Source organism: Atractosteus spatula, chromosome 14 (genome assembly GCF_055471065.1).
Source record: "Atractosteus spatula isolate fAtrSpa1 chromosome 14, fAtrSpa1.hap1, whole genome shotgun sequence".
Taxonomy (NCBI): Eukaryota; Metazoa; Chordata; class Actinopteri; order Semionotiformes; family Lepisosteidae; genus Atractosteus; species Atractosteus spatula.
The window spans coordinates 7,423,599-7,566,957 of record NC_142719.1 but is presented as its reverse complement, the minus strand read 5'-3'; the positions used below and the strand labels follow the sequence as shown (position 1 = coordinate 7,566,957).

The 143,359-nt window shown below is 43.6% G+C and overlaps 3 protein-coding genes across 8 annotated transcripts; all 3 read left to right on the top strand.

The window, feature by feature from the left end:
• Nucleotides 1–24,176: 24,176 nt before the first annotated feature.
• Nucleotides 24,177–91,433, top strand: arid1aa (AT-rich interaction domain 1Aa). Its single transcript, XM_088932360.1, has 20 exons — nt 24,177–25,217; nt 52,992–53,210; nt 53,835–54,443; nt 56,957–57,076; nt 74,490–74,730; nt 74,846–74,935; nt 75,114–75,284; nt 76,881–77,187; nt 78,809–78,954; nt 79,485–79,591; nt 79,991–80,200; nt 81,057–81,264; nt 83,073–83,205; nt 83,569–83,741; nt 84,900–85,038; nt 85,767–85,889; nt 86,156–86,252; nt 86,503–87,331; nt 87,803–87,933; nt 88,219–91,433. The coding sequence occupies exons 1-20, from the start codon at nt 24,288–24,290 to the stop codon at nt 90,085–90,087; spliced, it is 6,852 nt and encodes a 2,283-aa protein (XP_088788486.1). The 5' UTR covers nt 24,177–24,287; the 3' UTR covers nt 90,088–91,433.
• A 3,009-nt stretch (nt 91,434–94,442) lies between these two features.
• On the top strand, nt 94,443–98,726 carry pigv (phosphatidylinositol glycan anchor biosynthesis, class V). 2 transcript variants are annotated; one of them, XM_088932359.1, is made up of 4 exons: nt 94,443–94,518; nt 95,085–95,209; nt 96,298–97,479; nt 97,814–98,550. In XM_088932359.1, exons 2-4 carry the CDS (start codon nt 95,147–95,149, stop codon nt 98,072–98,074), a joined length of 1,506 nt encoding a protein of 501 aa, XP_088788485.1. In that variant the 5' UTR covers nt 94,443–94,518; nt 95,085–95,146; the 3' UTR covers nt 98,075–98,550. The 2 variants fall into 2 exon arrangements, with proteins under 2 accessions (XP_088788485.1, XP_088788484.1); XM_088932358.1 differs by having other exon boundaries at nt 94,448–94,685; nt 97,814–98,726.
• A 6,637-nt stretch (nt 98,727–105,363) lies between these two features.
• zdhhc18a (zDHHC palmitoyltransferase 18a) lies at nt 105,364–124,068 on the top strand. 5 transcript variants are annotated; one of them, XR_016094149.1, is made up of 10 exons: nt 105,364–106,691; nt 108,113–108,273; nt 110,485–110,634; nt 111,113–111,250; nt 112,813–112,864; nt 113,472–113,574; nt 114,437–114,549; nt 115,294–115,396; nt 120,526–120,619; nt 121,872–121,936. XR_016094149.1 is itself a non-coding variant. In XM_088933022.1 (10 exons), the coding sequence occupies exons 2-10, from the start codon at nt 106,453–106,455 to the stop codon at nt 121,932–121,934; spliced, it is 1,122 nt and encodes a 373-aa protein (XP_088789148.1). In that variant the 5' UTR covers nt 105,541–105,819; nt 106,430–106,452; the 3' UTR covers nt 121,935–124,068. The 5 variants fall into 5 exon arrangements, 4 of the variants coding, with proteins under 4 accessions (XP_088789147.1, XP_088789149.1, XP_088789150.1 ...); XM_088933022.1 differs by lacking the exon at nt 120,526–120,619 and having other exon boundaries at nt 105,541–105,819; nt 106,430–106,691; nt 121,872–124,068; XM_088933021.1 differs by lacking the exon at nt 120,526–120,619 and having other exon boundaries at nt 121,872–124,068.
• The last annotated feature ends 19,291 nt before the right edge of the window (nt 124,069–143,359 follow it).

The following is a 143,359-nucleotide window of genomic DNA, read 5'->3' as shown; positions in this document are numbered from 1 at the left end:
GCACAGGCATCAGACGTTCTTGGTTTCATTAAAATGCTGCACAGCCCCGCTATTCCCCAGGGCAGGGAGCAGGCCAGTTTGGGGGGGGTGGGGGTGGAGAAGAGTGTCTGTTTGGTGGGGGGGGGGTAGGCAGGCAAGCAAGGTCTTCACTGCTGCCCTCACTTAACAGAGGGGGATCCTTGTCAACGTCAGACCCTGGAATGATTTTCCAAAGGTGAGCTGACAGATATAAAAAAGAGAGCGCTTTCTTTTCCTCGTCCTACACTCACAACTGCTCTGTCACGTTTCTCTCTCTCTCTCTCCTTCCTCCCTGGGTATATGTATCAGTGTATGTATATCTTTTTTACGACCAGTTTGTAACTGGATCATGTTGTTCCCGGAGCCTGGTGGCTCGTTTTCCTGAGCCGTCTCTTGCGATGCGAGGCGCTACCCTGTAATGAATGTGTTTTTTTTATTTTACCGTTCAGAAGGCTTGCTTGTTGTCAGAAGCTGATGACCTTTCTCCAGTGCTGAGAGGAAGCACCAAGAGTCATGGCGAGGATGGTCGAGAAACACTTTAGGCCCGCAAAAAACACACTTGGTATTAAACACGATTTCTCCCCCCCCCCCCATATTGCATTGTGATCTCAAACTGTGTGGCCATCTTTTCTACACCCAACTTCATTAATGCTAATTGCATGCTCTTGTACAGTGCTTTTCATCCCAAAAGCTTCACATCTGGGACGAGACCCACTTCTTCCACCACTGAAACCCAGCACCCGTGTGGTTGACAACTTCAGCCATTCTGGGCCACCAGCCCCACCGCACAGCAGATCAGGGGAGGTGAGAAATTGCTTCAGCTGCTGAAGTAAGGAGGAACTTGAGGTGAACTTGAGGCCCAGAGTGGAATTTCACCTGGACGCCAGGGTTACACCCCTGTGCTTTCAAAGCGCGCCAACGGACATTTAATGGCCAAGAACTCAGGACCTCCGTTTTAACCTCACGTGAATGATGGACCCTCCCACAGCAGAGTGTTTCAGGTCATCAAACTGGGACGTGGGTTTGGAAATTCGGGTCCACAGGGAAGAGTACCGCTACTGGTCCACTGACACCAGTAGCAAAGACCCACCTGGCTTTCCCCCGATGTCTCCCAGCCCTGTGCTGACCAGGTCTGACCTTGCTTGGCTCCTGAGATCTGGTGTGATCAGGCTACGAGGTCATATTGCTGCTGTGGTTGCTGCTGCCCAAATGCAGGGCACATGTTAAGGAGAAAAACTAAGGAAATTTAACTTGAGGTGTTTTATGCAACCAGGCACTGCTGCTTAAGGGCAAATTTGCATGTATATTAACACTCTAAGCTTGTGTTACCTGAAGCAGACAAGCTAATGAATCCCAAGGAATTAGCACGACTTGCTCTGAGATCCTACACTTTCTCTGTGACCACATATTTCAGAATGGTATGGATTCATATTTAATTTTGCTACCATTTATTATTCTCATCTATATATCCCACTCCACCAAAATGTCCCTCTACTATTACATTAGGACCTCAGTTAAATCCTACCAACGTGCTCCTGAGCTACCGTCGCGTCTGCAAATAAATCAGAGCTCTTACTGCAACCCCTGTGCCTGCAGTAGAAATGTGTCACCTTTATTTCTGGGCAACGTTGATCCAGTCCCCAAGCCTCTGCTCACATGGGAAGACATGGGAAACAGCCCTGTTAATTCAGGAAGTGATTAGGATCTTATCACCATAGCCCTCTGCCCTTCCTATTGCAGGTTATTGCTTGCGGTCAGCAGGTGAAGAGGTCACCTTTTTGCACAAGTTCAAGTTCATACATATTCCCTTTTCAGACCAAGTAAAACAATACATATGATTTCCTAGTGGGCTATAATTCTTTAGACCCTTCATATAATTTCAGTCTAGTATATTTAGACAGGCAAATAACAAGAACTGGAACAGAAGGACCTGGTTGATATAAAGCTAAATAAGAAAATTGAAATGGGCTGATGTCATGTTCACACTGAAACCCCTTTCAAAACCACGTGTGACGGTGTCACTTCGGTGTTAATGCTGTGGCTAGCACTGCTGTTGTGGTCTCAATGGATATCCTCAGGAGAATTATGGCTAAAAAAATTATTGGGGGATTTTCCATCGGTATAAGGAGTTGTAAGGGGTCTCAGCCATTCCAAAAACACAATGGTGCATGCCGTCCTGCCCCTGAAAACTCCTCAACATCCCTCTCGTGTCTACATTCAACCACGTGCTTTCCTGGGAAAGACAATATTAGGCAAACATTGGAAAGGTGGCTCCTCTGGGTGTCAATACAGGATTGTATTGATTCGTACACAGAACCTGTGAGATCAGTTAATCTTTTCTGCCAGAACAGACTTGTGTGTGGCCACACAGGACACAGGCATGAGAGAATTTTAACCATGGATGTAACTATGGAGATATGTGCAGCGCAGTCATAAAATATTAAAAGATGCACATTATATATGCTAGAAAATATAAAGATTCCCCCTCATACACACACACACTGCACATACATCACAAATTAACTCCTTCTTTTCCCCCTGTCCTGGATCAAATTCTTTCTGCCTTCAAAGTTTTAAGTATGCAGGCTCCTAATGTTGCGGACTTGAGCTTTCAAATTACACGTACTTGGAGAATGAGAGATTGCTCGATGGTGGAAAAAAAAAATTGCAGCACTTAGAGAGCAGCTCTTCCCTGGGTGTCTGCCCTTATGCACATCACATCTCTGGAGCTCCTTGACAGTGCTTTTCAGAAGGGCTGGGGCTTCATCTCCTTTTATTGTTTGTAATGTTTTAATGAGGTCGAAGCTATTAATGACCTCTACAGCGCCTTTCATCCCCGTGCAATGGCTTTTACAGCTTGCCACGTTGACTAAGTTAAGATGCTCCCGCTGCTGTGTTGTGTAAAATGTAGGGGGAATGTGCCGAGATCTGCTTGCCACGCAAGTGAGGCGCACGTTTCGTTTTCGTGCTTCTTGTGCTCTTTCCTGAAACAAAACAGGCTTTGGAGAGGACGTCTCTCTGGTTACCTGCTCAGTCGCCGTCTGGAAATCTGGCAGTGTTCATCACAATTCGCGCTCCAAGTCAAACAGACTGAATTTCATACACACCTCACCAACGCACACACACCAGAAGAGCAACAACATCAACAACAACAACAACAACAAAAACAACAGCCAGAAATGATAACACACCCAGACCAGAAGAATACCACTTTTCACCTGAGGTGGTTATTTGACATTGGATTCCAGGATTATGTAAAACTAATTCAGTTTTACTGGGCTCAGAACAGATGGCTATTTTATTCAGCTTTGAGTAGTTTTGTTGCTTGGCAATGGGTTCCAAACCAAATCAGGGACCTTAAACTGTCACTTAAGGGCAGTGGAATCTCGTTTTCCGCAGGAGGCTGATTGTGAAATTGTCAGTCATTTCACACAAATAAAGGGTTTCATACCCGCCAGCAGACTTACCTCTTTATGGAAAATGAATATTGCCTTAAATGAATTGACAGCCTATACTTTTATATATCCGAGAACCCTTTTATAAAACTAAATATATAATAGACACATGTGAGCACCCCAGACTGTCGTTACCACTACCATCCAGCTGACTGTCTTCGTTTCGAAAGGAAAACGAAAACACAGGTCATCTGATACTTATTTCTGATCTGGACAAAGTGAACGTTTGTCCAATCACTGAGATTCAAGGGCTCTCTGAAGAGATTCGTAATGGTGCAGTTACATCCAGTAGCTTATAAAGAGTGCCATAGTAGTAGCTATTTGCACAGGGGTATGTGTGTTGATACAGGGGAAACTGTACAATTTGTTTTGCTACATAAGTAAACTGCCAAATGTGCTGCTAAATTACTGAATCACTTGGTCCTTCAACTTCTGAGTGATAAAAAAAAATAATTGTTCATTTACAACTAAAAATATTTGACAGTCTCAGTATTCTGTACTCCTTGTTAAGTTTATAAACAGGCGTATTAATAAGTCTTCTACACATCATTAGTATGTATGGCCTTTGCCAATTAGCCTGTTTTGGCAGATGGACCACTCAAGTTTGACTGCATCTTTGCGTTTAATTAATGCGCAGAGTTTACACTGCTTTCTTCCAGCATTTCTTAAGCATCTGTAAATGTAAATGTTACAAATGCACGTACATTTTCTAAATTGTTCAAATGAGCTTTCTGTGTTATATATTGGGTCTAAGTCTATCTGCATTTCTAATTTTTTTTTACTCAAGGATGAAAGACGTGCTGCCTTATTTTTAACACGTTCTACTGAAATTTCCATTGTAAACGGGTTATTTTAAAACACTTCTGCCTCGGTTTCTCTCTCTCTCGTTCGCCCTCTTTATTAAGGCGGGAGTTTCCAGGAAGAGCAGAGCAGGCGGCCCCATCACTCGCGGAGCAACACAGGAATGCATTGTGTATGAGCGAGCGAGAAAGACAGGACAGCCACAGAAACTAGTGCGCAAGTTTTACAAACACTCCTAGGGGGCGGGAGGGCCCCCCCGGCGGGCAGACGTGCGGAAGACCTCACGCCGAATTTCGTGTTGTCCGGCAGACGTTGAGAAAGAGCGCTGGGTTTGGTTTTTTGGGGGGGCGATTAAAACACTCACACATAAAAGTGAGCCGTGGAGGAATCAGGAAGGTTGTTGCTCCGTGCTGCGTCCCCGAGTCTGAACGCGCGCACACACACACACTGTAGATTGGAGAGAAAGCGCTCACTAAAACCTGGACCGGAGTCTCGTATCTACCGACGGGAAAACCGCCTTTAAAACAAAATAACGCTTTGATTCTGTTTCCCGCGCTGGGGGATCGCAGTGTGGCGATTTCTCGACGTGCGCCTCCGCTGGGAAATGCGTTTTGTTCGACCGCAGGCGGTGTATTTCCCGTGTTATCGCCGGTCTGAATCCAGGCTACGGCTGAAATCCCCCGGGAGGTGGAGCCGAGGTACTCTGACCTCCAGACACAGATACAGCTGCTAATGTAGCCGGGAATATGCGAAAGGAGCCGTTCAGTTACACCGCGCAACATTAAAATAATAGCGTGGACGTGCACAACCAGAACACCATCGCAAGTGCTGTGCAAACACGCTGCGTTTGGGTGGCAGTCCGGGGCGATAATCTTGCTTTTCGTCACACCGATACACTGAAAGTCTGTGCTGTTGATCCTGCGTGACATGCATCATGTATGTAGGTTCAGTTAAAGCGCGCCCGCCCCCTTCCCTCAAGCGCAGTCTCGATTAAATACTTTCCCAGTAGCAATATGAATTAGGCACACTTGCTATCATACGGAGAAATTCGAATGTATTGTAACGTTATGTATTTTAACTGTAGGCTTAATGTAATCCTATTTTAATGGGCTGACCTTGTATTTAATTTGGGTCAGGTTACAAAAAAGTGCGGTCCGGTTCAGTGACACATGAAGAAAACGGGCGCGCGTTGCAATGAGACAGAACAATAATGCGTTCTGTCTCCGTACTCCCAAAACTTTAAATGCATCGAAAACATACCGATGTATTCGGTTATTTGCATCTCCTTCTGCCCTTTAGATTCTTAAATTGTTGCATCTGTTGAATTCTGTTTTGTTTCTTTCTATGTTAGGTGCCTCACTGACTTTAACAACGTATTGATAAATGACATAAATTACTTGTGAAAAAGCTCGTCTAAGCTGAGTGATTGCAAGCGTGCAGGACAGGACAATTAGCATCACAGGACAATGCCAGGCTGTTTTCATCTCTTCGGCCCCCTGATTTGACTCTGGTCTCCTTCAGCCTTTCCACTTTAGAGGAGTCATAAGCAGGCCAGTGCGAAAAATAGAGCAAGAATCATTGAATCACAGGGAACACGCGCAACAGCGGACACAACAGGCAAGGGTTCTTTGCTGGAAAGTCCTGATCTCATAGCCAGATGCCACGGTCAGCCATTTACGAACGCCTGCAGGACAGTGGCTTGTCGCGCCAGGTTCATTTTGTGGGTGTCCATCTTTGTTGGTAAAATTGACAAAAGACAGTATACTGCAATGCAGCGCTCTTTTCAAAGGCTCTCGGCCTGCTCTGATCGCGGCGCCTTCCCTGTTAATTAACCTTTCTTTTTGTTGGCTGTAAGAAGCGGGCTGCTGCTGTTAGCAGTTCGAACAATCAGTCCCGATCGAGTTGGCAGACGGTTGTCCTCCTAAAGGAGCCCCACATTGGCCATCCCTCTCCCATAACCAGGCTCCTGCCTCTGGGATGCTGTTCCCAGGATTCCTTCATCTAACAACAGCACCCGTTTGGAACTGGGAGTGAAAATCTCCACAAGCCACCGAGAGCACTCACTCACTCCCTGCGTCCACACCGCTTGGAACCTCCTCAGTAATGCACGAGGAACATGACTGTGACTGTTCCAGATATTTCCGTGAACCAGAAATGAAAGGCGCTGATTTTTAAATGATTACAGCAGTGCTTTTGGCTTCCGAATTGGTGCACTGGCTTGACAGGGAATAGAAATGGAAATGTAAGAGCCCCGGTCTTTTTGAATTGTCGTTCAACGGAAGAAACTAAAAAGAAAGGAAAGAAGATCTGTTGTGAGCTGAATCCTGAAATTCCATCTTTGGAACGAGTTTCTCTTTGCTGGAGCGTTGTGGGGATCCGTAAGCTTTGAAGGGCCGGAAACCCCACCAAAAATATTTTCACGGCTACAATGAGCTGTTGTCTGCTGGAATGTGAAAGCCTTTCACATCGTCCGGCTGCCCCAGAATCCCACTGAAACCGTGGAATGTGTTAACACATTTTCACGGGACCTCTCAGGCTGCCATACTTGCTTCTGCGCCTCACTGCAACATGACTGAGCTGACTTTCTCTTCACAAAAATCTAGCCATTTTATTTCCCCCCCAAACAAAAAATCCCGCCACTGCCTTTGTTTCGTAAGAAAAGGCCTTTACTCTTAGTGGAGAGGAGCTGTTTTTGAGCCGAGTGCATGGTGTGACAATAGGATTGCCGTCTACTGTGGGGCGTGATCGTCTTTTAGAAATGACACCCGGAAGCTCGGTAAACATAATCTAGGGAATTATTGATCCTGATATCCAGGCACATTCCAACACAGTCACATACCAACTCCATAGCCTGAACTGATCTAAAAGGAGGTCCAGTGGGATAATGCATCAGGGGAAATCCTGGGAGTATCTGGGGTGCCTTATTGCCTTAAGCAGCCATTTTCTTCTGTTTTACCTCAATGTGCAAATTCCTACAGGCTCTTGCCCCTGTCCTTTCTTCATAAGTGAAGTAGGACCCATGGCTTACACTGCCTTGGGCAGAATGACTGCCATTCTTCATTAACGTTCATGCAGAAGGTCATGCAAGAGTCCCCTCTGTGACACAGACAATTTGTGCATGAAGCTACAGATCAGAGGCAAATTCCCCTGCTTATCTGAGCCCTGCTCGCCAGCCGGCAGCACAGGGTCTCTCTTTCACTTCCTCTGTCACTGCCAGGGGACCCCCAGCCAGGGGCTCCAGTGGGGATGCCTCATGACAAATGCCGCCAATTAGCAAGAGTCCCTTTACCTGGGTTTCCCTATTCATTCAACATGGAGGGAAGGAACGCTCACAGGCATCACTCTGTCATTTCCATTGGCAGATCACAACAGGAGCGTCGCAGCACAGGCAAAGGAGAATTCAGAGTCACGCCGACGCAGACACTCCAGGGGATGAAGCAGTTATAGGGAGGCAGGGAGAGGGGCAGAGGAGCACAAAATTATTTTTTCATTATTTTATGTAACGCATTCATTGTTAACACAACACGAAGTGTTTTAAGTAAAGACGCACTAAAAGGCTTTCGGTGTAGTATTAGAATGAATCAGAAGGAAAAGAAAGTTGAAGAGTTTTCCCAGACTCAGAGCACAAGCAGGAAAAGTCCTTCACTGCCCAGAATCAATGCAGCAGAAAGCATGACCTCCCAGAGGCAGTGGCCCGGTGGCAGGGACTGGATGTAGAACTGAGTGTAGAGACCACAGACAGCATGCAGGACTGCAAGGGCATAAGGGCACTAATGTAGTTGAGGGTTAATCTGTTCAAGGCCTTTAAAGTAAGCAAAAGTATTTTACTGGGAATTCCTCAGGGAGCTAATGCAAGGACACTAAAACCAGAGTGGTATGCTCACAAGTTTTAGTTTTACTTAAAGGCCAGCCAGGTTAATTCTGAATATACTGTAACTGATGAGCATGCGTACATACACCAGCAAGGAAGCCAGTACAGCAGTCAAGCCTGGAGTCTTATTATTGTGAAGGTGATGTTGCACGTCCTCCATATTCTGTCTGTTGTTCTGATGAGCTTGGCATTCGCTAGTGTAAATGCACGGTCCTGTTTAAATATCTTTAAACAGGCTTTTGTTAACAAGAATATAATGAAGCAACAAAGAACAGAATATCAGTGTAGCACTGAAAAGCCTCACCAGTGGGAAAAAGGGCATAACAGATCCACTTAGCTTCCCATTGTTCTTGTGCTTTCACTGAACAGGCACCTTGTGCGGGCACTGGACTAAGACAGGAGAATTGCCACTTAATTCAGAGGCAGACAAAGAGAATCCAACCCTACTGATGACCTGCCAAAGTTTAGAAAACTTAAAAATCAGTGGGCTGGGGAGACGAGAGTGAGCTGATGGCTGTCGGGCCAGGATCAGTTCCTGATCATGATGGGGAGACTGATCAGACACTGCCATGCTGCTGTGTCCTGTCTGTGATGGTGTTCTCTTTCCTCTATGGCTCCATTCGTCTAAGTTAAGCTGCCCTTATGGAGAAAACTGCTTCTATGCATGAAGAAAGACCTTGTGCACCCCTCTGGATAAAAGTAACAAAGGTTTTTGTCACTGTGGAGAATACTCAGTATGATGCACCATACACTGAACGCAGTGCACTTTCATATCAGTGAACTGGACAGCCGAGAACACATTGTGCGTAATGAAGGAGGAAAAATTAGCTGCTTTTCATGATTCTGCATGCTTTGAAAAGGACAAAAGGTGGCACGCACCCAGGTCTGTGCTGATGTCTGGCGGTGGCTGGATGTTTTTTTGGTGGGGGGAGTTGCAGTATTTCATGTCTTGATGGGCCTGTCGCAACAGTCATAACCACATGCAAGCGTAGCACCCCAGAAAGTGCAGAGAGAGAGGGGGGGGATTCCTGAATCAGTCATAATGTACACGACGGGCTGGCATTCCCAAACATCCAATTTCACTCTCCGGAGGGGCAATTCCCCCAAGATCTCCGCCGTAACCCGAAGCGGAGCGCTCCGTCTCGTTTCGGAAGGGAGGGGGGATGTGGCGCTGAGGTGCCACTTCTCTCCACACGCACCGCTGCCACCGTAAAGAGCTTCTCCCTGCTCTGAAAGCCCAGCTGTTGGCGGTTACATAATAACAGGGCCTCGTCAGACTCCACAGCCTTTGTGCGCCTGTCACCAATCGTAATTGTGGGTAAGATTAAGCGGCTGGTAAAAGCTATTCCCGGGGGGGCTGGGTCTCTCTACCTGGACGCTCGCAGTAACAGGGGAAAAAAAACGGGCAAGAGACCTTTTCTAACAGACCGCTTGAGCCTGGCCATATTTCATTTAGTCAGTGCCGCGCTCCCCAGTATGTTGATCATCCTGCTCCCAGCTCTCCTCGTGCCCCGCGGAGGTCCCGCAGAGAGTCAGACATTGTGGCCGTTCACACGGGCCGGCTCTCTCCCCAGCAGGCCTGAGTTCAAATCCAGTTCAGGTCTTTAGTCAAGAGGTGTCAGGCCTCGCCCACCCCCCCTTCCCTCCAGTGAACAGCGCTCCATTTCAAACCTCCACCGCCTGATTTATCCCCAGTGACTACCGGCCCAAGAGTGGTGCTAAATTATTTTCCTGGCCCCTAAGACACGAATCCCACTGGCCAAATGGGTTGTGCTCACGGCGGGTCTGACCGCGGTGCTGCCAACTATGAACCAATAAAGGGGTCCTGAGTGCCACAACCACCCCCATCCCCCTCCAGAATGCTTGTGCCACCACTTCAGAAAATACCAGGCCTTCATTTTCCCTTTCCAAATGGGATGTTTTCATAAGTATCAGTCTTCACCAACTTCATGCTATTCTGCTATTTCGCCTGATTTCTTTGATAAAGAAACCTGTATCACCACATCAGGTACAGTATGTTTAAATTTATTAATACACTGACCGATTCATCGATTTTGTTAATTGGGTGTGATGGTGGGGTGTATTGGTGTACTACATACAGAAAATGTAATTTACTGAATAGATTCTTTTGTAAAAGAATATTATAACAGTATATGCTCAGCTGACAGGCAGTGTCTCTGACAGCAATGATCCTTCTTGCTCTCTGAAGAAAACGGTTATGCGTCTTGCTGCCGGAGCTCAGAAGCTGGGGCCACCAGGAGGGCTTGCTTATAACCCACTCCCACTGGAGGGCCTCACTGGGCACAGCTCACGTGCAGCTGACGAGTGGAGCTCCACACCCCAGGAACGGATGATCTACTGACCGGCGGAGATCCATCCCAGCTCTGTCCTGGTCCAGCGCGATCAGCTCCACGCTCCTCCCTGTCACAGACTGTAACTGGAGCTGGGCTGTAGGGCTATTGGAAAGTATTCATTGACAAATGAGTCCCCTGCGGTTAGTACCTTGATCTGCAGGACTCTTAAGAAAACACAGCCCCACTCTCTTTGGGAACCCCTGCAGGTAAATGATTTAGATAAATCCCAAGTGTCAATGATGGTATGAATGCCCTTCTGACTGAGAAAGCTTTAGGGAATCCTGTTCACATTATGCAGTCTTTTGTTTTCTGCACACAAGGCAGAGTTCCACTGAGGATGATTGGATGGTTCATTGATTTCATTGGATCTCCCTGAAGATGCTGATATACTTGTTGTGTGGACAAGTGACTAAAATACACACTTCTATCAAAACCTACCATCATTTATGACCTTTTTTTTCCGAAATACAGATGCACTGGGTTTATTACATTGCTTTAGTATTAAGGAGCCAAAGTTAGGATGCAGAAAACATTTTGCATGCATTGTGAAATAGATCCAAAATCCGTGTGCTGAGTTGTTTAAGGATGCTATAACAAAAACGCTTGTACAATCGAAACTTGGCAGCCTGGGTTCTAACTGGATCTTGTCCTGGCAATCATACAATCCCTGTTTTAGCCCCCCTGCTCTGGTTTCCTGATGCATTTCATATAGGCTTTAAAACATTTCTCTTGACTTTTAAGACGATGAGGGGGATCTCTCATCCCCTTGTGCAGTATTTCTCTTGTCCTCCAGTGCTGGTTTCCTGTTAGTCTCTCTACTTTCCTAGACTGTGGAATACTCCTCCCCCCAAACTCAGGGATTCTAAGCTTCATTTTTCAAATCTCGCCTTAAAACCTGCTTGCTGAAGCCAGCGTTCCTAAAGGTGTGTGTCTATAGAAGTACAGTGTCTATTGTATGCTTTTGTATTTTTCCTGATCATTGGTTAGATTTATTATTTGTATTCAAGGCGCTGTATGAAATAAAATTTATTATTATTATCATTCCTGCTGGCTGGGATAGGCTCTGGCTCCCCAGCGTATTGGAAAAAGCAGTAACTGGATGGATGGATGGGTTGTGTTTCTTAGGGGAAGCAGAGGCTGGGCTGCCTTGCTTGTTTTCTGGGCCTGTTAAAAAGTGGCCATGCACCAGGCTGTTGGGGAGTCTCATTGTGCTTCTTTGCCTTCGCTGGGGGAAGGCTTAGGGGGAGGTGGAGCAGGCATGGAAATGTCATCAATTTCAGTCCAGCTCCACTCATGGATCCAGGCCACCTTTTCCTAGTTTCTTCTTTCGAAGGAGAGGCAGCAAGAAAGCCTTCCCTTCCATTAAATCTGTGTTTCTGCATAACTGGCCTCATGTGTTTGCAGGCTTCCCTCCCTCTCCTTCTCTCACTAGAACCACCTTATACAGGCATACCAGGGGCTCTGCTCCACTCCACTCTCCTTCTCCTTCCCTCCCTCTTTCCGCAAGGATGTTGGGAGAGTGTAGCCCTGTTCTTGCACAGCTTCGCACTCAGAACTCTGCTGAAAGACCTGGACATGCCTGGCTGTCTCAGGGCAAAAACACACACAATGGCAGCAGCGATGCCAAAATAATACTTAAAATCATGTAAAAGTTGTCTCAGGATATTCTATTGCTCAATCCCCAGCCACTCATTTCTCTTTGAGGTCTGGATGTACAGCATATCTGAGTCTATTGATTCGTTTATTTATTTTTTGCCCTCCCTCCTCCCCGAAGCAACCGCTTTTATCAGAGGAAAACTTGTTTCGCTGTTCTCTCCCTTTTAACATCTAACTCTGTTGTGGAGCATCGAAACATTTTGCAAGGAAAGACGTTTTCCTCACGGTGATGTCTTCTCTCATTCCCTGCTCAGTGAAAGGACTGTATAAAAAGTATTTTGTTAACTAACTGATTTGTTAGTTAGCTATTGCAGTGTTATGTGCTCTGCACCGTACTCAGTAGAACATAACTTTCAGCACTTTTTCTCAGTCAGGGAACCTGTACATGGGAAGATTACATGTTAAGGCTTCATGACAAGACTCAGCTCCAGTTGCTGCTTACCTGCATGAGCCACAGTGTGACAGAAAGGACCTTTCCAGCCGTAACAGCACAATAAAAGAAGGGTACCTTTACAGGTTTTCTCTATTAACTGCATTTCTGAAGGCGAGTTTTATTTGTATGAGCCTAATTGCCAGTTGAAATAAGACAGCATTGTGGAATAACGGTTCATCCAGACCCGTGTAACTTCAGAGTTGTGCTACAGCAGCAAGGTTGTGGGTGCAAATTGTGAATGGGACACGGCTGTGTGACCTTGAGCAAAGCGCTTTACTCAGACTGCCCCAGGAAATTGTGTTGCTGAATGAACCGACTCTGTCCTTTCCTCTTCCCTCCTCTTCACCCCAGCTTGCCCTCTCCCATTCCCGCCCCGATCCAGGCTGCCACCTCCCTCGTGGGCCTGCCGCACAACGCCATGCTCTTTGCAGTTATTTCACGTGAGGTGCGTCGTTCTGATTAATTAATAAGCCGGCAATTAATTACAGGATCGAATGCTTCGTCAGACGCCGCTCTCTGTGGCGCCCCAGATAGGACAGCACGGGATGACTTGGGGGGCGCCCCCCTTAACCAAACTGTCGCCCACTCGCCTTGCCAGGGCCTGGCACCCCGTTTTGCTCCCGCGAAGATCCGCATTGTCTCCACGAGTGGCGCCCAATCGCCGCAGGGATTTTGGGCACGGTGTGGACAGACAAATATTCAGCGCAAGGGATTTCCCACGATTCCCTTTCCGAGCACAAGCGCCAAGGCAGTGACTTCTGCTGCGACTTCCAGGCAGAAAGCCTCTCAGTCTCCAAACCCTGCATCCAAGGAGCGGAAATCACGCAGAAATGTCAAGGAAAGTTAAACACGTGTAACAAGTATGTCCATTCACTCTGACCGCTCCTTCTGATGTATTTATCTTTGCATATTGTTACACTTGTCAATAGCTGGCTGGTGATTCCTGCTTCACCTTTGAACTGTAGCCAGAGCTTGAATAATGGGCGGATTAGGGCCGGCTCTTCTCCACGCTTGTTAACAGCCTTTTGCACGTCTGTGTAGCTGCTCGTAATGACGACAACACCTGACATCCTGTATAGCAGATCAACTGCCAGCACTTTGGGGGCATCATTAATAATGATCTTCCTGAGTAAGAGCTGAGTGCCGTGCAATTAATAACTCCAGCACAGACGCTGGAAATGCGAAGTGCTGTGAAATTCTGAATTAGTCACAACTGAACAATCCGTTCAACAGCTCTGCTTAAGTGAGAAACTGTTCTGGAAGCAGAGCTGGGAGGGGGTGGGCTCCCTCCGGATTGCAACTGTGTTGTTGTTGACTTGCTTTAGAATCCCAAGATGGACACCTTAAATGAGCACTGGAAGCCTAGAACGGATTATTTCTTGTTTATATGTAATGTGTAATCGACTGTGTGGGCTCCTGGAAATGGAAAAAAAGTCGGCAAAGAAGTCTGATCTGATCTGTTGTGTTTCATGTTGGTGCACTGGGAAAACAATACATCCTCTTGAATAGAGGGCAGTTTCAGATGCCCATTCCTTCACTCAGCTTGTAAACCTCATGTAGCCTCAGACGCACATGCAAATCGGCCACTGTCCTTTGATCGAGCCCCCCCTGCTGTGGAGGTATGAGCTATGACAAAGCCACGTCACAGTTCGGCCAAGTTTTGCACAGTTGGCTCGTGGGAGGTGTGTGAGATAGTTGCTGGCGGGAGGGTCATTCTTCAAATGAGCCTTTACAGCCTGTGCAGCTACAGATATGTCTGTGTTGCTCTGGATGTGCGTTTGAGATACAGGCCTTTGCTTTACTAGTCAATTTAATTTCTGTACTGACCAGTATGAATAAATACTAAGCCAATGCATTGCCTCTTATCTGCTAACCTGATGGTTTGTGATGGCAGGTGTACCCACCAACTTAGAAGAAACCTTCATATTTATCTTTTCGGCTGTTTGTCTTACAGGTATTACATTAAATTGAAAACATTACATATTATAGCTAGGTTTCAAGTCTGTTTTGTCTTCATAGTGAAGCTTCGATTGTCTTTAATTGTCACAAGAATGTAATTTTGTATTTTGCAAATTATGTTTTCAAGTGGTTTCCAATTTGTAGTTCATGGAACCATTCTAGTCTTTTAGCAACCCCAAGCTACCTCTGATTTTTGTCTCCCTCTTGTTTTACTGTATGAGTCTTTTCCCAGAAAGTTGCTTTACAGTCGATACAATTGACAACATAATACCAAAGTTGCCCCACAATTAGGTCCATATTAATTTTGTTTTCCTGAATGCACATCCTCTGCTAGAATGCACAAAGGTACCCTCTAGCAGAGAAAGTGGATCCCTGTGGTCCACACCCCCCTACTTGCATTGTACCAGAGACCGTCTCGTTGAGCACCTGTGAGCTTGCAGAACTGGTGTCAGTAGGAGCTGCTCATCACTCCTTCTGCTCATAGCACAGGACTCTGAGAAACACACACTCCTGATTAAAGCCTACACAGCCCTTGTCCATCCCCTGGTGATAAGCAATAGCGAAGATGAGTTGATTCACAGGTGGTGAGCCCAGACTGAGAGAACGTGAAATGAAAACAGTGTCCTCAGAGCCCAGGTTGAGCCTGTATCATGTCACTAGCTGACTGTGACCGTACTTTCACAAGCAGAGGCTTCTTTCCTTTGGCTCTTGGGCTAACCACAGCACCTGCACTCTGCTGAACACCTGCAGGGTTGCAGTAATGTCAGAGAGAGGCACGCTTGCCCTCCGGTCAGCACAAACTCTCCTGCCTGGTGTTGTGGAGCGTTCTGTGTGACAAATGATGAATGGCTCTGCAGGTGGGCGTGTTGGAGGAGCATGTCTGCTGGTCTCGTTCCTTCCTGAGCAGGTGCAGGAGTCAATGGTCAGAGGGACAAGTCTTAACGAGTCACCACTGGTCTTGGTGATGAAGAAAAATATAGATAATGGATAATCTGCAACTTTTAGTGCATCTGCATACCTCTGCTTGCATCTCTAGTTCTAACCTTGGCCAGCTGTACCACCTGCAAGAGCAATGGGCACATAAACTTGGATTATTTGAGTGGGCTAACTGGCACCACATGCTGCCATACTGATACAACACACACGCTTACTGAGCACCTTCTTAAATAGTTCACTCATGTGTATGATATACAAACAGATTTCAAAGAATCCAAATCCAGTGACTCTTCATTTAAAGAAAAATCTTAAACATCCTGATCCTTGTGCTTGGAAAGCGATGAGCTTTTTAAAATATTTTTATTAAATCTTAGGATTTCTTCCATCTCTCTGTTTTGTATGAAGGGGCTGTGCTTGCAGTCTTCCACCAGCTTTAAAAATCGGACCACATATTTGCACACTGGTCCTGGTACAAGAGCACAGGCCGAAAATTAATATGCACACTGCAGAAATCCATCTCTGACTGTAGAAACTCAATCATACAATCTGTACAGTGTCAATACATGTCAGTCTGGTAACAAATCTTCCCCACATCCTTTTCCAGCTTGCCTGCTACCTGCAACTTCTCTGAAACAGTATGGAGATTAATTTCTGTGATCTATGGCATTGAATAGAATTGCACAGGATTAAAAAAGACACAATTATTCTGGGAGTTTAATTAAATGAAAACCAATGCATTATATTTGCTTTTGAATAAGGGTCTTTTCCAGTGTTCTTGGAGGACGTGTGGTCACTAACCCTGGCATCCCTGTTAAAGACGTCCAGATTAAGCTGATGGATTGTTTTCATATTCGCAGATTGGTGAATGTAGAATCCAGCCAATTATGTATCTCAGTGCCTTCAGTTTGTGTTTTTAATTATTTTTCACAAAACTCAACAACATATTTTAAGTCTAAGAGAGCATCACCTCTTTTTAGCTTGGTTGTGGTTTCCTATGGAGTTAACATACTGTATAGTCTCTGCTTTGTTACCCTGTACCAGGCAATACCAAGATGCATCATGATAAATGGCCACTACAGCACAACCATCTGAGTCCTGTGGTCCACAGCAGAAAAACACCTACGTTAAAACTGTAGGAAATCACATCCATTTCTGGAGCTGAAAGGAGTTAACTCACAAAAAGCGAGAAGCAAATAAAATCCCGCTTTCTTGCAGCTGTATTGCTCAGGGGGCCTTCTCGTGTGCACATTTGTGTCTCTCTACTGGTGGGGACTTCCTGTTGATTCCCTTTTCTATTTCATTCCCCATCCCAAACCCTGCTGGAGTGGAAGTGCACGTGGCCTGAGACCCTGAACATTGCAATGTTTTCGGCACTTGAAATGTAAAACAAGGTGCCATTTTGGTTTCTGAAGAAAACATTTCTCACACGGTGAGGGACCCACAGAGTCCGTTTGTGGGGAGGGCAGCTCTCTGGGGAGCAGGATCGTCTCCTCTGCTGGGAGGGCTGCTGTGGCGGCAGCACTGAAAGGGTTAAGCTCTGCTGCCTCCAAGTTGCCTGCAAGTAGCCACAGGCAGCAGATCGCAGAGGGAAGGCTTGAAGGTGCCCAGAAAGGAGGAGTCCTGCCGTGGTGAGCTGAGCACCGCCCCAGCCTGACGGCCTGGGACTTCCGCTGCCTGCCAGAGAGAGATTTATACCAACCGGTTTTGCAACCTGGTGCTAACAGCCACCAGTTCCCTGCCAACAAGGAAATATTGCTCGGTTGGCAGGTGGAGATAATCTTCTAAGGCCCCCAGCTTTCCAAAGCGGGTAATTTCTGCCCTCGATTGACTGTTTCAGAGTTTTTGCAGGCCCCACACTTTGTGTACAGTCCTAAACGGTGGATCTAAAGTATAAAACAATGATTTGTGTTCTCTTGTGGAACGTAATAAATGTTAGTGCTGTAGGTATTCTATGGCCCAGGGTGTTTTTATGAGAAATAAACACAGCAGATCTCATCCTAAAAGTCACCATAAACCAGCAGCCTGGCCACTGTTTGAAACACCATTTGAAATTCTGGGAGAAGAACTTTCCTAGCAAATAAAGCACCAAGTGTATTCTCCCACGTGTGAGGCTTGGGAGCAGGGCAGGAAGGAGTGAAACATAACATTAATTACCTTTTTTCTACCCTTGTGGTGATCACTACTCTTGCCGCACATTTCCTCACAGCAAGTGACTTTGAAAGTCCTCCCATCAGAATGTTTTTATTTTTTCATTCTTAATTTTCAGAAAATATGGAGGCAACCCCTGTTGCACAGGCATTGTTGATTGACATTAATTGTGACAGAATAAGGAGCAATATAGCACAGTCTCTACAGTACCCTCTGTAACTTTCCTTGAATTCTGTAGTTCCAGGAGTTGAAAGCAATGGGAAACTACATTTCCCAACTAGCCATAACCTATTAAGGCCAATGGGATGTTTACCCTGAGTTAATGGAGTTCATAGACTGCATTAATAGGCTGAGGCTGGCTTGGTGCAGCTGAGTAAGCCAATAAGGAAAGATCTTTGAAAATAAAGTCTTATCGGTTTAAAAGAAAAATCAAGTAAAATGTGGTACTTGGATTAGGTGCCCACCTTTCCAGGGAAAACTAGAGTTAGAACCCATGTAGAAAAAGCATATTTTCTCTGGATTCAAGCTAGAATTATGGGATTATTAGTGGGATACAGCAATCCCCCATTCATAAGAAAGAAAACCCTGGGATAAGTTATCTGCTTATCCTTTAGTGTACAAGAAAACTGTGGAGTAAACAGTTTTCTTGTATGCTAAAGGATAACCAGAGAAGAATTCAGATGAAGCACACTATGGTGTCTTAAAATGATGAAATGATGTAGCATTGGAAAAACACGTTTATGACATTCAAATCCTCACAATGCCCACCTTTTCTTCTGTCTACCATTGTCAAAATCTGTACCAATGGTGACTTTTTGTTGATGGTGAAATTGAGACAAAGACCTTTCAGGTCAAGCACTTGGGAAGTAAATGTTGGCTGGACCTATTTAATCCCAGAGTTTGCACATTTGATTAGCAAGAACAGTTTTTATGTAAATGACACCGCAGTGCTGTGACTGCAGTCTTTGCCAGATGACAGACGGGTCACTTTTCCCTTATCTGTCTATACTTAAAATAAATGTCATCCTATTGACCTAAGCAAACCGTTTCACTAAAGTGAAACAATGAGTGGCAGTCACTGGGATCCCAGTAAATACAAAAAGTCAGTGATAACTGACTCCTAACTGCAGTTCCTATGGACAAGCCCTTATGATGTGTTCAGTCAAAGCTATGAAATTGACAGACTCAATTACCACTCTAGGAGTAATGGATTTGATCCTAGTAAATCTTATGTCCATGAGTGTATATATACACACAGAAAGGCACATGCTATGGAAATATACAATATTTAGAGAGACATTTCTAGCACAATTAGGTCTCTTTGGATCTGTACGGATACACAACATTTATTTGCAATGGAGGAGATGAAAGTCTTTCTTCTTATTATTATGTGCTGTGCTTGAAATGTGTTTGTGCATCTCCTGAAGTCACTCATGCAGCGCAGATGTCCTGACTTGACAGAAATACAGCTGTGTGGATATGGGTGTGACCCTAAAGCATTTCTCCCCGGTTTGTTTTCTTCTCTTTTAAGTTTTCAGGGGATGTTTTTGCGGAGTTGTTGTTTTTTTTTAAAAAAATGCAAGGCAAAAATTCAGCACAACATTCTGAGGTTTGATGATAACTGTTGCCCCTTATTATTTTGTGTGGTTATCCGATCTGTGCACGCGATCTGTCTGTGGTGTCGATCTGTTAATTGCAGACTGCGGATGTGAAGAGCTCGATTATCTGCTCCAGGTGAGGCTATGTGGCTGTGCTCCATGCTCTGAGTGTGTCTGGGAATGACCAGTCCCTCGAGTGCCACTTCCTTCCTAATCACACTTCAGAGCGTGCGTCACCTCTCAAGCAACAAGCTGGACGAGGCCCAAAGTGTGTGTGTGTGTACATGCCGTATATCACCAGTCCCTATTCCACTTTCGTTAGGAAATTCCATTCCACATTATCTGGCTGTCTTAGTAATTAAATGGCTCCTTTCCCAGACTTAGTCCAATGGGAAAAAAAAACACAACACACAGTTTCAAAATAATGATCCATCATCGATAAACTTTTTTCCACTATTGTGCTGTTGCTTTTATTTTCTTCGGTTCAGAGTGAAAGAGATGTTAGTGTTTTTTTTGTTTCATTGGTATAATTAAGGGTTCGGGTAATCTTTGTGTGATTGCAGAATTTTCCCCTTATTTATGCAGTGAAGGTCCATTGTGAGTAAGGCCAGCAGGCTCTGCTCTGTCAGCGGTATGAAACACAGTCTGTTTTCTCTCAGGGTTAGGGAGCCGTGACCGTGGGACAGAGAGAGTCTGCATCCCTCCCCATCACGACCAGGCCTTGCTTCAGTCACTGCTGGGCCAATGTTTGAGTACAGCTGGTATCAGGTTTGTATTACAGCTGGGTGATGGTGGGTGTCATGTTCGAGACAGGCATGCTTTTGGCCTCTGTTCCTTGGCAGAGTTTCAGGAGTGCTCCGTTAGAGAAGCCCTGTACCAGTGGAGGCCTGAATGTGATACATTCGTCATTTTCTCGGGGGGCAAGATCAGAGGCTGGTCGGTCAGCATGTTTTAATCATTATTGTGGGAAGACGGATTGAGTTTCCTAACCTAGCAGGAAACGGTGGCGAGAAGGACAGGCTGCAGCACGTAACCGATGACCAGCCATACCTGAAGAGCTCGCTGCCAAGTGTGAAGTCCAGGGACCTGGAGAGGGGATATAGGCCTGAGCACGGAAAAATGTCATGTACAGCATATATGCAAACGTTTGTACCAGACCCACGCTCTTTGATGTTAGTTCTCAGTTTTAGGTTATTGATCTTTCTGGCAAATTAGGCAACGCTTTTCCCAGACGATGGTGAAAAAAAACACCATCCTTCACAAGCACTATACCATACGATAAAAAAACACGCATCATCCTTTACCACTACTGGTGCAAATTACATTACAGGCCCATAATTATTTTGTACCGGTTCGTAACGAGACGCAGTTTCAGCAGAAAACCAAGATCAGAACTCTGGACTTCGGGGGAGAAGTCAGGTGGATATGAAGGACTGGAGAGCTGACAGGAGCTTTCTGCAGGGGCAGGTCGGTAGCAGCAGTCCTGTCCAGTTATGTGAAATTTCATTCTGCTGTATGGTTTTCATGCATGTTGTTTTATGGCATGGTACAGCCTTCATGAAAGAGTTACAATGCTGTGTGTGTTTTTTTTTACTTCGTTCAAGTGTAACGAATATGCCCCTGCGTGTAACAGGGATCTCAGCCGCCCGGGCTGAGGGAGCTCTCCTTTAGCTCAGCCGTCAAGTTCCCTGCTGTGTGACGCTGGAGACCTGGGTTCGTGCCCAGGCGGTGAGGGACGAACTGGCAGGGCAGGAGTGGCAAGGGCGGAAACCCCAAGAACCGTTACACAAGCAATTCAGAAGGTCTCTTGCCAGGTTTCTTATCCTTGATGTCCTGTGCAAATGCAGGCTTATCATATTTTTGGTATATTGTATACTGTATGTTCCTAATATTACATATTCTTCAAATCCAATTTATTTCTAGGCTTGAAACATTCAATTTTCCTGGGGCACAATCCTGGGGATTCCTTCACAGTGCCATGTGCTCTATCCCGGTGGGACTGCTGAGACACATGAGGTGGAAGGCCTTAGGGATTCTACCTTTGCTATTAATGTGAACAGTGTGAGTAACTGGGGCTGGGTTAACCGCTTAAGTGTGATCTGAGCGCAGTGTGATGTCATGCAAAGGGGAATTGTGCTGTCTTCGGCTTATCCTGCAGAACGGTCTCCTTTCTTCTGTAGACCATAATTTCTGCAAAGGCACATAAACAGATAAATTGGTGAACGATCATTAGATGTTGTTTTGTTTTACTATGGCTTTAAACAAAAAAATCATTAATGGACGTATTTACCTTGCAAAACCTTTGTGGTGAATGCCAACGCTATGAAAATGGTCCTGCAGTTTGGGCTGTCAGTTATGTCCCTGATTTTAACACCAGGAACGAGTTTAATTCCTCTCTCTTTCTCCACCTGGCCAACTGGATGCCTGGTTTGCCTCACTCTCCTTTTTTCTTTCTTCTAGAAGAGCGCAAGACCCTTCAAAGTCCGGGAAACTCGATATTCTCTGCAGGACAGGGGTTTCTGTCAGCTCGTGCGACCTTTGCCCCAATCGTGGTTACTCACGCGAAAGTTGGACCCAAAATTAAAACAGGGAACACCTTTTTTTTTTTCTTGCCTGGGAAAGCAGTTGGCTTTCGGCAGCCAGAGGAGAAGAGGCGCGGAGGCGGCGCGCTGTCCGAACCTCCCCCGGTGTCACGGCCTAGCCCCAGCCGATGACGACGGACGTCCGGTCCTTTTGTGAGGAAAATATGTCAAAAATTTAAAGGGATACCATTTTAAACCCATCTCTTTTGTTCGGCGCTTTGATTTCCGACACGTCACGGCGTCTGGAAATTTGCGGGGGGGTGGGGGGTCGAGTCAAGTCGGAAGCGCGAGTGAGCTGAGGCGGCTGGTGGGGTGAAAAACGTTGCCGGGCCCGCGTGGCTTTTTGTGGTAAAACGAGGCCAACGGGCTTCAAAGCCGCCCTCGATCAACCAAGGCCCCCCAAGCACAAAGAGGCACCAGTCAGGCTCGCGGGCCCGGCCCGCTGAGGGTCCGCACTGCTGCGGCCCGGCCCGCTGAGGGTCCGCAGAGCCGCGGGCCCGGCCCTCAGAGGGTCCGCACTGCTGCGGCCCGGCCCGCTGAGGGTCCGCAGAGCCGCGGCCCGGCCCGCTGAGGGTCCGCAGGGCGCTCGCGGGGGACGACACACAAGTCGGCGCGAACACGTGGCGAGCGAGGGAGGCGGGGTAGGGACCGGGGGGGAGCGTTGTGCAAATCGACGTTGAAACACCCTCCCTCCCCCATGGCCTCCTCTGTCGTCGTTATTCGTGGAAAAACCACTGACACACAGAGGGATGCCTCAAATCCAGCAGGGGGACTTAAGCGAACAAACCCGGGTGCAGAAAGAAAAAGGGGGGGGGGGGGGGGGGGAGAAAAACAGGTCATGGCGATACGAGTTTAGAGAGAGAAGAGAGAGTTGGGGACGTTAGGATGAGTTTCCCAAAAACCTCCTCCCCCCTGCATCCTGACTAGGGGGGTTTTGGAGTTATACCTCATCTTCTGCCAAAGAACACAAATAATAAGCCATTGGTTTTATTTCGCCCCCCCCCGCCCGCCCGCCAGAGGGCCGAGGGGAACCCCTTCCTCCGCACGCCGGACGAGGTCAGGCCCCCGCGCGAGGAAGGCGCTGTGGCGCCCGCGCGCCCATCCCCCCGCGCTGGAGAGGCGAAGTTGTGTCTGCGCGTGAGGCTGCCGGTGAGACAGGCCGCGAGCGCGGGGAGGGGGTGGGGAGAGCGAGAGGGTGTGTGTGTGTGTGGATCGGGGATGGCGGCTCGATCTCTTTAAATGCGCCGGGACGCTAAGAGAGCCGGAGGCTTATTTATTTAGTTTTTTTTCCCCCCCTTTTGCTGCGCAGCCAAGCCACAGTCGGAATATTATACATTGTTTTCTTAAGAAATAGTATTCTGGACTGTAGCTGCTACTGCGGCGGATCTCTCCCCCCCCCCGCCTTCTGTATCACTTCCTGCTCTGTGACTGGTTCAGTCCACCGCTCACCCCTCCTCCCTCGCTCCCTCGCTCGCTGTAATTCCATGCCGCCTCTGTGAAGAGCTCGGGTGTTTCTGTGCACACAGTCACACTTTTCACATGCTCGCAGTGCGCGGAAGATTTACACAGAACCGTCCACGGCAACTAGTTCACTCCTGCTTTTGAGCGAACAGGAGTAGGACGTTTAACACATCCACACATCCCCTGTCTTCACACGGGCTCAAGATAAACTGTAACCATATCCTGCTTCGCGTCCGTTCAGTATGCGTTGTGTTAAATAGGCTTCCCATTGTGCCCGCAGTGATAGTTTCTTTTACAGTACTCGTTCTGTTTTTTTAAACAAATAATATAACACCCCCCTCCCACCACCAAACACACACCCTGACACACGTGAACTTGTTTGATTTCTATCTGACTGTGTTTTTTTCCAACGCACACAACCCCTTTCTTGAAGAGGAAAATGGATTTAAAATAATATTCATGTTTTCTTTTTTAATTGGTCCAATTAAAGCATGAGGAGCCTCTCAGGATACGGCACCTTTTAAAGCCTACGTCTGCGTTTCCCTTATTTTCTGCACCACCACCACCCCCCCCCCTACCATCCACTTTGCAATAAATGTTATTGCTGTTGTGATTTCAAAACACCCCGGTCGAGTTCCAGTCTCAGTCCCGCTCCACCCCGTCTTGGGGCTCCAGTCCGGGTTTTGCGTCTCTCTGTGCGCCTCAGTAAAATGGCTGTGTCTCGCGGAGCCTCGTGCTGGTTTGATCAGTTTCTCGCTCTCAGTCTCGTTCTCTAACAGAAGCCCCCCCACATTCCGTGTCGGTTAATTTCATTCCCGGGATTTTTATTTATTTTTTTTCAATAACTTTTAATTCGAATCGGAGCCGGGAGTGGAGCCCGGATTCGGTCCGGTGTTAGGGGGGAATGAGCCGGGACACGGGTAAATTGTTATAAGTAATTGTATTTATATTCAATGCTATTGAGTGTTTGATTGTGACTGACTCGCTGTGAAAGAGAGAGAGAGAGAGGAATATCATGGCCGCTCAGGTCGCCAGCGCCGCCACTCTCAACACCAGCCCGCCTTCCGAACTGAAAAAAGCGGATCGGGACCCACAGGAGGAGCCGGTACCGGGGGAGAAGCAGCAGGAAAATAAGGAACCGGGATCGGAGAGTGGATCCCCGGGTCAGAAGGAGCTACAGGACGGGGCCGATGGTGGAAATGCAGGGGGAGGAGGGGATCCAGAGATGAAGAACGGGAACGGGAATCCGTCCAGGGTGAACAATAATAATAACCAGAATGATTCAGGAGCCCCCGAGGGGAATAACCACCCCGGGATGGCACACCACCACCCGGCCGCTTTTCCTCCACCACCCTACGGTTACAGCCCGCACTACGGCCGGGGCCCTTTTCATCAACATGGCGGACAACAAAGCCCTGGCATGGCAGCTGCAGCGGGGCCGGCCGTGCAGCCAGGCAGCATGATGGACTCCTATCAGCCCAACTCGCACGACCACGGCTTCCCCAACCACCAGTTTAACAACTACAGCCCCTTCCCCAATCGGACTGCCTACCCGGGCCAAGGGTACACTATGAATTCCCCGCGAAACAACCAGCCTCCGGCGGCTGGGGGGCAGCCAGCCAAGCAGCAGCAGCAGCAGCAGCAGCAGCCAGCGGGAGGAACTACAGCTATGGCTGCCACTTACAATAATCAGAGGTATACTATGGGAAACCCGCAGCCGACTTCCACCCCGACCCTAAACCAGCTCCTGACCTCTCCCAGCTCGACGAGGGGCTACCAGAACTACCCCCCTAGCGACTACAGTAACCAGGAAGGAGCTAACAAGGGACCAGTAGACATGGGCAGCAGCAGCCAGTATGGTGGCCACCAGGGTTGGCAACAAAGGACCCATCATCCGCCGCCTATGAGCCCGGGAAGTACTGGGCAACCACTAAGCAGAAATCAGGTAAAGTTTCATTTCGCCTCGGAGCCCGCGGTACTTGGCTGTGTTTTACACTCGCAGCCCTCTGTAATGGTGTAGACTAGGACCTAGTGCAATGGACCTGCCATTGTCTCTCTCTCTCTCAGACTCTCTAAAATGGCTGCCTCTCAGCTTTTTCTCCACACCACCTCCTCTAACAGCGTTTATCTGGTAAAAACGAGCGGCTGGTCGAGCCGAATCGTCGTCTTTCCGAGCCCGGCGGTGAAAAATCGAAGTTTGGGCGGTCGGGGTAAAAGGAGAGGCGACTTTTAAAGAGGTAAAATGACAGCGAAAGGCGTTTTTTTGTTTCGCGTGTTGTTTATCTGCAGGGCAGGACGGCTTAAAAGGTAATTAAAATGTGTAATTCTCAGGGCTTTCTGTCTCTTTCAGGGGTGGTTTTTTTTTCTGTTTCCCCTGTAGCCGCTCGTTAGCAACACTTGTGTGTCCGGAGGTTATAGCAACTAATAGATCCGCACGTTTGTATTAATTACATTTGCATATTTGGATTTAATAGTGGGGAAAATTCCCAGCATGGCAGTAAGATTTCCTGATCCTTGTAAAATGCATGTAACATTCCAGAAAATACTAAAACAGTGCTGCCTTTATAAACGTCTAGTTGGAGCTGGAAGTTTTTTTAACACTATATTTGCTGAGTTTTTACATTGACCTCCTATTCTTCTTGGAGAATGGCGTTTTAATTCTGTCCCTGCATTCCCAGATCGGGGCTCTTCTTTCCTTAGGCTGCTAGTAAACATTGGCCAGTGATTTGAGTAAGTGCAGATTGCTTTGCTTTGGGATTTGAATTATGGAGGTAAAATCCTTCTGTCAAAGCCAGGAGACAGTTGGTCTTAGGTTGACATGCTAGCTGAGATCTGATTGGCTCTCCATCCTCTGCTCTTGGCCATTTATAATTGCATCTGATGTAATGCTACAACAATCCCTGATTAGCTCATATACTTTTACACTCTGAAGATAACAGAAACATCTTAACAACACACATTGCTTACTTTCAGGCATGCTGCCTCTCTTGATCCCAGAACTATCTCCTGTGATGCTTGTAAAAGGTCAATTTGTCATTGATAATGGTCAGTTTAATATGTTACATTTTCCCCCAGTTTCTTACTTAGTATATGTAATTAATAAAAAAAAAATCTCCCAGCTTTGTTCAGTGTTTATGGCTGTATTTGTGTAAGGGCGCATCTAGTCGATAGTTTAAATAATTTTAATAGTCACAGGCCTTTTTGGTTATGATGGAGTGTGAAATGGGTCTGTTTGTCTGGAAGGGGAAATAATTTTAAAACCTTAATATCCATTTTCTCTAATCCGTATTAATGATAACATCCACATCTCATTATATAAGCTATTGAGCAGTTTCAATTATTAGAACTAGAACTTTTCAGTTTTTTTTAATCTATGTAATTCTGTATTTCTAGGCGTATTCACCAAGTAAACCATTCATTCATATATTATTATTAGGATAAATTAATGGTTTACTTAGTGGATTTTTCCCCACATAGTTTATAGCGTCTGGATGCTATACTTTAATGCTTTTTTTTTAAAGCCTCCTAACTTTATAAAAAGTTATCAAAATTGTTAATTTAAATTTTATTAACAGTTCCAGTATAGCTCAGAGGTTGTTCTTTTTCAGGGAGTGAAAATTAATTTTGAGATTGTTGTGGATTTAAATAATTGATAAAAGGGTCTTAGATTGATTGCACATTATAAAGATTAAAGAAATCCTCTCATCGAGAATTTGAATTTAGGCTTCTAATTGCATAGCACAGCTGATTACATTATTTATAGAAGTGGATAGATGTACATTTTTTGCTAAGATGTAAATTTTGGTGTGTGATGTTATGAAATGGAATTCCAGTTTTCCGTTCCACACTGCTGTGACTTTAGTGTGGGGTCATGTTTTCATTCATTTATTTTCTCTCGTTGCTTGGTCGGAAAGCCTCACATCGCAGGTGGACATCCCTGGGCTCTGAAAGATGCTTCGAGTCTGCAGTTTAGTGGCCTGGTGGATTGAAAAGAAAAGTGCCAGGGTGGAAATGGCCAAAATGGAGGTGGCTGGCCTGTCGATTTCCGTACATTTCTGTGGAGATTATTAATAATGTTTACAACTGTTCTTCTTGCAGCAGATTATATGAGCTGTCGGTGTCTCTAGCCTGTCCAGCCCATGGTCCTCTTTACAAAGTTGCAGTTCTGTACAGGGATGTGCAGGCTGCTCTAGATTTTCTGTGCATCTTGAAGGTTTTAGAAGGAGGGAGCTGGCAGTATTGACTGTAGGCAGCTGTGAAGGTGCGTGTGATTGGTTATGCTTGCCTTGTTGTGTACCTTTTTTCTGTTTATCAGATCCCGCTTTTCTTTGTGAAGGTTCTGTTTTTTTCAGGTTTTTCCTGGATTACGCGAAATTAAATTGCAGCGGATGAGTCTGAACAATGCAAACACATTTCTAATACTCTGTTAACATTTCGCCAGAACTTTCTAAGCAGTACTTGTATGATGAGCCGATTTGTATGTATCTTGTATGTCGCCTCTACCTCTCTAAATTGAACTTCTAGGATGTATAACTTAGAATGCTACAGATTGAAATCTGCTTTCAACTGCTAGAGGTAGGACATATTTTCCTTGCATGTTATGCTGAGTTGCTAATGATTAGTCATAAACACTGCTCAGTGCTCCTGATTTAAAAGGAAAATAAAAGGGCTTAGCTTTTGAACCTTTGTTGTAGGAAATGTATTTTTTTTTCTTTTGGGAGTAAACAGGATAAATGAATCTTCATCTTGGGCACCTTCTCCTGGCACGGTTTCATACAAGAAATGTGACATGCTGCTGTGTGTCTGCAAGCCGCAGTTAACTGTTGCTACTACGGTTCAGAATTTCTTTTAATAAGGGAACATCGAACTGGTATTCAGAATAATGTAACCATGAAGATGTAATAGCCAGTCAGGGAGCTGTTGTATATTTGGCCTGTTGTGTTACAGGTTGTTTACTGTGGCACAAGGGCTTCACTTTCATTGTGCTCAAGTGACTCTTCTGGTATTTTTTTCTGTCTCTATTGAAATTGAACGGAGGCAGTACTGATGTTCTTTTATGGAACTAGAAGGAACAGAGGACTTTGAAAGTGAAGGAGAGATGAAAAAGTAAAAACATAGTTGGAATACACATTTTTGGTTTTCAGTCTGCTCATTATCGTAGGACTGCTCGTCCTGGTGAGGGTCGTGAGCACCCAGAGCACACCCTGGAAACTCAGGGCACAGCGCAGGACTGCGGGCGCGGGGCTGCTTTTGCCCGGGATGGGGGTGGGGATGCCAGCTGTCGACGGGCACAGCTCCCAGCAGTCTATCACACCTAACCAGTTTGTATCCAGAAAACGAAATATTCAAGGAGGGCAGCCCGCTTGGAATGGTTACATGTTACTTTTAATAACATATTGCAGATATTTACAGAACTGTAGTGCCAAATCAGGAAATGTTCGGTTTGAAAGCTTCTAGCAAGGGTATAAGATTTTCTCATGTGCTAAGGAAACTGGATTCACAACTGCAGCAGAGAGACAATGGAGAGTGACACCCTGCAGTTTGCCTTGATTTCTGTTTAATTATCGTATACCTTGCTGGCTTTTACCTGGTCAGGCTCCCTGGATGTCGAGTGGCCCAGATGTGCTTCCTGCAAAAACAACACTAGAAGGCAAGGAGCACACTAGCTGAGGGATGAATTAAGGCCTATTTAGATTTAACTTTTGTGTTGGCACATCATTTTAACGTTTGAGTGGAATCAATCTTTCGCATAGATTATTTTTAATAGGCTTTAAGAGAAAACACTTAAGAGACTGTTCTTTGGTGATCCTGCACAGAGATGGTGTTTAGATAGTCTGGCTAGTGTGACCTCTAAGTACTGCTTACTGCTCCGGACTAGAGTATCTGCTTTAATTTCTTGATCTAATTACTAAAGAATTTGATCCCTCATTTATGTAGAATTTTAGGGGTTCTTGAATATATTTGCCATTAAGAATGAAAAGGGATTGGGACTTTAAGAACGCTGTTTGGTGATCCTGCACAGAGATGGCTTCAGATAGGAGAGTCTGCTCCTCTTTAGTGTACACTGAGCTGTTGTTTTCAATCTCCTGCTCATTAATAAGTCAGATGCGTGTGTGGCAGTGTGTGTATTTACAACTGCCGGCCCATGTGCTGATGTTGCTCTGCGCTCTTACATTTTATGCTCAGATGTCGTAGGCAGCAGATTAGAGGGCTGGGGTTCCGATCACTGTCTGTAGACGTCCACTGGGCCTTCTTTTTTCATGCCCTGTTTACAGCAGACATGCGTAAGAGGTTATCAGAGCTGGCTAGCTTAGAGGTTAATGTACTTCGTTTAAATCTTAGATCAGGTTAAAATTCATTTATTAATGCCGAATAGCAACAGGAAAGCATGGGTGAAATTTGCAAGTCCACTGACTTCCTGATGGATTTCAGTGGTTTTCTAGAATATTCCACTGATGGGCTCTCCCAAAAAGCCAAAGATGTGCATGTAACCTGGTGTTCTGAAGGTAGTAATATCCCCTAGCCATTTTCAAACCCCACTGATTTCATTAAAAGGTCACCAGTTTCCTAGGTTTAGTTAATTTATATTCCTGCTTTGTTTTCTTTTAGCAGAAGTTAATCTTGCTAAAGGCAAGTGCTAATTAATGTTAGGGTCCACACCCATCACACCTTTCTTACCACAGTGGACAGGATACTGTTTCTGAGCCCATGAATTTGGTGCTTTCTGAACTTCGCTGGGGCCTGCACTGATGATTTAGAAAAACTGTGACGTGCTGGTCAGTGTCATCCCAAAAAAGATGATTTTTTTTTGCAAAAATTTCAAACATTAGAAGAAGTGAAGAACTGCCGAGGAGTGAAGAAGTTAAAGGCGAAATGATGAAAGCTGTTCTCTGTAACGGCGAGTTTCCTTTTTCTCAAGGCCCACAGGTTTTGGGGCTGGATGGTTCTTGGGTTTTACAAATTGGCAAAATTCTGAAATGTTGCCAAGGGCCAATGGACGCATGGTACAAATTATTTCAGTAAACGTCTCGATGGTGTCTGAATGGAAAAGGAGTGCTTAACAAATGATATCGGAGAAGGTCACTATAACTGTTTCAGCATCATAAACCTCTGTTTTTAATCACTTGCACTCTTCAAAATTTCTTCCATTGCCTGTAATTATGGATGTAGTAGACATATTTAAACCCAACGTACTTTGACGGGTACTTTTCTTGAGAATTTTCCTTGCTGATCAGTTGCAGTTTCCAAGCTTTGTGAAGTGTCAACTCTTCTCTCTTGAGACTTGGAGCATGTGTTGCAAATGCTGGTTGTATTTCCTTAATTGTGTTTGGCACCCCTTTTTAATGCATGAACTGGAGAGAACACTTTGGCTTCATATGCTGTTGAAATATTTCTGGCTTTTCAGAGAAATGGAGAATGAGGTGGACAGAGTTTTATATACATTAACGAAGGCTGGGATGAAGCCCTATTTACTTTGCTAAAAGATGTTAATGCATTAATAGAGACTGTAAAATGATACAATATTACCTCCTATGTTTGGAGCTATCAATTACAGTGTGATGTCTGTTAAAACAGAAGTACTAAAATTACATTTATTAAAATACACCAATTTAAGCAGAAGTGAGTTATAGGCGGCAGCAGGTAAGGTGGTGTTCAGACAAAAGTCTCCTGGTGAAAAAATGTTGTATAGAGTAATGCAGGTTAGTCTTTTTCCTGAATGGCCATTTTCTACAGGTTTTTATACGTAACTTAAAATCCTTAGTGAGTCAAGATCTGGACTTAATATTACTGAAGTCAACAACAGATTCAAATAATGTCATGAAGAGTACAAAGTGAAAACCAGGAGATGTGAAGTCCTGCAGGACGAGGAGTAAATATAAGTGATGCAGAACAAAGTCAATGTGTGGTTTCAGCTATCAGTAGTTAGAAAATGGTATAGTGACAGATGAATTGCTACTGCTTTAATGTTAGCTTGAAGAAAAGTCAAATCATAAGGAATTGGAAACATTGGGTTCCCTTGCAGGTAGGACTGGATTTGAGGTAATGTTTTAGTTGTTTGCATAGAAATTGAGGTGAAGCATCGGGAATACAGGGCAGGGGGTGGGATCCTTGTTTTAAGGGTTCTGATGGACAAAAGGGTTTGTTGAATCACATGAGAGCAGGAGCAAGATGTAAGCAGCAAGCTTGTTTTGTAGGACGTGACCAAAGCAACCTTGATCACATGCTGCTGGAGATCTGTTTCTGGGCTAATTTTCTGTTAATTAAACCATTGACTGGCTGTGCCCTCTTGAGTGTGCTGGTAGCCTTTGGCTAATAATTATACGTGGGAAATGATGGTGATTCATCAAGATCAGAAATCAAATTGTACTGTTATTGCCATTTGCTATTAAAAATGGAAAGGAAGGGTGAGTACCAGATGTCTTGTAGATATGTACTAAGTGAACTGATATTTCATTGTGTTCTAATATTTGCTACTTTTTTGATAGTGTGGCTTAGGACTGATATTCCTAATAACACAGTAGCTAGTAGCTTGTGAGTTTCTTTATTCCGTGGGTGGCTAGAGAATTGTGGCCTATAATGCCTGATAGAATGCCTGTCTGTGTCCACTGCCATTCTTGATAAGGTTTTAGTGAGAAAATTCTTTATGAGTTTTTACGCTGCCTTACTTACATTTTAGTGATAAACTAAAATTAATAAAAATGGCAAATGTAAGGTGAGAGCCTTAAAAGAGATTTCCATAGTGCAAGGGATATTTCCAGAACACACCAGCATTTTAGGCAATGTTACCAGGCACATTGTTGTTGCTTTCCTGGGACAAATTTGTAGTGAAATTCTGACGTTCTTTATAATATTACATTCTGCTTTTCAACCATTATATCACTGCAAACATGAATAGTGACAGCACAATTTCTTTGCAATCTTCCAGAAATAAAGAAATGAATTTCATTTTAGCTACTGTAGCACAGATTTTTTCATTTCAATTGTATGTTCAGTAATGGAATTAATATGCTGGACGCTGTCTCTTGATAAGTGCCTGCCTTTGATTTGGAAACAAGGCATATGAATTGTAATCGCTGAGTGCAAATGGGTTACTCTTCACACCTGTAAGTCATGATATCGCACTTAAAGTCATCATCTGCCATTTCTGGAGTAACACTTTTTAACCCTGCATGTGTGTATTATGGTAATCTTTTCATTGTGCCTATACAGCCCAGCATGGCTTAACACTTTTGGTTCAGTTTTGGTTGAGTCTTTTTGACCTTCGCATCACACAGTGGATCAATTTGTCTGAAGTAGTATAGTTTTGGGAGAAGCATGATCAACTAGCTATGACTATACAGTTTCACTGTAAGTGGTCACTAAAATGTCTTCTAAAAGATTTGAAGTCTTTAAGTATTTCTTAATGTTTTTAAGAAACTAGACTGGCTTAAAGGTGTCAGTCTATAAGTGAAACAATTTCAGCTTTCAAGCCAGATTATAAAGATGATTATCATCATGGTGATATTGGTGTAGAAACCAAGTTCAATCTTTGGTCTTGACTGGCAAGTGAAACATGAAGTCATGTTTTCTAGAATTAGCTAGGTAGCAATGTGAAGGAGTGGTTAGTGCTCTCCTTTTATGACTGGAAGGTTGTAGGTTCCAATCCGAACTGTGCCACTGCTGTTGTTCCCTTGAGCAATGGATAACTGTTGGCCAAACTAGCTCTTGAGATTTTTTTTTTACTGCTAAAGAAGAAGGCCGTTTGATAGTATATAAAAACATGTTGATCATTAATAACCAACTGTTGTTATTGCCGTGAAGGGAATTGGAGTATTTTCTCTGGTTTCCAGGAAGTCTCTTAAATAGGCAACATCTTGTTAGGCTTGGTCAATTCAACAGCTCCCCATGCTGTAGGCAAATTTCAGTCAGGAAATGGAGAAATTTACTGTATAAGAAAGACTTATAGCATCCAAACACAAATGTGGTTAATTCTAAACTTCTTGCCTGGTATAAAATGCTTTACACAGTTTGCATAGGCTTTTGCTTTTTAAAATTGAACCTAAAGTTGCTTTCTTATTACAGCTATATGTTCCTTTGCTGTCCTCGGAATGGGATATTTACTGTCACAGGTGGCTTTACCTTATCTAGAACACCTCTGTGATGAAGGACTGTGCTCAGAATTGTCTTTTTTGGGTAGAACATACACTTCAGAGGTAACTTCAGGCAACCCAGTAGGTGTTCTTCGTTTTCTAAGAAACCCATTTTGAAAAATAGTCATTTTTACTATTAATGTTGCACCAAACTGACACAACAGGAAATGGTCAAGACATTATTTGTATATTTTAGGAACTGGAAGCAATCACACTACTGTGGCGCGCTGTGATTTTCTCTGTAGTGACAAGGTTGTTTAGGTTGGGAAGGATTTCAGCTGTTGGTCTTTTACCATCAAGTTCCATTAATACATTGTCTGCAGAGTTCCAGCCTTTACCAGATAACTAGAAAGAAAGAGAGTGCCCTCCATTACCCCAGTGAGACACCGAATTCACTAAGCCACACTGCAGGTCTTAGTGGAATTTCACCAGCTTTCTGAAGAGTGCAGGTAGGAGTCGATATTCACTTCTTCAGATGTGTTACTTGATTTTATCTGTCTGGTGAAAGGCTTGCCAGGATGTTAATATTCATTTTCTTTTTACCTCTTTTAACACTAATTAACAATTTTGAACTTTTAATTTTATTCAGCAAGTCATTTAGATAAAAAAATTGCCATCTTGCTTAGAAGAATGAGTAGTGTTTCATGCTTCCTGAGCATGTTAATGTACATCTTTAGGGTTTTTTACAATGGTTTTATAAATTGTCAAAAAGTTACTTTTTGACTTGTCTGTGAATTAATCTATTACACCAGTGATACAACATTTCATAGTCATTATAAAATTAATCAAAGGTTCTGATATTAATTTTCATAATTACAGAGTTTTTAAGAGGCAGTGCTCTACAGAATTGAGGCTGCATCTCAGATCCTGACTGTTGCACTCCCTTTTCAGCATCGGCACATCAGAAAGGCTTGTATGTAAGAGGAGGCCATCTGGCCCATTGTTTTCATCTAGTTTGGTTGTGCTTTAGTCTTTTAGCCAGTACTGACTGTACTGGGAACCATCCCTCCATTTTCTTACTGCTTCTTCCAGCTCGGGGTTGCAGGGGAGTCGGGAGCCTATCCCAGCAATCAGCGGGCACAAGCCCCAGCTCTGCTAGGCAGCAGTACTAACCGCTGTGCCACCATGGCACCCCTGTCCCGGGAACCACCCTCCAAAATACAGAACCATCCTGAGCGTCCTGATGCAAAGGGACGCTTTAGAGCAATCAGACCGAATGCGCATGTCTCTCATGTCTCTGGGAGGTGGGAGGATGCAGGACCATCATTGTTTCTACATGGAAACATGGCACAATGGGGTTTCCCAGGTTAGACGTGAAGCCAGGACCCTGGAGGTGTGCACACTACTGGTAGAAAGTGACTCTGCTTTTGGCTGTAGAAAAATTATTTTGACTGGGCTTTGAAGGTTTTCTTTGAAACACTGGACGTGATAGTGTAGTGTGCTGAATCCGTGGTGGTAGCTCAAAAATGCAACATCAATTCCAACATTTCTAGTGTGCTGCAAATGGGCATACATCACATGGCAATGAACCCCGCCTCGAAGTGCACAGGTGAAATCGTCAGCTCCGTGAGCATTTCAGCCAGTGGCAGCTTGTAAGTTGAGGTGCTGGCTACTTAAAAATATTAAAAGTATGTATCCTTTTAAACACCTTTTCACGTGTAAGGTGTCCATTAAATGGAGTGGACCCTCCTTAAAACTTAACGACAACTTCAGGTTTGCTGCCTTTTGCATTAGTTTGCAATCTGTTATGTTTTTTAGGCAGCAGTCACCGAGGAAGGCTGTTGGCATTTCTGTCGCTTAATGTGATTGATTATGGTGTTAATTTGTCTAGGCATTTTGTGGCTGAAGGATTTAATCAGAATTATCTACAGGTATGTATATTGGTTTACTTCAGAATGCATGTAGTTTTTTTGTTAACATAAAAACAATGCATAGGGCATGATACTGGCAGTTGTCAGCTTCCTGATGTCATGGGCTGTAACTCACATGCACAGATAGACACTTGATGTCAACTTTGTGAGCAAGACTTCCATATAAAAGGAACGTTTTTAAACAGGATAAGATTTACAAACTGCCTTAAATTAAAAATTGGTTTGTAATGTTACCATGATGCCTTTGTCGAGTTTAAGATCATGTTTAATGCCAGTTCACAGCAAATGTGGAATACTGATCAGCTGTTCCCTTCAAAACAACATGAAGCAAGGGTTTCCAGTAAACTGGTATCATTGCTCAGCTGTTCCCTCGGTCTGATCGTTGGCAGGGATAGTGAACAGCTGATCAGTATTTCGCGTTTACTGCACTCAAGCATTAATTGCCAATTTACGTCTCGCAAAGACATAATGCTGAATTGACAAATTAAATTTTTTATTTTATTTTAAAGGCTTATTAAATCTCATCCTTTCAGTCCCAGCAAATGCTGAGTCCTATGGATATTGTGTCTATACATTATGTAATATGAAATTCTAAATTAATGGAAAAGTGTATAAAATGTTGAATGTTGTAATGAAATTTGTATTTTCTGAATATGCATTACTTAAATAAAAATTGCAATGATGATAGTTGATCTCTGTGGTACATCAAATAGGATTAAGAATTAGTCACTGTCCGGTGTAATACCACTTCAGAGGAAGGTGCTATTTGTGCTGTTAGCTGACATTTTGTAAGTGTTTAAAAAAACTAATTTATTTCAAGCCCATTTAATCAGTATGTCCACATTACAGGTAATTTGCTAAGCAAGTTGCCCTACACCATTGGAAATCCGATTATTGACAGAAGGACAATCTCAACAGCAAGTGCTAGAGCAGCACATGACGTAAAATTTGTATTGAACTGGGAACGCTGAATTACAGCTAAGTCACTCCTTGTGTTTTCTCTTCTCTCTGGCTCCCCTGCCACCCTCTGTTGGATAAAGCAGCTAGAAAATGAATGTTTCTTAGTGCTGGGAGGTTAGAAAGCAAAAAAACATCTGTAAAATGCTTCTGCAAGAAGACTCATTTGTGCCCAAGAAGGTGGACGAGCTGATGGAGAAAGTGTGCACATTGTGAGCTGTTGTGTCACTGAGGGGCAGCCCGTACCGCAGGGTCTGTGAAACTTGAGGCTGTGGCAAGTGGCTCGTTCATTGAAATGTTTGCCATCTGCAGTCGGTTATTTCACATACACAGCTTTTTCAAGTTTTAGTGCCAGTCACAAAGAGTACAAAACTAGAACTTTTCCACTGTGGAGTCATCTGGGATATTCAGTGGTCAGTATTAACAGTGATTTTCCTGTTTTGAAATTCCCAAGTTGGAATCATTTCGATTAAGCTCTCTGCTAAATGAGACCTAGACAGACAGAGGTGTCCTTTGGTGATTGCCGGTTATATGTGTCAGCTGACTACACTCACCCTGGGACAGTCCTGATTTTTGGAGGCTTCTAGTCACAGACAGGGATCCACCAGCCTGACACCACCCCTAATTTTGTCTCGCCCGTGGCAACACATTCCCTGCTGCACTAGGCTACGGCTAAATTTCACACCTGCCTCTTCAGGACACCTGCCCTGCTTGCACTTGGGTGCAACGTTTCCCTGGAGAGCTTTCACTTGTTCACGCTTATAACAATCGTAAGGCTGACATGTCATTCCAAAACCCGGGCTTCTTTCAGTGCCCTGCCTGTTAGCAGCAGGTCTGTTTTAGAACATTTGCCTTTGCACTGTTGAGCTGTTTGTATTAGCCTTTTTGTTTGTTAAAGCAAGATGCAAAAAATAAAGGCTGCACACTGAGGGTTCAGCTTGTCTTTTTAGTTGTCTGGAAAAAGGCAGCACTCCAGCTGGTTTGGTTCTGTCTTAATGGAACCATTATCGCACAGAAAGTCAAAAATGTAGTGAAGCATCATCCAACTACATTTATATTTTTAAACCCAGTGTTTCAAGTCATAATGAACCTTTGCTAAGTAATTTTTAGAAAGTGCAATGCAAATGTCTTTATTGCCTGTCATATCTTGGTTTAGCCATCATGATTAAAATGTTATTCTTCTTGGCACAGTTTTAAGTGCAAGGGTTCAAACACTCTGTTGGTTCCCAACAGCAAAGACTGTCTTGAGGGACTAATCTTCACTTTAATTGTAAAGGCTTGTGCCCTACCTGTATAAGGCGTTAATGTGATTGTATCCTCCCAATTGTGAAATTGAAAGTCAGTGGCTAGAGGGACTGTACAGTACTGTTGGCATGTGTGCATTCAAGGAATTTGTAGCTGTTCATTTGTGTTGGCTAGCTGACTAATTAATACCCATTCCCCAGTGGAGCTGATTCATAATCATTTATGTCCCATGTGAGGCTGTGTTCTGAGGTGGATTGTGTCATTGAGTGTGCATATGTTGTGTTGTGGTGACAGTTCCACAGGGATGTTTTCAGTAGGTGGTATCAAGTCCTCACTGCGTTGGAGTAACAGGCCTGGTTAACTTTGTACATGCTTTTAGCCTCTGTGCATTTGATAAGGTGTGCAGTCTGGATGTGTGGTGTTCTTTAGTTTTTAAATGTGCAAAGCCTCACACATCTTCCTCAAATGGCATTTTAGAGACAAATGTTGCTTGAAAGCTGTGCTGTAGTATTTAAATGCCAGTTTAACATGGATTATTATAATGCAGCCTTCCTTTAATTTTTAGTGCTGCACAGTACCGTGCTTAAAGTACCAATTGAAACAATCTTGCCAGTGTAACTATAACATTTTTTTATTCTATATTTTTTAAATGGAAGTTTTATCATTTGGGCTCTAGTTTTATGTAGTCATTTCTTTGCAAGGTTAGAATATCAGAAAGTCATTAATTAAAAGCAAGGTCTGTCTACAAAGTTTTGAACATTGTAAACATTTAAAATATTTTTGTCTTGAAGAGTAGTATATGATTGAGCTGTAGATCTTGAAACATTGTCCTTTATGGGTTGAACAATTACAGAAGACTGGATATTTGAATAAACAACAAAAACTATATATACAATATCCAATTTAGAAAATCAGCACAATATAGTTAGTTCCCTTGCTTCTGTCTTTGGCAAAGAAAATTAGTTCAATTTAACACATTTAAAAAGTCTGGAGTAAGTATATGATGCCCATGGTGCTTATTATATTTTCTGCTTTTAGACAAATGTCAAATTCTGACTGTTTCATAGGGCGACATTGAAATTTAAAGGTAATTCATTTCATTTGACATTTACTTTTAAAAAATGTTGGATTAGCATAGTAATTTCCTCTCTAAAACTTGTGGCAATCGGCTGGCTTGATTTACATAATATATGTATGTCTTTTATGTAAAAGTGGTTAACCTTAAAATAGATGTTCTTAGTTAAGTGGGGAAATGAAGCAGCCCTCAGGTAACAGCACAGCTGAGCAGCAGTCACAGGCTGGGACTGTTTCACTATCGTATTTGTGGTGCAGAGTGACAGGCTTAATGGTGATCTTTGGAGGGGGGAAATGTTTTTGGAAGTGTTCATCTCGGACCGTTACTCTGGTTATTTGGCCTTTTTGCTGCAGTTTAAGGTTTTCATTGGAAGCCCATTTTTCTTTTCTGAAATTCTGTGACTCTGCAGCAGTGAGCTTCTTATCAGATCTACACTTGTTATATTTCCGTCAAACTGGAGTTTGTGCAGTCAGGACATGAGCTTATATCGAAGCCATGTATGCAGTCTCAGTGGTCGTACTTCAGATTACTGTTGATTACGTAAAGATATCCCCGGGATCAATCTTTTCTTCCAATGAAGAAACGTACTTGTGAAGAATAAACGACAAAATGCTGCAGGTTGCCAGTATGACCTTAAAAATAGATATATAAGGCAAAGAGGAAGCAAAACGTGAAAGAGGAGTATGTTCCTCTTTCAGTAGGCTAGATGAAGTTACCCTCCTGTCTTTAGTACATTGGTGGATACACTCGGCTTTCATGTGTGTTAATTTTGTGTGACTGATGTGTAATTATATTTACCATTTGGTAAATGCCAGGGGGAAATCATTTAATAAAACGTGCCGGGTAAGAAGTTTACTAACCGCTTTCTTTTGTGCAATCTTAAGGCAGATGGCTTTAAAGCTATTGGCTTTCACTGGTATATTGTGATTAAAGCTTCGGAGGGCTTTGGGATTGTCTGCCTTTTCTGAACAAAAGAACCCCAGAATTTGCATACATGGTACCTGTGTTCTGCTGGTGGATGTGCAAATGATTTAGAAGATGGATGGATGACGTTCCTATTCCGAGCTATGTGAACATGTACAGTCTTTCTATTTGGTTACTTGATCAATTTCAACAGTGTTGAGTTGTAGCTTGTTGAAGTCGAGGTCCCTGCTTTGCTGTTGCTGTTGAGGGACAGTTGGTTTAGTAGGGCGCAGTGCAGTGTTTGGGGAAACTCTGTCTCCAATGTTCAGAGAGTGTCTTTGAGACTGCTGCTGTCAGAAAGCGTTAACCATATTCATGTATAAAGTCTTACATTGTCAAGCGGTAAAGTGTTAAATGACTGTGACCTGCTGTAGCGTCAGTGGTAGTTAACTGGTAGTATCTCATCTTGACCCATTTCACACTTGACTGCCTCAAATTAGGTTGGCATTTTTCCTCTGCCCCTTCCCTGTTCACTCTAGAGGTTTAAGGTGCTCTAGAGCATTCACACTTGTCTACTGCAAAGCTTGCCTGAATTTCTGCACACAGGTTTTTGGGAACATGAACATAAATTTCAATATAAAAGGGTAAAATTACTTGGCTGAAGTCATTGCTAGAATGATTACAAAAGCACACACAAAAATGTATACGTAAGATGAATATATAATATCTTGCACTGTTTGTACTATACTTCATATACTATTTATATGGTTGAAAGCTGTTCCCCACTAAGCTTTCCTAAGACAATCTGAAGTGTAAAGTTTTATGTGCATTTCTTAATCAGTTACACGACAGCTTGAGCTTAATATGATTCCAGTGTTACTTTGTTATACTGGGCTAGTGTCTTACAATTTATCCTGTGACGAACTAACAGTGTTAGTACCTGCTTGTAACTGATCCCTACGAATGATGAACAAAGTTTTGTTACAAACTCAGTGTTCATTTTATTAGTTGGCAAATTAGTACTAATAGCTTATGCATTTATAAAAAGCCATTATCAACCACTACAGCGTTACTGAATGTAATATACAGTTGTATATTGGACTTGTCAGTTCAAAGTACTGTGGTACCTGCGTGTTCGGCATGAGATTTGACAAGGGGGCCCAGAGCTGGTTTGGCGTGTTACTTCATGGTGAGAATGTTAGCATTCTGAGACAGACCAGGGCTGCGCTAGCATGCAAGTGCATATGGGGTTTAAGGCTTCTGTATTGCATTATTATAAATTAATGTGGTTGTGACTTCACTTGTATGAGCCTTTTTGCCTGGGGCACCATGTAAAACACCTAATATACTCTCAGTGCTGTCTCTACTAAAGAAACTGAAACCTAGACAAACAAAATAGTTGACTTCTTCAGCAGTGCCTTGAATAAAGAGTAAAAAAAAAAAATGCAGTGTCTGCTTTCTTAACATTGCTACTTTTTTTGAAGACAGATCAGTAAGTGAGGACCTTGGTTTAAGGTCTTTGGGTGACCGCCTCTCCTATAGGAGAGTTTCTCCACCTTTTCCACCCCTCTATACTTGGACAAATACACAAAATTCCTGGGTGCTACCCCTCTCCTCACAGGTTAAAGACACCAGCCCAAGCACGTTATTTTTGAAGTACGCTCTAAGCCTGGAAGTGCACAGTTGCCTTATCCTGGCAGGAATTGATGACCGTGACACACAGGGTCTTGCTCAGCTGCTCTCGGAGGCTCACTGTCTGTTTTTCAATTCTGTCAGCCTTGAACAATTTGACTCCCACCTCTTGCGATCCCCACGTACACTTCGAGACATAACAACTCTGGTTCTTCCAAAATCTAACGCATCTAGACTTCCATTTCATTTCTTTCTCACACATGACTTTTCTCCAATTCTGCAGCACACCTATCACTATCTTGCTCCAGATCCCCAAACCACCCTTTGTGTATCACATGGAACACCGGTTGACAAATACTGTGTTACAGCCAAATTTTCCCTGTCACTGTACTGAGGCATTGGCTTGGGAATCAGGAGGGAAGAACCACCACTCTGCTTAAAGGTCCAAGGGATCAGGCCACAGTATGGTAACAGGGATGCCTACAATTCAAAAATGCTTGTCAAAAAGCTTTTTCTCTATTGGATAACTTTTGTCCTAAATGCTCCAATTTGCTTGCAGACTTAAGTTTGAACTGTAGCCTAAATCTTTGGGATTATTTCATTCTTTTGCAATAACTACATTTCTGCCTTTTCTTGTTGCCTTTCTGTTTTTACTGTGAATTGGCCTTTATTTTATTAGTAACATTAAGAAAGGAATCTGATTTGGCACCAAAAATAAGGACAAAAAATAATCTTGGTACTGTACAGGCTTTTGTAAGTAATACACTGCTTGTCAGAACACAAAGGCTCCAGACTAGGAGGCTCATCTTGTTCGGTGGCTAGTAGTTTATTGATCTGAGCCTATGCCTTCAGAAGGGCCTAAGGGAATAATCTTCAAAAAGTACTGTGAAGTAGCTTGCTCCAGATCCCCAAACCACCCTTTGTATATTTATCAGCTCATGTCATACGTTTGTCTTGGTCCTGCAAATCTAATGAACAGCTGATTGTAAAAACCAGAGAACTAAAATATTACAAAGCTGTGTATTGGAGGTTTTGCTCCCTTTTAAAAGGTCTGGCCAAATAAAGGATTTGGTCATAGCTGATGGGCTTTAACTGGTGAGTCTAACTCTGTGGGACCTTCTGGCTCTTAAATAGACCTTCCCTTCTGGTGATGCAGGGTTTTAGGGGTTAAGAGTTTGACTAGAAACTGCCGTTTATCTATTTATTTTTCCCTTGTCTTGTTTTGAGGGAAAGTCAATTAGAAGCAAAGCAAAACTACTCCTTTGTATTGTCTGACATGCACAGGAAAGAGCTGCCTATGTACAGCACAGCTCTCTTGAAGGTGAAGTCCTTTTGGTGTTGAAGTGTTTAGAGAGCACCTGGTAACAAAGAGTGAAAACTGTTTTGAAGCCTGTTTTCAAAGAGGTGCTGTGGGAACTGGAGCCTGTCATTAAAACTGTTCTGCTTTTTTCTCGAGGCTTCTGAAGGAATGTGAGCTCCCTTTTAGTTTTGTTTTCCATGTGCTTTGTCTCTAAGATAAACCTTCTAAACTCTTTAGATGTTTAACATTAGAGATGGTATTCCCCCATTCTACTCTTACCCCAAAACCAATTTGGTGATGTCTTGACATTGAGTGGAACTGGTTTTAAGCGTGTAGTTCACATTTTATTTGTACTGGTCTGATTCTAGGCCCCTGTAGTACAGTGAAAGGATTGTATTTTTAAGTTGCCTTTAACTGGGTTCTTGTTATTTAGCTGTAATGATCAGACCCTTTCTGTGAATCTCAAGTAAAATTAACCATTGATTTCTAAATGGGTCTCCTGTTAAACATTAAGACAAAGGTTGTCTGGTTGTTTTTAGTCCCATTTTGTAGATTGTCATGGTACTTTATGCCAGTCCTTTTATATTATTATAGGCTTTGCTGAAAAAAGACAATAGTCTGAACTATTTTATAAGCAGCCATTTGTAATTTCTAAGTTTCAGTCCTATGAAAGGTTAAAAGGGGCAGGTTATTTTAAGGCTTGAAGTTTTGGGGGTCTTATCCAAAGCATATTTTCCTATCTTTAATTTGACAATTTTTTCACTTTTTTTCTGTTCATTTGACTTGCTCGGCTCCAGTTTTGGGCTTGTTTTATCCTTTGTATTAAAATATTTTGCCCTTGAATGAGACAATTTGAAGTTCTTTTGTAGTACAGTGCTAAAGGTGCTTGCTGTAGTGTATTATGGTTTGGAATGGAGCACTTCAAAAAGGCAGTGTAGTAAACTTTTGGGTTAAGGGACTTCGAATTGAACAGCAAAAATCTGCTAAACAGAATTTACAGAATTGTAAATTGTCTGTAAAATCAGAAATACTGGGCTTTCCCTGCTATTACAAGGAAATGCACAATCAAGGCAAAATAAATCCAACAGGTTTAAAATGCAGGAATATAAATTGTGCCCTGTAGGCGGTAGGTGAATTGCTGGTGATCGGTGTTTGTTCCATACACTAGTGAATTTTATACAGTGTTTACGGCACATGAAATAAAGAGCTTGTGTGTTTTCTAATTGCACAGGAACAATTTCTGAGGGTTGCGATTGCTAAAAAAATCAAAACACGCAGAAAGCATGTCTTTAGACTTTTATCATATAAGTGTGATTTGGCCTGACAAAGTCATTTGTGATTTAGTGGGCACCTCTTCTCCCCTATTTGTCCGTTGAACTGAGGGTGTAGGGTATTGGCGTTTTAATATTTGAATTCAAAAGATGTGCTTATCCTCACAGTGTAAGTGAAGGTCACCTTACAGTTTGGATGTGCGGAATCCTTAACAGTTTTATTTCTGTAAATTTTCACTGCTGTTCAGTGTAATGGTTCAGAGAGAAACCCTGATTCCCATCCCTATGTGGCCATTTCTACCTGGTGTGTAAAGAGTTAAACATTTTACAGTAAAGAGGAATGTCATCCCTGCATCTCGCAGCATGACAACACATTGATGACTGTGATATTATAGGGCATTTACAAGCAAGCTACCACTTAGTAGCTTTTTTCTATGCACCTAGGGTGAAACTACTGAGAAATTTAAAATGATAAGCTCAGGTTGCGTGCAGTTAAAAGCATAAAGCTGTAAAGACTCCCTGCTTCTGGAATTGGCCTGCTGTATGAGCTCTTTTAAAATTACATGGTGCTTTTTACATTTTGACACAAACTTGAGGATATTTAAAGTAGTATTTGGTCTTTGTTACAATAGAGACCCTCTGAAATCCTTTTAGAAACCTGACTTGCGCTGCTGGGTCACAGTGGTACAGTCTGACCTGTCTGGGGTACAGGCTGACCTGCAGGTGTATGTAAGGAAACACTGGCATTAGCTTAATGGGAATATAGAGATTGAAGCTTTGGAAGGAATTTAACAGAATATTGCATATATTAAAATAATGCCTTTGTTCTTAATTTAAACTGCAGTACTTATTTTAACAGTTTCTGAAGCGTTCTGTATTCATTCCTTTTTGAGATTATGGCAAGTGCTTATTTTGGCTCTGTTTGCGAGTCAAAGCTACACTTCTCTTTGCCCAGCTTTGTGCTCGCATGCGTTGATGTTCCCAACACCCTCTTCACTTGAGAAATTAAGAATGGTTTGGGGTTTTGTTAAGGGGGATGGGGGATGTCAAATGATGACTTGAACTGGTTTAGTTAGAAAATGCTGTGTAGTTTGAAGTAATGGCATCACAAAAGCTTCTTTCTTTGCTGTCTCCTCTACTTTGACTATGGAAGACCTGTATAAACGTGCACATGAAACAAGGAGTGCACTGCTTGTGACATAGAAGGTTGAATACAAAGAATGTCGGATAAAAGCATTTTTGCTACCTTATAGTTAAACCGGTTTAAAGCTCTTTCACGGTTGTTCTGTTAGCAGCAAGCCCCTGTTGTAAGTATATCCCCAAATGCACACTGGCAGTTAAATGCAGCACCACACAGATTTACTCCTCACATTTTGTTGGGGGGGGGGGGAAAGTCTACTTTTGCTGGGTGAAGTAATTGAAATGATTCTGGAAATAAAAAAAAAGTTAAGAATGATTGCTTTTAAAAACTATTTTTCAGTCTCAAAACTAAAACAATTTCAAGAGAGAATTGCAGAAAATGGAAGGTCTTATTTTAATCTAAAAGGCTGTGCAAGGCGTCGCTTACATACAGGGCAGTGAACAGTTCAGGATCCATTTAAAATCTCCAGAGACCTCAGATGCTACTTTTTATCTCCTCTCCCTACACCCTGGTTAAGCTGCCTGTCTGCTCTGTCAATCAGCCTGTTGTGCAGGAGCTTTAGTGCTGGAACAATAGTTGGGCTCTCCCTGTGCCATGTGGCGGGTCACATGAGAAGCCCTTGTTTATCATCTGTCCCCAGTCCATCTGTTTGACTCGGCGCTATCTCTGCTGTCAGGCTGTGCTCCAACCCCTGCCTCCCCACCCTCCAGCCCTGCCACCAGACATTCCAAACAGCACAACCTTTTCTGCCAAGTGTGCTTTGGCTTTCTTTTATGCAGATTAGCCATGTGCTAATTTATTTATTTTTTAAAACCCAGGAAAGATTTTCCTCTAGTGATTGATTAGATGACTGGGCAGAGTGCACATGTGAAAGCAGGAAAGCACATCCAAGTCAGGCAGGCTTTTCCTCTCGTACCGTGCAAAACACTTAACTATTCAGTTGCCCTGGACAGCTTCTCCATTTTTATGTAGGATTTTTCTTTTAAAGTTAATTTCTTTAAGGAATTTGTGCCCTCCCTTCATAGATAGTATTTTTTTTTACATTGCTGACTGCCAGTTTACTTTTTTTCCCTTTGGTACCTTAAAGGTTTTTAATGTTTTTTGATCTTTTAAGAAGATTTTATAATTACTTTTTTAACCCTTTTGTTTTAAAATGTTTAATCTGGCATATGTTATCTTCAGTTGCAAAAAAGCTATTAACATTTCGTACCTTTAAGTTCTCAAGGCAAGCAAGAAATAGTTTGTCACAGAATTTGAAGAATGTGAAACAACTGAAGACCAAACCAGTGAATGGCCTAAATCAATTCAGTCGGTTTAATTTGGCTGTGTGACAGTAGATATGTTGTTCACAAATAGTGACATTCTCTTGTGAATTTGGCTGGAGCTGTTTGGTTTTCTGTAAATCTTAAGATCTGCATGGCAGCTCTTTTTGTATTGTGGGTGGATATGCCCTATTTGGGTATAGAGTAAAATCTCACTTTCCTTTAAAGGCGGATTAACAAGTCCAGCAACAAGCCTTTGTACGGCATGTTTGAATAAAGCCAATTAATATTATGGGGTGACCTGCAGCCCTTTGTTAACAATGATACTTTTCTCTAGCAATGTTTCTTGACATTCAGCATGGCTAAGTCTTCTCAGGACTCATGGAATATTAGAATGGCACATAATCTAAGATGAGTGGGTTCCCAAGTTTGTTCCTTGGGGGGGGACTAAAGAACACAGAAGAACTAAATGGATCCTATTAAAGCTTAATTTGATCAATATCGCTCTTCTTTGCAAAGTTCCTCAGATGTTTAAAATTCTCATGACGTCTACAAGATGCACTTCAGGTTCGTGATCAGGGACCCTTGATCTTCCCATACACAGCAGCCAAGCGACAAAGGAAGTGTTAATTTAAAACTGCTTTTAAAGTAGATATGTGTGAGCATATGTGAGTTCCTGACACGTTCAAAGCCTGTTTTGTCTACATATAAGCATCAGCCTATGTGGACATTAAGTACAGATTTTGTTGACAAAAGGTGGACATTAAAAATTATAATTGGAAGCGTTATCTGCAGGAGCATTTAATGGATCTTTTTTCAGCACCTCAGACAGCTCAGCAAATCACCTCTTAACCATTTGACTGATAGCGATATACAAGTTTATTTATAGAATAGCTGAAGGAAATGCTAAAATTTTGTGCAACACTGTTCAGTTGATGACCTCATTACTGGCTGCTAACATTTTTAAGGATGTAAAATTCATTTTTTTGTATCAACACTATGGATTTAGTGTAGCAATTGTGTTATGCATGATATTTTAAAATGACTGTGAAAACCTGCAGTGTATTCAGCCCTTTTTTGGTCAATATTTTTACAAACTTACTAAGTGATTATGTTGCTATGCTTGTGGACTTGTGGTTGCTGATGAAAACTGAACTTATTTCTTTGCAAGTGTAAAGACTTATTGTGGCCCGTAGTTTACTATGCACATTTGTACTTAGTAGCTTTTATATTTTATTAAAAACTCTATTCTGTAGAAAGTTATCAATTTGCAAATTTGGACTTGATTGTCCTTTATTTCTGTGACAGGTGTGAATTGTTTTACACATGATTGTACACATTTGCATGTCTTGTATTGTGGAGTTATGCTTCATTTAACTTACATTCTGCTAAGTTGTTACTTCCTGTAAAATCTGAAAATCATTTCTTGCTTGTGTGATTTCTACTGTGTCCAGTGCTGGATTACAGTGCTTCCATATTTCCTTCATTTGAAAATCGGGCTTGGAACCTGGCAAAGTCCCCAATCTTGTAATGCTGGTTAACAAGTTAACACCATTCATCTGCCTATCCTGACCCTAAAGATTCACTGTGTTTTATGTAATAGATTAAGCATCATCTTTCTTCAGATTTCACACAGTTGCACTCACAATATAATCATTGGCATGCTTCTATTACAAGCTTTAGTAGACCATGACTGAATGTGCACAAATGGTCACAGTGTGTATTTAATTGAAGACACCTGTACTGTAGTCCACTTGATTTAGACACGGGGCACAGAAAACTATTTTTTACAGAATTGGGTCAAAAGTCCAAGTCTGTTTGTCCTTGAATAGCCAGTTGGTCAGCAGGTCAGGCAGGCGGCTGCATCTCATTTCAAGGTTAAGACAGTCTCCCAGACTGAGAGGGATTGTCTTTTGTGGAGGAGGTATAACTTACCTCACATTGGAAGAAAGCTCCTTAACCGTCACATATTGTTAAACTTATTTTTAATGATTGCGTCTTCACTTGAAATTTCCTTTCTCGCCTTCCAGCCTTTATCTTTTGAGATGGGCCATCTTAACTGAGTTCGTCATAGTTCCAGAGCAGGATGAAGGCAGCCTGAAGTGGCTGGGGTGTCAGGGGGTCAGTCAGTCAGTCAGTCAGTGGGATCTGTCACTCCTCTATGTGTGAAACCCTGAGGCTGTGTCTCTCTTACTGTCCTGCAGTCCAGAGGTCAGATCTGTCGCTTTAAATTCATCTTTAAAATAACTTGACAGGAATTTTCTTTCATTAGAAATGATGCAAGCAACATTAAGCCAAAAAAAATCAATTCATGTCTACATTTTGTATCTATTTTAAGTGGACGTTAAAGTTCACAGAGCTTTTTCTGCTGTAAGTACCAGTATAGTATCAATACAGATGACCTTTAATTATTTGCATCCTGTTGCATTGAAATAACAAAGCTTTTGGAAGACCCGAGAAATACTTGAGTATTTAAGGTATTGAACTATAGTGCATTATCAATTAGAACATAGTGCCCCACATTAGGATTCCATTTCACTTATTAGACCCCAACTGAAGGAACCGAGACCCTAACTGAGCAAGGAAAACGGCTAGCTTTGTTTTGCTGTGGAGATTTCTGTTCTCTCCACTCTGTAATCTGTGTCCCTACCAGTGGAGTGGTGTTGTATGTTATCAGTGGAGTGGTGTTGTATGTTATTTTGTATAGTGTTGATTTACAGAGTCTGTAATCTCTGGGATTCATCTGGAATGAGAGCTTTCAAGTTACAGAAACTAATTTGTGTGATCATAGCTAACCTATAGATTACTTACAAAAGTGTAGTAATTGTCACTTGTTACAGTATTCTTTTCTTAAGTTGCTTCATTACTACAGAACTGAGGTGATCTTGTGGATTTGTTTATGTGGATGCTCCATAGACCTTGTTAAGAGATTTTAGGATGTTATAAAGGTCATTTTAAGTGAGGCTGTGAGCTTGGCATTGAGAAGCAGTGTGCTGGTGCTGAGCAGACAGGCACAGAGAACTGAGGCTCGGGTGATCCCTGAGGTGGGATTAGGGTAGGGACTCACTCATCTTCAACACTTGAAAGGGTTGATTATAATTTTGTATACACACTGCTGCTTGTTGAATCCTGGTCACTATCGGCTGGTGACATGACCCAGGCTTGAACTTGTTTTCTGCATCATGGTGCCTAACCTGTGGTCTGAGATTTTGTCTTCCATGCTTGCTCCTCATAGCTCAATGTAGTTGAAAACCTTTTTTCTCCCTAGAGTTTTAATTGAATGGGACTGCTCATATGTACTGCTATTCTGTTAGTAGTACCTTTTCTGCTCTGGTTTGCAATGCTTGCAAAGTACTGAAGTTGAGAAATGGAATTAAAACATTAAATAATTGGCAGAAGCAAGCTGAGTACTGGATAATGCTATCAAAGTCTGTAGAACACTGATTCCAGACTCATTGCCTTTCACTTCACTTGGAGAATTCTTACGATCTCTTTTTGCTGGAATTGTTAGCAGAGCAAAGTTTTAGCTGTAATCCAGTCTCGTGGTAAGAAGTAGAATGATAGAACATGAGATGCTTTTCCTTGTACTTTTGATGATGTGCTTTGAAAGCTGCTTGATGGGGCAGAATGTTTCGGTAAGTGCTAAAGCACACCCTGCTTCTTTATAGTACGGGTTTTCAACATGACAACTTCTGCCAGTGGTGCATTACATCAACTTCCAGATGTGCTTTATCTGTTTAGAACTTAGGGGACTAAGCGGAAAAATATATAGAAACCTTGATCGTTTTGAAACATTTTTCTCCTCGTTTCCAAAAAGGTAAGTGATAAGTTCAATAATGTGCTGTTCTGATGGTAGGATGTCTTCATTCCTATTGTTGAATGTTCTCTTTTTCCACATGCTTACCTTTTGGGGTGCCTGTTATTTAATTGGATTTAAAGATACAAGGGGTGTACTGTTACTTTAGAGATCACTGGGTCCCCATTTAACAAGAAAAACTGGCTGTGGTTACTTGTCTGTTAAAGTAAGTAATATGGTGCCCTGATATGAATCCCTTTGAAGAATAAAGTTGCTAATGAACTTTAAAATTGTTTTTCTGTTAGTATTTCATGAAGAAATAATCAGAAAACTGTGTAGCGCTCTCAGGATTCAATGTGAAAACGCTGAATGACATGCAGTTCAATATCTGCTATTTCCAGTGTCTTTACAAATCGTACCGGTCAGAGTAAACTTCAATGCCATCTCACTTACTTGCCCTTTTGGCTTACCTCGTTTTACCATCAAAGTCGTAACATCCACAGGATCTACAACCGAGAGGCACGTCATTAACACTATGGTACACTTTCTGCATCTTGTAGTTTTTTCCAAAAAACAAAAGTAGAATTCAGTTGAAAGTTCAATGGGGCCTTGCTTATGCAGTGTTAATAATGAAGGCTGATAGTCTGAGGGAGGGTGGCATTGAGATTCAGGACTTCCAGGGGTGTCTCCCCTCTCTGGGTATCGGCTGGTCAGATCAGGAGCTTCGTGTACAGTGTCAGGACAAGCAGCTGGAAAAGCTGGGCGCTGCAGACCCTCCAGGTTTTGCTGTCAGTGCGCCGTCCCTCCAGTCTTGCATGATGAGCTTGGCAAGGAGCAGCAAAGGGTACAGGGGTGGGGATGGGGGGGGGGGTGAGAGCTAGACCGAAAAACTGGAGCGGAGCGCCTCAGGCAGCTGGGCTTTAAACCGCCCACAGGTCAGCGTCACCACACAGCATAGGCCTTCTCTCCCTCCCTCTCCCTTATAGTGCTGGTGTCATTCATTCGGTGCCAAGATAGCTTTATTAAAAAAAATTCCGTTGGCCCTGGTTCAAACAGGAGTACAGCTGGGATGTGTTAAATTTTCGGCAGACTGCCCTCAATTTGAGATGAGTTATAAATAGCTCTGTTGTCGACTTCCTTAACTAAGGCTGAGTGAGGTAAAATTCAGGTTAATAACCGTGGGAAGCAATTAAACTTTTGTTGGGAGCGAAGCGCCAGCTTTCAGGTTGTGAAGTGCCCGTCGTGCCGTGGGGAAAGATAGACATTGATGTAGAAATCTGATCCAGGATCCCCCCTGGACACCCCTCCTCATTCCTTCCCATGTCTAATGAGATTCTTCGGGATAACCTCAGCAGACCACAGTGTAATCTGCTCTAGCGTGTGACATGGGACTGCATTAGTCATGTGGCCAGTGATGGAGAGCAGTGCTGTATGCATGTGGTGAGGTTTGCATGCCACAGATAAGACCATGTCATTGTTGGCCCACATTCTCTTTCCTTCTTCTGTTCAATCACTGACATCCTGCAAGTGAAAGAATAGTGTTAATAGCACATAGTGGTCTTAGCACAGTGTTTTGTACTTTAATGTTGTTTTCTCTTTGTCAGCATTCTTTTCTCACAGGAAAAGGCTTCTTTGTAAAATTTATAGCTGCTATTTTTGTGATCTATGTTGTACAAATTTTAAGGTTCGTTTTTTTTATCTTAAGTCAATTTTTAATTCATTTCATTGGTGGGACAAACCACAGCTTGAGTGCATCTGGTTGGCAGGAATATTTTATGACGAGTGCAGCTGTTTCTTATTTACAGGGCTTATTACCAAATGACATTTTATCTTGATATTGTATTGAACTCTGTTCTTGCTGTTCTGTTTCTTTGTGTTTACAGTGCCCTCCAGAATTATTGGCACCCTTGGATGAGCAAAAAAGGCTATGAAAAAATGTCTTTGTTGTTTATCAGGTTGATCTTACATTGAAAATGAGAGAAATTTAACCTTTCAGTGAGGTAAAATTATTCAATGAAAAAATCCTCACAAAAAAACATTTTTCTCAAATCACAATTATTGGCACCTTTAGAAATTTCTGAGTACTTGACGACTTGGAGAAATGTGGTTTTTATTCAGTATCCCCCCCCTTTATAAATGACGTGAAGTTCAGAGCTTACATTTTAATTTTTTGTGAAATAGTAAATGCATTTAATCAGCTCTTCCATGCGACGTTAGTTAAAATCCGCCTCTTTGGTTGGAAACTACCCAGCAATCACAGATTTCCTCCCCAGTAATCAACAGTGCCCACCTATTGAGTCAAGATCTGCTAACAGGTCCAGCAGTTCACCCCCGTGGAATTTGTGATTAGGAAGGGAATCCATTTCTTGAAGAGCGGTCGGTGATGACACTCGATATGTGGCAGTTTTAACTGTGTAGCCCTAGCTATGAAATGCACTTTTTATAAAGACGGAAACCCTTTTAATCATTATATGGTAATGGGAAAAAAACTTTAAGAGTGAGTAGACTTCCTAGGTTCGGTGAGTAAATTATAGATAATTGACATTCACTCTGTCTGTGTCTGAGCGGCCTTAGTCTTAGTCATGGGAATTCCCATGTGAACCTTTTGATCGCTTTAACATCGCTCTCTTCCCTTCTTCTGTCTTTTGCCTGTGAATTGGTCTTAACCTTAATGCTTCCCTACTTTACCTAAGTACAGCTGGACAGGTGAAATGAGAGGTGGTCCCATCACACTTTAAACATGAGCCTTTTTATAAATATATTAGTTTGGAAAGTCTTAGTTGTCTGTGCCCGCTTGCCACAGATATTCATGTTCAATCAAGTGGCATTGAAGTACTGTTTATATCTTGTTTACCTTCATTTCCTTGTTGTGTTTTGTGAACCTCTTTGTGCAGCGATTGGGGCTGTAGAGTGGAACAGAGTTTCCCAGGCTTGCCTTTCCCTGATGTTAAAGCATGATGACATGCAGCCCATGTCTTCTCCCATTTGGCTCAGGGAGGTTGTTTCGGAAAGTGTTGGCTTGAATAACGAGCGGGCATTCCAAGTAGAATAAACACTACTACTAGGCTTGTGCAAACTCGGCGGGATGTGCATTAAAGTATATAACATTGAAGTATTTCTCTTTTTTCCCCCCCAGCCTTCAAGCCCAATGGACCAGATGGGGAAGATGCGAGGCCAGCCCTATGCAGCGGCCAATCCCTACTCCCAGCAGCCTCAGCAGGGGCCTCCTCCAGGGTCGCAGCAAGGGGCCTCGTACCCAGGGCAGGGCTACGGCCCCCCCACCCCACAGCGCTATCCCATGGGCATGCAGACCCGTACGCCGGGTGGCATGGGCAGCATGCAGTATGGGCAGCAAGTGAGTCTGGGCACTCGTCCTACACCACTGCAGCTCCTGTAGCTCAGCAGAGCTCCAAAATGGACTTGTAATCCAATAACTGTCTAACCTTTTGCTAGCCCCTTCAGTGATTTATTTCGCTGGAACAGGAACAGGAGCCTTTACTGCCCAGTTTGTTTCTGTATGCCATATGACATCCCAAATCGATCTTACTTGTTGAAAAACTGACCTGTTTGGACAAGTAATGTACGATACTTAATATACTCAGCATTAACTTTGTGGTTCATCACCACCTTCACACGCAGGGAGGAAGAACCTCTTGATTTTGGTACATTTTTGGAAACATTTGCCCATACCCCTCTTTAAAATTTTGAATTCTGTATTTAAAAAATATTTACACCATTTACAGTTATCCTTTTCGACTATCTCTTTTCTTGGAAGTTCCTTTTCTCAAATTTCCTTATGAAATCAATTTAGGAGCACCTTTTGAACGTACAATAATAGCGTCCATTAACACTTTTCTCATTTTTAAGTCTCAATAAACGCCCAACGGTTTGAACTATACCCTGTCGGTTTCCTCGGTGGGGGTGCTGGGTCGTTTCCGCTTCCTGCTTGAACGTGTCCTGTTGTTGTGTTCCCATGTAGATGCCTCCATACGGACAGCAGGGGCCAGCTGGCTACGGACAGCAGGGCCAGGCCTCGTACTACAGCCAGCAGGCCCAGCCCCCGCACGCTGCCCAGCAGCAGTCCCCTTACCCGCAGCAACCTCAGAGCCAGCCAGGGGCGCAGACTCCCTACTCCCAGCCCTCGGCCCCGCTCGCCCAGGCGCAGCCCCCCTACTCCCAGTCGCACCAGACCCCCCAGTCCCAGGCGCAGCAGCAGCAGCCGCCAGTGCCGCCCCAGTCCCAGGCTCCCTACTCCCAGTCCCAGGCTCCCCAGTCCGCCCAGCCTCCCTACCCGCAGCAGCAAGTCCCCCCACCGCCACAGCAGCAGCCGACCCCCCAGGCCCCGCAGTCTCAGCCCAGCTACCCTCAGCCGCAGGGCCCCCCGCCGCCGCCGCAGCAGCAGCCCCCCTCCCAGCCGCCGCCGCCGCAGCAGCCGCCGCCGCAGCAGCCGACGACAGCGACCCAGCCGCAATCCCAGCAGCCCCCAGGACACGCCCCTCCCCAGCAGAGCCAGTCAGCCCCCTACTCCCAGGCTCCTCCACAGCAGCAGCAGCCATCTCCTTACCAGCGGTTCCCCCCTCCGCCTCAGGTACTGTGTGGCTTGTGTTCCTGCCCTGAACACAGCCCCCGTTTTACTGCTGAATCAGTGGGTCACGAGCATTGTTTTCTTTCTGTATCTGTCCCACATCAGGTGACCTGAAAAATGAATTTGCTGTTTAGTAGCAAGTCGTGGGACCAGTCTAAAAGTGATGGCTGGTAGGCATTGGATGCTGCATTGGCGAACATGTTCTTCTGCACAGTTGGGCTTGTCTGTGCTCTTAAACGTCCCTCGTGTTAGCTTCACTCAAATCCCGAGTGTGGATTTGTTCATGTTCATCCTGCCTTAATAGCTTTTGTATGTAATGTGGGTTTTTTCTGGCAGGGGGTTTGACATTTGCACTCTGTAGGACAGATTGCTGGACCACGTGATTTCCCAAAGCTTTATTACAAATGCGTTTCATATTTTAAAACTGCTTGCGGGAATCCCAGTCTCTTGCTTTTTAGCGGTGAATAACAAAAGCAACAGTAGTGCAGTTGTAATTCAGGTTTCGATAGACAAATCAAGCTGTTAGGAGAGCCCAAATAGTGGGGGGAAAACGGGGGAAAAAAGATAGATCTTGTAGTGGTCTAATGATACAAATTCTGCTCTGTAACTGATCAAACTTCCTGTGGAGCCAAAACTGTAGCTGCCCTTTGATCAGTGACTGTTTTGCTACAGTGATTTGTAGCATGGGATATTTTGAGTTGATGAAACAAGCAGGACATTGACTGTGTAGGGGTACCAGAAACATCATGATGGGGGAAGAGGCATCCTCTTTGGTTAGTAGATACAAAACACTAAAGGGGTGAATGCTCAATTTGGGGTGATATAATTAATAATCTACCCAAAGGATCCATATTGTGACCAATGCTGTTTTTAATTTATCTGTTAAGTAGACTCTAATTGTATAGGTGGTAGTCTGGTCAAAATGGATGATCAGAAAAGGAGGATTAGCAAACACTCGAGGAGCTGCAGTTTTCTCATTCATATCGTTTGGTTTGAGAACAGCTTTTTGAACTTAAAGTCCTTTTACTGCTGAGGTGGCCAAATCATTTGTCTAATCATACAGCCCGTATTTGATGTTGCAGATCAAGTTTGACAGAGGAGTTTTTTTGCATGAAATTTGGGGAAAGATGTCCTGCACGTCCTGTCCACACAATTCCTCCAAATTTCAGAGCAGCCTCAGTGATTCAATGCACACAAATGTGGTTCAGACTGTACTAGTGGGTTTTTGTCTGATTTTTGCAAATGGTAATAAGGACCTTGTAATTATGCAATTGGAGACATTAAATAGTTGGTGAGGTTAAAAGAGCAGTGGAGAAATTTTGATTCTTCAAAGAATGGAAAATCTAATATCCTTGGTTTGTTCAATGCGTAGCTGTTGCCAAAGAGCAATATTAATAGTTTAAGGGATTTGTTTTTTTTCTGTATCGGTAATGCCAAGTAAAAACTGTTCTTTCTTTTTTGCCCTGCAATGTCCCATTAACCTTCCCGCTTATTGAATCTGTTTCCTAGTTAAAAACATGAAACCTCTGCTGATTACGATTTAAAGCGAACTGCTTCTCACTTATCGCTGGCACTATTTTACCAGACCCTCAAACAGATTTTATCAGATCAGTTGAAATTCACCGATCCTTCAGTTTGTGAAGGGAATTCGTCAAAATTTGTGAAATTATGAATGACATAAGAAAAATCAAAATTCCCATTACTTTAGATGTACAAACTAGAAACTTGTTCTCAAGGTCTGAAAATTTACCTAGTATCTCTCATTACTACATTAAGAAATCTAAATTGTCAAAATAAGCATGTTTATCCTGTTTATGATAAGTACTATGCTAATTTAAATAGTAAAAGGATGACAATGTAATCTGTTGGGTTTTCGCTAGGTGCTCCAATTCTCTCCCGTAGTATAAAGACATTGATGGGTTAATTGGCTTGTTGGAAAATTGGCCCTGGTGTGCTAAAAATGAGGAGCATGTTCAATGATCAAAATCACTAAAAAAAAGTGAGATCACAAGGAAAGCAGTTACAAAGTGACGTTCAAAAGTATTTCGTACAAATACAGAAAATTGTGTAAATTGCAAGATTGTATTAACAAGCGGGTATATAGTTGCTGGTTTAATTGCCCAAGTTCTTGAACATCATAACCCAATATTTCTCAAGAGAAGAGACTTCCATAGTGTACAATCACAGCTATATTTTAATTATGGTTAATGGATCTAAAAAAATGTCCATGCTTGGAGTTCATGAGTAACCTGAGATGCAATGGCTAATTGCATTTAAAGGGAGGTATTTCATTGGAAGATAAACCCCCAAAAATGCAAAATACTGTAGGTGAATACTTAGCAATGGTCATGCCTAGATTCCAGCTCATTTGTGGTTTGAGTGTCCTGCTTGAAGCACCTTTAAATCTAAGGTGTCCTGCCACAGCTGGACAGTTCTAAGCGATTGGACATCCAGCTCATGTGCCCTGGCTGTGGTCTTCCTTCCTCCCTCTCATTCTTGCCATGATGCTTTTTTAGGAGCTGTCCCAGGACTCCTTCAGCTCCCAGTCTAGCGTTCCTCCTTCCAATCCTGCCATGGCTTCCAGTAAGAGTGGCTCAGAGGACGTTAACATGCAGGGCCGGCCCTCCAGCCTCCCGGTGAGTGTCCCCAGCCTTCGGCCCGATCGCTCCCCATCGCTCTCGAGTCGTTTACCTTTCAGATTTTCCACTTTTTCTTCTCATTGCTTAGCTAAACTGATTTACTTTACACCTGACTGGTGATATTTTCACTTGTGAAACCTTAAAGGTTTTAATAAATATTATACTAGTAAGAAAATATCACAGACCTGGTTAAATAGAACTAATGTGTGAAAGATAATAGTAAAACAAATTAGTGGGGGAAAAAAAACAATAGTTTGATCATTTTAGATTGTATGCACAAAGAATAGTTAAAGTATGGCTTCTGGTTTGCCTTTTTTCTCCTCATCTGTTTTTTGCAGTTGTGGATAATCTGGGAGTTAATGGGTGTAAAGTTATCTAAGCACTAAATGTGTACAAACAGAAGTACATTGCTGTCTTTAGAGCAATTGAATAATGTTCCCTCCTTAATGCTGGGTTCTGCCAGGTGCTGCTGGGTGCATTCACACTAGAAGAATCAGCCGTCTGCTGAGGGGAGGATAAAAATGGGAACTGAATGACAAGGACAGAAGTCTGATGCACAAGGGGTTTCAAAAGCATAAAAAGATGATTGGCAAGAAACAACTTTGCAGACAAGCTGTGGATAAAAGAAGCTGTTCACCTAGTTATCAGTTGCCCATTTGAAAGTCACTATCTTGATTAAAGAATTTTCATGTAGCTCTTCAACAGTCTTTTTTCCTACCTGACCTGACCGAGCAGTAACGTTGATATCAGCTTAGAGAAGACCTAGAGTCTGGACTGTTTATGCTTCTAGAGGACGTCCCATTTGGCATCCGTGAGCACTTCTGTCTGTTTACAGGTGCTTCATTGGTACAGTGACCTCCTTGAGAACTTTATCATTTAATATGCAAGTTTATTTCATTGAAACAAGAACCTAAAGTTGTGCAGAAGAAGCAGCTGACGTTCAGCGTGCTGTAAATTCCTTCATTTGAGAATGTAATGCGATGTTAAGAAAATGCTTTATATAGTTAAGACACAAATGATCAAGAAAATTCACTTGGAATTTCAGAGATGACTGCTAGAAAACTAAACTTAGCAGATGTAATAAATTCAAAGTATGTGGATGTCAGATATTTAAAGATCCTTGTAAAGTAGAGCTTTTTATAACTTGTGTAACTTTAAGCCAAAAACACACATTTAAGCAATGCTCCTTGATAAACTGGTATTCTCTAATATACTGCTCAGGGTTTCTCATATGTTTCTTGGCTCTCAGTGATTTGGGTCTAGTGCCGTGTTCCTGTGCAGGCATTGGAAGTCTCCTAGGTGACTTTGGTCGGCTCCGTCATGGTGTGTGGGTTTCGTGATCTCTTGACTTGCTCAAGGTGGCTCGTCGCCGGGCTGTGCTGGCAGTAGCTGCTGAGTGGAGCCGGAGGGCCGGAGTGGTGACGAACATGGCCGATGTGGTACCGCGAAGCTAAGGCTGTTGAAACCCGACATGTTTTGGTAGTAAAGCCCATGGACTGTAGACCAAAAAGATGGGGATTTGGGATGTTTTGGTTACAGATGGCAATAACCTTGCATCTCTTATATAGGAGCGTGTGTGTGGTTTACTTTTTTTGGTGTGGTGGAGGTTGCCACCCATACGAGTGTTCTACCAACGCGTTCAGAGTGGAGAGCTGGGAGCTTATGAAGTGGTGAGCTGTGTTAATGTAAGTAAAAAGGAGGAGACCTCTAGACCAATAATGTTGAGATATTTGAGTGCCCGGATAGCTTCATAGTTTGTAAAATGACTACAGTTTGGCTTAATTTAAAAAATTAATTTCAGTGCCATTTAACCTGTGACCTAGTGTTGGTGCTCTGTAAAATGTTTTCATTTTTCTGCCTTTCAGATGAAGCAAACGAACACTAACATACCTCAAGTTAAGCTGTGGACGTTTATTGAAAGAGAAGTGAATTTATTTTATAATGGTTGTGAAATCCGTATACTTAACTCTCCATTGCTGCTGATACGCATTTATAGAAAACGCTTGGATTTCTGTTCAGTTTTTTATTATTAGATGTGGCATCATTTTTATTGGAGCATCGATTTGTAAGGGGGTGGGGTGTGAGCTGCGGTTTGTTCTGTCGGGTTGTGGTATCTGATCACCACCCCACACAGTTACTCTGGGATTGCAGTGGTTTGAAAATGATTGAGGGTTTGAACTTTCTTTGCTGTGGAGAAGTGGAATTCTTTGTGGTATTATGTTAATTGGTTAACAAATGGTGTTTTTGGCAGTGATAAGAGTGTTTTTCTTTTGTATGCCAATAGGCTGTAACCAGGGGATGCTCTAGGCCCTTTTTTGGAGGCCATGGAATTAGATCTGGAGGTTACTTTTTCAGAGAAGTCCCTACTCTTCCGTTTTTGATTCTGTCAAGAGTAATCATGCTATTGGTGGGATGAACAGATTTTACTTAATCACTGCTTCCTGGATCACTTAATCACTACCTTCTGGATCTGTCACATTTTGTGTAGAGATTACTGTGTGCCAACTTAAGTAGGGATCTGATAACCAGTTTGCCCGGTTTTTCAGGCTATCTTGTGGCTCATTGTGTTTGCTGTGGTGAATGGATTTAAAGCTAGAAAAGATACATTTTTTTGCTTTGTGTTGGTTCCCTTGTTTCCAACCCTATCAAATTACAGGTGTTCAAAACCCAGTTTTCTATTAATGTATTCCTTTTTCAATTATTAGAACATAATCTGTTTGATTTGATATGCTGTTGTATGGCAGTTATTTAACCATTTGGCCTTGCCATATATTTGAAGGCAAAGTCTGTTAGTTGCTCAAAGATTTCTATGCTAGAAATGCTACTTGCTTTATTTTTGCAAAAAGAGCAACAAAGTTCTTGACCCAGAGACCAAGAATGGAAATAAATGGGACAGTCCAGCATGCTGTAGCAAACGAGAAACTGGATCAGCAGACCTTAAGAAGGGAGAGGCTAGGGGGGTCTTTACTGAGAAATTAGGAGAAGAGTAATGCCATCAGAGCAGGTCCCCCCTCCTTATCCAATGGAAACTTTTGAGCTATCCCATCCACTCTTCCTCACAATGGCAAGTGGCAACAGTTTGACAATAGAAGAGTATAAATGACAGTCTGTTACTGGCTATGAGAGATTGAGTGTAGAGCAGGAAGCAACAGGGAAACACATAAAAGGAAATGTGAACACTACATCTTCATTGATGCCAGCTGATTTTTCCCAGCATTTTTATTTGGTATGGTCTGTTGTACGGTGTATATTTGACTCTTATCAGAAAGCTGGGACTTCAAGGTATTTTTATGTTGTGCTACAGGGGTCAAAATACAAAGAGTAGCTTTTCAATTTCAGTTGAATTCAGTCTGTAATTTGAGCACCTCCTGCCTGTTTCACACAATACCATAGAAGCCTTTACAGGAATGTCATATTCAGCAGTACTGCCACTAAATTTTTATTAGTTTTTTTTTTCCTGAGCTGATATTAATCTTTTCAGAACTGTAGGTGGATTAAATGGAAAAACTATGATTTTCCACCATGTGGGGCTTTTGCCTGTAGAAAAGTGGTCTGTAAGAAACTGTAAGCAAGTACTGTGTCAGCTTTCCCTTACTGTTTACAACAGCACACCAGCTACATAGTTTTTAGGCAGGGAACGGTCTAGTTAAAACAGTCATTCTTTATCTCTTAGGCAACTTGTCTTTTATATGGCATCTGCTAAATTAAAGTTGTATTAACACGATGACTGTTCAATGTGAAAGAGTGAGTTTATGCAGTGATTATAACAAGTTTTTTGCTTTAAATCCGGGCTCAGGCAACTGGCTGATACACCTCCAAATACCATTTTCCTTTACACATATTTCCATGAACTAATACAAATTAACCCTCTTCAGCGGAAGAAATGACTATTAATTTGAGAGGACAGCTTTGAAATACAATGGAATAAAGTGAGATGAAGACATTGTCACTGACAAAAAGTGTTCATCTACGAACACAGCCTATATGTTGAGTGCTGCTTTTTAAAACTGCTAGGGTAAAGCATTCATTTAAATAGTTTTATTTTAGAGGTTTCTCTTGTGGGTCACCAGCTATTTAAAGCATGTGCATTTGACAGTATAATTTTTAGTCCATCAAGGATGGCTGCAGTCCAGTCCCTCTAGACCTGTTAATGTTGTGTAACAGCAGTTTGTTCTGTAATACAGCGTCACAGTTTGGACAGTGCTTCTGTAAAGAAAATACTCATTTTTGCTCTGTCTGCTTCTCAATGTAGGTTGCCTCTCGATCTGAAGATTCTGGAATCACATTTAAATGAAACATTCTTCATTCCTTTTAGAAATTAATAAAAGTTAACTAAGCCAAAACAAATATTTGGAGGCCACAGAAAACAGTATTCCTAATGTGGGGCAGTTGGAGAGTGTAGAGGAATAGCCAGCATTTCTTGGATGATGGAGCTCTTTGGGCTAAATTCACTCTTATGGTTTGTACATGACATGAAAACGTCTTCAGACTTGAAGGTTTTACATGTGTGTCAGGCGTTGTCGTTTTTGCCACGCTGAGACTGTTGGAAGAGAAAACCTGGTGGGATTCCCAGGGCAGCCGATGAGTCAGGGGTGCTGGTGTGCCGAGCTTCACACAACCTCAGCCGAGAGCTGCTGCTTTGTTGTCAGCACTGTCACGCTTTCACTTTTCTGGAAAAGTCACATCCTCTTCCTGTTTGTCCGTGGGAAATCTTTTCTTTTTTTAATCTCTCTCGACACCTCAGCAAGACGGGCTTTTGTACTGGAGTCCCGCTGAAAGCTAATCCCAGACGACCCCGCCCCCAAAACCCAAGTGTTGACCACTGCCAAGAGCGTCTCTTCACGATGAGACCCCTCCCCCCCCCCCCGCCTGTGTGTGTGCCCACACTGGCTCACAGCCTGTGGGGAATCTTCCCAGTTCATCGGTGGTTCATATGACCGAGCTTGAGGCATGGTTGGTCATCCAGACTTCTTTTCTCCCTTTAGAATTTAATTAAGTCGCTATACTAAGGCTAGAAAGGTGGTTATGGGAAACGAAAGGCAAGAAGGCATTATTTGTGGACTTTCTCAGGACTTGTACTGGCCTAGTCGAGTTGAGGACCACCTACGATTTTTTCCTCATATGCCTTTGTTTGGCTGCCAGGGTTTTTAGGCTGTTTTCTGGTCTTTTTTTCCAGACGGCCGCAGCAGTGGCTGTTTTTGTAGCCGTGCAGCGAGACGCAGACCGCCACGCTGCAAGTCTTCAGGCCTGCCTCTGTGCTTGGTTGCCTTGTAGCAGTGGCTCTGTAAATCAGCTTTCATAACACTGCTCTGGTCGACCTTGTTTTGCGAGCTGCGGTATTGCAGTATTCAGCGTCTGGGGCGTGTTTCCTGTTTCTATTCTGGTCCCTGGCTTCTGGGCCTGTGCTTCCTGTGTGCACAGTATTCAGATTCTGGGGCTCTGCCTGCTTTCCACTGTAGCCCTCACTTTTTCACAGTAGTGTTTTATTCTATAAAAGGAATTGAGACACCCTAATTACATGAAGGTAGGCGTATTGAGGCACCCAATTTTAGTTGACTCAAACCTACTCCATGTTTCTTTCAGGTGTCCTGAGATTTAGTGCCACCTTAGTTTCTATTTTATTAAACACTTCTTTGTGTACGGTTCCCTCCACACTAACCCTGTAACCTTAGGTTCTTAAAGTCCAGCTTTCCCTTTTGTCTTTATTAGTTATGTCCGTCAGTTTAGATATAAAATACAGCAGTGATGATGGCACCAGCACTTGGATGAAATTAGTTTATTCAACTCTGCATTAGCAACACAATTAAACTTAGAATGCAGTCTTTTCTGCTTTTAACAGGGTAAAATGGATTTGGTTCTGTCCCTGCTGTGCTATGAATTAAAATGTGGCAGCTGTCCAGAATTGACTTTGCCATCAAGATAAGGCCTTGAGCAGAGGGAAGGGGAGCCTTTGAAAGGTTACTCCAGGGAGAGAGACTGTCTCGGGAGCAGACACCCCCAGTTCGGGCTGTTTTGTGCTGGGCTGGGCATCTGTGCTGCTCACTAGGGCTCCCTGCTGCTATTGTGAGGCAAACAAAAGGCTCCTCACACACTGCCGTTCTGTTGTTAGTAGCAATCGGGACATGAATGACACCTCAGGCTGTCTGCTCCTCCCGTGAATTACCTCACAAATCAAATCACACAGGACGCAATTAGGGTAAAGCACACTGCTGGTGTATTCTGCATAAACACAAACATTTGCTTTTCTTTATCTTGGTCATCCTACTTTCAGATTCCCCCCCCCCCCCCCGTCATCGGATTTTTTTTAGAAGGAGGATATACGTATTGCTCTGTAAGAAAATTAGTTGTTTAAGTGTTGTGACATTTGCATTTTCCCAACAATGTATGTCCATATACACACATGCTGAATGGCAGTATGCAATGGACTTATTCCATTATGCTGTCCAGAGCAGGATTCTGAAATTCTCACTTCTCATTTTTTAAGCTTACCAGTTCCTGTCAGCAACTTGCTGTAGCCTGTTTTCTGCGAGATGTTCATAGTGTGTCCTTTTAGCTTTCTGTCATTCAAGATTGAATGACACTTGAATCGCATATGAATGCTTCAAGACTACCTTAGAGACTGAAAAAGAATTTCAGTCAAAATGGTTTAAGCTTTCATGGTTAGAGCATTGATAAAAAAAATTTGAAAAGCATTTATAATATAGCAATAAACCTTTTATTGAAAGCTTGGGATTATGTTATGTTCTGAAAAGCATGTAATAAAAGCATTATTTTGGTTGAAGTAGCTCTTGTAAATGCCCTCTTATTGATGAGCACGGGGATGCAGCCCTGCTGTTCTTACTGTGGTAAGATGATCAGGCCTCGGTATTAACAAATAATAGGGTTTTTGACTACTTTTTAAGAGATAATGTGTAGCAATTCATATTTCTCAAAAGATCTGTTCACTGCGCTGAGGCAGACAGGTCAAAACATTTGTTCTTTGGTTGTTCTTTTTTCAGTTTTGTGAATTCTGTCAGAAGCTACAGATGAGTTGTCTTGTGGTTTGGCAGAAGCCCAAACCTGGATTAAGGAAGAGAGGGGTAACTGGGTTGGGATTGAGGTGAATTTATCTTCATCCCTTAAAAATGCCAGTTTGCAGCCTGAATGTAGTCAGTTCCTTGATTTTTTGTTTATAACTTCAGAGGAGCTAAATGAGCAAAGTTATGTGGAGGTAATTTCTTGCAGACAGCTTTTACTTTGATACTGTCAGTTGTTAGAGTTCTTGTAATTGTAATGAAGGGAGTGGCTCATTTTGTGAGGAGTGTTTGTTTTTTGCGTCTTCATTGAGGATAAATAATGCACTAGTATTAAATGTGAAACAAGTAATTGGTTGTGGATGCTGTGGATGCTGAGGTACCAGATCACTGTTTTATTTCCTGTTTGTATGAAGGCAAATTGTTTTCCTTTTTTTCCCCATACACTTCTTCATTCTGTATTTTTTTAAGATTCTTTATAAAATACATGTGAATACGTGATGAATTGATTATCGAGACAGAGGTTTCTTTACCAAAGCCCACAGATAGGCCTCTTCTGTATTTCTAATGGAATGGGAGTGCCCTCTTATGGTTAAGCTCAGCTCTGCAAAGCCTTGGATCTCAAGTGTGTTTAGAATTCTCACAGTGGCAGGATAGCAGGAGCCATTATTGTACAAGAATCGTTTCTAAAATCTCATCCCATAGACCTGAATTTTGTAAGCAGGCACAGGGTTGTGATCCTTACTTAGGGTGAATCTGATTGAAGAAGCGTGTGAGAAGAAAGCTCTATGCCCATCCATGTCCACAGACCTGGATTAAATCAAAAGCTTAGCCCACCACCTGAAAGCAGATTACAAACACATCACTCGATGGCAGTTTTCTAATTCACAGAGACATGTTGTATTTGCCCATTGGAAAGCTGCCACACAGTACTGGATTTATAATTGGCAGTTGGTGGGTGTGTCATTTTATTTTATTATGGGGCCTAATGGTTGGTCTCCATTGGCATTGTTTGTGGCAATAGCATGGCCTCACTTTTCCTTAATATCACATCGAGACATTGCCATAGGCTTTGGCTGTCTTCATTTAACTACCTTTATATCAGATTAGTTTGCTTGGGGGTGTATGGGCGAGTAACATTATACCAGAAACTCTCAGAATGGCCTTTCGTGGTTCTCTATATCCAGCATAACATTTTAAGACCAGTTTCAGAATCTTTACTTAATACCTTTCATTCACACTTGCTAGTGTATATCCTGTTGATAGAACAGCTATGTGTAAGCAAAAAAGATGGAGAGTTTGAGTGTAGGTCCTCTCAGCTTCTCTCAACCTGTTCTCTCAGCCTTCTGCCGCAAGAACATGCAGTTCTGCCATGGTCTTAAACTGACAGGGTTCCTGCCTTTTTCTGAGATGGGTAATGAGCTGAAGAAAGCTGGGCTATTGATTTCAGTACCTAAGCTTGACTTCAAGTAGGGCCACATGGAATTGAAAGTGCTGGTAGTTCTAGGACTGCCTTATTTAAATACTCTTTAAATGTTTAAACTTGTTGCTGTTCAGTGTGTTTTGATGCTGAGCCAGATTGGACACTGGTGAGTTTGTGAGGGGACTCAGTTGGCTGTGAAATGCATGTTCTTGCTTTACAGACTTGACAACTTTGCCAGGACTGTGTGCAGTTGAAAACTTTCCAAGTTCATGAAACCAAAAAAAGGACTGAATCTTTTTTTAAATGTGAAATTCAATTAACTCCAAAACTGTATTCATCTAATTTCAGGACATTATAAGAGTGAGACATTAAACGTTTAAGAGAAGTGTATGCTTTCTGTTTAGATCCTAAGATGGCTGCCTTTATACTGTTTTTCATTCTTTTGTTTCCAAAGGTGTCCATGCTTTATATTTTCTAAAACAAGCACTTAATTATCTTTTTATATGATTTGGGCTTTGTGCCAGGAAGACTACAGACTTTATATGTATGCTGTTTTGGCGATATTTTGTTTTATTGTGGTAAAAATAAAATTTTAAGAAGATTCCTGTGTAGACATTTCAACAGCTTGGATTGTCATAGCATCATCTTTCGTCTTATTGTGGTGATTTTGACCACATCTGTTGTAATACAATTCTGAATTATTTGAAGAACACCCTCAAGAACTGTACAGCTTTGAATACTGAAATGTACTTGAAGTGTTTCACTATGGACTGCTGCTTCAGCACATATGCACTCATGCTGTTTTGCATATTCCTGTCTCATTTCCACAAAAAGATGGAAAGCTTTTTTTAAAGAGGAGGTATTCTGTGATTTAATACTCTGTTTCCCAGTCTGGGCAGACCACAGTAGTTATTGAATATTGGTTATGAGGAAACCAGATTGCCACTGGAAAGAAAGGAAAATAAAGCAAATTGGATTTCAAATGACCTGCTTTGTAAGAGTGATTAGATTTTTTTTTGCAAATCTGATATTATACCGAGGCAGAAGAAGGTATATGAATCATAATGAGGTCCTGTTTGGTCATTAAAGATCCCATGACAGTTTTTGAAAGGGCAGGGGTGTTAACCTCAGTGTCTTGGCTAGATTCCACTCCAGGTTTTTACAGTCTAGCCTTCATTCACCATCTGAATTAAGAGGGAATTTAAGGAACTTCTCTACTTGAACTGCAGTGCAGTGCTGCTATTGTTGTATATGGACTGCTATACATCACTCAGGTGGTTGATAAAATGCTTCTCCTCCTATCTGAGGTTTGATCATTTGTTTGGGTCGGGGGAAAAAAGCTATATAATCGCTTTTATTTCTGTAGGTTCTGTTCCTTGTTTCTGTAACCGGGATCTTCCGAAGCAGATTATTCTGCTTCTGTGGAAGGCTACTTGTACTATGGAATTAAGGAGAAACGATCAAGGCTAGGGGCAGCTGTAAGGGCAATTACTTAAAGCACAGGGTAAAGAGGTGGTTTAATTAAAGCCGCAGAGCAGGAAGGGAGGCTCAGGTCGGCTTGCGTTTCCTGTAACGACAGCCTCCTCTTTGTAGCAGTTGACTGTGCTGTGACCCCTCAGCCCCTGGGAGTATGTGTGTTGGTGCATCGAGACACGTGGAGCAGAACACGGTTGCCATGGCAGCCTAATAGACGCATCACTTTCTTTTGCCAAGAGGATACACAAGAAAATCGGATGCTCAGTGCGAGTGTGGAGACCCGACAGCATGTACTGTCAGGGAGGCAAGCCAGACCACACCAGTCGTACTGCTCTCAGCGATGAGGACCAGCAGTTAGCTTACTTGTTCCTCACCAAGGTTTATTTAATGCCCTAGGGGTTCATTTTTCAAGGCTTTATAAAGAAATTCTTTTTGTAAAAATCAGTTTAATCTGTTTTGTTTAAAATAATTCCTAATGGTGATCATATAAGCTGTAAAGCTGATAGTGTAAGCTGGTTGGAGTCTGGGGGTTTCTCAAGTAAAATCCCTCGTTGTGCCCCACTGTAAGATTAGTGAGCACTGTTTGATTGTAAAGCATTTAAATGGGAAGACTGAATAGCAGGTTTGGTAGTGAGAAACTGAGAGACCCCATAGTGAGTTGTTTCCACACCAGATCCTGTTAATAGCCAAATTCCTCTTTGCTGGCGTTATCTAAGAAACTCTGCTGTGAGTGTTGATTGATGGGGAACCAAGGACTCTTGGTTTTGCCTTCCAGTTTTTCTAGTGTAAGGTAAAACATTGCATGTGTGGAACACCAATGGATTTTTTTAAATGAGCCTTTTGCACAAAATAAGCAATACATACCATTTAACTTAAAAATAAGTGGCCACTGAGATTTCACAAATGTCACAAAATATTGCTGTTTCAGCCTAGTTACTAAACAGTGATGCAGTAGCATTTAGGTATAGAGAGCTTTCAGTTTTGTACGGAAAGGTTAATATTTGAGCAGTGTAGAAATATTACGTGCATTATTATAATGAAGTAGTCAGCATAAAATTTGTGTTATTTGCAGTGTATGGTTCCATCAGTTTTGGGTTTGTGGAGGGTGATGATGACTGGTGTTGGTTCACTGAAGGCAATTCGATCTCTTCACCGGTCACTCTGGCCGGAAAGCTGTCCTGCTGCCTGCAAGGGGTGGGCGGAGGTGGCATGCCACATGGTAATGCCTTCAGCCTTTTTCCACAGTTCTTTGGTTAGAGCTGTCATGGTTGGTTTTGCTTCCCAATTCCTTGCTGCCAGAATTCTAAGAATCTCCAGCTGACAGAGCGGCCTGGTGGTTCATGGGTTCAGTTCTGGACTGGAGTGTCTGAGTTTGTTCTCGTCTGCATGGATTTTCTCCAGGGTCTTGGACTATACCACTGAGGTGCAGCACCCACCTGTGTGGCACACAGTTGCCACTGCTTCAGCAGGCCCCCCTGCACAGCAGAGCCAGTGGAGAAAGAAGAAATTACTTCACTATGATGAGTGATTGGTTTGTATTTAAGCAGAAATTTAGGGAGGCCAGATGAAAGTCCAGAGTGGAATTTAGTCTGGACGTCGGTTTATACCCCTGCTCTTCTCTTACAGTGTCATGGAATCAGAAACTTGTTTTTATGAACCATTAAAGCAAGAATGTTAACAAGGTGGCAGTTTAACCCATTTAGCTAGTGTGATTTTTTTTGTCTCTCTCATCCAAATGACAGAATGAATGGAAGCAGAAATAACTCTTATAAAATGACTTGGCTCTGCACCACTTAAATCCGTTTGAACCTTCTGCGATATCTGCGTCACTGGAAACTAACCTTGTTAACTGTGAAAACAAACTTGCCTCTATCAGCTTTCTGGATATGAGTGTGCTGTAAGCCTTTGCTGGCATGGAAATGATTTTTGAAGGCTTAAAAAGGTGCATATTGCAGATGTAAGTTTTTGACATGACAGAATCTGAGCCTATTTGAGTTAGAAAGCACTTTGGAATCCTTGCTTACCTAATGTCTGAGTGCATAGTATAGTGTGGCATATGCAGTGCCTGAGCAATCTGGGAGAAAACAAGAACTTTGAAACAAGAGGCTTTTGCAGCATTACAGCAAACTGAAAGGAAGCTGTCATGCACACAGATGCGTAGGATCTGAAACCCAGATAGGGGAGGGGACTGTTTGTACAGAGCGCAGCAGGCTGCACCAGAGAGATGGGCTGATTAGTCCTCTATCACATTTGTTGATCTGGTTTTCGTTTGAAAAGGGAAAGGCTTGTCTCTTTCTGTGCACAGTGATGAGTAGCCAGTATTTTTGAATGGCACAGCCAGTGGAGACATAATTAAATTTCTGGGCAAGCTGTGTAGTCAGCAGAACTGGGCAGTGTGCAATATCGAGCTGTGAAAAATCAATGACTGCAGCAAGCAGGAGGAGCAGAGGCTCTGTTTGCTCAGCTCCAGAACAGCTACAGAAAAGGATGGTTCTATAGAAGGGCTGATTATGAATCAAAGCCTTCACAATGGAAAAGTGCCAGCAGGTGGAATTTTATTTACTAACAAATCCTAATAGTCCCTCAAATGCGTCTTGAACTCAGAGGCTCGCAGATTTGTTGTAACATAACGGAGAACCAGTGAAGTAATATAGAAATTTTAAACATGAGAAGTGAAACCTGCAGAACATATAGGGATAGTCCATCTCGGTGTTGGGGAAAAAGGGAACAGAGATCAGAATGCTCGTTGTCCAACAGTCAGGCCATTGATTTGTGTTTGTTATCTCCTTCCTTTATTGCGACATTTCTGCACTATTTTTTAAAGAAAGATTAAACCCTGGAGGGGTATTCCGATCCTGGCTTTGTGTACCAGTGTGGGTTCAGTGCCTTTTAAAAATTTTTTATTTTTGAACTGGAATATCCATCCATGGTATCTAGAGGAGTGTTTTCTACAGTGATTTCTTATTTTAGAAAGTTAAAAAGTATCTCAGAGAAAATATTCTTTATAGATGGCAAATAGTTTAAGCATGATCAATAACTAAATCAGTTTCTTTCACCATTCAATTTATTTGTATGTGCAAAATAATCTGGATTACTTATAGTACAGAGAAAAAATACTGATGTACAAACTGGAAGAACTTTTTAACATGTGCATCTTCAACAACAGCATGGCTGAGAAATCAAACATGTAAATAGCCCATAAATACAGTTGGTCAGTATCGGGGGCAGAGATTGGACAGCTGAAAGCTGGAAAACTCTTCTCTTTCTCTGCTGTTCTTTCCCTGACCTCTGTAATTAAATCTTACTCTATCCTTCAGCATCCCTAAATAAGCCGCAAGGCACATCCTGTATGACACTGGGATGTCTTTTCTCTAGCTCAGTTGGAATGGATCCGGCTCTGTGGCTACAGACAGTATTTGATTTAGTTGTAATCTCTTAATGGGGGCTTCAGACAGGATGTTGGAATGCCCTTAGGCTGAACAGCACTTCAGATGCCCACGGAGGAAAGAAGAGGATGAATTGGAATTATTGGGTCTTTTGATAACCAGGCAAGTTTTAGATCCCAAATAGATATGCTTTTCAAGGCACCCTCCTTGCCTCTGGTTAAGATGCAGCAATGCGTGTACAAGCCTTTGAAATAGTTACCATAAATCACACAATACAAATATAGTTTTTCTAGCAAAAAATCTTATTTTAGGAATGTTTGAAAAATCTATTTTGGCTGTCATAAATCTGTGTTTTGATGCATTACAAACATGCAATATAAATAGTAAATTGCAGTGCTTAAACATTTGATATGCTGATCATATTATAAAGGGCAAATGATTGTTTAACTCTTTCCTTTTTGAATATTGTCACAATAATACAATTGTATTGATGCAAAACATGCTTCAGTTAGAGAAAGTTAGGAAATTTTTATTCAAATTCAGACATTGCTGCATAAGAAAAGGTCCTTTTCTAAGCAGTTTTTCTTCATTGATCTTTGACAAATTCCATTGTATCAAGTGCTGTTGAATGTAATTATACATATTCTATTTTCAGTTCCTGAAAAACTTTGATGTCTTGATGTTTGATGTCAGTAAAGCCACAAATATGAAGAGCATAACTGTAGATGCTGCCACATCCATTGCTTTTTCAGGCCATAGAATAAACAATTCTCTGTCAAGCTGTCCATTTCTTTTGTAGATCTATTACTCCACTGATGGCACTCTACCAAGCTTGTGAACTTAAGAGTTTTACTATGTTTCCCTTTCTACAATCTTTATCTTTCGATTTGAGCTTCTGGAGTGGAAGGTCTTAGCAGAGAGTAATAGACAGTATGGTAGAATCTCTGGGAAGCCACATATTCGCTGTCTTTTCTGAGCAGTTTTAAGGAAGGACTTCATGGCCTCTTCTTTTCCAAACAACATTGTAGAGAATGTGCTATTGTCAGCCTCACAATGACCCATTGTTCTGTGAACTCTCCTACTCGGAGAGTCCATGGTAGGAGGAGGGCTGTCTGCTCCTCTTAGTTTGTTGTTGTTTGCCTCGGGGAGCTGCCATAGGAATTCACTCAGTGCATGTGTGGACTTCCCGCAGATTCACACAGACATGTATGGAAGCCATCAGATTTGTTATTCTTGTTTATGGACATTGCCTAAATGGATCACTACGTAACTGAATTTTAAACAAAGGGGTTTGGTGTTTTAGATGGATGTATATGTGACTTCGCTTAATGGCATGTGGTTGTTAGTAATATCTCTACATGTTTGTAGTGGCTGACTTCCAAGGGTCTTCTTTCAGGTCTTCTGTGGATTTAGATACATTGTTATGACCATGAAATCAGTGGCTTCGGTGTCAGATGACTTGTCTTGTGATGCCTGTGTTAGAGGGATAGATTATTTGAGTTAATTGTTCAGATTAGCGTATCTGTTATTAGTGTCTTGATTGCAGAATGGATGAGTTGCAGGAAGACAAGTTAAAGTGAGCAAGAACTTAAATGTCTTGTTGCACTAAAAGGAAGATACAATGGTTGATTTGTGAGCCAAGTAAACACAGAACAAATTGAAACAATGGTTAGGGCTCCTGGAAAACAAAAGGGCAGGAGGAAGAAAGGTTAGAGGATCCTGTTGAAGGTAATCAGCTGAAATGTTGTGTGAAAACCTTCAATTAGTGGGGACAATAAGGGTCAAAGCTGGTTAGGTCAGTTTCTGATTTCAAGATGCTACATAGGTGTAACAGAATTCTATTGTGCTTTACACTTTGTTCCAGAAAAGGAAACAAAGTGTTGTAAAACAACTAACACTTATTTTCACATTTTTTAACTGGGGGGAAAGAAAATACAATGAAAACTATTTTTTCTTAACACCTTATCAGGTAGTCAGATTCCTCTTCAGCGCCGTCAGCAACACTACTATGGCGTGAAAGTGCTCTCTCCACTTTTCAGTTGTGCTACATAGCGCTGGGGGGCTGCTGCAAGCTTGTCAGGTTGAATACTACCTTATTGCACAGTGTGCTTCACGGTGAAGGATGCCTGTTAGCGAATCCGCCGTGCGGTAGATCTTTAGTCTGGGTTAAATGTCTCAGATCAGCATCAGCAGGTGACGGGCTTACCCTAGCCACAGCAGCAGATAAAGCTCCCAGTTAAATGAACAGCTGTCACGACACCGCATCGCAACCCGAGTTAGCACAGTTCTCCTGATAGCTCGCAGCCTAGTGAACAGAAGTAAATGGAGGGTGATTTGCTGCTGGCTCTGCCCTCCCTCTTCTAAAATCTGAAGTGTGTGTTTTAAACCACTGGTCATGAGCGGAGCTGGGCTGGCAGTGGGTGAAAGACAGGGAGGGGGGGAAGAGTGTCTGAAACGGCTCCAGCTCTGATCGCCGTCCTCCTAATGTCGCTCCCTCTGGGGTGCCTTCGTCAGGTCATGTCCCAAAAATAGCAGCGGGCGCCGTTTCAAGTGAAAAACCGCCGGCTTCGGGGCTGCAGCCAGCCTTGGAGTGTGAGATTTCTATGGGAAATAGTTGGCCCCCTTCCAGTGTTTTTTTTGATCTGACTGGCAGATGAGCTCGCAACTCTGGGAAACACATGGGAAACACGTGAGTACAGACTCCACTCACACACACACACGCCCGAGCGTTTCCTCCAGCCCTCACATACCTAACTGTCGGTACGAGCACTGAAAAAGAGGAGTTGAGAAAAAGGCACAGCAGTTCATACTGATGCATCTCAACAGGCCTGTTTTGTACTGCCATATTTGGAGCTCTCTTTTCTGGCCGCAGGTGCAGAATCAGTGTGGTTTTGGTCCAGAACATGTATTTTGTGTGTGTGGTGGTGGGGGGTTAAGATTGTATAAAGTGCGTCCTTTTATCTTTTGTGTTGAACACATTGTCCTGACTGCTGTCATCAGTTAAATGCACATACTTGTTGCAGTTTTGTCTTTGATCTTCCTTTTTTAGCAAGTGTTTTGGTTCTCTTTCCAAGGGGGATTTTTCAGACACTGATCTGTGCTAGTTTCCACCTTCCTATTTCAAAGTAGTTTCATAGTTTATTTAGTGTAACACTTAGAATCCCAAGTGATTTACCCCTTAATACCTGAATTGGCAATCATTAGTCTGTACCACACAATCTAGCAGCCACTACAGTTGCTAGAGTCCACAGAAATCAGCCAGTCTTTGGATCATTTGACTAGTTTTGTGCTGCTGTTGGAGTATTTGTGTGGTAGATTCTGAATTAGAATTTGCCTTCCTGCAGTCTCTTTTGAAGATTATACTTTAGTGTACACAATCCATTAATAATCCCTTCTTTAACTGAGACAGTAAACATACAGAAAGGCATTATACACACATTGACAATAGGTAAGAGGTAAGAGGAAGGAATGTACATGTAATGGGAACTGCTGTGTTCCTCTAGAGAACTATTGGACTGCTTGGCTTTTATGGCAAATACCAGTTGAAGAGGATTATAGCAAGACCGGTTTGTCGGGACTTAATGGTTTCTCAAGATTTTGGAGAAAGTGGGACTAAGGTTCTTGTTTTTTGGTGCTATTATACAGTCAGTCTGTATGAAATCAACCCTGCCGTGATTTGTAAACTCATCTGGAGACCTGAGTGCCCTTTTAGTTTTTTCACAGATAGTGGCTGGGTTTGGAAAACCAGCAGACTTTTAACATTCAAATAATTGGCATTAACTGCAGGTCTATCATGTAGATCTTGCTACCTGCATGTTTTTATCCTTGACATTTAGATTTGATGTTATGAAGTAAGGAATCTAGAGCATACTGTATAAGTTTTTCTGTGCATTTGGAAAAAGGAGCGTCTTTATTTCACTTTTGGTCATAACATCTGTATTGTTTTTCAGTGCTATGTTTGCAATGGTCACAAAAGTTCCACTAGTCTTTTGGTGGGGATAACTTTTCATTTTAAGTTGAATTTTGTGAGCACTGCCAAGGTCTGGTGTCTGTGTGACCTGTCTAGATTATTAGAGCTCTCTGCTCATGTGCTCTTTCGGTTTCCCATCCAGGATCTGTCGGGCTCCATTGATGACCTTCCCACAGGCACAGAGGGGGCCTTGAGCCCTGGAGTGAGTACCTCAGGAGTGTCGAGCAGCCAGGGGGAGCAGAGCAATCCAGCCCAGTCCCCTTTCTCCCCTCATACCTCTCCCCACCTGCCAGGCATCCGCGGGCCATCGCCCTCCCCCGTGGGCTCGCCTGCCAGCGTCACCCAGTCGCGCTCAGGACCACTGTCCCCTGCAGGTGTACCAGGTAGGGCTGCGGGACGGATCCTAGCCTCCTTCTCTGATTATCAACAGTAACGTCTGAAACTGAAACGTAAAAAAACGGAATATTTCCTGATTATTGCTGCTGTCCCATCTTGCAGGGACTCAGATGCCCCCCAGACCTCCAAGTGGGCAGTCAGAGAGTATCCTGCACCCTTCCATGAACCAGTCTGCCATGGGGCAAGACAGAGGTGTGTTTCGGAGGTTACGCATACTGGAGATGTGAGAAGGCTGTTGAAATGACGCCAGGGCAGTTTAAGAGTTTGTAAAACTCCTAATTTTGCAAGCATAAATGACATTGAAAGGGTGAGAACAGTGGCTTAATGCAGTGATTTGGAGTCCATCCTGCCTGTCTTTTGTGACTTGCAGTGTACATGCAGAGGAACCCCCAGATGCCTGCCTATGGGTCCCCACAGCCTGGCTCTGCCTTATCTCCACGCCAGTCCTCAGGAGGCCAGATGCATGCTGGGATGGGACCTTATCAGCAAAACAACTCCATGGGCAACTACGGGCCTCAGGGTGCCCAGTATGGGCCTCAAGGTGAGAGCGAGTCTGGCTAAAACCATGTCTGCACGTGCTTGAGTCTGTTACAGTGTCAAAGTGACATAATCTACACATCAGGAGGGTGTAGCACTTTGTGTAGTAACCTAGTTACAGGACTCCTGCTGTGGATCTTCTGCTATAATGCTGATTATCCAGAATAAATGCCTTGATGTGTTAATTATGAGCTGCTCCTGATGGCCTATAGTTAGTTTTAAGAAAAGCTTTCAAAGCATTTATGGAATTGTAATGATAGAATATTACAGCTAGCACAGAGTCCAAAGCACCTATTCATTTCCCATTTGCTGGAAATATTTCAGAATTCACCTTGGACACTGTTATTTCACTAACTGTGAACTCAATAAAAACTTAATTAAACCTTGCACTGAAGCTATTGATAAAAACATTGATTTATGAAAAACGCTTTCTGTAGTTACTGATTTAATGTTTCAAATGATAATTGATCATGCATTCCAGAAGGTTCCCTACTGGTATTGTAGCTACTCCTGAAATATTTTGATCACCTTTTCTCCTAGTTGTTTGAACAAACTGTTTGGTTATTTTAAATTGATAAATGAATACCCAGAAAATTTCACTTCACAGTCCCATTCTTTTTTGAAGGTCTCAACTTCTTGGTGAATTGATTTTTTAATCGTGGATGTTTTGAATATTGTCATTCAGAAGAGACCCTCAGTATAAACTGAAGTGTGACCTCAAAATGATTTGCATCATTCGCAAGTGATGGACTTTCTTGTAAGCTCTGAATAGTTCTAAGATAAAAGAATAAGCATCACACTTTTCAACAAACATTAATGTTGTTAATTCGCATAGACTGCAAAACAATAAGTTTTCAGGTATATTTAGAATGCGAGACAACCTCTGCTTTTTGGCAAAATGGAATTACTTAATGCATGTAGGCAGTTTTTCCTTTTGTATATGCAAGCTACAGTGCAGGATTGTAGCCTCATTTTATTGCTGAGTGTGAAAGACTATTTGCGGTTTTCAGATGTCTTCTCTGAACTGCAGAAATTCATTATTTATCCCAAATAGAAAAGGAAGTTTAAAAAATTGTGGAGCTTATTAGTGTTGTAAAACCTAAAGAATTTACATTTAAACTGACTCTTAACCTACTGCTTACTCTTAACTTTCTTTTCAAATGTTCATTGTTTGTCGTACCACCCTCAAATAAAAACACGAATTTACTGGGAAGTTGCAGAAGGAGTGAATCTTATCTGGAGAGTGTTGCTTTTTAGTCTTTTTGATTACAAATGAAATTGCGTGTCAAGTGCAGTGTTGGGATTGTTTTCAGACATCCTCTTGGCAAGTTTTGTATACGCTGCTTGCTTGTCAAGCTGTGTAATTTGCCTGTACTGCTTTTTCAGGATTACATTAACCATGTTCAGCTGATTGCAATGAGTGTGAGAGTCAGTTTTTGTACATCCCGGAAATAATTAATAATTTCATAGATGTTCATGTGTGGTCAGTACAGAGACTCCTAGTTCTAGCCATTTACATTGGTGTCAAGTGCATATAATACTTCTTCATAGTTTTCCCTTTCTTCCTCCTGTTTTAGTGACTTTCTTGTCCATCCGGCAGGTTACCCAAGGCAGCCCAACTATACTGGCATGCCCAACGCCAGCTACCCTGGGCCTGGAATGGGTGGCTCCATGAACCCCATGCCTGGGCAGGGAGGGGGACCACCATACACAGGGATGCCCCCGGGTAGGATGGGTCCGGGACAGATGGGCACCCGCCCCTACGGCCCCAACATGGGCCCCAACATGGGCAGCATGCCCCCTCAGGTGGGGTCAGGGATGTGTCCTCCCCCGGGTGGGCTCAACAGGAAGGCCCAGGAGGCAGCTGCAGCTGCTATGCATGCAGCCGTGAACTCCTCACACAATAGGTAGGCATTTCTGTGTCCATCTACATAGGCTTTATGTCTCGTACTGATGAAAATCCAGGTGTCTGAGATATGCCAAAAATGTATTTTGAAATCCTGTATTCTGAATTCCTGGTTGCTTTTTGCCATTTTGAATTTTAATTCTGGATATCAATAACTGAAATCAGTTTTGAGGGGTGTTGCATCTTTAAATGTTTGAAGTTCACACATCCTAAATCTAAATAATTTTGCTTATGAAGTTCAGAAATCCTAAAGAAAATGAATTTTAACTGAGACTCATGTCAGATTGCTTATACAAATGGTGGGTTTTGTCATCGTAAAAATCGACCATATGTCCCTGGTACCAACTGTTTGAACCCCACTTGCATCAGAGGGGCCTTGATCCACAAGACAAAACTGACTGTGCTGCATTCGTAGCTAGCGTTGAAATGATTCCAGCAAGATTTGCTTTAGCCTCTTTGTAGATATAGTATGAAAATAAGTTTCCATGTTTTTTTTCTTTCATGTGACCCCTCTGTAGATGATAGTGGTGTCATTTTAGTTGCATGTAAGCAGCCAACAGAGCAAGGCAAGATGTGTCATCCTCACTTATTGCTAAGCCTACCTGCTCAATTCATAGCAGCTGCTACTGAGCTGAATTTAGGCCTGCTGTAGCCATTTCATTATTCCCAGGAAAGTGTAAAGAAGCCAGTCTCTTGGAAGAGTGCTTTTAAATAGGGAATGTTAACTGTAGAAGGCAGGCAGTCACATGGCACACAGAGCAGGATCCTGTGGCTGCTGTGCTGTCTCCATAATTGTCCTCAGCCTAATTAGCTTTGTTCTGTGTTAAAGGTCCTAATGAGCAACAGGCTGGCTGGAAGGCTGAAATCTGGGAATTGATTAGACAAGCCTTCAGGGACAGGAGCTGTGCAGCTGTCAGTGAGATAAGTTAGGTGATATAGGCAGATAGACAAGCAGAAGGAAGGCAGGAAATTGATGACCAGAGAGGAGGAATAACGTCAGGAAGACAGGCTAAACATCCTGAGCGAGCAGCAGATCAGAGAAGGCAAGACAGTGCCTTCTGTTTATTGAACACGTCTGTGCCGAACTGCTGACCTGGGAAACCAAAAAATGAGGAGGACAGGTGAATGAGAAGACAGGCCTGTTCTAGCTGTGTGGTTATGTATCAGGGCTGGCAAAGCAATATCTCTTCCATTTAAACCCCATTCCTCAGAGCTGTAGCTTTACATCCAGCATTCCTGCAAAAAAACATCTCACACCTTCTACGTCTGAGTCATCTGTTCATTTTTCAGACTGTAAAATCCCTTTGATGTGGCTTCCCAGAATGGCTGATGTATACCTCTTTGGTCTTAATTTGAGTAAAAGGTTTAAACAAGACTTTTATTTATGTATTAAAGCATGTCCAGATCAGTGCAATAACTTCATTAGATATCCAAATAAGTTGGTTTGGACTGGTTGAACTTCTTAATCTCAGTGCTCTGATAACTGAAATATTGTGTCTTGCTGGAATATGTCTGTCTATGTTGGAAGTTATTGATGCTTTAATTGGTGTCCTTTTTGTGTATTGGAATAATGAGTGCTTCAGGTTTTAAAGAGAGTCTATTTTGTATGCTTTCTATTCCAGACCACCTGGCTACCCCAACATGCCCCAGAGTGGCATGATTCCTGCTGGCACCCCCTATGGACAGAGTATGAACAGCATGCCTGGGATGATGAACCCCCAGGGACCCCCCTACCCCATGGGAGGCAACATGCCCAACAACACTGCTGGTGAGAAAGCACTGGAGCCTTTGTGGTGCTCAGAGTACATGTGCGGATGAAAGCAGTGCTTCTCAAGCCATATTTCTCAATGACAGCACATTTCGGCTACAATTGATTTCTTTTGCACATATGGATAATTCTTCTTGAAGAATGGAAGCATTCTTGGGCTTAATTAGGAAAAATATTCTAACTAGTGTTTCCAAAATGCGAGAACCAAACTCACAAGCGACTCCAATGTTGTATTGTATGAGCAGTTCGCTAGTTAACCCTTCTAAACTTGTGACCACAATCCTGCTGTTTCAGTGTCGGGACTCGGTAAATTACATTGCGAATTGCATGCCAATAGCTGCAGGGGAGTTAGCATCAAATGCAACGTCTTAACTGTTCAGTGTTCAAATTTAAAAAGTGCCAGCTGCTGCTTCACTAGGAGCAATAAGATACAGTATTAGGCAGCTGTGTTAGTCATTTTAATATCTTCTAAAGATAGATATAAAAGATTTTTGCAGTTTTGAAATATTGATTTTTTTCCTCTTTCCTAGGGATGGCTCCCAGTCCTGAGTTAATGGGTCTTGATGTGAAATTAAACCAAGCCCAGAAAATGAACAACAAGGCAGATGGGACTCCCAAACCTGAAACAAAGTCAAAGGTAATAAGTTAAAATCTTATCGATGAGGTGTTAATCCCTGCCTTGTGGGACATAGTGTGCAATCTTCAGATATGCTGTTCAGTAGAAAATGGCAAAACGAATATGCCCTGCATATTTTAAAGGAAAAGGTCCTGAATGTGTGATGTTCTACTGGTAAGTATGTTAGCATAGTATGATAGATATACTGCAGGCTTTTCTCAGTTATTTTGATAATAAGTACACCTTGGATTTTTAAAAATGGTTTCTTTGTACTCATGGTAACCAAATAAGGAAGAACAAATTTTGAATAGGGCAGGATCACTGCAGCACTATGCAGTATTGTGTACTTCTGATCCTCGTCTTAGTGCCTTCCTAGGCTCCCGCACAGAGCCCTCTCCCTGAACCCTGTCTGAATTGTAGAAGTCAAGCTCTTCCACGACGACCAATGAGAAGATCACCAAGCTGTACGAGCTGGGCCCAGAGCCTGAGCGGAAGATGTGGGTGGACCGTTACCTGGCCTTCACTGAAGAGAAGGCCATGGGGATGAACAATCTCCCTGCTGTGGGCCGCAAGCCGCTGGACCTCTTCCGGCTCTACGTGTCTGTGAAAGAGATCGGGGGGCTCACACAGGTATGACTGCAGCAAACTGGTCATTATCCTAGTAGACCACATTATTCTGAAAGTGCCAACATTAACTTTTGAATCCTTTCAAGGGGACTTGGGAAAAATCAAACACTACATGGCACTGGAAGTCTGCAGATTTAAAATCAATTTTCAGTCATTGTCTTAATTGCTTGTTCTTTTCAGTATAATGCCCTTAAAGGTATTTGCAGACGTCTTTTTTTTTAATGTCAGTAGCCTCAAATGGTATAAGCAGTTTGGTAATCTAAACTTAATGGGCCACTGATAGAAATTGACAATTTGCCTACACCTTTTTTTGTTTAAAGCTTAATTCCCTTTAATTTAACTGCTTATTTAACTGACGAAGCAGACTGCTGAAGTTGTTTTTTTCTGTTTGTTAAAATAAACCCTAAAGAAACAGCTGAATCTATGTAAATCACAATCTATGTGATTTCTAATGTATGGTTAGTAAACTTATATTTAAATTTTAGTAGTCTGCGACCCAGTATGCGTGCCATGTGAAAGTGTTACTTACAGAACTTTTGTTTATTGATAATGTGATTCATTTGGTTGCATTTCTAAATGGACTGAATTCTAGAAAACATGCTTTTAATGCTTGAAGCAAATACCTGTTGGCTTTATTGCTGGATAAAAAGGGTCTACTTTTGTAAAAGAGGATATTTACTGTTGCAGTATGCTATTCCAGGACTAATTACCTGGCTGGAGATCTGCAAAAATAAACAGTACATGTGAATCAAAATGTTTTTCAGTTAATTAGAACTTGCTTAGAACGAAGTCACATGGCCAGGATTTTCCCGTTACAAATTAAAGATCTTGACTTTACCGCTCTTTGACTATTCTCCAGGTGAACAAGAATAAAAAGTGGCGCGAGCTGGCGACTAACCTGAACGTGGGTACGTCCAGCAGCGCTGCCAGCTCGCTGAAGAAGCAGTACATCCAGTGTCTGTACGCCTTCGAGTGCAAGATCGAGCGCGGAGAGGACCCTCCCCCGGACATCTTCTCCGCTGCCGAGGCCAAGAAGAACCAGCCCAAGATTCAGCCTCCTTCCCCAGGTCAGTGGAGCAGGTTTTCTGCCTTCCAGGATGAAATTGCATTGCGTCTCGCGTTGATGCCATAATTCTTCCTGTGCTTTTCATTTGAGGGGTTGCTCTGGATTGCTAAAAAAAAACATAAACCTGATTTTATACGTTTCAAGATCTTGTATTGCCATTGCAAACTGTCGTCTTTCATATTTTATTGAAATTCTGGCTTAACACTCCAGTTACAGTTAACACGGATTGAGTTTTTCCTATCAAATCAGGATATGTTATTTTGAAATGAGTTCATTGCATGAAGATCTGAGTAAGCTTTTTATGATCTTTTAATGCAGATGTTTACAATAACCTGGGGCCTTCAGATCCTCTCACCCCTTAACTATTCTTGGAACTGTAATTGATCACCCGATTGTGAAATTTGTATTGATATATGGGATAACTCTGGCCCGGGGATGTTCAGGTTATTGCCTTAGAAGAGCCAGCCAGTGTTGATGCGTCTTTAAGACTGTGATTTTTACTGCGGGAGAATAAGGATTGTTTTTAAGATTTCGGTGGGATCCAGATTGCTCTGTTTGCCAAGTAATTCCATGTGCACAGGAGGCTTGGGCTTCCTGCAGCATGCCAGTGTGTGCGGAGTGCGTCCAAGAGCTGTCACGTGAGCAGGGATGCAGGGCTCGAGATCGGGGGCAGGAAGGGGGATTCCTCCTGTTATGCAAAGAATGTCTGTAAGCTGAGTCCTGCCAGTGTGGTCTAGAGGGATACTGTATCCGTGGTGTTGTTGTTTTGGCTGAGGGCTTCGGAGGCAAATTCCCTGGAGATTTGTGCGAAGCCAGAAATGATGAATGGGAAAGGGTGGGTTCTAAGCGTGTGTAAAGTCACACTCTCTCCGAGTTTCCTCACTCCCCCCTTCCTCTCCCTACATCCTTAGCAGAGGGAAATCCCGGCTCAGTAGAGAAGGGAGGAGGAGGAGGGGGGTGTGTGTGAAGTGCCAATGTGTGGATGAATGTGACCTGCCAGTGACCCTCGCATGTGTACAAGTTAATGAATAGAAAGCATGAGTCATCAGACACTGCATACTAATAGTGAGAAGTCACGGTTGGTGGTTAAGGGTGAACAGGATCACAAACACACAGGCTGGCTGGAATTCGCAATAATCTGACAGTCAAATGTGACTGGACGATTATTTCTTTAGAGATCTCTAAATTCAGGATATGGAAGAGGGCTTGGCAGAAGAGTGCGTACTGAAAAATGTTTTTTTGCTCGGAGCATGTCTTTTAATTAATGGTGTCTAATTCCATGTGGATTTTAAATGGATTTTGTAATACAGATGTCATGTACTGGCAAGCAAAGACTAAACAATTTTGAAGACCTTTAGATCTGAATGAGTGTTCTAATCTCTCAATCATTTAACATGATGTTATATAAGTATGTGTCAGAAATAAAATTTAAAGATTTGAATTTGATTAGTGCAATATGTTTAACATAACCTTTGCTTTTATAAACAATAGGATCTTCACTGTTGTAATTACAGTAGTGAGTATGTGAAAAATTGATCACCGATGCTGTTTTGATTCTTCTTAACAGATTGAGAGGTGGATCTATGAATGTATATATAAGCTGCATGTTTAGTAGTATCCTTAAAAAAAACAAATGAAAGCCACGCTAATGGGCATCGGCTTTGTTTTTGCCACTGTCCAGAACGTGACGTCATCATGGCACAGCCAATGTCCCTCTGCAGATTTTCAGTTGGCGGGTCCAGTCCTGGAACATTTGTTTAGCAGTGTCCTCTCGCGTTTTCCCTGTCTGATGGGTTTGTGTTCTCGCAGCGGGATCAGGGTCTCTGCAAGGGCCTCAGACCCCTCAGTCGACCAGCAGCTCAATGGCAGAGGGAGGGGACCTGAAGCCTCCCACCCCAGCCTCTACACCACACAGCCAGATGCCCCCCATGCCTGGAGTCAGGTAACCCAGCACTTTCCCAGTTATTATGAGCTTCTTAAATTCCTATAAATACAATAATGTAGAGGTGTGGAAATGGGCAGATCCCAGTCCTTGGCATGAGACTAGAAACAGATCCGAAGTAGAACCCTGGAACTATAGATTATAGATGGAACTATAGAAATGAACAAGTTTGTGTCTCGGATTAAAATAGATGTTTGAATTCTAGTGTATTACAGGTTGAATGTCCAAGCAACCATATCATAAAGTACTAAAGTGTTAGTATTATACAAATGCTTTTTTAAGTGAAATAGTCTTTAGTGCAATGTTGGCTTTCTCATCAGTGCTGTCCTTTTTGCCCTGGTTAAACTGTGTTTTTTCTCCCAGGAGTAGCGTGGTAAGTCTGCAGGACCCTTTTGCAGACAGCAGCGACCCAGCGTTCCCAAGGCGAAATTCCATGACCCCCAACTCAGCATACCAGCAAGGCATGAACACTCCTGACATGATGGGCCGCATGCCTTACGAGCCCAACAAGGACCCCTTCAGTGCCATGCGGAAAGGTGAGGCCCAGCTGCCCAAGCCCTTCAGGGTGGTCATGTCAGCGTCTCGTAGAAGACGACAATCTTTCGCAGATCTAAGTCCAAAAAACTCTTCAACATTTTGTGTGTGATTCATCAAATTCTGCATTGTAATACATGCACTGTTACTGCAAATGACCCTTTGCAGATTAATTTTTTGTCAGCATGTGCTAGGGGCAGTTTCTTTCATACGTTTTGCTTTCCCTGAACCCCAGAAGAGTGACATTTCACTGAGCTTTCCAGAATAGCTGCAGGGGTGGTTTATGTTGGCAAGGAGCACATTCATTCAGTAAATAATTTTTGTGCTTTGTGTTTTTGAATACATTTAGGATTGTTTTATGCTCTCTTTTAATTAAGACTACCTTAAACCAATTTGAACACACTCTGTGTATTGGCAGCTAAGAGAGGTTTTATTTAAAAATCTTGGGAGTCTTTCAGATAAATAATATGAACGGCACTTAAATATATATAGTCTCATTTTTAGCAGTTAATTATTTTATTGAAACATCTGTGCTTCTAGTATTGTTTTTGCATCATGTGGAGTAATTGATGTATTTCAAAAGTCTGTTATTGCTCATTTAGCTGGATGTAATTGGTTTCTCAGTCTGGCATTTTCTTTTAGCATTAGTGGAATTATAGGAATTGTACCATGATTGCAAAATCCATCCATTGTAAGTTACAGCAAAAAATCTCTGTTCATTTTTCAGTGTGTGCCTCTTCATAATTATTCTCCTATGTTTTGATGGTTTAAAACTCATGTATGTTACTGCCAAAGGTTAAAATAGGTATAATAAAGCAATTCTTTGGTAATATTCTGAAATATTGATGGATGGATCCACATCAAAACAAAATGGTAGGAAAACTAATCCTCTGGCTACAGATATACAGAAATCGCTGTCTCTTGAGGTTGAACAGTGCTGTCTGAGCAGATGCCACTGAGGCTTTAAAACTCCAAATGTTTAGGTTTTTCTGCTTGAGCATAGTCTTGAAAGATGGTTGCAGAATGGGCATGGGTTTTTGAAGATGTATGAGGAAAATGAGGAAAAATTTTGTTTGTGCTGGGAAATTTGTATGGGCTGAATTTATGTTTTGAGATCTAGGCTTGGTCAGCAGATTTTTCTCCTCTGTCTCCCTTTGTAGGAGGGGAGTTCATGTCTCCGGGACAGGGACCCAACAGTGGCATGGGAGAACAGTACAACCGGGCTCCCCCTGGGTCTATGGGCAACATGGGGATGGGCCAGCGGCAGCAGTATCCATACGGCCCGGGCTATGACCGGAGGTAGGGCTTTGTCCATGCAGTGTAGAAGTGTAGGAGAAGCCATCTTCCTTATCACCTAGAATTCCAAAGTCAAATTAATAGAAATACTTTCTCTTTTTTTCCTGCATTTTTTTAAACAAATTTTGAAAATAAAACCTAATTTTTTTATACACATCTAATTTGGAATCCCCAATTGTATTTTTCACGTCTGGTCTCAAACCCCCAATTTTACAGAGGAGAATGTTGGCTAATGATGTAACTCAGGCTCAGTTCACACTGCCTGGCTCATACAGCTCAACTGTGAGTGTCTTTTGCAATTGAGACCCTCAGGAGACCCCAATGACCAAATATACAACTGGAATACAAGTCTTTCATACTATTAAGAAAAAAAGTATGAGTGTAACAACCTGGTTTGAAGTGCTCAGGCACTGTACAGGCTTTACTGTGTCATGCATTAAGTAGTAATGAAAAAAATTACAGTGCCCTTAATGTTTAATTTCTTCTTTAGAAACTGGCCTTGGATTAAATGGTTACTGGGGTGCTGACACCCAACCACCTGGATTGACACCAGCGTGATCTATTGAAAACAAATGAACACTTGTTTCTCAGTTACATTTTGTTTCGTTGCCGTTCGGTGCCATTTTGTTTTTGCTGGAGGAGAGCAGCTGTGTGCAGTTCTGTGTGTCCCGGCTCTTAGAGAGCGCTGGATCCCCGTGCAGGGGCCTAACGCCACTGTGTGCTCCTTCCAGACAAGAGCCGGGGATGGGCCCTGAGGGCAGCATGGGACCCGGAGCGCCACAGCCAAACCTGATGCCTTCCAATGCCGACACGGGGATGTACTCGCCAAGCCGCTACCCTCCACAGCAGCAGCGGTCAGTGCAGTGGCGCCGCCCTCGTCTCCAAGTGTGCTCCTGCAGTTCCCTGCCATGCAAAACAAGTCTGAAGCCACTTAGGGTCACAATTTTGGCGTCTGTTTTGAGTTTGTCTTTCAGGCGGCATTCAGTGTCTTCTCTTATTATGTAATGATGCTCTTAAATTAGTCTGGCATGTTTTTGGTTGTGCTTCTGGCTGATGGGCATTACTGAAGCGAATCGTCTGAAAATTGTTTGTTGTGATGTCTCTGTTTTTGGTTTTATAGGCACGATTCCTATGGTAATCAGTACCCTGGCCAAGGTGCGCCCTCTGGTGGCCCCTACCCCAATCAACCACCAGGAATGTATGCACAGCAACAGCCGGTGAGACTCCCCATCATAATGTAATGAAATACTACATCACATAACAAATAACACATAACTGGGTTTTTCCCAGTTTTTGTATGAAAGTCTGTAAAGTTGTATTACGCTGCTTGTTTACTTTGAATACAAATTATTTTGTAGATTGTGGATTATTTTGAAAACCGGTGTCTTAGCTGTGTGTGTAGCTTCTCTAACTTGGTGTTCTTTTCTGGAAAGACTTGGCATTAAAATGACTCATTATTTCTTCCAGAACTACAAGCGTCCAGTGGATGGGGGTTATGGACCACCTGCCAAGAGGCACGAGGGTGAAATGTACAATGTGCCCTTCAGCGGGCAGCAGCAACAGCAGGCCCAGCAGCAGACAGCACCCCCAGCTCAGCAGGAGATGTACAGCCAGTATGGCAATGCGTATGCTGGGTCTGAGCGGCGGCCCCCGGGGCCACAGAACCAGTTCCCCTTCCAGTTCGGCAGAGAGCGGGTCCAGGCCACGGCGGGGCCCAACTCCCAGCAGTCGATGCCTCCGCAGATGATGGGCAGCCCCATGCAGTCCACCCCCGACGGCCCTCAAGGCAGTATGTGGCCGAACCGCAACGATATGGGCTACAACTTCCCTAACCGGCAAGGCCCTGGGGCTGCCGCTCAGGGCCCAGGCTACCACAGCATGAACCGCTCCGAGGAGATGATGCCCTCCGACCAGCGGATGAACCACGAAGGACAGTGGCCAGCCCACGTCAACCAGCGGCAGCCCCCCTACGGCCCCTCGGGCCCCGTGCCCCCCATGACGCGGCCCCTGCAGCCCAACTACCAGACTCCCCCCGCCATCCAGAACCACATTCCGCAGGTGTCCAGCCCTGCCCCCATGCCTCGGCCCATCGAGAGCCGAACGTCTCCCAGCAAGCCTTTCATGCATTCGGGGATCAAGATGCAAAAAGCTGGTCCCCCTGTCCCTGCCTCGCATATCACCCCAGCCCCGGTACAGCCCCCGCTGATCCGGCGAGACATCACTTTCCCCCCGGGCTCTATTGAGGCCACGCAACCCATCCTCAAACCGCGCCGGAGACTCACCATGAAAGACATTGGTACGTGCCTCGGCTCTTCGTCTTTCTGAGCTCAGTACCAGACAGTCAGTACAAGATGAGTTGCATACATAGTGATCGTTTTAATCATTGCTGGTTTTGCACTTTCTTGTGGAGTATTGGCAAGATATGGCTTTCCTGAAGGGAGTTTACAACGTCATTTTAGCCTTGACTTCTTTCAAATGCCCTGCTACTTTTAATTAAAAATGTCCTGGATGTATAAACATTGCTGAATGGTTTCCTTTGTTCAAAAAATCGTGATTGTATTTTAGGAGCGTTTGAATTATTATTATAATTTTAAATATGTGGACAATGGATGTGCAGATTAGTTGGTCAGCCATGGGTTTTTAAAAAAAATCACCTTTAACAGTTATTAATTTTTGCAATGTGCTTGTATGAATGTGAAGATATTCTTTTGCTATGCATAGTCTTTTTGCATTTAATTAATGTTCTGTTCCCTCCACAATTTAACAGGAACCCCTGAGGCCTGGCGAGTGATGATGTCTTTAAAATCGGGGTTGCTAGCAGAGAGCACTTGGGCCTTAGACACGATAAATATTCTACTGTATGATGACAACAGCATTGCTACTTTCAGCCTCTGCCAGGTAGGATGCTTTCTCCTTTAAACTTAGTTCTCTTCGGGAATTTTGGATGTTGTACTAATATTTTGTTTGTGACCTGAATTTTTATTACCTAATAAAGGTTTTCTGTTGTAAAGGAATTCGAGAAGCCGTCTTCATGGTTGTACAGAATTCTTGAATTTAGAGGAAACTCAAACTTTAGTCCAATTTCCAGCCGTATCAGCCTATGTGTGGTATAATTTGTAGTGGTTTAAGCCACTGTGCTGGGAAAGTTAGCTTATGTACTGATGCTCATTGTTCATCTTGCAGCTTCCTGGCTTTTTGGAGCTGCTGGTGGAGTACTTCCGACGCTGCCTCATTGAGATCTTTGGGATTCTGAAAGAGTACGAGGTGGGTGACCCCGGGCAGAGGACACTGCTGGACCCCGAGGGCCTGAACTCCGAGCGAGACCCAGGCTCCGAGGATGAGGAGCAGGAGCCAGAGGAGGCTGAGGAGATGGAGGAGGAGGATGAAGACGAGGACGAAGAGCAGCCCGAGGCATCCGAACAGCAGCAGCAGCAAACACCACAGCCACCAGCCTTGGAGAAGCAGGAGGGAGAGCAGCAGAACGGGGAGAGAGCTGGGGAGCAGCAGGAGGAGCAGGAAGGAGAGGCTGCAGTCAAGGATCCCAGCGCGCTCACGCTCTCCCAGGACACTGGCACCACCCAGGAGAAGCCAAAGCAGGCGAGCAAATTTGACAAGCTTCCCATAAAGCTGGTGCGCAAGAAAGACCCCTTTGTGGTAGATTGCTCTGACAAGCTGGGCCGGTTACAGGAGTTTGATAGCGGATTGCTGCACTGGCGCATTGGGGGAGGTGACACCACAGAACACATCCAGACCCACTTTGAGAGTAAGCTTGACCTGCTTCAGGCTCGGAAACGGGTGCCTCCTGCATCCGGGGGATCGGCGGGCCGTAAGAAGGGCCCTGCGGCTGAGAACGTAACGGAAGGGGTGGAGAAGGTGAAAACGAGTGAGGAGCAGCCCCCGGCGAAGAGCATTACAGCCACCATCGATGATGTGCTTTCGGCCCGACCAGGCTCCATGACGGTGGAGGCAGTGAGGGGCACGCCCGAGAGCCACAAGGAGAACAGCAAGTTCCTTTTCAGCATCAACCCTGCGCAGAGCCACCGCAACATTAAGATCCTGGAGGACGAACCACGCAGCAAGGATGAAACGCCACTCAGCACCATCGCTGACTGGCAGGACTCTCTCGCCAAGCGTTGCATCTGTGTCTCCAACATTGTCCGCAGCCTCTCTTTCGTTCCGGGTAACGACCTCGAGATGTCCAAGCACCCTGGGCTCCTGCTGCTCCTGGGCCGTCTCATCTTGCTACACCATGAGCACCCGGAGCGCAAGCAGGCGCCCCTTACCTACGAGAAGGAGGAGGAGGAAGATGAGGGAGTGAGTTGCGAGAAGGATGAGTGGTGGTGGGACTGCTTGGAGATGCTGCGCGAGAACACCCTGGTCACACTGGCCAATATCTCTGGGCAGCTAGACCTCTCCATCTACCCTGAGAGTATCTGTCTGCCCCTGCTGGATGGCCTGCTTCACTGGGCAGTGTGCCCCTCAGCTGAGGCCCAGGACCCCTTCCCCACCCTGGGGGTCAATGGGGTGCTGTCCCCCCAGAGACTGGTCCTTGAGACCCTAAGCAAGCTCAGCATCCAGGACAACAACGTTGACCTCATTCTGGCCACGCCACCCTTCAGCCGACTGGAGAAGCTCTATGGCACGTTGGTACGCCTAGTGGGTGAGCGGAAGATCCCAGTGTGCCGGGAGATGGCGGTGGTCCTCCTCGCCAACCTGGCGCAGGGCGATAGCTTAGCAGCCAGGGCTATTGCTGTGCAGAAAGGCAGTATTGGCAACCTGCTGGGCTTCCTGGAAGACAGCCTGGCAGCCACCCAGTTCCAGCAGAGCCAGAGCTCCCTCCTGCACATGCAGAGCGCCCCCTTTGAGCCCACCAGCGTGGACATGATGCGGCGGGCTGCCCGAGCCCTCCACGCCATGGCCAAAGTGGAGGAGAACCACTCGGAATTTACGTTGTACGAGTCGCGGCTACTGGACATCTCCGTGTCCCCCCTCATGAACTCACTGGTGTCCCACGTGATTTGTGACGTACTGTTTTTAATCGGCCAGTCATGACAGCCGTGGGATGCTGCTCCGGTTTTTGTTCCCCCCGCCCCCCTTTTTGTGTGTCTGTTGCGCGTGAGTGGAGAAAACTTAGAGCAAAACTGACTGTTTTTGTCCTTTTTATTTATGCAAAAACACCTCGGATTCCACTGTCTGACCCTCGCCCCGTTTCTCACTAAAGGAAGGATATCATGAAGTAGCTGTGGATTTTAAGAAGAAACAAAAGCGAAAGATGACAAAATCGCGGATAAGACAAACGGAACGAGACCCTGGCCCAGGAGAGTGCGCTGCCTAATGGGAAGGACTTTTTTAATAAAATAAATAAAAAATACAAAAACAAAACTGTAACCAAAGTTGCTGTCTCGTTTACAGTGAGTTTGGGGGATATGTGCCCTAGCTCTCCTATTGGGAGCATGGAGAAATACAATTTTATGGTTCATATTTGGAGGCTAAACAGACTTCTGAACTCTTATGTGGTATAATTGCTGTAACTTGGATGCTATATATTCAGTCTACAGGAACCAGGTTATCGGCTGTGAACAGACGTCTTTAAATGGGAGGCCTGTGCAGTAGATTGTAGGACTTTTTCTGTACTGTACACCTTAAAACTGTAAACATACTGTAATAATACTGTTTCACACTGAGAAACGCTGGCTCGGCAGCAAAACTGTAGTTTTTAAAAATGTTTTTAGTTAACGTTGAAGAAAAAAAATGGCTTTCCCCCCAAAGTATCGTGAACCTACAACACCCCGACCTCTTCTCTTTATCCCTTGATTGTATGAATTTACCCCTCAAAAGAAATCACCTCTTAGGACTGGTTTTCAACTTTAGATGCAGCCTTGCTGCAGTGTATATATGACGTTGTACATTACACTCTTTCTCTCACCTTACGGAGCTCTTCACCCTTTTTATCTTTGAAGAATAAAAGGTTACACAAGTAATTCCCTGCATCAAGTCCTGCCATGTGCTAATTTAACCCTCCCCTTGGCCTCTCTCTCTCTCTCCTCTGAGGGTGATGTTCAGCACAGGCTGTGCTAAAACGAGCTGCTGTTTCCCAGACTGCAGTGGATCACGTTTTATTTTCTTTCTAATCCAGGTGTGGAAAAAGAAAAAAAAGAAAAACCAGTTTGAGGTTCGATCTCAGCTCCTAATACAAAAAACAACCCTGATGAAGAAACACAATTTGAGATTTTTTTTTCAGTGATATGGATTCTGCATATTTGTATTTCAGACGATGTAGCTAAAAACTTGATGTAAATTCCTTTTTTTCCTTTTTTTGGCTTAATGAATATCATTTATTCAGTATGAAATCTTTATACTATATGTTCCACGTGTTAAGAATAAATGTACATTAAATCTTCGTAAGACGTTTGTGATGGTTTTATTCATTTGTTGGTTTGCCGTGTGCTTTAACCTGCAAAATGTATAAAGTGAAAGCATGCGTTTTTAAGCTAAAAGGCACACATACTGTTGCTTTAAAAGGTTGTATTTGCAGTACTATTTGGTTATGTTTTATATTTACTGTTATGTTTCTTGTATAATTTATTTTCTTGATGGTATTAATTTTCTATTTCAATAGAAAAGGCTTTGAAATGCTTCTCAGGTGTGTATGACCGTATTGTTGGGAAGCAAATTAGCGTTGCATGAAGGTAGTAGTGATTCATTTGAATTGTGCTGCCTTAAATTACTGTTCATCCCCCTTCTTTTCAGAAGCCTTTTTTCCCCCATTAATAATGTGGTAAGCTTCAAATAATTGACGTCCTTCTCTAAAGAATAACATCACAAAAAAAACATTTGAAGGATCTGTGTCCCGAAATATTTAGATATTCCTGCATTCTGTGATCTTCAGCTGCAATTTCAGCTCTGGCGTCCGTGCATATCAAACTTGTAGAAGTTAGAGAAGGTCAGCCAGAGGAAACTGCATTGTGCTCATACTGGGAGAAAAAAGTTGTACCTGCTGGAAATGTTTTTGCTAACATAAGTGGTCGGGGAAATAAAATAGTAGGAGAAATAAAATCTATGGAGGCAGTGCTAGAATAAAGCAAAATACAGTTGTGAGTTGTCTATATTTTGGGTGAAGTGTAGGGAAGACATTAAAGCATGTTTTAAAAAAGGAATAGCCTAGGTATGGACTATCAGTAGTTTTGATCTTTTGTTAAGGCAGTTTGAGCTGGTCCTTACCATAAAAGGGCAGTATTACAAAATAAGTGGTTGTCGAAGTCTGAAAATGTACAGGATTTCATGCAAAAGGGGTCCAAATGTATGCTGTTTGCCGAGTGAGGTGAGGCACTAGGCAGGATAAACATGGCTTTCTACAGGAAAAATCCCATTTCATATAAAAATGAGGCTTGATTCATAAACCATGCATTTTAAGCTATAATTCAAATGTTTTGCTAATGTGCCTACATAGACTCCAGTGTGTGCTTGAAACAAATCTGATATTACGGCTTTGCTGAACGTGGGAAAAGTTGGTTCTGCGAAAAAGAGAGGTTGCTCCTTTGCAGCAAAGAAAAATATCCGCCCTGCAATAAAATGTCATTTCATTATAGAGATTTATTTTCATTGCTTTTCCGTGTCCAGGCAGCATAACTTTTTGGCACCTCTCCATCTTCCCCCTTATCAAATCATTTCTCCAGCTGATGATAAATAGCATACCTGTTGGGTGATTACATCTCTTTGTGTGCTTGTTGTCGGTGCTGTGCTGAAGCGACAGGGAGAAATTTATTATTCCCCATTCTAGAGCTGTTTTGCAACTTGCACAGGGGATGATAAATCAAATGCATTGTGTTGTTTGCACAGGAATGAACCTTCAGAACTTCTAAAGGACGCATCGCCTAAATTGCAATTTCATTATGTTGTATTTACGTCCACATTTCCATTCTTCTTGGGGAATGAAAAATATCAGTTTGATGGATCTGAAGCTACAGAGGTTTGATCTAATTCAACATTGAAAAGGGAAAAACCTGAGCACACAACTGGAAAAAAGAAGAACGTACTGTAGGCAAGTGATGTGCAAAATAAAATGTTGGCATTGAATTTTGATTTAAATGGTACTTGCCTTTCATGATATCCCAGCCATACATGCAACCTGATAGCTTTCAACTACAGGCTGTCTGTATAAACAGGTTCATTTATCAATTCACAAATCATAGAACACATTTTTGAGTAATTGCATATCTTTCTTTTTGCATATCTTTTTATTATAGTACGTGCTAATTCTAGCAAAAATAATTTGAACATAAGTTTATTAGGGGGATTGATCAGCTGTGCAAAAGCACACAGGTTTTGTTACAGAGCCCTGTGTGAGTAGCATCTATCCTTCACTACATTCAACTTCATAATTTTTGGAATTAAGAAATCCATTCATTCCAAGTAGAGTAACAAGTAGATTGTCGTTTTTCCCTTTATTTAATTTTAACTGAACATTGCCTAGGAATCATTACAGTACATTCCATAGTGTTAGCATTCAGTTTTACTTAACTGCTGTACATGGTTTTGGAAATATCTCCGCTTTAAACGCATAAATCTAGAACTTGCCCGTGCGTGGCCAATACAGAAGTGTTCTGGTGTGCAGATACTGTCGGATTCTTATGTTCGCTGCGCCTGTAAAATAAAGATGTATTTTGCCATATTTGTGTCATTCTAATCCAGGGAAAGGCTACAATATCAAAGCGCATTGTTTAGCATCTTAGAAACAACTTGAAGAATCCGAATCTTAGCCTTGAGGTAAGACACGAACGGGTAAGTACACCTTCAAACGGATGCTGTAAAGGTGTTGTGCAATGAACCACAAAAATTAAAATGTATATTAGTTTACTTATTGAAAACACTTAATTAAACAAAGATATTGCAATAACTAAGATTCTTCCCAAATGGAAATATTAAACGATAAGAAAATTGAAGGAAAGCGCTGCCACGGCGAATTTGCCGTGTTTGTCGTCAGTTATGTGTGAGGACAGCGCCCTCTGCAGGCCAGAGCGATGCTTAGAAAATTCAATTAAATGCTTCTCCGGTGCTGGTACGTGTCAGCACCCAGATATTAACTTGACGTAAATAAACCCGTTCGTACCTTATTTTTTTAACATTTGCAATTTTATTGCATTTCTGCTACCGCAGCTGAACGCCCGGCAGCGTTTACAGCAACAGATCGTTCGAAAGTTGTTCAGTCCAGATGAGCTAGCCACCTCTCGTGTTTTGTGGAAACGCCTGCTCCGCAACGCGCCTTCACTCAGCTTAGGGTGTTTGGATCCGGGGAATAGAATATTGACATACGAAGCAGCCTTTTTTAAGGACGATAACGCGTTCATGTGGTAGCTTGGAAATCGGGGCCTGCAGCTGTGAGAGTGGAACTGCGCATGCGTGCCGCTGTCGTCACAGGCCGGAAGACCAGTGGATGGTGTTGGGCTTTCTGTCTCTGCGAGAAAATACGTCTTCGGCTTATTTGTATGTGTAAATAGGAAACCGGGGAAGCAATAGTCAGTGGATTGTTATGGCTCAACTAGGCTGGTTCGTTCACTGGGTTGCAAGAGAGTATCTTTTTAACCACGGTTTAAGGTGCATGTGAAGTGTCTTCATCGGTGCTCGCTTCCTTTACACGTAACACAGAACAGGTGAATCCTCTCAGGAAAAAAATCGTCGTCGAAAATAGATATGTGGAACTTAAAGAAATCTCATCGCTGTGCAGTGTTGCGGTTTAGTGCGGTATTATGCTTTAAATATAATGTCCTGGTAAAAAGGACTTTTTACCTTAAGATCTGTGCGCGCGTGTTCACAGTAAGAGTATGCATCTTTCTCTTATTTAAAACCTCGTTTGACAGTAATCTTGAATATTTTTCTTTTTTGGGGGGGTTATGCCAAGGCTAGTTTTGCCCCACAAGTGAAGTGACTTCAATAGATGTTGTAATTAAAACACGCAAATAAGCACAACCTCGGGCAGTGGACCTAAGGAAAGCTGCCTGTGAATGAAATACTGTATGAACCCTGTTACCTGGTCTGTGCTCTTTCTGCAGGACTGCGTGAATCCCCTTCCCTCCAGTCGTGGTGTAGGAAGGCGGTGTGTGATGAGCCTGGAATGGAAGTGCGCGGTGTGGCGGCGTTCGCCGTCTTCACAAGGATTCTGACTCTGATATTACAGGTGAGGTGCGGACTCTGTTACAGATGTTTTGTTGCCCAGGAAGTGGTCATTCCCCCTCCCTCCATTGACCCTGGCCAGTAAAGTGCAATCCCAGACAGAAGACTGGTGCTCTGTAACTGATGTTCCCTGTAACAGTTTCCCAGACTTGCATGCTGTTCAGTATTTAAACAAGCTTTCGTTGAGGTACTGGATATTCCTAAAATGTTTTTGTTTATGACAGTCTCTGCTGTCATCTTCCAGGCTTTTATAATAACAGGTGAAGCTTTAAATATTTGAGGTGCTGCTCTTATTTGTAAGGTATGTGAGGAGGTTGCGGTGGCCTCGGGGGTTAGCATTGCTTATTTTTTACTCTCTGTGTGGAGTTTGCATGTTGTCCTCTTGATGGTGTGGGTTTCCTCCAGGTGCTCCTGTTTCCTTCAACAGTCCAAAGACATACAGCTCGGTGAATTGGCTTGGGGAAGATCGGCCCAGCTGTGTGTGATTGTGTCTGTGTGTGTGTGCCCTGCCCTTTGCCTGTTGCTTGCCAGGATGGGCTCTGGCTCCCCCATGACTCCTGTACTGGATAAAGTGTTCAGATTGTTGCACTTGGATCACAGTGCTTTTTTTGGCCCATGTGCTGTGGCAAGAGATCCTCTGATCACTTTATTGGCCATATACAATTTCTTGTATTAGGAATTTGTCTTTCCGCATACCCTAACCTGCTTTCCAGGAGACACACTGACAGGGAGACAAGCTTAGGGTCAGAGTGCAGGGTCAGCCATTTACATGGCGCCCCTGGAGCGTTTGGGGTGAAGGGCCTTGCTCAGGGGCCCAACGGAGTAGGATTCCTCTGCCGGCCGTGAGATACGAACCGGCAACCTTCCAGACACAGGCGCAGATCCTTAGCCACAGAGCCACCGCACCACCCAAAGAACGCACTTCACCGGCAGAGCGTGATTAGACCGGAACCGGGTGGGTTCGAACCCACTCCGAGTGGGGCTCTAGGCTGCTCTGCATCCACCTTGCCTGGAGTCTGGTTCTCGCCTGGGGCGACGCTGACTTTGCCCGCTGCAGAGTTCCGGTCCAGGCACGTCTGCCTTGTCTTTCAGGTGCTGTTCAACGCCCTCATTCCGGATCACGTCCCGGATGCGTTCGCCCCTCCCCGGGCCGGGGAGCCCCGCGGCCTGGATCCTGCGGTGGAGCTGCTGTTCAGGGGGCTCTCCCACTGGGACGCCGAGCACTTCCTCTTCATCGCGGAGCGGGGCTACCTCTACGAGCACAACTTTGCTTTCTTCCCCCTGCTGCCCCTGAGCCTGCGGGCGGTGGCCTCCGGGGTCCTCTGGCCGCTGGAGGGGTGGCTGAGCGTGCGTGGGCGCCTGCTGCTGGCCGTGGTGCTGCTGAACAGCCTCCTGTTCGTGCTGGGCGCCCTGGGCCTGTACGGCCTGGGCCGGGCGGTGACACAGGACCGCCGGCTGGCCTACTGCTCCAGCCTGCTGTACTGCCTGACCCCCGCCAACGTCTTCATGGCGGCGGGCTACTCCGAGAGCATGTTCGCGGGCCTGGCCTTCGGGGGCATGTGGCTCCTGGAGAGCGGGCGCACGCCGGGGGGCTGCCTGGCCCTGGCCCTCGCCACGGGCGCCCGCTCCAACGGGGTCGTGAACGTGGGGTTCCTCCTGTACCTCCAGCTGCGGCGCTGGGTTTCCCAGACCAGAGCTGTGAGCGGGTCTCCTCTGGGGCTCGGCCGCTGCCTCTGCTACGCCTGGATTTCGGTCTGCAGGCTGTTGACGGTGACCCTAGGGGCCGCGGTCATCCTCCTTCCTTTTGTCCTTTTTCAGTATTATGGCTATCGGACGTTTTGCACGCCAGCAGTAGGACCAGAAGATATCCCTCCTGAACTTCTTGAGCTGGCAGAGCTGAAGGGCTACCAGGTCCCAGACGTGACCAAAGACCCCCCTGCCTGGTGTCTCGAGCCCTACCCTGTGCTGTACTCCTACATCCAGGACGTCTACTGGAATGTGGGCTTCCTCCGATACTACCAGCTCAAGCAGATGCCCAACTTCCTCCTGGCTCTGCCCGCTGCCGCGCTGACTGCTGCAGCCGCCTGGGGGTACTTGACAGCCGACCCCCGGCTGTGTTTGAGGCTGGGGCTCCCGGGAGACAGGCCAGCAGAGGGGGGAAGAGGAGGTGAACGGGACAAGCCTGCCGCTGGATTCCACAGCCCCAGGGTGTTTGTGTACCTCGTGCACGCCACGGCGCTGCTGCTCTTTGGGGCTCTGTGTATGCATGTTCAGGTGAGACGCACTGCTTCTCAGAAGCAGAAATTAGAACAGTGGTGGGGAAAAAAAATTGAAATGCATTGATAAAAAAATAAAATTCACGTTTATGAGCGGGATTGCTGTTAAACATTTTTTGGGGGAAAATGTGCCAGCATAACGGCATGACGCTTTGCAAAAATAAGGTGCTCTGTAACATCAACGTGCATTTACATGTCATACGCTTTGGCTAAATGCGTGTCGTTTTAAGGAGCAAAAACAGAAAATTACTGTCCAGCTCCTTCAGTGATTGATAGCCATGACAGGTAATAGCTAGGAACCCTCAATAAGACACCAGCTTTTCTGCCTTCAGGTTCTCACGAGGTTTCTCGCCTCGTCGTCTCCGGTCCTGTACTGGTACGGCGCTCACCTTCTGGTCGCTCACGAGCCCCTGCTGGCGGAAGATGGCGCCTGGCGGCTGGGCGTGTGCGGGAGCCTGCTGGGAAACCCCCTGGCCCGGCTGCTGCGCGCCTGGAGGAGCTGCTCCCCTGTCACCCGCTGCGTCCTGGGCTACTTTACGTCCTACTGGCTCCTGGGCCTGGTGCTGCACTGCAACTCCCTCCCATGGACCTGAGAGCCCCCCCCCACCCCCCGTCATCTCTTCGCTCTCGGCCCTTGGCTCGCTGGAACCCCCCGGTTTCCTTCTCCTGAGCCGTCTTGCAGCACTGTGCCGGCTCGTCGACGTCTGCACCGGCTGACTTGCCTCACTGCGGAAGATGACTGTAAAGCATTTGAGGGCAGCAAAGGCTTTCTGTTGTCTTAGAAAACACTGAAAACTGGCACTACTGCTGTTTCCGAGGAGAGAAAAGCTTTAATAAAGTCTGCAGACCAGGTGGCTGCCGTTCAGCTGACCTAACACACATCCCTGCTGGGTTTCCCAGGTCTGGTGATTTCGATTTCCTAATATTTGTGCAACAGTGCTAAACAGTCAGCCTTTTAGTTTTTATTTCTTGCGAATCTGCTGTCAGACGAGGTGGACGGTGTAACCTCAATCTGACTTTGTTGCATGTAAATAAGTTTTGTTTCCATCAAAAGTCATGTTCTTATACGGATTTTCTTCTGTTTCCGAGTTTCTGCTTCTGCTTTGTCCCCTCGCAGACAGTGATATGGCAATATCACAATTAATATTACAATACGTCGGGCTGAAGCCAGAACACATTGATTACTTTTTTCCTCACAAATGTGTTAAATTTAAAACAAGCTTATAAAAAGAATGTAAACCAAAATATCTTAAGCCTAGTTTACATTCACTTAACCGTTTACTACGTTTTAGATAAGTTTATTTCTGCATTATTTTTTTTATTCATTGCTCGTTTCATTTAATAGTTAACCCATTAACACAGATATAAAATGCATACTGTACAATGAAAGAGCCCAGATTTGCACTCTGAAGTCAAGTGTTATTTTTGCTGTTGCCAGCTGCAAGTGAGATCTGACTTGTTACCCAAAAGTCATTTTTTAAGGAAAGACAAGTAATGACTTTTTGATCAAGCTGGTGAACACATGCAAGTCTCAGTAACAGGAGATATTTATATATAAAGATATAAATGCATTTCTGATTCATTTTTTTCTTTCTTGCTGGGATTTGTAATTGGTATCCACACTATACAAAATTCAGAGTTTCTGAAATGTCCTTATTCATGGGTGCTGCTTTTAATATAACAGGCTGGACAGCTGCAGGATGATGAATCGCTCATTGTGGATGAACGTGTGTCACACAGTGTCTTTCCTGCCTGTGTCTCTTCAGCAGCAGCTTGATCAACTAGTCAAGTCAACTGACTGGGTCAGAAACAACAACAAAAAAGATGAGGAGAGGCTGGGAGAAGTTCTGTGTGCTATTTGCAATTCCAAAACAGCACTTCAAGTGACTGAAAAGGTCTAATGTATTTGCACAAGCAAGCGTGCAATTTCCAATATCAATTACAATTTGTTTTTGTAATCACTGAGTATTTTGGAAATTGAAGAGATCTCAGATGTTCTTGGTAATGGAACAGGTAAGACCAGCAAAGGCAAGACAGGGATCTGGGCAAGCAGGTGCTGTTCAGTCATCAAGTCATAATAAAAATCTGAATTAAATTTGTACATCTAAAGAAAAACACTATTCTTAGACCAGGCTGGGATATGTTTATCTTTCTCAGCATTCTGGATGAATAGAAGTACTGAACTTAAGCAATGGGTATAACGCCTCTCTTCTGGAAAAGATCCTGGATCCATTTCATGTCCTCGGGCAGGATGAACTGTTGTTTAGCCACCAAAGAGTTCAGCAATCTTCAGCACTCTGCTTTGTGAGTAATGTCAGTGAAAGGGGCAGGTTTATTGCTACATCATCATGTGTTGTAGACTTTTTTTGAAGCAGAGTTTTTAATGCAGAGGTGAGATATTTTAAGTGTGACTATGTTCCATCAAGCAGAGAACAGTAAAGAAAACTATGCTTCCTTGAGGTTCATGGTCATGTTTAAATGCTTTCAGAAGAGTTTACCAAACTAGTTTAAGGTCATTTTACACTGATAAAGATCCTTTCCTTATGTTTTTAAAGAGAAAGGAAGACAGTAGAGAACATAGCAGGAATATTGAGTATATATGAGTATACTGTACAATCTAAGGAGCAATAAAAATTATAATGAAGAGTAGTTTCCTTTATGTACTGCATCACTATGAGGGCTCTGCCCAGTATTAAGAGGTTGTCTATAAAATGTACGCATCAGATGACCTGATGTCGAATCTTGCAGTGAAATTGTTAGTTGTACTAAACGAGAAGATTATTGTGCAGTATGGCAGGTTTCTTGGCCGATGCTGCCATCTAGTGAAACAAGTGCATAATAGCACCTGGTACCTTCTCTGTGGTGGTAATCTAATTGATAACTGCTGCAGTTCTTCAGAGCCAGGAGAACCTACTGCGTGTGTGCCGACCATTACCCGTCATTACCTTTCATTCTCTATTGTTGAGAAGTCTTCCTATCTTGTTGAAACGGTCATTGTAATCCATTTGGGGATTTTTCAAAACATGTTTTTCGAGATATAATTAAAAATTAATGGAGGCTGGTCACATCTGAAACATGGTATCGCATGCTGACGACTGCTTCAGTAACTTTCACTTAACACAGCGATCAACAGATCATCTGTCGCCTGATTCAACCGTTTTTCAAAATTCAGAAAATATATATCAAAAATCTGTATTAAAGCTGTTTTGCATAACCTAAAAATAAATAAATCAAGGATCTATTTCTAATTTCTTTGTCTTGTCTTTATTTCAAAGAGTTTACAAATGAGGGAAAGAAGATGCAATCCCTCAGTCCCTCAGGATACATATCTTCCAAAGTGAGGAAGGGGTGGAACTGCCCTTCTCTCAGCTTGAGGGAAAAGAGAGGACTATTTCTGAAACCCCTGCCTGGAGAAGAAACATACCTGGAGTTCAATAGTGAACTCTCAATTCTCACCAGCCTGATGTTGAAATCCACCGTGGATCCCTACAATTGAAGTGTTATACATCGATCATCACAGTGAGACCGTGCATTCAATATTCTCGTCAGAGAGTAGGAACATTGGGTATTTTTCTTGCATAATTGAAGATATATTGTATGTCACTGATACTTTTAACAAAAGCATCCTATTAGGGTTGGGTTAACTTACCCTGCTCAGAGGTATAGCAGTAGTGTCCTACTTAGTAGTGAGCCCTAATCACTACTACACACTGCTACTAATTAATAAGCGCTTATATATAACGCTTTTCTGGACACTCTACAGGTAATGGGGACTCCCCTCCACCCCCGCCAGTGTGCAGCCTCACCTGGAGCCATTGTGCGCCAGTACACTCACCACACACCAGCTCTCAGTGGGGAGGAGAGCAGAGTGATGAAGCCAATTCATAGATGGGGATTATTAGGAGGCCATGATTGATAAGGGTCAATGGGAAATTTGGCCAGGACGCTGGGGTTACACCGCTACTCTTTTCGAGAAACGCCCTGGGAATTTTTAATGACCACAGAGAGTCAGGACCTCGGTTTTTACCAAAGCAGGGGCGTAGCCAGGAATTGAAGTTTGGGTGGGCCTGTGCAAAAGTGGGTGGTCCGGGCTCTAACTGACCGTCCTGCCAGCATAGGGGCACATTACATTTTACTTGCCGAGTTCAAGCGTCTGTTACAGTTTAATCACAATCACACCGAATATCACATACCCTATTCAGAAGAGTTGCGGGTGTAGTCTCAAAAAGCGAACACTAGCATACAATTTCATGTTCTTACCAAGAGGCTTTAACGAGCACGTCTTAGTACTTCGCAGCGGTGTGCTTTTCTAAAAATCTGAAGAAGCGATCAGTTTCTCCCTGTCTCCTTAAAGACGCGCACCAAGGGATGTGTAAAGATTCGACCCGTCAGTCGAGCCACGTGTTCAAAAAGGCTTGAATTTGCAACTTTAAGAACACCACTTTTTATGGAAAGCACATTCGTTCACGTGAAAAAGAACCAGGGTGGCACTACGTACAAGGTTGCCGCGGGTAGTAAATAACACATCCGAGAAGCAACACTGGAAAGTGCACCGTCTCACACCAGCGGGCCGCGGCAATATTGGAAACATATTTTGTATTTTCACATAACAGAAGTGAACATATATCTGGATTCTTTAATAAACTGTCATTATCCGTGTGTTTGTATTTAAAGGGGTCTTATGCGCAAACATGAAGCGATGAGCTCACTGTGTTTCCGGCCAGTCCTTGGTGTAGAATACAGCGTGAGGGCACACCTGCCCCCTGAAGACACAGGTGTAGGCGCCTGTGTGAGATCCTCAGGTGAAGCCGAGTCTTCTGCAGTCCGCAATGTAATGACCCAGACATGTTTGCTGGTCTTGCTCCACGAAGTTGCCCACCCGCCCGTCGAACAGCACAAGCGAGGAAACTCACCGCAATCGTTAGTGCTGCGTTTGTACCGGTTGTGTCGCTGTAAGTAGCATTTACAGCGACCACCAGATCTTTCAGTTGTGATCTTTTGATCAGTTCGCCTCAGACTTTGCAGCCTTTACACGAATAAACAGTCTTACATTTAGGGGGGAGTTACAAGGTTAGTTCATTGGGTTAAGTGTTTTTTTTTATTTTTAACCATGTTCTCGAAAATGTATTGCTTGTGTACTTCTTTCATTGGTGAAGAGACGCCAGTTTCCAAATTACCGCTGGTACAATACGAGAGCCCATATTCACATTTTAGGTATTAGTTTCAAGATCGATATAATTTAACAATAAAAATTGAAAGCACGAGAATAATAATATAATGATCATAGACTTTAAAATTCTATTAATTTTTGAAGCACAAAGCAGAAGGTGTTTCCCCTACCTTAAATTTACGATTAAAATTGTTCAAATACTATTCATTACAGAAAGCAGCGGAGACAGTTATATTGCAAATAAAAAATGTATTTATTTAGAAGAGGACGGGACATTGTGAATCAATAAAGACGTTTAAAAATATAAATGTAATTATTTTGCAAATAAGTAAAGCATTTTAAAAATAGATTCTCATTTACAGTAAACAAGCCGATCCACTTGAACAGCTCTCAGACCGTGATTGGCTAAACCCCCGAACAGTTCGGGCCGCGATTGGGTGAAAAGTGAGAATCGACACTCTGATTGGGTAAAGCGCCACAGCGGAAGTTCTGTGTGTATCGTGTGTGCTGTATGAGCACGCTGGATATACAGTAACACCTGCATTGGTTTCCAATTACTGATCGATCCAAGAGAAGTCGCAATGAGGGCAAAACTGAATAGCAGACAAAGAACGTCAAGGCATCCACAGCGCGGTAACGACTCCGATAGCATGTCACGATAGGAGTGCGCGCATCACTGTCATGGCGCCACTCGCGACATTAAGTCCATATATCGCGATATGACATACCCCGACAAAACACCCCCGCGCCCATGTCGCGACATAAAGCGTCCATGTCGCGACATAAAGCCCGCATATCGCGATATGACATACCCCGACAAAAGTGCCCCGCCCCCATGTCGCGACATAGATCCCGCATATCGCGATATGACATACCCCGAAAAAGTGCCCCGCCCCCATGTCGCGACATAAAGCCCGCATATCGCGATATGACATACCCCAACAAAAGTGCCCTGCCCCCATGTCGCGACATAAAGCCCGCATATCGCGATATGACATATCCCGACAAAAGTGCCCCGCCCCCATGTCGCGACATAGATTCCGCATATCGCGATATGACAACCGCCCCCTGGCCAATGTCGCGATATGAAGCCCGCATATCGCGATATGACACACCCCGACAAAAGTGCCCCGCCCCCGTATCGCGACATAGAGCCCGTATATCGCGATATGACAACTGCCCCCGGGCAGTGGGGTCTCTATCATGACATGCTGCGGAGGTCTTGTCGCCATGGTATCCCACAGTTACGCGTTTGGAAACAGCGTGTCATGGTAGGGAATGAAAAGGAAAGAAAAAAAACATAGATCTTACAATCACGGTGATTGAACATACATTACAACCACAGGTTTATGTCATAGATGGTTAACTTGTTGGCATCCGTCATGTCTTAGTATTATTCACATCTAAGGAGGCTCATATGTTTATGGATATTGATTGTCTTTAAAATGGAGGTCAAAGTCACCGTGCATGGTCACGTGATCACCGGAAAACCAAAGCGCTATATCTCAGGAACGAAAGCAGCACAACCGCTACTATCAACGGCACAAACGTAGCACTAACGAATGAGGTGGGTTATATAATTTGTGCTTTCTGTAGGGGGGGCAGCTTCACGGAGCTTTTATCGTGCCTTTAAATATTCAGCGGACTTTGTATAACATACCAGAAGATCGTGCACGCACGTATGGGTTTCAGAGGTTGGAGTAAATGCATCGCACCAAGGGTAATATCGAGTGAGGCGCCATGAGAATAAAAACTGCAAAGGTATTAAAATATTAAGTTCTAAAGATCTTATTTGATCCTTCATGATGCTTTTAAACTTGTATGAAACCCACGAAATTAGTATTCTATTTTTGATGCCAAAAGACACCTTATTGGAAAATCCGTGACTTCCCACAAGACTTAACACGCAATTGTTATAGTCGCATTACAGTGCCAATTCATCGTACCTTTAATTGAAAGATAGATTGCTAATAAAAGTGTCAAATATATACTTTGGATGTATTTTAGCTTTGTAGACGTCGTTCACTTAAAATACTGCAGGGCATTCAGAGGCGATCTGAATAGTTATCTGTAAAATGCACACTCGCATCTATCCGTCAATATTATTTTAATGTTATTCATGCATTCTAAAACTTGTAATGTGTTTACAGGAGAAATTTTAGAACCTCTTCGTGCTCAACTCCTACAGATTGAGCTTGTATCGAGCTGCTACAAGCAAACGTTCCAGAAACACTTGTATTCGGGAAGCCAGGCTGTACTCCTTAAAACCCAAGATGCCTGTAGCATCCCATGTGTCTTATTTGTTTCGGGACTGGTCTGGTCATCTACAGGCGGCTTTTTGAAAAAATGTAGATATATGCGTTTGTTTTGCCATGTTGGCCAACAAACCAAAAACCTAGCGCTAGAGAGCTCTAAGAGCGTCTGACGACAACAATAGCCAATTAGGCTAATTAAGATACAGAGAGCCATTAGCAAATCACATACGATGAAAAAAATCAAACAGGTAACATTAAAAAGCAAATCATCGTGCATAACTTGAGATTTTTGACTAAACAGCAATACGTCAAAGGTTAAGTCGTGAGCTATCTCTTGTCGGTTTCGGATCGCTTCCCTTCCCCGCTCTGGAAAGGTTAGGCGATAACCGTGAAGTAACGCGAGAATGTAGCATGGTGGCACCGTGCGCCGTAGGCGAGGTTGAAGTGTCGTAAATAATTCAGTGTCGCCTTCCTTCCTCCCTAAAGAAAGAAAGACAGACCGAGAGAGAAACCGTCTCTCGGTATCCTGACGGGGAGGAAAGAATTAGGGGTGAAACGGGGGGTCTCCGCTCTCTTTTGGACACATTTCAACGCGCAAGCGGGAGAAAGAATGAGGAGGGGCGGCTCCGTGCTGGTGTCGCGGGGTAACTGTACCCCGGGCGATGAGCCTGGCTACGGATGGCTCGGGTAGGAAACTCCTCGGACTGAGCGCATCTTCTGCAGCGCAGCCGGAGACGTGCGCCCTCGGAGCGGTCCGGACCCATCGGCGGACTGGGATGAGACAGGGCGCGCACGGAGGGCGACGGATCCGAGTCGTGCACTATGAATTAATCTACAGGATGCTCGCGGAATGTGACTTTATCCAAGAAATACATTAAGAGCTGGTTTGGAAATACTGCAATAAAAGAGCGATGTAGGTTATTTTTTGTTGTTGTTGTTGTTGTTCAGATTTAAACATCAGCGTCCGGAATTAAAGGATTAAGTCATACTTTTCTATCTAAACGGCTGGGCATTTTTTCTGTAAAAAGAAAAAAGGCTCAATGAAAACCGAAGTAGTTTTTTCGGATTGAATCGTTGTCGAATACAGTTTACGCTGCGGGACAGTGTTCTGATAGTGGCAATAGTACTGGCAACTCGAAGAGCAAATCCAATCGGGCTTGGATCCTTACAATAGATGTGAATCCCTGCTTTTGAAAGCTGAGCAGGGTTCATTGTAGCAATGTCATTATCGGGTTTTAAAGATAAGACACTGTGAAATGTATTTTTTTAGCTGCAGGAGTCCTATTTGTTCCGTGTTTGCTAGGGGAATTTTTACCTTTAATTACCGACTGTTTGATGTCGTTGTAGCTCAGTTGAAAGCAATACCATACAATCATTCGCCAGACACTGTAGAACAAAGCTGAAATGATCTCTACATTTCGTAGTTAACATTTCCAAGGTAGGAATTATCTCACTCGGAGGATTTTCTTGAAAACAGCCATATTACCACGGCCGCTGCCTCTGGCTCATTTTGCTATTTCCAGCCTCGTCCCTACCAAATTAAACCATGAAAAACTGCGAATATCAGCAAATTGACCCACAAGCACTCTCAACACCCACGCCGCCGGCAGCCGCGCCCGGCTCCGAGAAGACCAGCCTGCAGCGGCCGCGGAGGAAATGGGAAGTTTTTCCGGGGAAGAACCGCTTCTACTGCGATGGCCGGATCATTGTTGCCCGTCAGAGCGGCGTCCTTCCGCTGACACTCGGTCTAATCTTCGTCACCAGCGGCCTCTTCTTCATCTTCGAGTAAGTACTCGGTAATAACAGCGTCGGTGTCGTCGTACAGCTCTGTGAAAGTGTCCGGCGGTGTGTTACGTTCCCATAAAAAAAAATACAAGCATTCACACCAAGATCTACAGGAAGGGAAATGTACCTGTCTTTTAAACTAACGAACAGAATAACTCTTCTACAGCAGTGGTGAAAGGGGATCTTTTATTTTTCATGGGGGACTGCTCCGAAATGTGTGGTTTCCTGTTTTTCTGTTTTTCTCCCATGACCAATCTCTTGCCATACTGGTCAAGCGAGTTGAGAAAAACACGTGTGTTAAGACAACACAGGCTGCACGGTTTGGATTCTCAGGAACTGCAGGGTGGCTTAACACGAAAGAGCCTTGGTGTTCAGGACCTTCGTTTCATCCGGCTAAGTGATACGATTGAAAATCATTAAAAAAAAAAAGTTTATGGGATTGGATTTCATACGGTATTATTTAGCCACAAAAGGTGTTTAAGGGGAAGTTTGCATGCATCGTGGCGGGAGCAGTGCTGACAAAATTGGAGGAAGTTCGATGGCCTTCGAAAAGGGACATACGAAGCAAATAGCTGACTTTTGTTCTACTCAAACCCCTTACAGACATAATCTAATTTCTAGTACACTATTTGCCCATGCAACATTCGCAGTGTGTTCAAAAGACGCGGTCCTGCCCCATAAGTGAATTTTATTCACTGGGATATTTCCGAGACGCTGAAGTACACAGTTCCTGAAGTCAGTGGAAACGTTAAAAACAGAGGTGTTCAGAACAGCCTGTTCACTTGTACTCGGGCTGCCACCCACCCGGCTCTTGACAAGATAAAGCTCCCAAAGTGCATTAAAACTTAAATAATAAAGGCTACCGATTTAAATAATGAACAAGTAATCAGATTTCTGGGCCCAGGGATAAGGTTTCCACGAGGAAGTAACACAGCAGCACCTGTTGAGGTGAATGGAGGTATCCTCAGGGATGTGTTACTTGCAGGACAGTAGGAAGGGAAGTCAGAGCCCAGCTCAGAAGGGTCCTGTAGCACTCCAGAGGAATATGTTGATTTTGAGCCCTAAGGACATAAAGATTGCCAATAAAAGGATGAAATTAGGCCCATGTTGCTTTCTGTAGCTTAGCAGCGAAGTGAATTTAAAATTGTCTAGCCTCTTCTTGATGTAGACTACAGTCTGGGCCACAATCACCTGGCTAGGGCACACCAGAAGTTGTGTTCCAGACTCCCAGCAAAAAATGCTGTGCTACTTTGTCTGAAACAGCCACCCGCGTTGATCCTGTCTGTGCCTTTGAGAACTGCATATGCTATAATCAAATCTCCTCTGGATCTCCCATGCTCTGGAGTGATGAGATGTAGCTCCTTTAACTGTGTTTGTATATGGCAGCCAAACATTCCCTTTGTCCCTGTTGTCCACCCCAGCTGTCCTTTCCTGGTGCGGAACCTGACCAGCTGCATCCCCGCGATTGGAGGGGTGCTCTTCTTCTTCGTGGTCATCTCGCTCCTGCAGACCAGCTTCACTGACCCCGGCATCCTGCCCCGCGCCACTCCGGACGAGGCGGCTGACATCGAGAGGCAGATCGGTAAATTCACGTCTGTCTCCTGGGGCTGCGTACCAGTTAGGACCAACATAGCAAAAATTAAAGAGATATGGTGTTCCCATTGCTGCCTGTCAGAGCTGGGGCCCCGGGTTCTGTTCTGGAATCTGGGGTGCTGTGTAAGTGGAGTGTGTTGGTGTTCTCCCTGTGGGTTGCCTCCGGGTGCTCTGGTTTCCTCCCACCGTATTTAACACCTACTGGCAGGTTCTGGGAATCTGGCCCTGGTGTCAGTGTGTCTGCGTGTGCCCTGTGATGTGCTGTCCAGGATATATCCTGCCTTACCGGAGCCTGTCTTTTCCTAGATAGGCTCCGGCTCTCCAGCAGCCCTGTATTGGATAAAGAATAAGGAAAATGTCTGTGTGACCGACAGTTAAGCAGCTGGCTTTGCATGTGGCTGAAAGCACAGCCAGAGCTCAGCCGTCCTTGATGGACAGCGGCTGGCCAAAGAGCAGGCCCGATTTGTTTCGCTGCAAGCCTAAGCAACCAGATGTTTAATTATGTGATTGAATGAATTAGCATGTTATCCAAACTATTAAGGAGCGGGTTGTGAGCAAATCCTGGACTGGACTTCGCAGTTCACTCCAGGGGTGTAGGGGAAACCTAGTCTTCCCAGTAGCATCCAGTTAACACAAGGCGCAGGGAGAAAGGTGTTGCCCTGTGGTTTGGATTTTGGTTCAGATTTTGGAGGTGACATTGCTGCTGAGCTAATCCAGGAAACTGGGTTTCAAGCAGCATTACTTCACAAATTGTGGAACAAGTTCAGTGAAGTAAGAAGAAGTTCTTTTGTAATTCTGATATTACCACAGAGAATGTGGCCATTTGATCAGTAACGATAAATTGTCAATTCAGTTTCCACGATCTTTGGTAACTGAAAGCCAGAAGGTTATGTTTTGAAGGTGTTGTTCATCATGAGTTTCTGGAGCTTTTCTGAGTGTCTTGGTACTTTATAAAAAGCTTATAGGTGTTATACTAGTGTACGAATGAATGCTACATCGTAGTAGTATAGAAAAAAAGTGTCAGCATTGTATTGGTGTCTGTTGACTTAGACACAAAAATATGTGCTGCTGTAAAACTAGTGTAATGTGTAGGAGGTGTATAAAAATAGTCAGAGTTGTGTAAATATGTCAGGCTTATAGAATTATTTTTGTCATCATAACTGGGATACGAAATGCAGCTAGACACAGATTCTGGCTGCTTTAGGCTCACATATTTGACTCCACTCTGTAGAGCCTTTGAACTGGGTGGTAGATATAGAATGCAGCTTTGATCCTCTGTACATCTGGGTTGGGATGAAGTTGCTCTTTGTGCAAATGATCAAAAGAAAGCTGTGTCCTAATTATTATTGAAGAGATCTTTCTAGCTCATATGCAGTGTGAGATTCACGTGGTTCGTAGTCTTAAATGCACTCATGTTGCTGACAACACGACTGGGTTTAGCGTGCGATAGGCAGAGGTTGATGGTAATAAGACTTGATCTGTGCTTCCAACGCTGTGCACTCCATTCCTGTCACACAGGACACGTGATGGCTTGACTGGACTGTCTCCCCAGCCTTTTCTATGTGTTGCTGTAGTCACAGTACAAAATACCACTTTTGTGGTATAGTGTCTTATTTTCCTCAGAAAAAGACAAAAAGGGCACCAGCTGTCGGAGATCATTTAACAGAAGACATTTTGCTGAATATTAATGATCCACCATTATTTCTAAACAATTGCAATCTAGCCCCTTTTGAATAGATTCTAAATTCATTATCTCTGTTTAAAAGAGGGTGAAAACTTTCAGGTTTACTATCTATGGAGCTTTAGTAGTTTATGGTGGTGACGTCCTGAGCCTTAAATGTTTTGTGCAATATTTTTCTTCATTCTTAAGTGAGCCCACTGAGTAAGAAAGTCCATGGTCTGTGTGATTTCTTTTTGAGTGTCTGTTCCTACAGTAGGTGTTTGGATTGGAGACCTGTTGAGAAATGATTATCTTATCCTGCAGTACAACAACATTCTTTGAAAACCACATTCCAGAAATTAAAATCCAGTGCTCAACAAAGAGTAGATTTTTGAGGCAGTCCATTCGGAATGCTTGGACACAGAAGGCAAACGAGTTATACTGCTTTGAGTCACGTTCTGAGCATGTGTGAACACCGAAGTCCCTGACTTTAAAATAGCACTTTCTTCTCTGCCTTTCTGCCTCCCAAACGCCCCACAGATAGCTCAGGTTCCTCCACGTACCGCCCCCCCCCACGGACGAAAGAGGTCGTCATCAACAACCAGGTGGTGAAGCTCAAGTACTGCTTCACCTGCAAAATGTTCAGGCCTCCCAGGACGTCTCACTGCAGCATGTGTGACAACTGCGTGGGTAAGGGCTGTTTCTGCTACGCTAATGAGAGCTCTGATGAGCAGCCGGGGGGGAATGAACCTCCTAACCAAAGCCTTGCAGCCCAATCCGCTGTACGCCTCAAATCTGGAATAAGACACGGGTCATACAGCAGTATATATTGGCTTAAGTCTAGTTGTGGCTCCATTATGCTTGTTATTACAACAGCTGTTCCCTGTAGGACCCATTTATTAATGTTATTCTGCACAACTGTCATATTACCATGAGCAGCCTGCACACACAGGTAGTAAATGCGATGCAATAGTAGGTTTGCTTTGTACATCGTGCAAATCTTAACGTAGATGCTGTCGGCTGATATCTGTACAGAGAGCTCGGAGGTGTTGCGTGAGACATGGTGAGTTCCTCTGGGCGAGTGCTTACAACCCTAGCTCTAGCTTAGGCGTCTAACAGCAACTCCCCAGCAGTCATGTTCAGCTGTCATTCTGGTTCCTTCCCGCAGAGAGGTTCGACCATCACTGTCCATGGGTGGGCAACTGTGTGGGGAAACGAAACTACAGGTTCTTCTACACCTTCATCGTCTCGCTGTCCTTCCTCACCGCCTTCATCTTCGGCTGTGTGATAACGCACCTCACGCTGCGTATGTATCTCCAGGCCGCTGCGGCGTGCACACTCACACTCTCACAGTCAGACTCGGTGTGAGAGAGTGACTATGAGTGTGACTGTGAGAGTGACTGACTCACACTGTGAGTCTTATTCTCACTCCCACAGTCACTCTCTTACACCCTTGTGCACACCGACTGTCACACACACTCGCTGTCCCGCACACTCTCTGTTACTGCAGGGATGGGCAGGGGGAGCAGGTTAGGTATCTGAAGGGGGGAACACTGTTAGCTGTGTCAAGGAGAAAAGAAAACCGTGAACACCAGTGTACCAGAAGGACCGAACTAACAAAAAGAAGGATACTCTGTCGTGACAAAAGAGCAGTTGTAAATATGACAGAGAATTTGCCCCTGTTCTATCCCCAAACTAGGCTTTTTAGGACTCATTGTCAAGCTTTTGGTTTTGATTCTCATATTTCATTTGTTTACAAATATCTAGATATTGACAGTCTGGATTTGAGATGTCAAAATGTATTTTGCGGAGTTGAATGGGAAAGTAAGGAGCTATCTGTCCCAAAGTTTTACAACATCGGTAATTTGCTGTTCTCTCTCCAGTCTTATTTTTACAATTATTGTTTTTTGGGGAAAAAAAGCCATCTGTTGACAGAGTGAGGCATGTCTTTTACTGGAACGCCTATTCCATATTGATTTCTGCTACCTCCCCAAAGCTTTTCCTACTGCCCGGAGATTTGTAGTCTCCCAGAGTGTGACTCGGTACTAAGGTAAATAGTACTTCTGGTGTTCCTGCCCCCCCTGCTGTTATAGTTCCAGCAGACCCCCATGAAGTGCTGATGCTGCTGCATGCTAAAGAGATTAAGAACAGCTGAAGACTCAGCCGGCCTGTGCAAATCCAGCGAGAGTTCCTGGAGCTGTTGTGTCTGTGGACAGTGCGCTTTTCTGTTGTGCACTGTTGGAAACATGGGCAAATCCTGTCTTCAAAATCCATTGGAGAAAGGCTGACCTCCTTCCCTTTTTTCTGTAATGAAGGGCTGCTGAAATAGAGGGTTTGATGTGCTGTTAAACATGCAGGGTAAGCCCATTCTTGTAGAAGAAAGAAAATGCTCGCTCTTTATCAGCACTTACTCCGAGCACTGACAGTCTCCTAGGAAATTAAAGTGGTGCCTTGTCAAGTTTTTAATCTTCTGGCCTCTAGCTGTTGAGTCTTATCTTATTTGTCTGCAGTGAAATAATGAGCAGTGATTCTCCACTGAGCATTGAGCAGGGTGTTTTCATCACATCCACATAGCGTTCTTTAAACACTGTCAAAACTATTAATCTCCATTAACCCCTAGTGTGACAGGCTGTTTTCTATTGAAACCAAAATCAGTTTTAAATGGGGGGGAAAAAACAGACAATCACAGGAAGTCACTATTGGTATTTTTTATTCTTTTCTTAGTAGCTGTTGCTGCTTCTGTGTCCTGTTTCTGTCTATTTATAACATGACCATGTGACAGACTTGATACCACGCTTACCCTTGACCTAATACAGAACAGCTGCTGTGTGATTCTAGCTGTTAATGTGCACTTTCTGTTTTCTACAGGCTCACAGGGTGGGAAGGGACTCATTGTGGCTCTACAGGAGAGTCCTGCCAGATATCCTTTCAGTTTGGTCAAAGGCCACTTGTTTCCAGTTGCACAATGTAATGCCTTCCCAAGCCTTCGATCTGCAAGAATTTCGGATCCTTGGATGTGATCAGATGTATTAGTCTGCTCAGTTAGAATTCTTCAGGAGAATTCCCTGCTTTCCCCCTTTTCCTGTGCAGGGACTTTTAGAAGGTCAGAGGCATCAGAATGGACTGACCTCGCGGTGAGCAGAGTGCTTGGGTGGGTGTGGGCTCTGGCCAGTGAAATTCAGAGTGCTTTTTTGATAAGCCTGGTCCTTTAACCTTTTGGTGAACTTCCTAATATTTTTCATATCACCTTATTTTGAGTTCTGTGGTTATTTTAGTTTGCTAGAACTAAAACCACCAAAACAGAACCTTTTGTTAAAGAGTAACAGCATGCAAGGGAATATAGAAATTCTTGTGTTTTTAAGTAGCTATTCCCTTCTTAGTTTTCTTCCACAAATTCATAACTGAAAGGAATTCCCTTGAGGGGAAAATATTTTCTTCCAATTATCAGTCAGTGAGGGGAAAAGGAGCCATTTTGTAGGTAACATAGCAGAGACCCCACTGGGTTTTGTCCTTAACTCTTGCTGCAATGTTCTGGAGCTGGTGGTCTGTTTCTTTTCAGTCTGGTCTATACTGGGCCTCTCAGGGTTCCACACATATCTCGTCGCCTCAAACCTCACCACTAACGAAGATGTAAGTACTGAGCACAGACACAGGTGAATGGTATTGCACTTTCTTTTAGAGTCACCATTTGCGCAATATTGCTGTGGTCAAATAGCACTGTAGCAAAGCCGTTCCAGCTGCTCCTTAATGAAGACAAGTTGCTTCGTGTGAGCTCGCTGAAACACCTCTTTCCGCAAGAGGAGCGGCTTATTCCGAAGTGTTGGGCATAGGTGTTTCCTGGCCTTGGCCACTGGTCTGATATCGGGATCAAATCCGTGGTACTGAAAACATTATTTTTGAAGGGCTGCAGGTGAAGTGGCTCCAGGTGCTTTATCACTAATGATAAAGACTCAACGGTGTGTTTCACTGATGGGCATGGCTAGCTTCTGCATGTCTGTTGACCGTGGCAGTAAAGTTATTATTGGGTTTTTCAGGCGGATCACTCCTGGTGCATGCAGCCAGTCAGCACTCTTCTCAGTGCCTCAGAATGTGTTCAGGGCAGTGGACAGCTGTAGGATCATGATCGCAGAGAGTTCTAATCTCAGTCTAACATTTCGGTCTCCGCTGGATAAGGGTCTCTTCATCCAGACCCTTCGCTGGAGACTCGTGGATGCGGTGCTGCCCTAGCCTTAACTGTAAAGCTCAATGAGCCACCAGTGCAGTTGGGCATTGTGAGCCACTGCGGCACATTAAAGTTGCACTTGTTGACGTGATGCAGAGACCTGAGCTGCGAGTAACGCGCTGTGCTTTTGCAGTTCTGTGCAAGCCCCCGCTAGGCGCATGCCTTCGTGCTGATGCAGGAGGACTGAAGAGGCTGTGGTGGCGGCATGTTGTTTATTATGTCCGTTTGCTTGGCCCTGTGATCACGTGGCCCTGTGGTTCCTGTACACAGATAAAAGGCTCCTGGTCAGGAAAGCGGGGAGCAGAAGACTTGGGGAATCCCTACAGCTACAACAACATTTTCAAGAACTGCTGTGCCGTGCTCTGTGGCCCCATGCCACCCAGGTAAGCCAGAAGGAGCTCTGCTGTGGTTTTGCTCTTTCTGTTTTGGATCATTGTCGGCGACTTGCACTGCGAGAGGAAAACCTCCTTTCAGTAAACACGGTGAAACACATTTTTCATTCAATTCCAAATTGTAACCAAAGTTTTAATATGAAATGCTTAACATGAGCTGGCTATTCAATACCAGGACTACTAATATTTGCTTTGTTTTAAATTGGTTCTGTAACCTGCTACCTAGGAACAAGTGGAGTTTAATTTCCGTGACTGGAAGATAATCACGTAAAATGCACAGTGTTTTGGCCATGAAGCCATCCTTGGAGGGGTAAATGTTGTGTGTTTTACTCAGCTTCTCAGCGTGGAATTAACCTGGGCTCGTTCACATACCCCTGTTACGCTACCTCTTCATTTATTCATATTACTTTACCTGTTGATCTTTGGATTGGGGCTGCATTTAAAGGCGATTCACGTCTGATACATTTTCTAAAAACCGATTGCTAATTCTCAGCACAGATCTGCCTCAGTGTGCAGTGGCTTGCTGGTTTTTCTCCTTGATGTTTGTAGTGACCTTGTGAGGGTCTCCAGTGCTGTCCTCTGGCTCCAATGAGCAGTGGATTCAGTGGCTCGTATGTATGGTGGGAGGGTGTATGTGGGGACCCGTATTTGGGTCATAACAGCAGGCACTGCTGGCTCAAGGGTATTATCCCAGCCCCCGAATTCTGTAATCAGTGTTTTTATTTGCCTCTGCAGCTTAATTGACAGGAGAGGCTTTGTGCCGGCGGACAGCTCGCCTCCCGCAGCTCCCCCTGAAGCCGACCTCCCTCCGTTTGTGGCCAAAAACGACACCAACATGGTAGGCGGCGCGCCCTAGTGGTGATGTGACGGTAGTGCAGTGCTTGGCTCTGCACACTCATGGTGCACACCTTGTGTGTGTGTGGGTGTATGGAGGTACAGCCGCAGTGGTGTCCCGGGCCATCGCAGCCTACATCCAGCACACAGGGGGCAGCTGAGGGCAGCTCTGTGTGGCAGACTGAAAGACAGCCTCCTGAGACTGCTCTTGCCTCTTGCCGGTGGCTCTTGTGTTCCCATGGAGTCCAGGGTAATATTTGGCTGCACAAGCTACCTGCTTCCTCGCCATGTGTTTTTGGTCAGATTGTGATGGATACGGTGTTGAGTCTTGCTCCTCAACAGAGTGGAAAACAGAACAGGGAGCAAGAGGTGTCCCGACAAAAGCAAGATCTCTCGTTTACAAATCTGACAGTATAAGAGTTTTTTTTTATGCCGGTGAAAGGTCTGTTCATTTTATTGTTTGCAATCTCTTTTTTTTATTCTTTGCTGCATTCTTTTTATTTTAAAATCTGGTGTTCCTAATGAAGTGCACAAGATAAAGTTTTTTTTTTATTCCTCTTGATCCAAAACTTAAAAATGACTTTTAAAATCCCAGATCTGTCAGTCTGAGGTTTTATTAAATAAAATGTAAAATTATTTTTCAAACCCTTTTTTTTTAATTTTGGTTGTTGTAAACTTTATCAAACAGTCAGTGGGCCTGGGCTTTTGTCCATTTGCATACTGGTGACCAGTGTGGTGTGAAACATTTTTTAGTATGTCATTTTCTAAGTAAATTTTCTCCTGCACTGTTCCTGCTGATGATCACATTCAGAAATCCCCAATCTCAGATGCATTGTGCAGTATTGAAACAGTATTTGGATCACATACTAGATTGAAATCTTGTGTCCAGGTTAATTGAATTGGACCCCTTTAAATCTACAGTATTTTAAAAATATATACATTTTGTAATCAGTCAGTGTTTAAACTTTTGTGCAAACCGCATTTTGCATTTCTGAGTCTAATGCAGCTGATGTAAGCTACCACAGTTGTTCTTTGTAAAACATTTGCACTTTCAAAGTAAAAAACAACATGTAAATGGTCAGGATGAATGTGCATATAACTGTTTGATTTAAATATTATGTAAAAGAGGCACTTGTTGATCCCAGCAAGCAAAGTCCCAAAATAAGAAGTCATCTTGATTTCCAAATGATCTCTGGCTCTAGGATAAAACATTGTTGCACTAAAGTGCAAGGAAATTTACTTGCAGGCTTAAATCCTGCATGAAACCTTTAACAGCCTTCTAAATAAGGTTTATGAACACTTCTTTTTTTAATGTGTGCTGAGCATCCAAGGAAACTTGTCACTCTTATTCTTACATGTTTTTTTTTAAATAAATGCAGATATTGAATATTGGCTGAGTGTTTTTGGCATCATTTTGAGAAATTGATTGTTCGTGACTAACCCCGATATGCTCGAGTGACTTTTTGTTTAAGCACCGAATCACTTCAGTGATTGTGCCAAGTGATGAGGTGATTTAACTCATTCAAATGTCAAGCCTGGTGAAAATCAAGAAAGAAAAACAGAAAGGAGCCATTGGGCCCCATGTTCTCTTGATAAAATGTCTTTGTGTTGTTGGAGTCAGTATGTTGAAGCCTGGACTTGCATTGTGGTTTACTGTCTGGGGTAGTTCATAGACCGCAGGATGTTACAGCCAAACAGTCTGTGAGTGATAGGCCTGGAGTTTCACCCATCATCCAGTTGTGGTGGTCTGAGCAGGAGCACCTAGTTGCTATAGGCTGTTAGTGATTAATGGCAATGCAGGTGCAGGACACTGCTCAAGAACTTGGAGCTCAGATGTTGCCCTTGCTGTGGTCTCATCCAGATGTGCTTCCCATGCCAGTAGAACAGCGCATGTGCTTCTGTTGTGTAAGGCATTCTTGCGAGATGGACATGTGACAGTTCTGGAGTTGAATGCTCTACGCGAGAGGCTTGAGGCCTGTTGGCCAATGTGGGGCTCAGACACCAGCAAACAATGGAATATGTGTCCAGGACAGGATCCCACAAGACAAGGTCGCCAAGACCTGGTGCGAAGTCTGTCTCGGATGCACAGCATGCATTGCTTCCACTGCTGACCCCTCAGATTACTGTTATAAAGGTCTTGTTTTTGCCCTGGAAATTTTATTAGCGCCTCTGCAAACCTTCTTTTTTCTACAGTACAGCTCTTTCAGTTTATAGTCGTCTCCATGTGGTTTCACTTATAAACTGTGAAGTCATCCCAATTACAAGAGATCTTGTTAGCAGCTCATTATTTTCAGATTTCAGTCTCAGTGAGGTTTGGTTAATGGGGAAGCTTCTGTTTCTTCTCAAAGTCAGATTTGGAAAAAGTTATTTTTGAAAAACTTTGCTAAGACTTTAAAACTTGCTTGGTGAAACATCTGGTAGCAGACAAGCATTGAACTCTTAGATTAGAAGGTCTAATTGCTTCAAGAATTTGCCTTAGTGTTTATTAAAGCATGAAATTTATAAGGTATCTCATCCTAGTGCTCTTGACATCCCAGAGGTGTCTTTCAGATCCTCATTTCAAGAAGGAGGAAGCCAGCACTTCCTGTTTGTTTTGAATGGGGGGAGGGCAGATATTGAAGCTTCTTTTAATTTACAGTAAACCTCAAAGAAGATCAAAGTTAAAGGGCTGGCTTTAAAAAAATAGAAGTGGTGTTCACAAAGCCACAGCTAGCAGTTCAACCTTTTAATGGTTACTTGTAAAACAAAGCAGAACAAAAAAAAAAATCCTGAAAAATCTCACACTTAAAAAAACACCTACTTGGAATTTGATCACATCTGTGATGAATTGTTTCCTTTGTTTATGGAAAAAGAGAAACTTTGTCAATACAGCAGTTCAGCTTTTGATGTTTATAAAGAAGTGATTAAGTTCAGACTTTTGCTAATGTTGCTTTAGGAGGTGCAAATAACACTTCATAAGTCCATAATGAGCGGGCATTAATGCTGAAGCAGCCAGTGATGAAGTAGTTATAAATAAGATACCTACATTTTATACAAACGACTGCTTCAAATGAAGAGTGCTGCTGTTGGATGAGAAAGCAAGGCACATTTTCATTCCAGTTTATGACTTTTAAAATTGAATTTCTTTTATTATTTTGAAAATTGTTACTTGAAGACTTCATTCAGTTGTGCTCTGTCTGTATCTTTTGCTCCTTGGTGCCTACAGAGGAGCTTCAGTGTTAATTGCTGGTGAAACGGATTAAAACATTGCCTTTAGCCTGGTGTCTGTTGTGCTGTAAGTTATCCCTTTCCATTTACGTCTGCTCAGAGCTCTTGTGACGCACCAGCTGGCTCAGGGACTGACCAGTACAGATTTACCAAGTGGCCCCTGACCCAGTTGAACCCAGTGTTACAGACTGCAACCTCCTCACGCTCCCTGTGCCGGTTGTGGCCATTCCAGTTGGTTTTCATCAGCAATGTTGCAGTACAGTATTGTGTCGACTTGTGTTGTGCAGACCCTGGTGGTGTGCCATGTCTGGTTGTCTGGCCATCTCAGTGCCTAGCTCATGTGTATGGGAATGCAAACAATGGGTTTATTGGGAGTGAGACATTTATGTTTTTCACTTCTCAGGTGTTGAATAATTTTACTAGTTTTCGGTCGACTGTTTAGATCAGCTTTTTTTTTTGTAGTCCCAAGAAAGGCGTAATGTGAGATGGCTGTGTTTGAAATCCTGTGAGGTGTTTTCTTAAACTTCAGTAGCTGACAAAGAGCAGCTATATTTTTTCGTGAAGATGGAAATATTGGGTTGATTGAGCTGATTAGTGAGAGTGTGGCTGTAGTCAGGCATGATTATGTAGTTCTTACTCGCTTGTTTTTCAGTGTGGAAGCTGTTGAAATCTAATTTGCATAACTCATTTTGTTCAACACTTGTGCCTTTGTATTGTGGTGGCTGAGAAGCTTATTTTGGTTTTAAACACTGATTAAGGCTTTTCTAGGAGGACTTTGCATGATGTTAATGTTTTTTACTTCACAGAACATACTGACAAAATTCAATAACAGTTCCTTACCTGTTCCTACTTTTCTTCCGATTTTTACTTTTAATATTTTATATATATTGATTCCCCTTGTTAGACTTGGGAAATGTTTTGTCTTATGGTTATTAAGTGGAAAGTGTTGATCTTTTTTTATGTTAAAAATATAGACTTTATTTGTATGACATTTTCTCCTCATTGAAATATCTTGATCAGCATCGTGTGTGGTTTTTTTTTTGTGCTCTGAGAATAGATGTTTGGTTTTCGCTCTGCAAAGGACCAAAGGAGAACTTGATAACTACATTTTCTTTTATTTTCTAAGTGTGATTATTACTGTTGAACCATGAGAAAAAAGGCGAAATGTCACCGTTCCTCTTTCTAAGCGTGAGTCAGAGGGTTTTGCAACAAATCATTATTAGGAAATACAGGTCCTGGCCCTTATATTCAGGGAAGGATTTTTTTTAGCATTGCTTATACAGTAGGTGTGGTATGTAGCATTTATCCACTTCTGTCATGTAATAGAATGTCTCACAGCAGACTGCCATTGTAGAGAGAATGTGACTATTTCTTGCAGCTGTACCCTTAGCAAAGTGTTTTATCGTGAGATGTGTGCAACGCTCATATACGTCCCCACATGACTTCCTCTTAAGGTTTCAGATGTCTCTGCTGAGGTTGCACTTGTGCCACAACGCTTAGCCATGCTAATCAAATAATACAAGTGGTTCACGTAACTGAGCATATGTAACAGGATTTCAACAAGACAAGCATGTTGAGAAATAAACGCCTGTTTTTTTCCTGAATCTTGCTAGACTGAGCCCATTCTAAAATGGCTTATTTTAATTGGGATTACTTTTTTTTCTGTCTTTTCTTGTTGACTGGTTTATTCATAAGTACTTCTGCATTGATATGGAGGCATATAAATTGCAAAAAGTGCAAGAATTGAGAATGTTGACTTGTGTGCATGTTCTTTATGTGTGTTTCAATCCCCAGGTTTATTAATTTTTTACGTTGTTCTTTTTAAAAAAATCTTGTGCACAATGCATCTGTCTGTGTCTGCAGCAGGCGGTGTGGGTTTCTTCATTTAGGAGTTTTAATCTGCGGGTTTTGTGATGTTTTCCTCAGGAGGAGAACTGCCAGGAATTTGCGCTCTCTTGCACAGCCTGATGGGATAGTTGACTTTAGCGGCTTAGCGTGTATCGCTGTCAGAGGGGAGCGGGTAAGAGCTGGCAGTGTTTGGATGCATGCCCTTCATTGATGCTAGTGCATGGCGCTCAGTTTGCCACCTCTGAGACACTAGTCAGAGTAGCGGCTGCTCTCACACAGAGCTTCAGAAAAACCTCAGTACAGTCTTACACTCTTGGGCAGAGCTGCAGTGTTTTTTTCAAATGGCCCTTTTCCACCTGCACTGTACCCAGATTCAAAATTCCCTGATTCACACCTTGAACAGATCCTTTGGCTCAAAGACATTTAAATCTTCAGAAGCGAGGAGGCACTGAGCAAGAAGTCTAATGGGTATAAAGAGAAAGATGTTTTTCTTGCGAAGCTCATAAAAATGAGTATTCCCTCTTATCATTTTACTTTTTGTACCTGCTTTGATACTATAGTATAATTTCATTACTTGAATCCTTCTTTCACAATAGTACAGAATAGAATAGTCCTAGAACAGTACTGTAATCCATTTTTGATACTACAGTAATATTGATAGAACAGATGCTAGTTTTGAAGCCTTGACTTTCACATTGTTCTTCTAGCATTTACAGAACTGTTTCAACATTTTGTTAAAATATTTTATTAGAAACGTGGCGTGGACATGAATGGCTGGAAGGGTGGCAGGGTTTGTTACTTACAAAGCTGTACCTCACGTCAGACACTACTGCAGAAGTCAGCACCGTGCAATTTTGTGACATTGTAGATTCAGTGCTCTGTAATGTTTTTGTGCTTTCTACCGAGTCTGTGCTTTGCACGTGCACTGGAATGTCTGCATGCTTTTCATTTGCTCTTGACCACAGTCATCGCTTCCACGCAAGATTGTGCCACCTTTCCCAAGTGCTAGTTCTGTGCTCACTTGTAGAACGGAGGATGCACTGCTCAGTCCACTATGCCCAGTGACAGACTGGACAGGGCAGGTTGTTTTACTCTTTTTTTTGCTAAAGCACTCAATGGATCAGTGCATCTGCAAAAACAAATCTATCAAAATAGAAGGTGCAAATCTGATCTTATTGGATGAATGCAGCCAGATGGAGTGCTTTATTTCCGTATAAATGTGTTGTACTCCGTTAAAGCAATGAACCAGATTCCTCATCCGCTTGCGTACTAACGGAAGATTTTAGAGTTCAGTGGTTTCACTGGTTGACGCGTGTTGTCTGCCTGAGCTGAGGGGTGGTGCAGTTCGGCTGGGCCTCTGCAGTCATCTTTTTGCCTTCTCTTCTCTTTCCTCGCACGCTGTCCCCTCCTCCTGCTCCCTCCAGTGCACACAGGGCACTCGAGACGCTATAGAGACTGCCGCTACCCAGGGGCCGCTGTTCGCCTAGGGGACTCGAGACTGTGCCCGAAGGTCGGGCCTACCCCGCCGTCAGTGCCTCCCAGAGCTCCTCGCTGTGGACGTCAGGCCAGAAACCGTGACCCGGGGAGAGGAGGCCTCCCCCATCTCCTGGACCAAGCCATGGCCTGCTACCCCAGGAGGAGTCTGCCTGGGTCGAGCTTAGTTTTGCTTCACTGACGCCAAGCTGCTAGACATAAAGCAAGTTAGGTCAATCCCTACATGCCTGTGGGGAAACTTTGCGTTGCACAATACCTCCTTCTTCAATGGTGGACTTGGGCTTCCCAGCATACTGGAGCCCCATCCTTCGTATTTGGCCTTGAGAATTTTTCCGAGGAGCCTATCTTCTTTAGGAAGAAATACCCTCGACAGCCAGCTCTGTACCAGAACTCCAGTCTCCTTCCTGGTGCCTGCTCCCGTGACCCTAGTAGTCTGGAATGGGCGAAAATCCAGTGCTGACCAGGCTTTTGGCTTTACTGTGATGCCTGGAGAAGGAAAAATGAAAATGAACTTGGGGTCGACCTTGTATGCTGTAGGAAATGTCGTGACATGAAATGTTTTGACCTCTGCCATCCAGGAACAGGATGGGTGGGAGCGGTGTTGTTTTTTCTGGTGTCATTGTGTGTGTTGTACAGCGATAAACAAGGAGCTGTCAGCACTGGGGTATTGGCTAATCAGGCTGGACCATTTGGCATGTTGCCTGCAGTGCTGGGCTGTGCAGTGGGGACGGACTCGTATCTGATGGGAATTCAGTAGCTTTACGGCCCTTTCAACCGCTGTTGGCCCAATCCAGAGGAGAGAATGGGCACACAGTGGCTTCCACTCCCCTCCCTGTCCTGGTGGGGGGTTGGATAGGACTACAGATCTCCAGCTTCAGAAGCCCCACACCTTTTATAAAGCACAAACGTTGACTTAGTTTCCAGCAAATTTCCCTTTGCTTTGCTGGCAGAGCCACGTGGCGTGGATGCTGAATGCTTTGAGCCATATTTTCTATTGACACGAAGACGCAACTGGTTCTGTCCGTGTTGCCGGGAGCCTTGACCACACAGGAGGATCGTTGGTCTGCTCTCGGCTAACGTTTCTTGGCCTTTTCACACAGCAATAATGTTTCCCGTTCCCATAATGTAATCCTCAAATCCCCGGTTGTGTAACGAAGCTGGAATTAATAATGCATTCGCCACATCTGCCTAACCACAGGGAATGGGATTATGACGTAAAAGCTGCTGTCGTCTTCCCTTATGCCAGCTATTTTTAGTTCAGGTGGGGTGTGTGTGACTACGTTTAGTGGTAGAATTCGCTCTTTCCCGGCACAATCTTTTGCAGGAGAAAAGCTACTCCTAGCAGTGTGTAAAATGCAGAATTCTGCACACAGATGCTTTCTGCTTTGCCAACAGTAATGTCTGCGGAACCCCATCTGAGCCTTTCTGCAGGTGGGGAGGCTGTGAATTCATGCTGTTGAATCGAGCAGTCTCCTATGACTCCTGTTTTCTCTACCCCCCCCCGCCCCCCCCCGGCCCTCCTTAACAGTAAACACTTTTGTTTTCAAAGGCTTTTCCTGGGGTTGTTGTATTTTCTTCACGATTTTACACATCTACTCAGAAGTCCTTTGTAATAAGAAGGAACACCTTGCTTCCTTTCAAGGCACCCTTGTAGTGGTTGAGACTGCGAAAGCTACTTACTTACTGGTCGTAATTTTCCATTACTTGTATTACTGTAGAATTTATTGTAACACCACGGTCATCCAATGTAAGAGCGACATTTCTTAGTTCCTTCTTACTCACACTGCAGCTCTTGCACAGATGATGTGAAATAACACTGACTACCTGTCTAGAAGATTGTGTGGTAACAAACTAATAGTGTCATTTCATAGCATGAAATAAACTGTATTGTCTGCCATACCACCGTCTAAATTAATATCATTTTCTCTGCAAGTTTCTCTCAGAACTGTAACCTGCGGAACTTCGATACAATTCATATTTGCCAAAATGGAATTATGGCAGAACTTTTAGGAGTGGGTAGCTGGGATTAAAATGACTCCATATTGTGTTTTGTTTTTTATGATTCCTAAGGGCTTGTCACGTGAACCTAACATTGTACCTCACTCAATAAAAAACGAATAACATGAACCCATCTGTTGTCTTTTTTTATAATGTGTCTCTTCTTGGTTATCAGAAAGTCTATCAAGGTCTTGATAAGATACCAGCCCATCATAGGGCACAGTTTAGCAGCACCAGTTAACTGAGCCTTCATGCCTGTAGAATGTGGGAGGACACAGGATCACAGGGTGAAAGCATGCATACTCCACACAAAATGTGCTCCAGCCTGCAATCAAATTCAAGGCCCAAGAGCTGTAAGGCAACAGCGCTGACGTCACCCTGTGGCCACATTTTAGAAAATATGCAATTATAATCTTTAAGGAGTACTGCTCAGTGTGTCAGTTGGAAGTTTTTTCTTGTTTTTCTTCTGTTGATGATCAAATGTCTTTTCTCTTGTGCACGCTACAGATTTTCAGAAAGGAAACCAATGCATGTGTGGCACTCTTGCTATTTAAGAAGCCCCTTGGCGTAACATGGAGATTTTCAGTTTTATGTTTGACACTCTAATTGTCTGCTGTCAGCTGAAAGCAGCACACTCTTGGGGTATGCTGAAACACACTGTAAAGACAAAAATCTGAGTTTTGCATTGATGACGTACTAGTCACGTGCTGTTATTTATGTTTGAAATATGGAGCAGATAGAGTTAACTGAGCAGTATTGTTCCCCAGAATAAAATGATGAGCCAAAGCCTCGCCTACCTAAAACCACTCCCCTTCTTAATAATAAAAGTAATTTCTCGCTTCACCTGGGTGAGGCTGCTGATGCAGGCTGACCGCTGTGCTTTTCTCCTGCACCTAACTTTCTGCACTTGTCCACGTTATACGGCAGGTCATCTCCTAGGTGTTTCCCCAGTATTGGATTTTATATAGTATCTTGACGATCGGTCGCCAATTTTGATATTTTGGTAATATCTCTAAACTTTACCTGAAAGCCTTAACAAGAAGATTAAATATACCAATAAACTTACAAACTATACCAAGAAGTTTGCCATCTAAACCTGAAAATGTACTCTGGCACAAGTTTTTTAATACAATTCTATATTTACTACCATACCAGAAAGAGGCAGATATATAGAATGACTTGTTACGCCACGTTGTGTATAATGTTTCACCAGGATCGTTTTAGAAACTTAAATGGGATCCTTGCATGAACATGATACTACGAAGGGGATGGGTCAACTTTCGTGACCTTTGCAGTTGCTGAGCAACGCATTCGTGTTTGAGTTATCTGCAGTATGCATGACTGAGTTAAGCTACACGTAAACTACACGTACTAGCAATGCTCTGGTTGCGATAATGAAACTAGACAGCAGAGGTCCCTACTTAACCACCGTCAGGTACAGTAGGCGATAGCTTGTTGAAGCGCCTTCTTTTGAAAAAGGTTTAGACGATGCATAAAAAGGAATTCATAGGTAACATATTAAGCATGATATTATAATGTCTTGCTACAGAATTTAATAGGATTGTTAAAATTTGTGATTTTAAACTGTGAAATGTATTCATGCTTAAGGTCAGCTGTTTGCCGTTAGTCAGAGCACCGTTTTGTAATTGAGCGCTAAGACTCATTGATAGATAGATAGATACTTTATTGATCCCGTGAGGGAAATTGCAGTGCAACAGCAGCTTAACACACACAACACAGCCACAGTGTAACGAATTATATAATAATAGTACAATACATACAATACAATACAAGAGTTACTCACAGTCCGGACGCACAAGAACAAACTAGAACAGAACAGTACACAGAAAATCGTATCACACTCATATCACACATATGAATATAAATATAGATGTAACTATAGATATAAATATAAATGTATTGCACAGGTCCCTGGCATATATTGCACAAAAAGTGGTTGTAAACGTGGAAAAGAAAAAGAAAAAGAAAGAGAACAGATGTAGCAGTAGATGTGTAGATGCGTTTAGTCCAGAAACAGGTCACTGTCGATGTTGCCTCTGCCAAGACGCAAGGTGGATGCATTGTACAGTCTTATGGCAGACGGCAAGAATGACCTTCTGTAGCGCTCCCTGTCGCACCGTGGATGAATCAGTCTATTGCTGAACGTGCTCTTCATTCCTGCAAGCCTGTCATAGAGGGGATGGGAGAAGTTGTCCATGATGGCCTCTAGTTTGGACATCATTCTCCTCTCAGCCACTACCTCCAAGGAGTCCAGGTCAAACCCAATGACAGAGCTTGCTCTCCTGATGAGCTTGTTCAGCCTTTTGGAATCTACTGCTCTAATCCCAGAGCCCCAGCACACCACTGCGTAGAAAATGGCACTCGCTACCACCGACTGATAGAACATGTGTAGCATCTTACTACACACATTGAAGGACCTGAGCCTCCTCAAGAAGTAGAGTCGGCTCTGTCCCTTCTTATAGATGGCCTCGATGTTCTTAGACCATTCCAGTCTATCGTCGATGTGTACTCCCAGGTACTTGTACGAGTCCACCATCTCCACGCCACTCCCATGGATGTAGACAGGAGTAGGTTTGACCTTTTTCCTCCTGAAATCTACCACCAGTTCCTTTGTCTTTGTAACATTCAGTTCCAAGTGGTTCACCCCACACCACTCCACAAAGCTGCTGACCAGTCCTCTGTACTCCTCCTCCTGTTCACCCTTGATACATCCCACAATTGCAGAGTCATCTGAGAACTTCTGCAGGTGGCATGACTTTGAGTTGTACTTAAAGTCCGAAGTATAGAGGGTGAAGAGGAATGGAGAAAGAACTGTCCCTTGAGGTGCCCCTGTGTTACTCACTACCTGTTCAGACACACAGTTCTGAAGTCTCACAGACTGTGGTCTGCCTGTCAGGTAGTCAGTGATCACGAGGTCGTGGAGGCATCGACTTGCATCTCCTCCAGCTTCCTCCTTAGAAGTAAGGGCTGGATGGTATTGAAGGCACTGGAGAAGTCGAAAAACATGATCCTTACAGTGTTGCCAGCCCTGTCCAGGTGTGAGTAGGCCCTTTGCAGCATGTAGATGATCGCATCCTCCACACCAACACTGGGCTGGTAGGCAAACTGTAGGGTGTCCAGTGATGAGCTGACCAGGGGTCTCAGGTGGGATAAGACCAGCCTCTCCAGTGTCTTCATGATGTGAGAAGTCAGTGCAACTGGTCTGTAGTCGTTGAGGACAGAGGGGCGCCCTTTCTTTGGTACCGGGACCAGGCATGATGTCTTCCAGAGCACCGGGACTCTTTCCAAGCGCAGGCTCAGGTTGAACAGTCGCTGGAGCACTCCGCTCAGCTGATCAGCACAGGCCCTCAGAACTGTGGGGCAGATGTTATCTGGTCCTGTGGCCTTACCCTCGTGCAGCCTCTTCAGCTCCTTCTTCACCTGGTCAGCTGTGATGGTCAGCCTGGCCTGGGGGATGGTGCTCATAGTGCTTTCAGTGCTGTAGGTGTTAATGGCGGAGGTGTTGGAGAGTGGCAGCTGTGGGGGATGGGGGATTGTGGGTATTGCCGCGTTAAAAATAAGTTTGTGAGCAATGTGTTAGGTATGCTCTTGGTTTGAACTCGTCAGATCTCGAAATTAAACACAAAGAGTAGATAACCTTCGCCCGTATTTGATCTGGACGGAAGATCAAATAATATATAAATAAATCAATAAATAACGGACAAAGTTTTTCTGTATTTCCCTACACGTAGGTGCTTCAAGTGTGTGTTTATATATAAATTAATCTTAAGAAGTACCTAAAATGTTTGTACATATGTACAAAAACAATGCATAAAGGTGCTTAATTTCTATGTATTTAAACGTAAGTAGAGCATTGATTGTGACCTAATGAGAACATAAACAAGAAATAGACCTGGTTTGTACAGTATCTCAACGCCTAGGAGCCACTCTCTGGTGCTCTGTTTTTATTTGTGGCCTTCCAGAGAATTTCACGAAGCAATCAGGACTCACTCAGAAAGTGCTTGTCAATGAATTATCATAAAACTAAAGAGAGAATGGTCTGTATCGGTGCTCCCCAGGCCTGGTCCTGGAGAAACAACAGTGAGATTCTGGACTGCCCTCATTTGTGTGTGGAAGTAGAAATGTAACCAACTGAACATTTTAGGCAGGAAAAACACTGACACACTGACTCACTGTGGGAGTTTTCTGAAACGGTGTCATTCCCACCTGTATCTGTTCGTCAACAGTTAATCACCTATTAATTGCTATTTAGTCATCCATCCCATCTATTTTCTTATTGCTTCATCCGATTCACTGTCATGGGGGAGCAGGAGCCTATTCCAGCAAGCAGCAGGCGCAAGGCTGGCTACACCCCGGACAGGACACCAGTCTATCCCTGAGCAAAACACACAAGCAAAACATGAGTCGCATAAAATCACAACAACAGTAAGTGATAAATAAATGGATAAATGAATAGGTAGTGGGAGGACTACATTTACATGCATTCATTGAGCAGTTTTATTGCAGAGCGGATAAAGGACTGTGTGAGAGAGAAAGAGATCCCTGTGTTGAAGGTGTTGGAAATAATACACTTTAACGGGTGTATCTTTGAAACCAAGGACTGAGAGCAGAAAAAAGTCAAAAGTGGCCAATCAGTTCTGGGCCCAAATTAGCACCGGTGATTAAGGGCCCAGTTAGACCCAAACCAGCAGACCCAGGGCCCTCCAGGACCAGGATCGAGAATCTGAAGTCCAGATGGCGGACAGTCCCCTGAATGACGTGTTGTGATCATGTTGAGGTGTAACAAGAATAAAAAAAATCATTCACAGGTAATTTCTGTGATTCCAGAAGTACAAAGCAGTTCATTTAAATTTGAAGATGCTCCGATTGCTACCTTATCTGATGAATTCATCAGCAGTCTGCCTCCACAAGCTTATGTTCTCAGCAGTCTGCGCTCTGACTTCTGACAGCATTTCTGACGGACAAACTGGTGAGTAAAAAAGCCAGATGATACAGTCCTGTCCATCCAGATGAACTTCGTCCGTTTCTGCTTCACAGTTATTTTTTTCTGGCCTGTTTTGTATTTTCTTATCCAAACTTGACCGGTGATTCACGGGCCGTTCACACCCCCCTCTGTAAGTGTTCAGTGTCCTAGCGAGTGTTCGTGGAATAAAAGGAATGAGCCGTCCCCGCACAAACATGAGGTAAGAAATGGCCAGTCACATTGTGTTTTAGTTTGGACGCAGAGCTCGGTGCCCCTTTTTCCTGCCCGCATTCTATGCAGCTCTTAAGAACTTTCAAACTAGCGTGCCCTGTGGCAGCTCGTATTAACGATAATGAGAAACACCATGCCTTAGTGTTGAAATGGCCTTAAGAGGTCTGCTCACAGCAGTTAGGCTGACACCACAAGTATGTGCATCTCGGCTGAAGGAGAGGCCTGACAATCCAACAGTGTTACTCAGACTCTCAGTGTGGCTAGCTTCGGTGCCAGGTTTGTCCTGTGGGCTCTGCTTACTCTCATGCTCAGTGCTCAGTGCCAGTCACGGCCGCAGGGGTGCCCAGGTCGAGGGAGGGAGAGTGCGTCAGATTTCGGGTGACCCCCCCTCCCCCCATCTCAAGAACTGTCCCGCAGCCGTTTGGTCACAAACACAAGGGCAGCCCAGTCAGGACTGGTTCAGAACCTCCTGGGGACCCTGATTATACTCTCTGGAATAAGAAGGCTGAGCTGAGAGCCTCTCAAGGTGACTCTGCCTGCCAGTCGTCTGCCACACTCCCAGTCAGGAGGCCATTGGAGGAATCCACATACACACGTTGCTTTTGCACACTTTTTGGATTTGGATTTTTGTTTCAACTCAGTTATTCCACCGTGATTTCACTATGTTCTCTGAAACGCGGTCGGAGGCGCAGGCAAATTTCAGCACGGCTGATAGGTAACGGAAGAATGCCGATGTAATATTTAAAAGCTTTTGGGGGGAAAAAAAAACGATTGTGTTTTCTTTTGTCTGTTTGTTTACATCTTTGAGTTTGTGTCTCTGCGGGCCGATATAAACTGGCACGCTATGCCTCTGTTTCCCTGTGCGTGCGCAAATTAAACATCTTTTATTGTGCACGGGAGGGCAGCAGAGTGCAACAGAGGAAGTCCTAGCAGAACGAGAGAGAAATATCGCCTTTCCTCGCAGATTCGGTTCAGTCTCCAGGGATCTGGTGAGTTGGTAAGGACCTCCCAGAATGAACAGCCATGCTAATTCAATTTATTGACTTCATGAATGCTTGTACACACCATCCAGTTCACATCAAACACGATAAAAATCAGGCACAAGAGTTGGTACAGTGGTAGCTTTGATTTAAATGCATGGTCAAGGCACTATTTGCTACTGATTTAATCCTGAAAGTGGTTTTTGATTAGGTTCATTCTGAGTGTTTATGCAGGAATGCTTTGTAGGAGTTGGAGCTGAAAGCAACACATTACTTTGCAGACATGGACAGTAACGGTTGACTCTGAATTTTAAGTGCTTCTAACATACTGTGCTTCATTGTTTTTTTTCTGTTGTTATCAACAGCTTAAACAACCCCCGAAACACTGTAAGAGGACAGGATACTATTTTAGTTATCTATTGAGCTGGGGGTCTCATTCAGAGGATTCTTGAGAGATCTCATGGAATGAGAATATTGGCTACTGTAGGTCCAAAACATGCACATCTCTTTGTACAAGGAAGTGTCTCTTATATGCAGTGCCAAAGGCACTTTTTAATATATCTTTCATTTATTTTGTTTCAATGCAATGACTCTTTTCCAGTGTATAATCTTTTTCAGTGTTTACTTTGTCCAGCAATTTTTAATTTGTCATGCAGTTGCTAAAATATGAATGATGGAATGAACAGCCAGCAGTTTAAGAAGAGTCAAAGATTCTTTCACAGGTAATGCCTGGGACTCCAGTAGTATAAAACAGTTTATTTAAATCTTAGTGTGCTCTTATCTGTTGAAATCATCAGCAGTCTGTGTTGCGCTTTCCAGACCTTGGCATGATGAGAAGGACCGTGACAGAAGGCCATTTCGGCATTGTTGTGTTCCAGAGGATCTGCTTCACAAGGCTTTTCATTCACTGTGTATTCCAGGTGTGCACTTCTTGTGTCTCATTGCTAGCAAGTATTCACTCTATTTTACCTCAGTGCTAGTGGAGGAATGAAAATCACAGGCTTCCAAAAGCTTTGGCTTTCATAACATTAAAGCCAAGTCAGAAGACATTAGCATACAAATGAACAGTCGGGTGAAAAAATATGTATTTTTTCATTCTTAGAATTCCAGGTGCTAAATACTACCTTGTTATAGTAGTAGAAGTATTAAGAATAGTAACAACCATGCTTGTATGTAGGCTCTTATTTTAATCCTCATGTTCTTGAGATGGGATATTTTACTTTGTGATGATTTTCATAAATAACATTCAGATTACTCAAAGGACCCACATAAAAAAGATCCACATCTAGTAAAATATTTTTACAAATTGGATCAGAGATGATAGTAGTGTTTCCACATTGTAGCCTGGCTGTGGGCCAGTAGGAGGCGCTCTTTGGTCTGGCCCAGAATTTCCAAAACCAATGCCTGTGTATGGTGACCAGGGCCACTGTACTGTAGAAAGTACCTTCACTCACTCGGTCATTAAAGATCCCATGAAATGTTGGGCAAATTAATTTTTTTAAAGTATCACATTAGAGTTACGAGTAACTCTTGAAAAGGACTAATTTTTAAAGTGAACAGAAGTTTGGGAATAAATAGTTTTTAAATGTTACCTGTTTCAGTAATCTGTGTAGTGTACATGCAGCTGCTCTGTAATCTGATTTATTACCTCTATGCATTCTCTCAATTTATTATTCATCTAACAAAGTGGCATCTTACACAGGTAACTTACCTGTAACTGTAATGCATTATTTTGTAAAGTACTCATCCCCAGATGTGAGCCTGTGTAAAGGATGTTACCCCTGGGGTCCTGGATCAGTTCCACTCTGGACTTCCTGGCCTCTAAGTCCACTTTAATTTGCTTACTCCTCTCCCTGATCCACTCTGCGGTGGGCCAGCTTCCATTGCCTTTAGATGAACAGCATCCTGTCTTATATGAAAAACACTTTGGGATTATTTAGGGTGACAAGTGCTCTGTAAATGGTATTTATTCATTGGGTGCCAGAAGCCTGAAGAGCCTCTGGGGTTAAAAATGGAGCCTGTGCACTTAGGACCTGAATCTCCACATGTGCCTGTTAATTCTTGCTTACCTGAGCCCTGTTTGCCTCTCTGTTTGGGAGGGATCCAGGTGTGTCCAGAGCTCCACAGCTGTGTGAACTGTGGCGGCTGTCTATGAGACTGAGGTAGTCAAGCAAAGGGAGTGAAAGATCGAAATCCTGCATCAGTGCTTCAAATGCCTGCAGAGAACCCAGCTCTATTTTGAAAGAGAGCCTACACAGGCTGGAGCCTTTACCTAATAAGAGAGGGAAAGACTGACAAAAGAGGTGATAACCTGCCATAATGCAGCCATCAGCGAGGTTAATTGGGGGCCTGTGGCCAATGAAAGCCTGTAATAATGACAAGGTACAGACCGTTCCACTCCTTCTCTTGTGCAAACGTGGCAGCAGTGCGAGTGGATTGTTCAGGGCTGTGGATTAATCCGTTTTTATAGGCTGCTTTGAGAGAGGGAACCACCGCAGGAGAAAACAATCTACCCTGACAAATTATGCTTTAGAAGCAGAATGTATGCAGGCAAAGCTTCCACGTAGCATCTCCTCCACTCCAGTACAAAAGCTGCCTTCAATCAGACAGCTACTACAATGGAGCAGTTGCCTGGTTTTTCTTGAGCTGCGTGCATGTGGAGTAGAGGTGATCCCTCTGGAATTTGGACAGGGTTGGATGGGTTTGGATCCTCAATGATCTCGGGGATGCTGGTGTTGTACTCTTATTGCTCCATTGTAGTGCTGACTGGATCATCGCTGTGAATGCGTGTTTGTTCTCAGTTGATCTACCTGGAATAAAAAAAACATCAAGGAGAGGTTTTGCTGACAGCCGGCACCGTAGAACAGAATAATAACGGCTGAGTTTCATGTTTAGTTATTAAACACAATTAGCCACTTCTAATTATGGGCTTATGCTACATGCAATAAGTACTGTATCACCTAGAAGAATACATGCTTACTGCTTAGACATACAGTATTCTTAAGAATTCTTATTTTTGGTAGAGTTTTGCTGCCTTGTTAAGATTACAGAATATTGGTTGTGAGAGGTCCCAAGGAGCTGTTGGTTATTGTATTTAAGACCCAGCAAAATTCAGTCAATGAGCTTCTGAGCACAATCCCCTGCAGAGTTTATGGAAAGCTTCATACAAACCTTTTTGTTCACATAGTAATTGATTTATTTTTTCTGAGAAACTGCAAGCTGAGATCAATTGCAAAATTGCTTAGTGAGTGAAGCCCACACAGTGCTGAGACTCCATGTTGTGGGGTTTATGAATGTTGAACATCAAAACCTTAATCCCTGCTGTACAGTTTTGTGAGAACTAGAAGAAAGCTATCATGAAAGAGAACAAAAACTCCCCCTGGACTTTAAAAAAGAACAGATGGAAAATCGTGATCTAGAATTTTTTCAAATCTGTTTTTGTGATATAAACAAGTGCCCACAAAGAAAAATAACTCCTTAAAGCTGTTTTGGGAAGAACGGTGTAATAACTCCTTCTCTAATGTGATTTAAAGAAGGATTTCCCATGTCAGGCCCTAGAGTGTGAGGCAGACTCGGGTTTCTCCTTTCAAATGGGTGTTGTTCCATGTCTGCGAGATAAGTACAATGTGATTAATGTTGTGTCCTGATTGGTAAATGAGAAGCTTCAGTGGATAAAATAAGAAATGAGCTACTCGGTCTTTCACTCTCACTCACGGCACTGTTTAACATCTTTGTCTGTGGTCGAATGTGGCCTTTCAATTTGAATGTATGAAGGTACTAACAAGTCTTATGCAGATTCTCAAGTACGGATATGGTGGAAAAGGGTATCACACACCATCTGAAACCCCTCCCGCCCTGAGTCTTCCTGAGCCTACAGGTAATCCGAAAGCCCTTTTAAAGCACAGCTAGGGTGGTGCAATTTTCGTGTCATTTCGAGGGAGACCAGCAGCTGTTCTATTGGTTTTTTTTTCGTGAGAGGAGCAACACAAAGTGAGCACTGCCATTTTACACCGAAGGTAGCTAGAAACACCCTTGATTCTGTGACAGTGTGATAGGAGGTTGACCATTGCACTTTCTTCTTAATGCACTAGAAAGATGTATTGAATAATAAAACGGTTTGCTTCCTGTGACTTTTTGAACAGACTCAGTGGTGGAAACACTGACAAAGTAGCCATGGCCGCGTGCCAACTTAAAAGTGATCTTAAAGTGTTATTGTGCAGAACCACATTCGTAACCCAGGGAGACAGGAATGGGAGTTGCATAAAAGGTTTTGATCTGTATCATGTTTGATGAGGCTCTCTTGTGGGCATTTCGAGATGAGCTTCCTTTGCACAGACACCTGTCAGGTTAAAACGTAGTTAAATGCATTGCTGTTCTGCTTCGTTAGTGCAACTCATACTAGATCCTGCAAAGCCCTAAATGGGTTAATTTTTTTTGCAGTAGGAGTCTGATTTACTTCCTTGGAATTTCTAAAATACTCTTATTGTGGCTTCCGGTAGCTATTGTTGAGTAGCCTGGAGTCTTGTGTCAAATGCTCTGAGATTTAAAGCACTGTAGGAATGTATGAGCTTTCCAGGCTGTATGGCCCAGCATGACGGCCTAGTTTGAAAACCTCCAGCTCAGATCTCTCTAATCAGCTCTACCACAGTCTTTGCAGAATAACAAAATAAATCTTTATGACTGTGAACTTTTAAACCTAACAGTGCAAAAAAAAAGTCTAAATGGTTGTGAAACTGGCCGTAATCTCTCGGCTTGGTATCAGGAGAAGTGAGCTGCTGGAGTTTATTGTAGGTCACCGCAGAGTCGAGCGGCACAGGGCAGCCACTGACACTCCTGTTTCCTGTTCAGGAAACTGGAACAACTTCAGATCAGTTTGACCTTTACGAAGGCCCAGTGCCACATAGTGACAGAGCAGCAAGTGCTCACAAGACCTCACAGATCTGTGGTCCTGGAGTCAGCTCTGGACCAGGGCACACTCTGTGTGGAGTTTGCATGCTTTTCCTAGCATCAGGAGCTATAGGACTTTTACAGGCATGCTGGCCCTCTTAGCTGGTGTTTCTAAACTGTGCCCCACGATGGGCTGCACATCCTATCCAGGCTGTACTGCTGTCTTTCAGGATATTAGGTCATTAGGCTTACCAGGAGTAAACGTCTTTCAGATACTGGATAGAAGGATGAAAAGTTCTAAGAAGAAACTAATGAAGATTCTTTTTATTTTTGTGGGTTTCCTCCCCTGGTCCATGGATGGGCTGGTAGAGTAACTGGCTTCTGGGGAAATTGGCCTGGTGTAAGTGTGTGTTGGTACCTGTCTCTGCGTGTGCCACGCGGTGGACTGGCGTCCTGTCCAGGGGGTACTCCGCCTGTCGCCTGTTGCTTGCTGGGATAGGCTCCAGCTCCCCCGTGGCTCTGTATCGCATACAGTGGTTCGAAAGCAAATGGATGGATGGTTGAGCATTATATAGAGATTATGTAACAAACCAGGTTGAGAAATCTGGATTTGCCTGTGTCCTTTTCTGTAATTCTCAAGACGAGGAGAGATAGAGAGATACAGGGATTCCATTCCTCTTCTGGCCTTCAGTAGGATGTTGAGCCTCTCGGCCCCCAGTCCGAACACCTAGAGAAAACGTACTGCAGCCTTATTCCTGAGTCAGGCTTCTGAGCAGCATTCTGCAGCCACGCGCTGCCAGAACACGCTGCCTAATTACAGTCTGCCTCCCCGCTCAGCTGCCTGGCGCTGCTCTCTTACTTTCTTTTGTCCTCGCTGGCACAAGCATCAATTTGGAGCTTCCTCTTCCCCAGCCCGACCTGGCTCCACGGCCCCGGGGCTGCGTGGGATTCCAAAACAGTGGACTCCAGTGGATTTTGTCAAGTTTGCCAAATGGAAACGGCATTTCTTTGACACTGAAATGTGCACAGGAGACAAGGTGGACCTACCCCCCCTCCCCAGTATTTTCATAGAAATGAATGCTGGACCAGCTGTGCATCCTGGTTTTCCCTATCTTGTACCCCAGTTTGTTTTATCTTATTTTGATTCAGCTCATCTCGCCACTCCTGCAGGCCAGCCTCAGACACAGCAGATTTCAAGTGCCATGTCTTGGATGGTATCGGCTAGCTGTTACACGGCCTGTTCCTGGAGCGGCCTGGCTGGGATCGCTTTGCTAACTGACTTGTCCAGGTTGCATTTGGATCAGCTCATCCTCGGCTTGGGGGGGTCTCCTGGTCACAACACACTGCCTGGGTAGATGGTAGTGGTGTTTTTCTTCTCTGAGCCATGTCTTTTACAACAGGGGCCACTGGGGAGCCCATAAAATGTTTTTGCTGGAAAGTTTCAGGCCAACAACCCTTATGTCAAAATAAGAACCTTTAGAAATTGGCAGACTCTTAGTTTCATGTTTGAGGCAGAGAGACTCCTTGATTTGAAGATTACTACAATTCTAAGTTGGCTTCCCTAATCTCTCTGCTCTTCTTCAGGGAGGCATATTCCTGCTGTGAGAGACCTGTGGTGCCCCCTCTCCAGTGGCAATGCAGTGGAACAATGTTCTTCGAAGGTGAGTTATGACTTGTGTGCTTTCCTGTTACAAACTACAAGCAGGAGAGTGATGATGAGGAGGGACAGACATCCTGTGTATGCAGATGCACTATTATCCTTCATCCCACTAGGACTTCACTAGCGATTATCCAACAAGATTGTCCAAAGGACTGAGATCACCCCTTTCCTCCAGCAGTATAGCCTCTAGCTGAGGTTGTGATGGGGGTGGTGATGTATGGGATTGAACTGCAATAGCATTCAGTAGGACTGGAATGTGGGGTTTCTGTCCAAGGAAGGTGATGTCAATCTTCCTCAAGCACATCAAGTCAAGTTTCACTTTCAAGTCACACTTCTGTGACACTGAGAATTCATTAATTTGCCTTGGGGGTATCTAATATTTTGACCAGCGAGTGTAGTAGGTTTAAAAAGAACAGTGAATTGCCTAACAGGTTTTGATGACAGCCTGAGAGTGTGAGCACTCCACCTCTATGAAAAGCACTGACCTCACCAGGCCAGTGTCAGCTGGGTTTTGTCACACAGCTGTTTACTTTTTTTCATTTTCAAAGTCTGGTCACAGACAGGGAGCAACGAAAACCTAAAATATCCAACTCTCCCTCAGGGGAGAAAGAGGTGTTTAATGGTGGCTGCCTTGCCATCACCACACCCCAATGCGTGACGCCAGACAGCAAATTGACAGAAAGCGAGACTCCTTTCCACTTGTGGGATGAGAGTCGGCTCCATTGACTCCGTACCCTCAGACACCCTGGAACTGAAAAGAGAGGGAAAAAAAAATAAATGAAATCTCAATTGAGTCACAGCGAAATGGGTTAATTGCGCTTAAACACAGGCTCCCTGTTCCACCACAAGCACAAGCGCACAGAACGACTGGGGCTTGATTGTATGCTTTGTGTCGGCGTTTATCACGCTCAGCCAAGTCTCGCTCCATACCTGGGAGCTACAGCTTGTTATTACAGACCAGTTTCCGGCCTTCAAGCATCAAACACCAGCTCAGATTATGAGTGTTTTTGTGCTGCATTAACAATATCAACATATACTTACTGCCGCTGGTCGGCGGACGGGCGAGTGAATGTCTCGCTGTGTTCCGCTGCCTGCGTTTGACTAGACTGACATCACCGCCGAAAGCACTGCAGTCAACAGCCACACATGTAGGGCTGCGTTAGGGCTTTACAGCTTTGCAGGCTTTAACTGAGGCATGGGCTCTTTCGGGCAGTGAAAAACACGCGCTGTTGATCGGCGTGTTGTTCAGGACACCACTTCTGCTTCTTCTATGCAGCTGCAGAAGCACAGGCAGGGTTGTCAAGCTGAAAAAGTGAATGTTCTGTAAAGCTGTGCTGTGCATCTGCCACGCTAAAGATTACCCTCGATCCTTTATTGGAAAGGATCTTATTCCTGCTGGGTCCAGTCCTGTAAGGAAAGAATAGGGAACAAGGGAACCACATTGAATCTTGAGGAGACGACAGTCCATCGCAGGGCTCACAGATACACACACATATCCACACGGCAAATTAAGAGAGATCGGTTAATCTTGACAGCATATCTAGGAGATAAGGTAGAAGCAGAATATGCCTGCACAAATGCCATACTCTTATGTATACATCACAGACAGAATTATTGACATTCTTTTTCAAAAGGTTCTCACTAATTTATTTAATATTGCTTATATCCTTATGAACTTGTAGTAAGTATTGATTATTGCTATTGAATATTCTTTACTGAAAAGCTCTGCACAAGAAATGTAGGAATTCAAGGAGTCAACAAACAGAGAAAATATAAAATTAAAGGAATATGCGGAGCATATCTACTACCTTTTAAAGGTGCCCAGTTTAATTGTGTCTGACATTAAAGCCCTACTTCAATGTGTTGATGTTTCTGCACACATTTTTTATCTTCACTTCAAACGCTGAGCCATCATAAATTTATATACCTATGAAAGAGACTTGGTCTGCACTTAAACGGCTTGACATCTGTGTTTAATCTCACTGTACTACATAATACAGATGTGGACTCCTTTGTTCTTGAAGTCACAGATGAAAAGAAACAGGGCTGTAATCAAGCAGATACACTGGAAAGTGGCTTAGCGTGGGCTCCTGAGTGGCTCAGCCTCTGATGCTGCTCGTGCAGAGCACAGGCTGGACCAGAGATCTGATGTAGAAATTGCTGGGTCACGTCTGGGTTATCTCCAGTCCTCGGGTCTACAACAATCTATAATCTATAAATCTTGTTATAGATCTATAACAAGGGGGACAGAGTTGGTGTGACCAGTGCAGTTCTGCTCCCGCTAAAATTCAAACAGGACAGCTCATGGATGCTCCTGGTTTCAGAGGTACAGAGTGCCACTTCCCAGACGTCGGCGAATTATGCTTAGCCAAATGGCCAGGCCTCTTACAATGGGCGAATCTGTTGTTATCCTATTCAGTTATTTAAGGGAGATGAAACCTTCTGAAGCATGCTCAGTTCCTGAAGCAGAGCACTGTTGAATTTCCAGGCCAGGGAGGATATCCTACATGATCTCTCTTTCCTGGGAAGAATGGAGGGGCCTTTTTATACAAGGGAAACACTTCTTTACATCACCACTCCCCCCTTTCCTCCTTAATTCGAGTCATTGGCTCAATGTGGCTAGGATTCCTGAGCGGTGGGCGCGGTTGGTTGAATCTGGGCTTGGAGGCTTTGGGCAAGGGCAAAGGCTTGGCGTGCTACAAAATGGCTAAACCTGTGGGTCACCGGGCACTTGTGCGATCAAACTGTTTGTTAAGGGAGATCTCATGCTTCATTCCTTAGTCTGGCTCTTGGTGCTGTTGGGACGCGCATTTGAAAAGATCTTTGCGGCCAGCTGTAACCACATTCCCTGTGTGGTGACACACAATGGGAGTGTCTCAGGGTGCAGCTGGGATTAGTTGGGTAGGGGACTCTTGACTTTCCAGCCATCAACAGCTTCAGTGACTTCCCAAGCGCCTGTAGACTGCAGTGATGCCAGCAGGGAACGGGAATCGATGCCCTTTGAGCTGAGATGTAATGAAACAACTGGTAGTTCCAAACTGGGTAGGTGTGCAGTCAAACATGCAAAGTAATTGTGAAAACAGACTTTGTTGGCCTGTTGCTACATGTTATGGAGGATTTTGCCTTCGTCTCTCCAGTGTTGAGAAAGGGTTGTAGTCGATGACCAAGCTCGTTGATTATCTGCTCGAAATTTTGATTGTGGGGAGGAGGATTGAAAAAGCGAAAAAGTCATACTGTGCATATATACAGTAATTCTATTTTTTTTTTACAAACAAGGGATACATTACGTGGCCTTGCAGGAATGCCATGTTCCAATCCTTTTCTCCAAGTCTGGGCATTTTCTTCCCCTTATGCTGGTCTATAGGTGTGCTGTCACAGGAAGAGCTGAAAAATCCATCTAAATAAAAAAAAAAGGCTTCCACAATATTCAGCTCTTTAGTTTCTTTATTGGTGTGTGTGTCCCACTGTGGGATTCCCTGAGATGAGCACTGCCCAATATATTGTCATGCTCGCTAACTGTTTCAGCTCTAAAATTAGCTTCTGCAAGAAAAGGCATGCAGGTGGATCTTTAAGAAAGCAGATTAACATTGTGCTGTGCTTTGATTCCTAGCTCTGCAGCATTAAGCTCTGAAAGCACACACAGATGGGTTCTTGTCTTTCTGCGGTATTAAGAGACAATTTGCATTGGTGTAATGCTTTTTCTGGCCATCTTAGTGTAAGAGGTCTGAATTCAAATCTCACAATCTATGATAAAAAGGGATATAAAGTCATGTGAAATGTAGAAGATATTGCTGAATTTAGGAAAGCCTGTAAGTGACCCTGTAATAGTCCTACCTACTACAGATCAGTGCCGTCTACTTGCGCAGGACTTGCTGTCCCTGTAATTGGTGTTTAGGGAAGCCAGCAGCTTAGGATTGTATATGTTGGTAATGCCAGAGCTTAGCTTTCTTCCTCTGAGCATTGGGATGTGCATTAGAGATTCCCAAGAGACTTACATTAAAGTGACCATGCTCTGCATCTCAGATCTTATGGAAAATATAAGCATTAAATCAGAAATGACAGCAGAAGCCTGTGCATTCTTACTCAGCTACTTAGAGAGCTGTTTATTTGTTTTTTTTTCCTTACGGTAAGTTTGCGCTTATGAATGTGGAGGGGTGCAGAAGCAATCTTAAATCTGCACTAATGCAAGCAAGTGAGTGTCTTGAAGTGGAACTGTTGCCTTATCAGGAAAGGCTCCTGTTTCTTTCGAGACAGCACAAAGCAGAACCAGTGTACATGTTTTGTTTGGTGTGGGGGGGGGTATTAGTTAATCATTCCGCAGGTTCTTTTTTTCCAGCTAGACCTATAAAGGCAAGGGAATTAGCTACGTCAACAGCTGTTGCTGCAGAACCTCAGTTTTAAAGAGAATAAGGAACAAGGTGGCCTAGTCAGTGACCGATTGCTTAAAATCGGAACCTCCTGGCCAAACAAGCCCGTTGCAGTAACCACTGGCCCTGTTAGCCTTTTATTGATGAATCGATAGCCTCTTGAGTGATAATATGTCTATGGTCTGCCACAAGCTGAAAAATACCGGATAATAGCAAAACAAAAGAATGTGAATGATTCACCAGCCTGCATGTTTCCCAATCTAGGCTGGACTGTTTTTGGAATGGTACAGCAGTTTAAGAGTGCTCTGTTTCACCATGTGACAACCCCTTTAGCACTATCTCGTCTTGTGTGGGTTCTAGCAAAGAGGCTGAAAGCAGAAGAAGGGATAGCTAGAGTGAAAAAAGGCACTGGTGACTGTGAAAAAAAGCAATAAAGAACCTTCTCTTCTTGCAAAATTTGATGAAAGGTGTCGGTGAAAACCATGGCAACCTAATGAAGGTAGGAACAGACACCCAGACTCTGGAATTCCTCGCTGAAGCTCATTAGAGACTCAGAAACACTTTAATCTAGTTTCACAACACATTATTTTCATTTACAGTACATTTCTCTCTCTAATTTAGTTCCTTTTAAAATATTTTCCAATTGAATTGCCCTCCAATGTCTTGAATTTCTTTTTTTTGGTACTTTCTGTGTTCTTCCCTCATTATATCTCTTCATCTTAATCGTCTCACTGTACTGTATCTGGGTTTCAAATACAAAATCTGCTTTTCTGCTCCAAGAACTGAAAACAACTGGCTTTAAACATCACAGGTTAAGGTTTTTCTTTGTCATAGCTGTCACTGTTCCCTCTGGTGGGTTTCAGCTATGGTGGGTAGGTTCTCAGCTGATACTAAACAAAGTGCAGAACCCTGCTCTTCCCTTCTCAATGTGTTACTCACTTCCCACCTGCCCGGCAGTCTCAGTGATGTTAACTGATGCCTGCTGCTGCAGGCTTCTTGTCCTGTGACGTCTTCACAAAGCTGTTTAGCACCAGCTGGCGGTAAAGAAAGGGTGACTGGCTGGCGCTACAGGACATTGTGCAGGCCCTGGGGTCTGTGTACCAGGTAGTCTAAGCTCCATGAGTGCACCCTCGTTTTTAATGACAAATCAGAACCAGTAGCTGAGATCTGGCAAGCTTGCAGTCTGGCTGCAACTTTCTTTAGCAACTGCAGGGTGTTGGTTATTTTGCCTGTTACAGCTATGATACCTGTACTTGCCCAATGTAACCCCAGTGAGTAACAAGGCAGGGAGTTCTGTATTGGGCCTTTGGCTATGTTGAGCCCGCTCTGATCCAGTAACCTTGGAGAAGTGCCCTCTTAGTGGCTGCTGATACTCCTGCCATACTGAATAATGTCCTGTGGCCTTACTGAGCTTGTTATGACCTTATTGTTTTTCTTGTGACCTTGTTGAGTTTCTCGTGTTTAAGTGCAAGTGCAAGTGCACTTTTTGATGTATTTCCACATCCATTTTTAAAGAAATCAAGGAAGATGATACCTCTGTAGTTAAATGACAAACCACTCCCAAAAGATTATGCACATTTTAAAGTTTTAGTTTGTGGATTTATTTACCCACAATCTATAGTTTCTCTTGGTTTCAACTTAAACTGCATTTCTATTATCATACAACATAACAAATAACATATGGAACAGGTAAAGGTTTATTCCATTCCACAGCCTAAATGTTGTGTCTCTTCTTTTTTGTATGTAATAAATCTTTACCTGTTCCTTTGCTGCCTATGCATTCTGACACAACTACCAACTTGATCTTCTTCAACACATAACATCGTGCATGTTTATGTTGCTTGTGTTTATACGTTTATTAAACTTTGAATATGACATACTTCATTACTAAGTAAAATCCTTATTTCGAAGTCCATCAAAAGTGTCAGTTTGTTAACTCTTCCCACAAGGAGTTTCAGCCCTTCTGAAATGGCAGGTTAAATCATGAGCACACCTGAGCAATTTGACAATGACATTTAACTCTAGAAGGAAGAAATGCTTAAAAGCTGCTTAAGAACTTGCAGTAGGCCAGTTTTCAATTTTCAGATATGCACAGACATAGGCAGTTGTTTTTTTGGGCACAGTGGAGCAGTGGTTGGCATTGCTGTCCTTCAGGTCCAGATGTGTGGTTCTATCTGCGTAGAGTAAAGGGCTTCACCAGTCCAAGCCAATGTACAACGTTTTCACAAATGCAGTTTACAAAACATCTTGCTGCAGGAAGGAAGACAAAGATTGCTTGCATACTTGGATGGGCATCACCTCTGGTGCAATG

Excerpts from the sequence above, each read along its gene's own strand:
- arid1aa (XM_088932360.1), top strand. The coding sequence starts at position 24,288 with ATGGCCGCTCAGGTCGCCAGCGCCGCCACTCTCAACACCAGCCCGCCT. Across the intron at positions 57,077-74,489 it reads GCCGGCCCTCCAGCCTCCCG|GATCTGTCGGGCTCCATTGA; the intron begins GTGAGTGTCCCC and ends TTTCCCATCCAG. Across the intron at positions 77,188-78,808 it reads GTGAACTCCTCACACAATAG|ACCACCTGGCTACCCCAACA; the intron begins GTAGGCATTTCT and ends TTTCTATTCCAG.
- pigv (XM_088932358.1), top strand. The coding sequence starts at position 95,147 with ATGGAAGTGCGCGGTGTGGCGGCGTTCGCCGTCTTCACAAGGATTCTG. Across the intron at positions 95,210-96,297 it reads TTCTGACTCTGATATTACAG|GTGCTGTTCAACGCCCTCAT; the intron begins GTGAGGTGCGGA and ends CTTGTCTTTCAG. Across the intron at positions 97,480-97,813 it reads CTCTGTGTATGCATGTTCAG|GTTCTCACGAGGTTTCTCGC; the intron begins GTGAGACGCACT and ends TTCTGCCTTCAG.
- zdhhc18a (XM_088933021.1), top strand. The coding sequence starts at position 106,453 with ATGAAAAACTGCGAATATCAGCAAATTGACCCACAAGCACTCTCAACA. Across the intron at positions 113,575-114,436 it reads ACCTCACCACTAACGAAGAT|ATAAAAGGCTCCTGGTCAGG; the intron begins GTAAGTACTGAG and ends TCCTGTACACAG. Across the intron at positions 114,550-115,293 it reads TGTGGCCCCATGCCACCCAG|CTTAATTGACAGGAGAGGCT; the intron begins GTAAGCCAGAAG and ends TTGCCTCTGCAG.